The sequence below is a fragment of the Gymnoscopelus microlampas genome, assembly GCF_963454915.1.
Source record: "Gymnoscopelus microlampas genome assembly, chromosome: 18".
Lineage (NCBI taxonomy): Eukaryota > Metazoa > Chordata > Actinopteri > Myctophiformes > Myctophidae > Gymnoscopelus > Gymnoscopelus microlampas.
The window spans coordinates 34,905,392-35,022,506 of record NC_139955.1 but is presented as its reverse complement, the minus strand read 5'-3'; the positions used below and the strand labels follow the sequence as shown (position 1 = coordinate 35,022,506).

Genomic DNA, 117,115 nt, shown 5'->3' with positions numbered 1-117,115 from the left:
TGACGTCAGGCATGTCCATATTATATTATGGACATGCCTGATGTCAAAGTTGACTCATCTGACGTTGTTAGGCAACGATTTACATCAGCACAAATCGCCACTGGCAACGGTTTCTGTTGTGTGTGACGTCAGACCAAAGCTCTATCAGCGAGAGAGACAGAGAGCGGGAGAGGAGAGGGGGATAGGGAGAGTGAGGCAGGCAGGGACAGAGGGAGGGAGGGAGAGAGCCTATTTCACCCACGCTATAACCCGGCCAATGCTGGGTACTGAAACCTGAACACGCTGATCGACACGTCACAAAGCAATAACAACAATTTGCGACGCGTTGTCAGCGCAATAACCCCAGCAACGCCGGGCAAGCTGAGAATGCGGTGCTTTTGAGACGCATTTTCAGCTTGTATACAAAAAATAATAAATACGGATTTGGATCTGGGTAAACAGTAGAACAACCGTTGGAAGTGGTACAACCGTTGGTAGTGGAAACGTCGATGCAAATGGTGTGAACGTTCTGAGAATGCAATTGAGACACCGTAATGCATCTTATTACGAACAAGTGGTCCTCGTGTAACATTGACAATGGCGGTCGTGAGCAAAAAAAAAACAGTCAATGGAACGTGGTGTTCTTTCACGCCTCCTTTCATGCAGGTCAACGAAATGTGACTGACTGCATGTTAAAACACAGCAGTCTGTAGAGCTACTGACAAGGCAGCTGTATTATGCATTCTTAAGCTAGTATAATATACATATATCTATATATACAAATATAGATATACATATAAAAATAAAATAAAAACAGAAGTAAAAGAAAGGAAACTGCAGAGACTCATGCCCGTTGTCCAGAGTAGTTTTTGTTTTACAAAAAGTGTGGTACAAAGTGGGCCCATGCTGCCTGGGCCGGTGGTGCAGGACACTGCTCTGCAGGCATGCTACGCTCAGGAGGGAGGGGGGCTCACATCAGGACGGAGGAGCGGCACCAGCAGGGTCAGTTAAGACGGCAGGCAGCTCTGGCCCGACTGGTGTGTGTGTGTGTGTGTGTGTGTGTGTGTGTGTGTGTGTGTGTGTGTGTGGGTGCGTGCGTGTGCGTGTGTGTGCGTGTTGAGCGCTGGGGTGGGGAGGAGGGATCCTGAAAGAGGCAGACATTAGCGTAGCTGTCCAGATCCTCGCTGCCCGTCACTCGTTCTCCTTTAGGTGCTTGTAGGACAGCGGCGTGACAGGTGCCACCTGTAAGGACAGGGGGTGGGGGGAGAGGGACGAGAGCAAGTTTTACTTTCACACCTTTCACCGTGAGCCGGAAATAAATCTACCACAGAGGCGGCTATTGGAAGAGGAGCGGGCGGCATGAAGTCGAGACAAGACACCAACACTAAAACAAAATCATCAGTGACACCCTTAAGATGACAAACTTGACTGGACATTCAATTCAGCAACCCCCAGCACCACAGATAGAAGCTAAATCAGTCATAGGAGGGCTACTGATTCCTCCAATGTCTGTCTACTGATCCCTGGTAGGCTGGTAGCTTATATCTGGGGTATTGTCGCCCGTTTACCTGGATGTCAGTCCGCGGCAGTCCTCTGACAGCTATTGGGAGAATAGAGAACCACATTAAACAGTGAGTGAAAGCTGGAAGTACAAAGCCTGTTGTTGTTGTTAAAGGTATTAAGGTTAACCCATTCATTCGCCCGTCTTGCAGATCACAATGATGAGCCACAGCATGGCTTTCAGCTCTGTGTAACGCTTAATTATTCAACCTCTGGTTAAGACGAAGGACACACAATGCGGTGGGTGAGTGAGCCATGCCTCATAATCACAGACAAAAGATAAAAACAGGTTGCCGTGCAGCATGCACGCGTTGCAAAAACATAAAAACAAATAAAACAAAGCCACAACCACAACATGAAGGACAACTATGAACACCGGACAATTACAAAGCAGATTTAACGGAAACCCAAACAGATGGATAGATGCCCGAAACACACACACTCATACATTTACCCTGATGGCACAGATGGGTCCCTAGTTCAATGATAATAAAAAATAAAAAATAAAGATTGAATTTAATATTTAATACCAGTTAACGGGACACGTGGGGAGAAAAGGAAAAAAGAAAAAGCACATGCAAGATTTGCTGAGGTGGGCATCTAGAGGAAGGCTGAAAGAGAGAGAATTGTAAAAAAGTAAAGTAAATAATTTAGTTTATCATTAGACCTAAACACCGACCCGTCTTAAAAAAGTACTTTAGTGCACCATCTAGTGCAATAGAATAATCTATAAAATATCGATCCTTAATAAAACACAAACTCTAAAACATAAGAATAATCAAAGGAATTGCCAGCTTTTAGGTAAAGGGTCCTTCAAGTACTTTATTTAATCGGCACGGGCAGTTAACAAAATCATCTTGTTAGCTGCCCATCATGCCTATTAAATAAAAGTACCTGAAGGACCCTTTCCGTGAATGCTGGCAATTCCTTTGATTATATAATAATCTTTTTAGAATTACGATTAGTTGGAGTCGTGCTCATATTCTCTTGTAATACCATAAGAATAATGACTCTCTCTTCAGTCAGCCACTAGAAGGCACCACAACACGGTCTGTTTGCAAGAACACACAAGCCAAATTCCAATTCCCAAATCTCTGCTCACTCGCTCACTCCACACTCGGTCCTCCAACTTGACCCGGAAATCATTCGCGTCCCAAATGGTAATTTGCTTTTGGAGGAGCCGAGACCGGAGAGAGAAAGTGAGCTCCACAAGCCGCTTGGAGTGAGAAACAGCGAGTGTACACGAAGTGTTTACTTCAGCGAGTTTTGCAGAAGTGTTGACTGACTATCTGTTTTGTTCTCCTCGATCTATGGAATGGAAACTACGCTGTCTGGGAGATGGGGTCTGAAAGCTGTGCCGTATCGCAGACTTCAAGGAGATGATTTAGAGCGGAAAACGTTTGAGAGGGAGATGTATAGATGTAGAGATGTATAGATATATACGTATCTACATATATACATACACATACACGTATATATGAATAATAATATGAATAACAGTGATCAAAGCTACTGAAGCAACAAATTAATTAATGGTTTGATCTATCAGTCCAACCGGCTCAACTCCTCCGGACTTTCATCATATCCTCACCTCCTTAATTGCTCGGAGGCGGGATTAAGGCGCGAGTGATGGATGCGAGTGCAGTGCGCGACCATAGAAGTTAGAGTATTGGAATTTGGCTACAGGGTCTGTAGACCGGAGGGTTTGGCGTCTGTGATCTATTCTCTTATGAAACAGTAGGAGGTTGGAACCCTTTGACTTCAGGAGAGTTTGGCTGAGAGAAGGGGGGCTTTGATTGGCTTAAGTTGGCACTAGGGTTGGTGGAGGTGGGCTGGTAGTGGTACCTGTTCATACGACAGTATTGGACTCATCTGAAAAGGTTCTCATGAGCAGGGGTCTGGCTGAAGACTGGGCTGACTGGGGGACCCCCGCACTCGACTCAACTGGCTTCTTCTGGAAGTGTGAGGGAAGAGACACTAATGACACTGTGACTCTGACGAACACACTTCACAAACACGCACAATAGGCTCTGAGATTACACATAATATACACACGAGGTACACTTTTCAACACCAGGCGGACAGTGAAACTCACATACAATTGTGGTGGATAGCTTTTCCTCAACAGTAGCATCTTCCAGTGGCGTTAAGAAGGTCAAAGATAAATAGAACATAAAGCTTGGTTTGGACTTTCTGACAAAAACACATATACTATTCATAAGTACTAATATGGGCCAGCTTTCCACTACACCACATGTGCAATTTTTTTCAACATGTAGTTGAAAATCAGACACACGTACACACGTACACACACATAGCAGTGACCCGCTGAGGTTGTGGTGGGGGGGTCCTGGGATGCGGCAGTTGGCTGGGGCCTCATGCAGATCAAGACGTTGTGCTTTGCGTGCTACATTCATCTGTGTGGACATGCAGAGGCAGTGGGCATTGGAGCAGCACAGGCAGCGTAAGGGTGAAGGTGGGTGGGTGTGGAGGTCACAAACTGACCTGGTGGGGGCAGGGGGGGGCACACTGACTAACGAGGATGTAACACTGACTGTACATTTGCAGCAGAGAAACTCCATGCCGCTGACACAGTCAGGGTCAGTCACCTGCCACTGTCCAACAACCATTACCCATTTAGCTTTTAACCCATTAAGACCGGACCGGGAAAGCATCTGTGTGTCATTTTCGATTTCTTTGGCTATTCAAAAATAGTAGATCTACGAGCTCATAGCGCGGCACCGAGTGCCGCATTAGGAGCTTGTAGATCTGCTATTTTAGAAAAATCGTGAAAATGTGTGAAAATCTTTGAATATATATATATATTTTTAAGCAAACATTTGTAACTCAAATCTTTGCTTCTGGAGGAACAAAATATGTTACAAATGTTCGCTTTAAAAAATATATATTAAAAGATTTGCACAAATTTTCAAGATTATTCAAAAACAGCAGATCTACAAGCTCATAGCGTGGCACTCGGTGCCGTGCTATGAGCTTGTATATCTGCTACTTTTGAATAGCCAAAGTATAAAATAATGGTTATAGCTAAAATCTAAAATGACACAGGTGCGTTCCCGGATTGAATGCGTTAAACATCTGAATGTCTGTGATACATAAAAAAGAAAAAGCTGAATCATGGTTTGGAGTCTAGACCCCACCCCTGCCCCCACCCGAAAATAATATCCCAGCAAAAGGATTGTACCTCTCTAATCCAGAGTGACATTTTACAGTTAAACAGAGGCAGTTTGCAGTAGGACAGGAGGGAGACAGGGGGGAGAATGGCAAGGAAACAAAACAGACATGGCGACAAAAGGTTAAGGGGCAGGCAGAAAGAGAAGAGAGAGAGACCTCAGTCACTCCAGGAGAAGCTGTGAGTGCTGGCTGTCTGGGACAGCATGAAGATAGTGGACGGCCCCGAGGACGGAAGGCGATGCTTCATCTATGGCACAGCAGGAGGTCCGGAGAGGAAGAGGAGGGAAGAGAGGCAATAAGAGGGTGAGACAGAGGGGAGGAAGAGGGTCTTAGTGAGTAGGCAAAAGCAAGAATTGATAGCGTAGGTAGAGCAGAGTTTGGAAGCATAGAAGGAAAATAGGCAAAGGTAAGGTTGAAGAAGTCATTTTAGTTAAAATGGTGCATGAAAGGTTATACTCTCTGATCCAAAACTACAACAGCTATGTTTTATCCTCACACAGGAAAACCCTGCTGATGAAAATACCAAACCCACTCAGTGAGTAGAATGTGTAAATTTGGCCTATATGGGCCCGTTTCTTGCACAAAATGTAATTAATAGTTCCCCCCCTCAATCTAATGTCTAGCTACAAGGTCATGCTTCCATAATCGACATGACATGAGCCGTGGGATCCGTTCAAATGGAAAGCCGAGGCGGAACTCATTTGCCTCCTGCGGAGCTAAACGGAGTGACTGATATTCAGTCATAAGAACAGTTTGCGATAGGTCTTAAGGCCTGTTGATACGGATGAGTTGCATCTGACATGAGCGTGTTCTTCTGGCGACAAATGGCTGATGGCAATAATAATACATTAAACAAATATGACGTTGTGTCCATCCTCGGCATTACAATCAACAAACACATCATTTTTTTTTTAAATAGACAATATTTCAACCTGTAAAATAAAAGGCATCCGTCACAGCAAATTTAAAGCGATGAAATCATCACACTCATTTGGCCATGTGCATGTGTATTGATATGTGTGTGTGTGTGTGTGTGTGTGTGTGTGTGTGTGTGTGTGTGTGTGTGTGTGTGTGTGTGTGTGTGTGTGTGTGTGTGTGTGTGTGCGTGTGTGTGCGCATCAATATAAGGTGTGTGAGGCAGTGTGAATTTCGTCGACTAAAAGTACTGTATGACGAAAAATGTTCGTCGACTACCTTATTTCACTGACGAAAACTAAATAAAAAGTAAATAAAAACTAAGCTATGAAGACTAAAACTAAGACTAAATATATTGTCTACTGTCCAACTAAAAGACAAGTCATATTATGTTTGGTTGGGCTCTGGTGTTGCACTCTGAAAATAGCAGATCTACAAGCTCACAACGCCTCACAGCGCGACACGTTGTGAGCTTGTAGATCGTCTATTTTCAGCATGCAACCAAGTGTAAAATCAGTCATTACGATGCCATCAAGGCTTGCCAAAAGACATTTTTGTCAACAAAATCAACTATAGATTTAGGCGACTAAAATCTTATATTTAGTCGACTAAAACTACACTAAAACATTTCAGATGACTAAAACTGAATACTTTGAAATGAAAATTTGCTGTCAAAATGAACACTGGTGTCAGGCCTACCTGACGACGGGGCTTGCGGAGCACAGACAGCAGGATGTCTGGCAGCAGGCTGAGCATAATGAGGAGGATGATAACCAGCCACGCCGACACAGAGCTCAGCATGTTGGCAAATACAAAGTACAGACGCTGCTGCCTCAGGAAGGGCCTGGGGGGGGGGGTGGTGAGAGAGAGAGAGAGTGCACAAGTTAAACTTAATGTTGGTTGAAGGAACCCAGTGGAGAACAATCAATCAGACTTGAGAAGGAGGGAGAGTTGTTTTTATTTTTGGTCATTGAGGTGCCATCATCTCCTCACCATATGATTCCTCCCCAGAAGAAGCTAAAGAACACATAGAAGGCCAGGGAGCCCCAGATGACAAAGTGGTTGAGCCACGTCCAGTGCCTGGTGTCCAGGGCCAGCTGCAGTGTGACAGAAAACGTGTTCCATTAATCACACATTACATGTCAAACATCCCCACTGATCCAGTGATCCCTCACTCTCCAGTTAATGCGATTTTTTTTTTGGGCACGCTGAAGGAGGATGATGATGAGCCGGTGGCGCGATTACAGGCCCAAAAAGATTTACTGAACCACATTCCACTAATGACACAGGGCTTAGGACGAGAGGATCTAGATAAACAACAACAGCAGCACGCCAGTCAGATATTTTACCTTCAGCGTGACGGTGAACACAAGGATAGTGAAGACGATGGTTCCATACGACCAGTTTCCAAACACCTAGAAATTGAACAAGACAAAACAATTATTTAATAGGAGCTCAGTGTGCTTAAAGTCCCACTCTAACCTGGATCATATCATTCCACTGCGAGGAGGACATGAGAGAATTATATACATTATATACAGCATGCCTATGGATGGATTAAAGAAAAATAAAATATCACAACTGAAAAAAGTCCCAATCTGTGATTTGTGAAACCGTATGAGAAAATTGAACATTCTATTGCTAGTTTGACCATTTCAAATGTGCTTTAACCAACTAATATTGGAAAATATTCACAACGAGTAGATGGCCTGTTTTCGGTGTGTAACATGCCGCCATAGAAGACATGCTGGCTTCTATGAAATCCAAATGACTGAGATCAGTCGTGGCAACTGAGAACTTTAATCCATAAACTTTATGTCAGCCAGGGGTGGCGGTGGGCTTGACTAACCTGGCCATTATCCTGCAGGGCCGGGTTGCTGAACAGGTAGCGGACACCGAAGAAAAAGAGCAGCCCCTGGAAGACCCCCAGTAGAGTCCAGTAGAAGAATGGGCCCCAGCGCAACATGGCATTCTTGGCGATCTCCCTAAGCCACAACAGTAAAAGGTGGAATATGACCTTGCAAATCACCTGTGAGAATGGCTCAAATTATGTTGTTCATTTGTTTATTTGTTAGGATTCCCATTAGCTGTGCTTTAGGTCTTTGCAGGGTCCACATTTAAAAAACTATACATACATTTAAAAACATGCACTTAAAAACTTAAAAACGACATAAAACTTTGTACTGTAGTCCATATAAATCAAAGGACATACATTAAACAATCAAGTCCATTCAAGTCCACATAATGAGAACATAAATTAAACTTGACACAACAAATCGACACACGTTGAGTATTAATTTATTTTCTACCCAATTTAGTCATTGCCAATTCCCCCCACATGCGTAGTCCCTGTTCCTGCCAACCCCTACTGTTTTGTCATGGGGAGGCTGTTGACAACCACGTCTCCTCTAATACACATGGAGTCATCAGCCACTTATTTTCACCCGGCAGTGAGGAGCCTCACTTGGAGTGTGTAATGCATGCAGAGGAACACGTTATCCTTCCCAGTTCCACTCCCCGCTGAACAGGTACCCAGATCAACCTGTAGGGGTTGGCAGTGCTGTGACAGAACGCCCTCTCCTGCTGGCTTCCACCCTAATATATTTTAGAAGTTACATGTATTTGCCAATAACCACTCTTGTTACTTGTGCGGCAGTTGCTCAGGAGGTAGAGCGGCCACTTGAGAATCGCAATGTTCCCAGTTCGATCCCCGGCTCCCCCGGTGTGTCGAAGCCCGAACCCCTGAAATGTCTTTGAATAAGGGGCCATTTAAATGCACCATTCATAATTTTTGAAAACCTCAACTGTTTATTTCCTGTTCTCAATCTCTCAAAATATATTGCATTATTATAACGTATTGAGGGTCATTTCACTTATGCCAAGTTCTATAATGCCAGTAATGACTGTGGACTGTAATGTATTGAGATTGACTGGGTAAAAACAGTGGTTAACATGTGATGTGAAATACACGTTTGTTTAGAATACTTTTTACACGACAATCCGCAGTGAACATTATCAGCACTCCTGAAGCGATACTAATCCCCTTGGGCTTTTGTTTGAGCCGACTGGGAACAGCACAGGATGATGAACAAACAGTACTTCTGTACAATTAATTCCAATTTTAACACATCCCCCGCCAACGGCTAATCTCAGAACGTCCATCGTAGTGCCAAGCTTTTTCTTACCTTTTTAGTTTTTTTGATTCCGCCATAGGCCCCGCTAAATCCGTTTAAAATCCGCGTTCATTTGGTTCGACACAAACACGGGACCCGACGGAACAAAACGCTGAAAACCGTGCCGCGATCCGATCCTCCATTTTGAAGAACGAGGCGAAATTGTTAGAGTGGAGGATGCGGAGAGCAAAACAACAAGCCGAGATAATGGCTTCCAAAGTTGATCGCTAGACAGGAAACGGAGGCGGGACAAAAACCGGAAACAGTATTATTTCGTTTCCGGTCCGCCCCCTTCGAAACCGGAAGTGCAAAAAAAAATCCGGAATCTGCACCTGCACGATTTAACATGGGAAAACACCCGCCCCGTAGGACTACGGGATTGGCGGTTAACGGTTGGATTTAACGGCCCGTAGGACTACGGGCTTGGCGGTCAATGTGTTAATAGGTGGCAGGAACAAGGGAATATTTATTTGAGCCAGAAAAAAAGTGACTAGAATGAACCAGGACCAAGGGAAACGCTAACAGCCTCTCCTGTCCTTTTCTTGCACTTTAATATGCTTGAACTATTCCTAATCTACCTAATCTTCTGTATATAGAAGATACTGTGAAATTGTGACACGCAGCAAAGGTTGTCGGGCTCGGGAATCGAACCCCCGACTCACTGTCAGGCTGAATCAGAGCCTATATGTGATATGCGCTTTAACCGCGAGGCCAGCGGCGCCCCCGGCTTGAGTGTTTAATACTACTAGCGGGGAAACCGGACAGAAAAGAGGAAAAGGAGCTCAAGGGTGAGGGTTTACTAGCAGGATAAAAGTGGTAACAATAAGAGTGTAGTATAGTGGTTCTCAAACCACTATATTTGGCTGGGGGTTCCCAGCCAAATGGGGGTCCGCAGGCTAAATGTGTGTCAATTTCGGGGTCCTTGACATGAAAAGGTTTTGAGAACCACTGGTGCAGGAGACATGGCAAGGAAGGGAGATTGCATCCCCAAGTCTACCTGTAGAGGGTAGCGTTGCTCAGCAGAACCTCCATGCTGATGTGTTGCTCCAGCAGACTGTAGGCCAGGATGGGCATGGAGGTGAAGCAGATGTTGTACATCGTCAGATAGGCCGCATCATACAGGGGCTGGGGGGGGCGGGGGATGGAAGGAACACCGGAGGAGGGGGTAAGGAAGAAGGCAGGAGGGCTGGGGATTAATATATTGGAGAGGACAAGACTTGCGCAAACACACACTACTGGACCTACAGCTACAGTGCATGCACGATCACACAAACACTAATAATGCAAGAGGGAGCCGAGATGTACATATATATACAGTACATGTATATATATACATAGACATATATATGTATATATACTGCACACACACACACACACACACACACACACACACACACACACACACACACACACACACACACACACACACACACACACACACACACACACACACACACGACTGCAGCCATTCCAAGGGCAGAGAGAGGGAGGGTCAATCAGGGGGGATACATCTGCAGGAGGAACACACTCTTCTGTGGAGAGCACCTTTGAACATACTCACTTGCTGCGAATAGCCACAGAAGAACTGGTACAAGAACTGAGGTAAGATGAAGCAAAGGTTCTGCAAGGTAGAAATTCAAACAAAAAGACAAGAGGCTAGGATTTACAAACACATATGGACTCAGGAATATTTTGTGACCGTTTTTGTGAAGATAGAACACCAGGGTTGAATCAGTTCATGTACTGCATAGCAGCGGTTCCCACACTTTTAAGCTCACAAGACCTTAAAGAGAAATGAGACGTGGTGACGTGAGAACTGGTGAAAATAGCAGATCTACAAGCTCCCAACGCGTCGCTTCGCACAGCGCTGTGAGATTGTAAATCTGCTATTTTCACTACTTCTTAAACTTAAAAAAAGAAATTACTTTTATTATTAGTTTTCATTTTATTTATGAAATACTTTTGAAAAAAATGTAATTGTTTGAGCAAAAGTTTTTAGTATATATTTATATATACAGTACATACAGACTCATACAGTATCCACTAAAAAAAGAAAATATAAAACAAAACAAAAAAATGATTAAGATTTCCGATTTCCAAATTTATACTGGACCACTATTTAAAAAGATCTTGTGCCGTGAACCTCCATAAGAGAAGATTTTTGTTGTTGATTAGATTGAGTAGAGAACTCCCACCCACACACACACACACACACACACACACACACACAGAGAGAGAGAGGGGGTGGGGGGGGCGGGAGACAGAGCCTCCTACCTTGTAAAAGAAGTATTGCACAAGATGGGCGATGCGGACGTAGTACAGGTGCCCATGTGCCAGTAAGAGCTTCTTGAGGTGTTTCAATTTGGGGATAGCATAGTCGCTGTTCCTCACTGCCTGACGCCCCTCTTTGCCCTTTATACCTGGAATGACCATGAGGGAGAATTACACTTGCAGCATTAAAAAAAGAAAAGAAAATTCCTTCAATTAGGGACAGCACTTTTGGAAATCCTTTTAAGTGAGATCTGGCACCCAGAATTCTTACCGATGCCAACATGCGCCTCCAAGATCATGCTGACATCGTTTGCTCCGTCCCCCACGGAGAGCGTAATGGGTCCGCCTTTGGAGTTCTTTACCATCTTCACAATCTAAAGACGGAACCACATGAAGATTATACAACCACTAAATGTATACATTTTTTTTTACCACTTTAACCCATTGAGACCTGAAGCCGATTCTACATGTCTCCTGAATCCCAACAGTTTTCTGAAAAACGTATGTTTCTATATCAGTGGTGCTCAATCTTTTTCATGTCAAGGACCCCCAAAATGATATGTATTTGGCCGCGGACCCCCATCTCAAAATATGTTGTTCCAGGGACCCCCCAGAAGCAAAGATTTGAGTTAAAAATGTTCGCTTTAAAAATATATATATTCAAAGATTTGATCACATTTTCACGATTTTTCAAAAATAGCAGATCTACAAGCTCATAGCGCGGCACTTGGTGCCGCGCTATGAGCTTGTATATCTGCTATTTTTGAATAGCCAAAGTGTAAAATAATGCTTTTTAGCTTAAATCTAAAAATGACACAGTTCCAGGTCTTAATGGGTTAACCCTATATAATTTGTTGACCAGGGTTCCCCAATGGTTTGTTACTCCCCCCCCCCCCCTTTTCCCCTCTACACATAATCTCTTGTAGATCTGCTACTTCCACTGAACGTTGACCTATTTTCAATGCATATTTGACTATTATGACATGCCCAGAATAGGGCACACACAATATGGTTCGTGTGGTTAATGACGTGTGCAAGTAAACTGTCAGGTCGTCCGGTGCGGCGTGCCTAACCTGTGCCTTTTGGAGGGGCGCCATGCGACAGCAGAGCACGGCAGTGCAGTTCTGACAGATCTGCAGGAACAGGCTCTTGTAGCGGCTAGAGTTGGCGTCAGACGAGGAGTTCAGAACCATGGACAGAGTGGCTCCGTCTATGATGAAACCGTAGTCCTGGTTGTTGGCTTTACACCAGCTCCTGCGGGAAAAAAAATACCTCAATGAATGCCACTGCAAATACACGTCAGAACCACAGTGCTGCTGTGACATCTGAATTTCCTCACAATATTTATGATTAATTCAATACATAGGACTGCAATGGAAACAAGCAATTAAGGCTTTTTTTGCGTTAATAATAATAATAGATTTTGTTTATAATGCACTTTACATTTGTGAAAATCTCAAAGTGTTACGATAGGCAGTTGCATAAAAAAGAATCATCACATAAAAAAAACACATCTGAGAAACTGAAACAAAACATTTAAAACATGAGGGCATAAAGCCTAGAGGTAAAACCAGTGTAGCTAAAAAAAGAAAGAAAAATAGAAAGGTAGCCGTTATCAATTTAGCGATATCAATTTAGCGATATCAAGTTAGCGCAGGCGCGTATCGTCATTGGGGCCAACGAGGCCATGGCCCGGTCTGTAGACCCAGCTTGCCCCTGTGTAGGGGCAAGATCCGCCAGGGAAAAAAAAACAAAAAAATCAACATTAGCAGCCCCTCACCCTATTCTGTTGTAGCCGGCCACAGAAAGTCGCCTTTGTTTTCAAATGGGGCTCATTTGCATTCGGCCGAATTGTTAATGAGTGGCCATTAGGAAACCAGTTTAGCCGTCAAACCGGTTTCCCCCCCCCCTGGCCCGGTTCTGGCACGGTCAACGTTAGAATCCACCAAACGCCACTGCTTGACATTAAAAGGTTTGAGATCCACTGATATAAGGAATGATCACAGTAGACTTGAGCCCCTGACCTTGTGACCCCTCCTTTGACCGGAGGCGCGTCCTGCACAGCCTTCTTGTAGTATTCCAGCAGCAGCTCGTGCAGGCGCTCCTCTCGCTTCCTGCTGCCGTCCTCCAGGGTGCGCACCGTCAGCTCAAGCAGCTCCGTGCTCCTCTGGAACAGGCGGCAGGCGTAGCACGTGGACTTGGCCGTCTCCATCTTGTCGCCCGTCAGCACCCACACCTTCATGCCCGCACCCTGCAGCGCCTCCATGGTCTCCGCTGCCTCCTCCTGTAGCCTGACGGAGGGACGGAGAGAGAACCACATCCTAAATGCCATGTTCCCGGGGACTAGTGGTCGACAGATTAATCGATATTAGCTTTTTTTTAATTTTTTTAGTACCCAATCATTTTTACCCTTTACAGAAAATTTGAGAACAGGGAAGGTCGATCAAAAAACTATTTTTTTATTGGCCTAACTATGTCCACTGGCAAGACTATGGAGCACTTTCTTCTTGGCCGCCATCAGACTTATGGACACCCACTGAACATAACATTGCCCGGACTATATGGAAACATGTTTGTTGCTAATGTATTACCTATGACAATGTAGTCTACACTTGAGCTTTTTTGCACTTTTAGGTAGTTTAGATTTTTTTATATGATTGTTTATTTATTGAAGCAGCTTAGTTTTTAACACAGATCACATTTGACACAGAGTCTTTAACGTGGTACTCTTGAGACTGTAGCTGCTGTGTTGGTTTTTAGCGCACAATGAATTTCACGTTGACAATAAGGTTGAACATTGAACCCTTCTAAACACAGGTTCATAACTTGTAAATTTGTTAGTTTGTGGGAGAAAACTACCAGCCAGGGCAGTTCTGCTTGTTGTTACAGTTTCACATTATTACGGTTTTATTGTATTAGATGCCAAAAACAAACAAAAAGATCATCGTTTTTTGATCGGCCATCGGTCGATCACTACCTGCGACTGTTTAATTTCTGCGGCAGCGACATTTTTTAAGATCATTCTGAATACAGTCTAGATTGAAACTGAAGACGAGTGAAATGAAGTTAATGAAGTTAAGTTGGAAAAACAAGTGGAAAACAATACAAACAATATCAAACGTGTCTTCCTCTCCAGTGTTGCATCGTGTAGGCTCGAGAGTGATGAGCTGTGCTTCTCAGTACTGTGAGCCGTAAAAGAGACTTACTGTCTGCCGGTGAAGCGGTACAAAAACTATCTATTTGCTGCTTGAAATTCTACGTTACGACGGGACTTATGGGCTGGGCCTTTAAAGGGGAATACTATTCGTTTTCAACCTTCAACAATGTCATTACTATTACGTACAGTACCTTTGAGTTGTTGTGTGGAAATGAGAAAAATGTTACACTCTATTGCTCTAAATGGGAGAATCGATTTTTGGGATCACGTGATCAGTGACTTACGGCCGATGTACTCTCTGACCCGCCCTCCAGGCAGTCTCATAGACTTGAAGGGGGAATATAAAATGAAGACTTGTTTGATTATTTTCAGCCAATTCAGTTACTTTATGTATAAGTGCTATGTCTTGTGAAAGTCAATGGAAAGTCGCGACTTGGCGCGGCATTGCATCGAGGGGCGCGAACCAAGCATTTTGTCACTGATATCTTCGCTCCAGGTGGAAATTTTTCTAATTTCCACACAACTCCTCAAAAGGTAATGACATTGTTTAATATTGTCAACGAGTAGCATTAGTATACTAACATAGATTCAATGAAAGAGTGAGTTGGAGTTAGAATACGCGAAAGTGAACGAGTGAGCAAGAGAGTGACGGCCATTAGGCCTGTCACAATTGTTACATAGTCGCCTAATTATTTGAGATAATCATAATAATCATAATCATCATTATCGTTTCCATGTTGAAAAAACGTCATATCTGCCCTGTGCGAATTCAAAGCCCAAGTGCCAAACAGACATGTCATTTTTATTAACCCATTAAGACTGTGTCATTTTTGGATTCGAGCTAAAAAGCATTATTTTACACTTTGGGCTATTCAAAAATAGCAGATATAAAAGCTCATAGCACGGCACCGAGTGCCGCGCTACGAGCTTGTAGATCTGCTATTTTTTTTAAATCGTGAAAATGTGTGCAAATATTTGAATATATATATTTTTAAAGTGAACATTTTTAACTCAAATCGTTGCTTCTGGGGGGTCCCTGGAACAAAATATTTTGATGGGGGTCCGCGGCCAAATTCATATCATTTTGGGGGTCCTAGACATGAAAAAGATTGAGCACCACTGATATAGAAACATACGTTTTTTTCAGAATACTGTTGAGATTTAGGAGACATGTAGATTCGGCTTCAGGTCTCAATGGGTTAATATTATGTTCTAGTGTTCAACGGCAAAAAAAGAGAGATAGAGAGGCGCATGGACGTCGGGCACACCTGTCTTCCACGGCGGTGGCTCCTATGAGACTCATCCCCGTCTCCACCTGGTTGTAAACGGCCATGAGCATCGCCTCTCGGTCCTGCAGAGCCAGCCTGGCTTCCCTCAGTCCTGCATCTGCCTGGGAGTACTCCTCCGCACTGAGCTGCTTGTAGGCCACACACAGCGTCCGGTAGCCCTCCTGGAGCATGGGAGAAAACAAAAACAAAATAAAAGCCTTTTCAGAGTCACCATCTAAAACCAGGGGTCTTCATTCAACAGGGGTTCCGGGACCCCCAGTTGTTGTTTTTTTTACATTAACCACTTGAACCCTAGCCTCCCTTTTCTCAGGAGAACTTTAGCCAAAAATAGCAGATCTACAAGCTCGCAGCTGCCAGGCGTTGTGAGCTTGTAGATCGGCTATTTTTGGCAAAGAGATATAGGTGTAGAGGGGAAAAAGAGCAACAAAAAAAAGTTTAATCTGAAACACAATTTTATACAATATAGATAGGTCCCTGCTTCATCTCTCTCTCAGATAAGGGGTCCTGGGCCTGAAACACTTTGAATCTTTGAAACCTAACCCTAAACTTTGGCCGCAGACCCCCCATCTGAAAATATTTTGTGCTGCGGACCCCGAACAAGATTTGTGGTGTTAAAAATGTTTGATATATATATTAACACATTTTGCTGGGGACCCCCTGGAACCCACTCAACTACTTTGAGAACCCCTGCATTAGACCACGGACCACCAAAACTCTCAAAGTTACAGCCCCATAAGGGTCCATTTGGTTCCTATTTCCATTTATTTGTCATTTAGCTGGGGACCCTGTGGAACCTCCCTCAAGGATCCTAGCCCTGGACCCCACTTTAAGAACCACTGATCTAACTAACTAACTAACTAACTAAAAGTAACATTAAGGAGTAGTTCTATCAATTACACAACCCATAAAGCCTTGAATTCATGGATATTTTCTAGTTTTTGTTGTATTCCAATACTTTGATGACCGGCTAATGCCTCCGGTAGGAGACCTCGCTGGTCATCAAATTATTGGCTAAGGAATGCGACAAAAATATACAAATCTCCATGAATTCAAGGCTTCAAGGGGTGTGTACGGTAATTGATAGAATATAAGATTTTTTTTTGGGTGAACTACTCCTTTAACTAGCATGGTGTGGACGCTAGCCAACTGTGACCCACCGTAGCGTTGCGCTCCACGTGTGTACGTATCCTCTCCACCTCCTCCTGTCTGACACGGGGGAAAATGGACGAGTCCGCGCCCTTGCAGAAAAGCAACGTTTCACCTGCCACACACACACACACACACACACACAGATAGCTTAGTCAGGGCTGAGGGTCCCCAACAGGCAAAGTCAATGGCAATAAACTTGAAAGCATTAAAAAAAAAAGTTGCCCTCAGAAATAATCCATTCACTTGATTTAATTGTTAATTTGCCACAGAGCGTTTCAGGCCATCCGGCATTTATCAGTGTGTACAATGATGACACAGCTGAAACCGCATTCCCAATTACCAGGTATGAGCACATAGAATCACGTTATTTCATCGTGTTCATAGAAGTGGCGTGGCACGGGTGATTTCATTATGTTCACAGAAGTGGCGTGGCACGGGTGATTTCATCGTGTTCATAGAAGTGGTGTCATATCTGCCCGTCTAATTTTCGACTTTTGATATTTGACCTATATAGTATTTGTTACATTGAGAGAACTAGGGATTTGATTTAGTCATAATTTCCCGTGTGTGTGTGTTATTTTCACCATACTACCACATGATGTACATGGTCTACATGGGAAATGTCTCAAAAATAAATGTCTTAGGTCTACCTGCAAGCGAGTCCGTCTTCTCCAAGCCACCTGCAAGACTTGTTTACATCTCTTACTGTATACAGTATGTGAACAGAGGAGGATGTTCACATCGTTTATGCTGTAACGTGATTCTATTCATTGGTGACATCATAATGCTTGGTAATTGTGAATGAGGTTCAACTCAAAACCCACTCATCCTCTTAAGTAATGATTACATGTTATTACGAACATATCCATCAATTATGTACATTTGATCTCCAGCTCACCTGATTTACTTCTGACTATGACACTCATTCGCCGTCGCACAGGGTCAAAGTTCAACACGTGGAGCAGCTCGTACCTTTTAGAAGGGAATGCAAGAAGCCAATATCACATTATAAAACTTCATCGCAAGTACAGTACAGCATGCTTATAAAAATACATTTTTAAAAAAAAGATTGAGGGGTGGGGGTCGGGAGGAACACATCACACAAAACATCTTTGCCTGCTGACTTACATTTCAATATCATTATTCCTGTTGAGGATTTTCATGTTCTTGCTCTCCAGACCCAGGAACGTGAAACCATACCTGCAGATGGAGACAAAGTCTCAGGAATGAGCATTAATATTACCATTGGACACTTCCACATTTCAAGTACTCAAGTACTGTACTTAAGTACAATTTTGAGGTACCTTTACTTTACTGGAGTAGTTCCAATGTTCAACACTTTTACTTCTACTCCACTACATCTCAGAGGCAAATATCGTACTTTTACTCCACTACAATTATTTGAAAACTTTAATTACTAGTTACTTTGCAGATATAAATCATTATATTATAAAACATACTGTACATTTACCACTTCAGCCCTATTTTATACCTAGACTATTTGAAAATAGCCAATCTACAAGCTCACAACGCGCCGCGACGCGTCGTGAGCTTGTAGATCTGCTATTTTCAAACATTTTAGAACTTTTACTTTTGGTACTTCAAGTACATTTTGATACCAATACTTTTGTACTTTTACTGAAGTAAATTTTGAATTCCAGACTTTTACTTGTAACAGAGTACATCTACATTGCAGTACTGATACTTTTACTTAAGTAAAACAGTGGAGTACTTTTTCTACCACTGTTTATTGATCAGTAAATCTTTGGCTATCGATCTGAGTGAGTGTGTGAGTGTGAGTGTGAGTGTGAGTGTGTGTGTGTGTGAGTGAGTGAGTGAGTGCGTGAGTGAGTCATTTCCTTCCTGTTGGTAACCTTACCTCATGGCTCCCTTGACCAAGGCTACCTCGTCGGGCGAGGAGGCGATGAAGCCCCTCTGCTCCTCCAGGTGTGTCAGCTCTCCATCTTCACTCCCCAGGCCATCCATCTGGTCCAGCAGTGTGTCCCTCGGGGCCTGAACCTGATCCGTGGGCTCCTTCACCTGCACCGTGTGGCACAGGCACAGTGCCCGCAAAAACAGCTCTTCCTTCTCCTGCTCGGCAACAACGCCAACAGGAAGATGCATCTTATCAGCGCAACAACATCATTCAATAGAGGAGAAGCCTTTATGCAACGGAAATAAAACATTTTAATAATTGATGATGTTACTAAAATCAAACGTTCAATAATTCATTTCAATAATAGCTTGCTCTGGGGAAAACGGCAAACAAGATGGGCTCTTTGACTGACTTTAAGAAGTATTTTAAAATAGCACGGAAGGAGAAAAGTGGATAACTGGCTGCTTGTGCGTGCATGCCCCAAGTGCACACACACACACGCACGACACACAGTAGCTGGAGTGGAGTTAAAGATAAAGTCATGGATTTACAACCGTTTGTCTTATCATTAACTTCTTATCATTAACTTCTTATCAATGAAGCTGTTAAGTGCAATAGCTTGTAGAGTATTATCAGGTGGCCGAGTCAAGTAGCCCCCCTCCCAAGTTTATTTGTCACATGCATATGCTAACATGTCAAGGAAGAGTGGATGTCTGGAGGGTCTTTCTGAACAGTGGGCTCATATGCTGGTAGGGGAATGCACCAGTGTGTGTGTGTGTGTGTGTGTGTGTGTGTGTGTGTGTGTGTGTGTGTGTGTGTGTGTGTTTGTAACAGATGGAGGGACACCGCTTCTACCACCCACCCTGCCAGCTTTTTGCTGCAGCTTGTTCACAGGCCCATCTGTGACACAGAAGCCATCCAGCTCGGATCCCGCATCCCGGTACTTGTACTGGAAACCGTCTATGCAGCATTCGATGAACTCCATGTTGTTCTGGGTGAGCGTACCCGTCTTGTCCGTGAACACATACTCCACCTGCAGGTGTCGAGAAGGGACGTACAATACATCACGTGCCCCGGTCCAACATACACACACATACGTACTGTATGTGTATATACAAACACACATATATACACACACACACACATATATACATATATACAGTCATATATATGACCACGACAACATATTAGTGTTGATTTTGACAGCAAATTTTGATTCAGTTTATAGCCATAGTCTTTTGATTCAAATTCCATTTAGTTTTAGTCATATTTTAGTCATCTGAAATGTTTTTTAGTCTAATTTTAGTTGACAAAATATCATAAGATTATAGTCGACTAAATCTATTTGGCGGGCCTTGATGGTGTCGTAATGGCTGATTTTACACTTGGTTGCATGCTAAAATAGCCGATTTACAAGCTCACAACGCGTCACAGCATGACGCGTTGTGAGCTTGTAGATCTGCTATTTTCAGGAGTGCAACACCCGAGCGCAACCAAGCATAAAATGACTGGTCTTTTAGTTCTACTGGATCTCTTCTCCACTAGTCCCTCACTAACATTTTAGTCTAGTTTTTATTTGTTGACGAAATTGTCATTATATGTAGTCTTAGTTTTAGTCATTATAGCTTAGTTTTTATTTCTTTTTTTTCTTCAGTGAAAAAAGGTACTGGCAAACCAAACATTTTTCGTCATAGTTTTAGTCAACGAAATCAACACTGCCATATATAGGCATGTCACTATGACTCAGACATAACCATAAACAAACCCGATACGCCCATATATAGGCACGTCACTATGACTCCGGCATAACCATAAACAAACCCGATACGCATAGTGACATAGGAATGTCAAAATTATACTGAGATCTCCAAGAAGCTCAAGTGCAAGCCAGATGTGCGTTAGTGTCAGGGTACCCACCTGATGTGTGCTACGTAACCTTATGTACAGGTATATGTGTAGGGCATCTGAGTCAGTAAATTACATCACTGCCGTCACAACGGACCCTACACACAGTTCTGTCAGGTTCTCCTCTAGACTGTGGAACCATTGGCGTACATGTTTGTATGTCAGAAACTGAACAATGTGGTCTATTTGCATTATATTCTTTATTTTCCTTTGTTATTTTATTGTGTTTTTAGCGGCGCTTTTTATGTTTTTATTTATGTATTATTTATGTATTATAGGATGCAATATAGTGTTGTTTCGGAAAAGCGGAAGTGCTTAAGAGAATTTGTTATGAATGCAGAATGTTATTAAATTATTCTAAACAAGTGAATTACAACAGAGATGTTGGTGCTTCATAATAACGGTTCCAGACCAGTGAATGCCTGAGGTGACAGCGGCTGTGCTCAGCTGAAAAGTTAGATGGCATGTGTATCCATATTAGTGTATTACTATGACATGATATGATAATGCATGAAGAAAATGTTGAACCATGATGAAAATGTTGTTTGTGCATGTAGAATGCACCTAAAAGTGTTTTTGTAAGATTTGTCTTTCTCTGCAATGATTGAATAAGTGATCTATAAATACAGAGCATTAACGCACATTTGGCAGCTACACACATAGACAGACAGAGAGAGATTGAGGTATATGCCGCATATATACAGTACATGCACGGTATATATATATATAGACCACTTGCACCATTAATGGGCTCCAACAATAAGATTGGAGCAATTACTCCCCTGACAGAATTACAGCGCATAAATCAGTGTAACGAAGCGTCACCTTTAATTTAAGTAATCAACTGGCAAACCAAGCGTGGCTGATCTATACGACTGCACTGTTTCAGTTGGGAGTGCAGTAAAAACAGGAGGAGTGGGGACAGCGCAGCCATCGGGTTCAATTAAGAGTCTGTGACTTGGGTGTCACAGCCACTCTTGTAATTCACAGAGAGCTCAGGGCAGGCTAAAACATACAAGCATCCAACAAATCACGTCTCCAAGGATCCCTCTAACCTTGTATATCAAACTATAAGTCAACATGTAATAGCGAATACATATGACACACAATTTGATAATTTTACCTTTCACAGGAATTTGATCAGAGTAGTGATTAACTGACAATGGAGAAGGGAGGAAAATCGTACTAAAATTAAGCTTAACGATTGTCCAGTTTGGATTTGTAAATGCTATTGCTACACCATTTCTACATTCCGTACTATTCAAAACGGAGAAAGTTTTACGCCAGCCTTCTCTCTAACCTGCCCAAGCTCCTCGTTGAGGTCTGAGGTGTTGACTAGCGCCCCCTCCTGGATCTCGGGATCAAAGAAGTCTCTGTCCCAGGCGATGAAGAAGGAGCCCAGGAACTTCTGCATTTCCACCGTCACGTACATGGATACAGGGATGATGAAGTTGAACAGCACCATGAAGGACAGGAAGTCGGTGAACATCTTCAGATACTGTCAGGGAAAAGGGGATAAATGTAAGCGAACATATATTTTTTTTAAAGATTGAATACTTTTACTAGCACGTGGTACATTCAGACATTAAGGCTAAAAGGATAATACAAAAAAGTCCTGGGGACTTGTTTCCATTGTGGTCCTATATTATGTATTCAATTCATAACACAATTCAATTCATTGTACACAATAATACATGTCAACAACAAATACAAAACACTATATGTACAAAGGAGAAAAAGGAAAACCTGTGGCAGTGAATGACACCTCCTTTTGATGGGAATTTACCTCCCCTTGTGGTCTCCTGATAGATGTTTTTTCAGGCCAATTTAGAAAGAAACCAGAGATACACATCCTTTAATGGATGGTGTCAGGGCATTAAATTACAAGTACCTCTGTCAGGCAATGTGACATCAGCTACCAGGAATTTGTATGCCATAGGCTTTCAAAATAAGGACATTTTCATCATTTTTAGAATCTGGAGAAAGACAATCCTGCTTGTATCTAGTCACTTCATTTAGACAGATGCAACACTATATTCAAAATGAGATTTCACATTTATATTCTATATTCACATTTTCACACCCAATTCATTTGTGAACCTCGTACTGTACGTAGCCATGGGTGAGAACCTAATTTTGTCTGTTTTGGAAGATATTTTATTAACCACTTAAATACTAAAATAGCTTGCTTGTGGATCTGCTATTCTTGAAATTGTTGAACATTTATGAAAATATCTGACAATGTTCACCTACAGTATGTTAGCTAAATATGCCTTTGAACTTTGCACTAGTAAATATTAATAGAACTGTATTACATTAATAAGCCTGATTTATACTTCGTTGCATGCTGGTGTCTCGCACCAAAGATGGCCGTTCTACAAGCTCACAACACGTCACAGCACGCGATGTGCAACTGACCTCACAGCTCATCCATTTTGTATTGTACCAGTGTATTATAGAATTGGAATGTATGGTGTGTGTGGTGTGTTAAATGTCAAGGAAGGAAAATATATATTACCGTATTTTTCGCACTATAAGGCGCATCTGAGTATAAGGCGCACCTTCAATAAATGTATTATTTTCATATATAGGGCGCACCGCATTATAAGGCGCATCCGCACTATAAGGCGCACTGACGGCGCGCCTTATAGTGCGGAAACCAAGGGAACCAATATTGATACATATATAAGGCGCATCGGATTATAAGGCGCATCCGCACTATAAGGCGCACTGACGGTGCGCCTTATAGTGCGGAAAATACGGTATAATATATATCGAGTAGGTCAATTGGTAACAACCTAATTTGTAGCATGTGTTTAATTTTGTGTACCTTGTGTTCTCACGGAAAAAGACTGTCGCAAGAAATGAAGGGACCTGCGGGATCGATATGCAAGGGAGAGGAAGGAGGCAGGTGAAACTATGACCAGTGGCAGCGCTGCCAGCCACAGGAGACCTTGGTACTTTGCAGCTATTATTTTTGGACCCTTTTATTTCATCAAGGCCAACACACTCTAATATGCCACAGCAAAGGGAGGTTCAGCGGGGGAGAGAGAGAGAAGCTGGAGGTCAGAATGTTAAAGGAAAGAGGGATGGAGATGGATGCTGAGGATGTGCACACAATGGAGAGTGAGGGTGTGCAAGACAGTGAGAGAGAGAATGAGATTGAGAGGGCAGATGAAAGTGAGAGAGAGAGAGAGAGAGGCCGGGGAGTGTTGAGAGAAAGAGAGAGGGCAAATGAGAGTGTGCCTGAGGGGCTGGGTGTTGGTGGTGAGGTGGGCGGGAGGAGGAGGGAGGGAAGAGCAGAGGTCTTCAGCAACTTTGAAGCAAATCTGATGGTGGCCTTGGAAAACACTGCAACTCCTTATTCTACTCCTCCTCCTACTACTGCTGATAATGATAAGGACAAGCTTGTTTGTGCTCAGCCTTCTGCTAGTTCCTATGCGACTGCATGGACACATCAGACAAAAAGGCAACTGTTGTATTTCAGATCCACTGGCTCATAATAAGGCTGGGTTTCCATGCAAGTATGCAATGGTTACAATAGATCTGTTAATTCTTATCTCTGCCAAGCCGAAGGCCAGGGACGGACATTATGTTACGTGTACATGTACGTGTGTGTGTGTGTGTGTGTGTGTGTGTGTGTGTGTGTGTGTGTGTGTGTGTGTGTGTGTGTGTGTGTGTGTGTGTGTGTGTGTGTGTGTGTGTGTGTGTGTGTGTGTGTGTGTGTGTGTGTGTGTGTGTGTGTGTGTGTGTGGGTGGGTGGGTGGGTGGGGGTGGGTGGGTGGGTGGGTGGGTGTGTGTGTGTGTGCGTGCGTGTGTGTGTGTGTGTGTGAGAATCCAGGGGTAATCTCGCAAACAGCTGGCTCTATCGATGTCATACTTTTTTGCAAACGCTGCCAGTAGGTGCAACAAAGACATTGCATCCCAATGTTTTCAAATCGGCCTCATGGTAGCGCTATACTGCACTAGGCCAGCTTATGTTTTGGCCTATAACTCTTGAACCGCTCTCTATTTACAATAAAATAAAATAAAATAAACAAAAAAAAATGCTATCTCCACATTGAGGTTCAAAGAAAAACATAATGATCTAGGCCAGGTTATTAATACATTGCATCAGGTGTGTGCCCATCTTCTGAAATCATATCACAGTATTAATACTGCTAGCTGGACGCACATTTTCAGTTTTTCTCAGCAGAAAATCAGTCGGTCTCATATGCTCCAATTACACTGGCACTATCATCTTATATATAATGACTGTGAATACTAAATTCCTACACATTACATACATAATTGATATCTGCTGCAATGTGATGTCTATTTGCACAGGAAACTGAGGCACTCTGCTTTATCTTTCCGAGTACACACCTTATGTATATTTGATATCATTTTGTTTTGATATTATTTTTTTTCCTCCCTCTATTCTTATTATTATTTAATGTAACTGTGATTTGTGGATAGCTTGTACAAAAATAATTTCACCCACTCTTACATCTGTGATGTGACAAATAAAGTGAAGCCGAGTTGATTACAGATTACAAAATCTATTTCATATGCATCATGGCATTCTGACATTTACTTTTGAGTAGCTAATGTAATTATATTAATTAATACTACAGGGAAAGTATTTCACCCCATTTCCACGCCTATAGCAAGCATATGGTGCAATAATGAGGTTCTTACACCAGTACACCACTGTCAATGCACCAAGACAGACTCCAGCGAAGGTGTCACGTGACACGTGACAAAAAGAACAGATCTACAAGCTTAGGTCGCACTCATTCAGCACGTCTTTCAGCGCAGCACTGCATTTTACCATGTTATATATTTCACGCAATGCAATGATGATATATATACAGTATATATATATATATATATATATATATATATATATATATATATATATATATATATATATATATATAGAATAAACCCTCATATATACAAATACACACAAACATTTTCCAAAACATTTGATTTGATTCATTCCAAACTTTTTCCACGCCTGGAAAACAGTTTTTCTAATTTCAAAATATTTCCAGTAATTTCATTACCATGGGAACCCTTATAATAGTTTTATTAATGCATGCTCTGATATAATATTGTAATCAACATTTTGGTCCGTTCATACTGTTGTTTCCACAGGGCCAGACGGCCGAAGGAGACTGTGTTTTCACCCATGTCCATTTGTCTGTGAACAGCTAATCTCTGGTACTGCTGGACCGATCAGCGTGAAACTTTGAACGCACAATAATAATAACAACATTCTCAAGCAACTGAAATGAAGGAATTGCCGTTTCCTGGCACACAACAAAATGAAAATGTTCAAAAAACTATTTATAGCACTTGGGACAGTGACTATAGTGTCACCCTCATAAGAGGGATTGAGTGCACCTAGGCAGACCAAGACACGTGTATTCATGGTTTACCGTGCCAGCAACATTGTTCCACCACCCTCTTTCCCTTACACTTTAGTATTGCAAATACTTGCAGTTAAAATCATTTTAACTGTAAATATTGCAATTGCATTAACTGCAGAGTCCATATGGAAGATTATGTAGGTTCCTGAATGGACTTGACTTTGCATATGACTTGGTTGACTCGCATATGTTCACAGAGATACGTATGTGGAAACGAGGCAGAAAACCTAACCAAAACGTGTTAAAGCCAAACAAGTCACGGTCAATCGTGTCCTCACCAGGTAAGTGTCTTTTTCTCTTTGAGTCTTGTGGTTGTACCAGGGCTCGTCCTGTCCAAGCTTGATCTCCCATACATACTTGAGTGTGGTGCACACCAGGGCCTTGCTCACCAAGATACAAAGGTAAACCAGCAGGAATGCATTGATGGATCTGGGGAGAGAAATATCACACATTGCAATAGGTCAGTGCCATAGGAGACACGGTTTCTTTTCATTGTCTGGCTCTGCAGGAGGCTAAATCCCCTTACACACCGGGGGCGAATATTTCATTAATACGTTTTTTTTAAAAACCTTATAAAGTCAATGCAAGCTTACATGGAGCGAAAAAGCGTATTTTAATTATTCGGAACGAGTCCGAATTGTGCGTATATTCGCATATTCGCCGGTGTGTAATGACCTTTACGTGCATAAAACTGACACAGACAGACGGACAGATAGTTACAGAGAACTCCATATGGGCATAAAAGGGACACACAGAGTCAGGCAGAGTTCTATTGTGCACGCCCACCACGTATATCAAGGTCTGAGGTATGGGAGTCTGGGACGCACGCACACCGTTGGATGCAGAGATCAACATGATTAGATTTTTATCTCTAAAAAGGAGTAGTTCACCCAAAAAAAAAAAACTAAAACCTGATGAACGGCGGTCTCTCCGGTAGGAGACTCAAAGGAGACTCTTTGAGACTCCGCCGGTCAACAAATTATTGGCTTAGGAATGCGACAATAATAAAAAAAATCTCCATGAATTCTATGCTTCATGGGGTGTGTAATTGACAGAAAATAAGATTTTTTGGGGGTCAACTACTCCTTTAAACATACAGTATGGACCGGCTTTCCCTTTCCACTTACTTCTCCACAACGGAGCGTTTCTGAGACTTGCCCTGGTAGTTGAGAGCCATCTTGGTTTCCATGCCAGTGTAAACCGCCACCGCTTGAGGAAGGAGAGGCAGAGAATCAGCTGAGAAATGAACACTTTGCTCTTGTTGAGATATAATATGATGAACCAATCAGCAGCATCAAAGCATCCGTGGAGTTAACCCATTCAAATCGGGAACGTATCTGTGTAACCACTTAAACCATTATTTCATACTTTGGCTATTCAAAAATAGCAGATACACAAGCTCATAGCGTGGCACCGAGTGCCGTGGTATGAGCTTGTAGATCTGCTATTTTTGAAAAATCGTGAAAATTTGTGCAAATCCGTGAATATATATCATTTTAAAGCAAACATTTTTAACTCAAATCTTTGATTCTGGGGGTCCCTAGAACTAAATATCTTGAGATGGGGGGGCTTCCGCGGCCAAATACATATGATTTTGGGGGTCCTTCACATGAAACATTTTGAGAACCACTGATATATAGCAACATAATTCTTTTTCAGAAAATTGTTAGGATTTAGAAGACTTTTTGTAGAATCTGAACCTCAGGCCTTAATGGGTTAAGCTGCATCCTTTGACTCACCACAGATCCTCTGAGTGTTCTTCAAGGTCGCCCCTTTCAGGAGCAAGTTCTCTGGACCCAAAGACCTGAACAATCACATCGACAAACAAGTCAACTGTGCTGCTTTCTTGTCCACATGGGGTAGGGTCACCCCTACTTATTCAACTGGCATCATTTCAGGCCAGCTGGCATCGACTAAATAGCCATGTGGAAATAGATATACAGTACGTGGGTGTACATTTGGTATCAATGTTCTTAGAGAAGGACATGGCGACATCTTTTATATTACAGTCGTTAGAGAGCAGTCAATGACAAATGCCTTGGGGAACACTTTGGAAGCCGGGGCTGAAGTCATGCCAGGCTGGCATTACTTTAACCACTTAAATCATCAGCATCCTTATTGTGGGGAAGGCTTTCGCAGGAAAATAGCAGATTCGACAAGCTCACAGCACGTCTCAGAGCTTGTCCATCGGCTATTTTTAGCGAAGGCTTTCCCCACAATAACAGAAAACAGAAAAGACACTGGTATAGAGCCCTGAGGGACTCGGGTCAAGCATACAGGGTTTAAGTGGTTAATAATGCTTGTTTGGAGTTATGGGACAATCAAATGATTTGACGGTAATTCAAAGGTAAGGGAGGGCTTAAGCGACAACGCTTATATTCTTCTTTTTGAGTGGTGCCAACCACTCCTATACATGATTTTGTCCGTATGTATGTATGTATGTCTGTCCAATAGCAAACATTGATGACAACATCAATACGGGGATCAATACGGGGCTCATCAAAGGCACCACTCTCTTCACACAGGGTGTGATTTTTTTTTGTGGGGGGCGGTTGCTCATGGTGTGTGTATGTGGGTAAAAAAAATGCGCTCACCTCACTGCAGGCTCCCGGCCATCACTGTATGTGATGTGCATACGGCCCACAAATCTACAACACAGATGACATTCATATGGGCATGATGATTACCTCAGAACATAATTGTTACAAACACAATGCTGGCTGGAGTCTTTATAGATTATTATATTTCACTGAACCCGAGGTATTAAAAAGTCAAGCTATGAAAGATTTATTCGAGTGCATTAAGCCTATAAGCACCCATCAATGCACCTGCATTAACCCTTTAATACCGGGGGACGCATCTGTGTAACCACTTTATCCATATTTTATACTTTTGGCTATGCAAAAATAGCAGATATACAAGCTCATAGCGCGGCACCGAGTGCCGCGCTATGAGCTTGTAGATCTGCTTTTTTTTTTTCTATCGTGTGTTTTTTTTTGCAAATTTTTTAGTAAAAACAATTGCTTTATAGATATATATTCAAATCTTTGCTTCTGGGGGTCCCTGGAACATTTTTTTTTGAGATGGGGGTCCGCAGCCAAATACATATTGTTGTGGGGCTCCTTGACACTGACATTAATATTATAGCAACATAAGTGTTTCAGAAAACTGTTTTAAACTGATTTAGAAGACATTTGTAGAATCCCCAGAAGCAACAACATTTTAGCTAGAAATGCTCGCTTTAAATATATATATATTCAAAGATTTGCACAAAATTGTTCACGATTTTTCAAAAATAGCAGATCTACAAGCTCATAGCGCGGCACTCGGTGCCGCGCTATGAGCTTGTAGATCTGCTATTTTTGAATAGCCCAACGAAATCTAAAAATGACACACAGATGCGTTCTCAGGTCTTAAAGAGTTAAATGAGGTGGCTATCACAGCACCATCTGCCCATCACCAGGACCTTACAGGGGGGCGCATGGATTAGCAGGCAGCTGGTTAGGCCAGCAGAATGCTGCCAATAACCCGATCTGTGTTATTGGCTGAAAAGGCAGCATCTGGTGCAGTGACTATGTTTAGCACATCTCAAAAACGCCACACTGATGTGTGGTGAATGGTAATGCAGGGCTCCTTGCCTATAGGGGGAGCCAAAGACTTTTGTGTGCGCATCGAGCCCCAATAACATGAAGGAGTGAATAAACTCTTCTGAAGCGTCCCAGCTATGACTGTCCCAACTCCCAACTGAACTTTCCCTTCATTTCCTGGGAAGCGTCTCAGGCAACAGCGAGAGTGAGCTAAAATAAATATGATATGGCTTGCTGACAGCTCTACACTTAACAGTGAAGATGTTAACAGAGTCTGCAGGGAGATTCTTTTTTTTTTTTTCAAAATCGTCAGTTGATTTACTTCTACGTATAACAAACGAAGGCCACTAAAAGCATGCGCTGTGCTTTTAGTGTCAGGACCCAGAGGGCCAGCGGGACGAGTGCCTACTTGTAGAGGTCGGGCTGCGGCTGTTCACACTCGATGGTGGCGCTGAGAGACTCCAGATCCTTCTCTGCATCTGGCACCGTGTAGTGAGTCTGGAAAAGGCAGGAGACTTTCAGAGTGAGACAAGTGTGACTGCTGACAGGCTGGTCAGGTGCTGGTGCAATTTGGCAAATATGCAAGCAAAGGTAACAATTATTGAAAACTATGCTCACACATACACTGTAGTAATCGCACAAATAATAAACATTCCCACACAACAACACACTGTTCAGGGAGTAGGGACTACAGTCAGATGTAATTATTAGGGTACGTATTGGCTATGTCACAAGAAAAACAAGCATATTCATTCAGCACTAACTACAAAAATCACCACCACTGTTGGAGAAAACAAATCATATTGGAAATGAATGGATCATTGAATACTTTGAACTTTGTTTTTGATTTAAGGTGCATTTATGTCATTGTATACTTATGTCATGTGTATGTGTTTTTGTTGCTTTTTTTATGGTCTAGCTGCACAACAAATGTCACCTTGTGAGATAATAAAATGTACCTGTAAGCTCAAATCCATTAGAGTTCTCAGTTTCAGCCCGAGCCTGTCGGGGTCTCGTCAGGCGTGGCCTGAAACTGAGAACTCAAGTGGCTGCTAACTAAAAAATTGTCCTAATACTAAAACTAATACTGATACTAGAGCAAGCACTGAGTGAATGTTTCGAGTAGACAAACAAGGTCTAACACTGCGTTCAAATAGCGGCGACACAGCAACGTCATATTCGAAGGACAGCAGCAATGTGAAGCTACAAAGTAACTGACGTCAGTTTGTCGCTGCATGACAGGCATGACACTACAAAAAACACACTGTGCTCCAATGACGCAGTGAAGCGTCAATCATTCATATGTTTTTGCTTCACCGTTTGTACTCGCTTCTCTCCCCCCACAACTCCTGATCTGTCCGGTAAATGAATGAAAACTTTTTGCTTTTACAATGTAGCTGGTCACGCTTGGTTGTTTTGTCACCTTTCTGTGAACACAGCAAAACATAGCAAAAAACGTAATATGCCAATCAGCATGAGAAGCAGCTCATTCAGCAGAAGCAAGAATGGAACAGAGCTGGGAATGTTTTGTGTGTGCGTGGCTGTGAGCGTGGCTGTGTGCATGTGTGTGCGTGGCTGTGTGCGTGGCTGTGTGCGTGTGTAGCCCGCAGTCATCCAAGGAGTGAAGCTACAGTACCTTGTGGTTAGACTCTCCGTCCAGGCTGGCGGTGGTTACAAAGCAGGTGTCATCGTCCCTGCTGGACTGCAGCAGGATCAGATCACAGGGAAAGGTCTCATCCTCCTTCACCTCCAACACATCTCCAACCTGGCAGCAGGGACCACAGATCGGGGTCAAAATCACCCCTTCAATCCACATCGTTTTCAAGTGTAGTATCGGGACAACAACGCAGGTGGTGAGTTTTGGCCATACAGAGCCACGCAAAGAGTAAGAGAGAGATTGGTTTTGGAATATGTTTGGAATATGTTTCAGCAATTACCAGTACCCCCCCCCCCCCCCCCAACACACACACTCCAGAGAAGAGATCATAACCAGAATCAATAATTAAAATGCAAATACAATTTCAGTACAAGTGCAGGAGATTAAAGACCTTCCATCCATAAGAAATCATCCTCTCCAGACACACCACCAAACAGTTCAAACAAGCATCCACTCAAAAACACACACACACACACACACACACACACACACACGCCTCTACCCCCCACCCCTCCTTTCTGTTTCTGTACTGACATTTCATTCCAGGGGATTTGGCTGAGCAAGGCCATACCTTGATCTTCTCGCTCTCCTTTTTCGTTCTCCGGCCGTCCTCCAGCACCTCTGTCACCAGGTACTTATTCACCTCGTTGTCCGCCTTGTGCCGCAGCCAGTCCTCATACCCCTGGGAGACCGGATATGGAGAAGGGGGGAGGGAGAGAGAGCGAGAGAGAGGGATCGTAGCGTGTCAGAATCACAGTGCCTCCGTTGAGCCAAGTGTCATAAACGCTCGGTGACATTGGTGCACGGACATACCGATGTACCAACGTACAAACAAAGACACATGTTGGCCTTACAGGCCAACATAGTGCAGAGTGAGTTAATGAGATCCTGTGGTACGCACGCAACACAATGAAAGTGAGGTCGTCATTAAGACAACAGACAATGCTTCCGTGTATACATATATGACACCTTCAGAATTGTGCAGCTGTGTGCAACGTTCAGGCAGCATGGAATAAAGTGCATTTGCACCAGCAGTGGCACATACTGGAGTAGGGGGGACAGACCCTTCGATTCAGTGCAACACAAGCACACTGGACGTGGGGTCACACAATGGGGACCGTACACTTCAGAATTCTATTACCGTGTGCATTGAGGCAGCATGGCAGACACCACCAGCTGCAAGAAAGGGTATGATGGGTTCCCGTCAGTGTATTGGAACAGCACAACGCCAGACACTTATACTTAAGGTGGGGGGAGGGGGGGGGCTTGGACATAAATCCTAACGCTTCCTAAAGCGGTACGGAGAGCACAAGCAACTGTGTGTAGGGGTAGGGGGGCTTATGAGACATGAGGTGAAAGATGGAGAGAGCAGAGAGAGAGAGAGAGAGAGAGAGAGAGGGAGAGAGAGAAAGATGCCAAAGCAGAGTTGGAGCCAGGGAGAGAGGGGGGGGGTAGAGACGGGTGGAAGGAGAGAGAAAGTTGAGGGATGTGGAGTGACAATGCCAGGTGCATGGAGAGGAGAGGAGAGGAGAGGAGAGGAGAGGAGAGGAGAGGAGAGGAGAGGAGAGGAGAGGAGAGGAGAGGAGAGGAGAGGCATCATGGTGTAGTGCAGTGTTGCAACTTTTTCATGTGAAGGACCCCCAAAATGATACATATTTGGCTGCAGACCCCATATCATACTTTATGACAGTGACCACCAGAGTTAAACATGTTCACTTTAAATAAATATATATATACTGCTCAAAAAAATAAAAGGGAACACTTTTATCCCTTAATTCTTTTGAGCAGTTTTCGTTAGCATTATGTACACAGTTCATGAAAAACCTCAAAAGAATTAAGGGATCAAAGTTTATTTTATTTATTTTTTTGAGCAGTTTATAAATATTCTAAGATTTGCGCAAATTTTCACGATATTTCAAAAATAGCAGATCTGCAAGCTCGGTGCCACGCTATTGTATATCTGCTATTTTTGAATAGCCAAAGTATGACATATTGGTTAAAGTGGTTAAAATTATGTGACGCTATATTAACTCATTTAAGCTGCCACCAATGACCCCTGGGGGTCCCCGGACCCCACTTTGAGAACCAATGGTGTAGTGTAGCTCGGTGTTGACCTGACTGGAAGCAGAGGCAGGCATGCAGAGCGCCCTGGCCTGCGTTGTCCCACTTCAAAGCCAGGCTGAAGGCAGAACGCCGCTGCTAACAGCGTGTCCCATATACTTTTTTGGAAGGAAGTCCACCCGCTATTGTGCATTTCAAAGCCCCAGTATACTGGGCCAAAGCACAGAAAGACAAAAAAAAGCCAATTGTAAAACAATACATCTAAAGCCGGGATGCGGACTGGGAGGATAAGACCACCCCCCCCCCCCACACACACACACACACACACACACGCTTTCATCATTTGTCTCAATATAAAAAGACTCTCTCTCTCTCTCTCTCTGTGTCGTTGTTTGGTCACGTTCCCAGACAGTGTGTTCCCCTCTCTTCACTTAAGGGAAGTTTAGGAATAGAGACGATGATGATGAAACAGAAGGAGAGACAGAGATGCGAAAACGTAACACGAGTGTTTGCAATATAACTGGTTGGTTGCTCAACCTTAAGAGGACGTCGTCTTACCTGCTTGATGGCGGTTACTGTGATTACAAAAAACAATGGTAGGCCACTGGTGACTGGGCTGGTGGGGGTGTCCACTATCACCTGTGGGAAGCAAGAGGAAAGTTCAAAATTAGGCATGTCACCAACTCATGATACGATTCGAATCACGATACTAGGTTCACGATACGATTTTTCACGATTTTTTTAAACACTTTTTTTTTTTTTAGACAAAGGACCGAAAAATCTTTTTTTCTCTCTCTTACACAAATCTAGTATTTTCTTCTTTTTACTGAAAACTCTTACAAAAGATCCAGTATTTTCTTTTTTTTTACGTGCCCTCCATATTTTCCTTCCCGAAACCGATTCCCATACCTTGCGTATCGGTCAATAGAGTATACCGATCCGATAACAGTGGGTAATTTAAACAAATCTAGGACAGTGGTTAGGTCCAGGGACCATCTGGGTTCCTTGAGGGAGTTCCAAATGGACCCCTATAGGTCTGTAACTCTGAGAGTGTACACATGGAACCCACATTGGTCCATGAAATTAAAAGGTTTGAGAACTACTGATCTAGGAACAAATAAAAATGCCTTTAATAAGTGTTAAAGTGCAGCTACAGTACAAGTTAGTAATATTATAATGTAAATAGTACAGTTGGCAGTACTAATAGTACTGAATGGCATAGACTGTCATACTTGCAGATACCAATAATACCAGCGTTTTAGGCAGTATCGGAAGCTTTTCCGATACTGGTATCTGTACAACTCTAGTGAACAACATTGAATGATACGAGGCCTTTCCTCTAAAGCGGATTTCTGCGCACGTACAGTACAGCGTGTCCCCACCATACAGTATAAAATCTGGAGTGTTAATTTTAAATCTCTGGATTAATACTGTGTACAGTGTGGCACATGGCAGAGTGTGGTGGGTGTTCAGCAGGCGGGCCTCGACTTCTCCTTAACTACAGGGTGTAGCCTGTGGAAGTGTGTGTGTGTGTGTGTGTGTGTGTGTGTGTGTGTGTGTGTGTGTGTGTGTGTGTGTGTGTGTGTTTGCCACCACTCCCATTTTCACAAATCAGGGAGCATAACAGTCCATGTGTGTGTGTGTGTGTGTGTGTGTGTGTGTGTGTGTGTGTGTGTGTGTGTGTGTGTGTGTGTGGCAGGAAAGGAGGGAGGGGAGCTCACGATTTCTGGACCGAGGACCATCTAATCAAAGGGAGCCAGGGTGTGTTTTAATCTGCAGGCATGAGGGGGAGGGGCAATGCTGCGTTTTTCTGCCAAGGTACGAGCCAAGCAGGTCCTCGCCTCCCACTGAGAGGCCTCGGCACAACGCACGGCCAGGCCAGCAACGCATGCCGGAGCTGAGTGGAGGAATCTGGTGTTGTGTGTGTGTGTGTGTGTGTGTGTGTGTGTGTGTGTGTGTGTGTGTGTGTGTGTGTGTGTGTGTGTGTGTGTGTGTGTGTGTGTGTGTGTGTGTGTGTGTGTGTGTGTGTGTGTGTGTGTGTGTGTGTGTGTGTGTGTGTGTGTGTGTGTGTGTGTGTGTGTGTGTGTGTGTGTGTGTGTGTGTGTGTGTGTGTGTGTGTGTGTGTGTGTGTGTGTGCGCGTGTAATCGTAGTGTGGAGAGTCCTGCAGTCCTTCCCTCCCCCCGAATACGGGCATATTGTGTTCGTGCAGACGCTCGACAAAGCCGGATGCACCGCGGTGGGCAGGGACTTTACCACTGCGCCACCCGAGCGCCGATTACTGATGTTTTGACCGATATTTTGTGAAAAAAAGAAAATAAGTTCCTATATGAGAACATTTAACTTATAATAAAGAAAACAAAAGATAAAATAATAACTTTCAAAAGTGACACCGATGTCGCTATAAAGTCAAATAATGGCCAAACCCATTGGTCAGGCTCTAGTCTATTGTGTTATACATGTCTCTCTCTTTCTCTCTCTAATGGCTGAGAGAAAAACCATGCCGGGTGACCAGGTAATCTCAAAAATCCTGCTCAGGGGTACCACATGACCACCAAAGGCCCCAGGAAAATGTACAAACAGTCCTGTGTTTTATTGTGTGTACTTTAAAGCCATCAGATGATGGATTACCCAAGCAACAAGCATGACGACGTGTTACAGTGAATTTCCCGACGGCCTCAACAGCCACGGCCCTCGTTGCCCCTCTGTTTGGCCGTGTGGCCCTCGAAAAAAATAGATGCCCTGCGGCCACAGTGGCCTTGATGCCCTGCCTGCACTGCCCCACCTGATTTCACCGGTTTCTCATCAGCGCCATTTTCTGTCAATATGTTTTTCAGGCACCAGTTGTGTGGTTGAGATTCTAAATTCTGGACAACATCAAGTGAAATGTTGCTGCACATGACAGGGGGAGAGAGGGAGCTAGAGAGAGAGGGAGACGAGACAAAGACGAGAGATAGCTGCTGCTTGTTTGACGTTACTTAAGTGAAACCTTTTTAACAAGACAGACATTTTGACTGTACCTGCGTCACAAGTCCACAAGAGTGACACTATGTTCAAGCTGGAGCGAGCTGTCCAGTAGCTCCGCTTTGGCGAACTAAATTATTATGCGATTTGTATCCACCAAAAATGGCTGTCTAACATGCCAAAAGAAAGGGCAGCAAGGGTCCAACACGTCCAATTGACTTGCAACGTCTTTGCAGGAACAATCATGGAGCATTTCACAAGCGAAGGTAATCTACAACAAAACATCTCTGAACTAGAAAAGGTGCTCCTCGGAGTACAGGTCTCCGCCAGGTCAGGTAGGTTATTGTGGGCCAGCAATGTTCGGAATCCCTAATCAGGATGGAATATGAAAAATCGGACGGAACCTTCTTGATCACTTGACTATAGAGATAATATGTACCGATTTGCATAATGTTTGGACAACATTTCTAGGAGTAATATAAAAAGAAAAGTTCAGCAAAATCCGTCCCCCTGGTGGCGCTATAATAAGGCAATGTTAAAGGGTGGTATTTGTTCCTCTACATAGCGCGAATGTGCGTGCAAAGTTTCACCGCAATCGGATGCTGCGTTCATGATTTGTGGCATTTTGTTCAAAACGGATCAATCTTGATCACATGACTATAGAGTCATGTGATCGCATTCATGGGCCTATAATTTGATGACGGGCGAAGTCTCTGGTAGGAGACTCTTAGGAGACTCTTTGAGTCTCCTACCGGAGACCCTGCGTCATCAAATTATTGGCTTAGGAATGCGACAAAAACAAAAAAATCTCCATGAATTCAAGGCTTCATGGGGTGTGTAATTGATTGAAAATAAGTAATTTTTTTGTGAACTACTCCTTTAAGTTAAAATCATTGTTTTATTTGACGGCCTTCGTGCTCTGGTATTTGGCCTTCGTTTGTGCCCTCAAAGCATTTACAACACCAAGGGCCAATTCCAGGCCTGGTCTGCAGTGCACACGCAGTATCCCTTTCTCACATACCTACAGCTTGTTAGCAGTCTGACCGTGAGCGGCAGAACCTGTCAAGAGTACACATGTGTCTACACACGCTGCATCCCTTTCTCACATACCTACTATACGGCTTGTTGGCATTCTGACCGCGAGCGCTAGAACCTGTCAGGGAGACGACACCGGCCGAGAGCGGCTGATTCATTTGAGAAGAGAATGTTTTCCCTCACCTGTGCTCTGACTGAGAATGAGATAAACCCGCTGAGCGGCATCCTCTGTAGGAAATAGCGCAGTGGTTCCCAAACAGTGGGTCGGGGCCCATGTTTGGGTCGCGGACCCATTTTTATGGGTCGTGAGTAAATATTCCCTTTTTTTGTTTCCTATTTTTTTTTTTTTTTTATAATAAATCTATAATTTTTCCAAGAAATTTCATGAACAAAATATAAAAAGAAATCAAAGATTCCATCAATACATTTTTTTAATTAAAACGTTTGGGAACCACTGAAATAGCACATACCCTTTTAAATAAGTGAACATTTGGCAAAATAGGCAATCTACAACAAATCGCCTACAGGTAGATCTACAAGCTCAAAGTGCAACACATTATAGAGCAGCGATCGGCAAAGAGATTCGGTGTAAAGGGAAAAAAAGGAGCAGGCCAAGAACAGACCCCTGGTGAACCCCGGTCAACAAAGTTTATAGAGTTTCAGTGGTTAAAAAAAAAAAGAAAAACGTTATGTGCACAAGCACATGTAGACGCACACAGGGAATGTGCACAGTGCACACGTGCACTCTCTGGCACTCGTGTAGCGCGTGGGGCTGCTACTACTAGCCTGTGGGAGCTTTAGTGTGATTACAATTAACCGGGGGATAAATCAATTAGAAGGCAGAGATGGACTAGTGCACATCGAGCGGTCAGGAGGAATGCACGATCAGGAGGAAATAGGGAGCGAGTGTGTGGGAGCTGCATCTGAAGTTGTAGTAGTAGGCTACTCCCCATAGACAACAGAGTGGGGGGGGGGTTACTAACAGCCCTACAGATGCTAACCGACGTCTCAATAAAACACCAGGAATACAACTAAGAAGGTGTGCCCGTGTGTGTGGAGAAGGGGGGGTGGGTGATGCTGATGGTTTTTGCTGGAATTAGCTCCCAGGATAAGGCTGTGTAATCCTCAGGCTTCCCACTTTCACCTGCCCCCCCCCCCCCCCCCCCCCGGTCCGGCTAGAGTTGTTCCGATACCACCACGTAATTTACAGTAATATTTGGAATGCTTCCGTTTGATGTTGCACGACTGTTTTATACTCTGACTGTACTATTTACATTATTATTTTACTAACTTAACCCATTGAGACCTGAAGCCGATTCTACATGTCTCCTAAATCTCAACAGTATTCTGAAAAAAGTATGTTTCTATATCAGTGGTGCTCAATCTTTTTCATGTCAAGGACCCCCAAAATAATATGTATTTCGCCGCCGCCCCACATCTCAAAATAATTTGTTCCAGGGACCCCCCAGTAGCAAAGATTTGAGTTAAAAATGTTTGCTTTAAAAATATATATATTCAAAGATTTGCACACATTTTCACAAATTTTTAAAAATAGCAGATCTACAAGCTCGTAGCGCGGCCGCGCTATGAGCTTGCATATCTGCTATTTTTGAATAGCCCAAAGTGTAAAATAATGCTTTTTAGCTCAAATCTAAAAATGACACAGTTCCAGGTCTTAATGGGTTAAAGCTGCACTTTAATAATTATTGATGGATTCTTTTGTTTATTCCTAGATCATGGTTCTCAAACCTTTTAATTTCAAGGGCCACCATAACTCAGAGTGTACAAATGGAACCATTACGTTAAAGAGCTGTAATGGAGCGATGTGGAACCCCCTCAAAGAACCGCGAGGGTCCCTGGACACCACTTTGAGAACCACTGTCCTAGATTTGTTTAAATTACACACTGGTATCGACCGTTGCACAAGCTGTGGGTATCGGAATCGGTATCGGGAAGAAAAGAATGGTATCGGTACATCTCTGGCCTGGGCCACCGCAAGACAGAGCATCCTCTCTCTGAGCGCTCCGAGGTGGAGGAGGTTGAGGAATGATGGTGCAGCACTTTATTCTTTCCGATCTAATGAAATTGATAACATAGCCCAGCACCCACACCCCCACCAGCACACACACACACACACACACACACACACACACACACACAAATAGACACCTTTTTGCAGAGGTAGCTGGGTTGCAGGCCAGACAATTACAGAAATTAATAGAGTGACTGCGGGGGAAAGCGCCGAGGACGACGTGTCCCCCGTGACACGTAGCCAAATGGCCAAGGCCCCCGTCCTGGGCTGACCACACTGCTGCAGAGTGGCCACTCCTCCGTCCAGCGCTCGCTCGGTTGCGTGGGCCGACTCCATCCTCATCATCATCATCGTGCCCACTCGGGCTAATGGCCAGATGTACAATTAGAGGACTTTTCAAAGGCAACCAATCGCGTGCCATCTGAAATCCAAACAACTGTCTTTTTCTCTGTGTGTATCTAGCCCCGAATCCAAACCTCCAAGCCTCGTGGGCATTACTGCAGCACTGCACTGCACTTCAACTGAACTTCACGGGTCTGAGAGAATCTGAAATGTACGTCAAACCTTCAAGCGGCTGCGCAACCCGCCCTCAGCTCGAATGTTTCCCCAAACATTACTCAATTCCAGTGGGCTTCATTTCCTCACCCCCTCCCTGGATTACCCCATCATCACACCAGCCTTCTCCGCAACCATTAATCAGACCCCTGCTGCCTCCACACCCCAAAACTGCCAGGCTAGTTTGTAAGAGCGCGCCATTCTCTGCGTCAAATCCAGAACTTTTTTTCTTTTTTCTTTTTTTATCACAGCATGGTGTGTGTGTGTGTGTGTGTGTGTGGAGGGGGGGGGGGGGGTGGCTGCGCTATAGATATGCCGGTGTGAGATGGAAGTTCCGACGCGTGCAGAGCCGAGCAGAACACAACATTTGAGTGGAGAGAAGTATGTCAGCGTGAGCGACAGACTCAAGTCCCTGAGGTCTTAGGGCAGGACTGGCAGACCCCCCATGCTCGTCTTCAATCTCTCTCTCTCTCTCTCTCTCTCTCACTCTACCCTGATCTACATCTCTCTTACCTCCCTCGTGTCACAGCCTCAACCTGCTTCCCTCCCTCTCTCTCTCTCTCTCTCTCTCTCTCTCTCTCTCCATCGCCCCCGCTGCTCAGCAACCGTTCGATCAGAACCCAGGCACAAAGCGGTTCTATTTATAGCCAGTGTGGTAGCTTTTTTTCGCTCTCTCTCTCTCTTTTTTTATCAGCCCTGTGTCTATTTGTGGCGCTCAGAAGTACAGAGGGCTTCCTAGCTGCTGACGTCAGACGATGCAGCGCTGCAGATAGATGGAGGAAGGAAGGAAGGCAGGAAGGAATAGGAAGAGAGAGAGAGAAATGCAGAAAAGGGGGGGAGAGACAAAGGGATGGGGAGGGATATGCATGAGGTATTTTGGGGGGGGGATGGGGTTGGGAGGGGGAGGGGAGGGGGGACATGTGCAGGAAGGGGGAAGTGAAAGGGTGTATTTTTGTCTCGGTCTGTGTGACGTGAAGAGCAGCCCCTGTGATGAGTTTTCTGAGTACATCTGTGTGAATGTGTCTCTTTACCATGTGTGCCCCCCCCCCCTCTGCCTTCCCTCTGTGATATAATAGTGAACTGCATGGGAAAAAACTGTGCGGTTGGTTAGGATAAGGAGCATCTCCCCAGAGGGTCCCGGATTAGTGGCGAGGTGCCAACCACATGACATCCTGGGTAAACACTGTCAGCAAACAAACATAGGAACACCCATTCGCCCACCTCCCGTGACTCACAATGCTGAGCAGCACGCACGCACACAGCATGCGTACTGCGTAAACGCTGCATGTTTGCTCCATGTGATCGCGTGTGCATGATCATGGACACATTAACATCTGTGTTAAATAGCTCTATATTCACACAGTAATAATTGCTAGAGTGTCCCATAGTAATACATTGATCTCTCCAGCTCTTTAGTAAACTGAGAATACAGTTTCAGGTTGGGATACCAATTTCATCCAATCAGAAATTGACAACTCGTACAGGATAAACAAGTGAAATTGGAAAGTGATGAAACAAAACAATGAGCAGACAAAATTCGAATTGGAACACTATAAAATTGAAACTGATAAATGGGTTCTCTCTCTTGATTGGATTAAGAGTTCTCTCTCTTGATCGGGGCCCCACCTGAAAATGTATTTTCTGTTTACCAAAGAGCTGGAGGGATAGGGAGATCCCCGTTACCGAACACACACTCTATAGCAGCTATCAGAAAATAGAGCTTTAACTTACAGCACCTTTAACGCTGCATTGGCCCGCAATATCTTTATTCACACACACACACACACACACACACACACACACACACACACACACACTGAACACTACAGAGTAAAAACTGACAATGAAACTGCTAACAGTAAATACAGGTGGAAGCGAGGGACAGGGGAGAAATAGTCACTGCCATTGATCGGCTATCGATTGTGGGGCTAAAATAATTACTTTGTGACAGTCCCGTCAACCCGGCTCCAGCCCAGGTTCAGGTTCCAGCAGAGTGAAGTGCAGCGCAGTCAGCGCCGGGGTTTCCTGGGGGAGCAGTTAAGACTGGAGAGACAGTCACTCAGCGAGCTCATTGAGTCTGGATGCTATCGGGCATCCCTCGTGACTGAGGCCAGCGGGCACCTACTTACACTGTGGGCCTTAGCGGAGGTTACGGCTGCCGAGGGAGAGACTAGTTTCCATCACCGTGGGTTGAACAAGGCCAGGGCAGGGCAGACGGACAGATAAAGAAAATGACAGATGCAGGGCAACACTTTCTGTTCCCTGCTCTCCGTTCATGGCTGGAGAGGAGAGGAGAGGAGAGGGGAGGTAATCTGCTAATATTGAGCAGGGGAGATAGATAAGCATGCCACCCTGTGCCTTGTGTCAGACATAGCAGCGCACTCACAGTTTCCAGGAACACACACACACCAGTCACAACACCGTATAAGGCCTAGGAATGGTGTGGCTGGACGTCACTGCGGGAATCACCGTTTCAGCTTACCAGTTGATATAGCTATAGCTATAAATGACGCCTGATACTTGTCGCTGTGTGACAGGGGTGATGATGCGCTACAAGAAAAGTTAAAGTTGAGCTGTTTTTTCAGCGCTCCAATGATGCTGGTTGAAGTGTCAGTCAATTTTGTTTTCGTTTCAGAATTTTTGTTTAATCATTCAACACTTAACCCTACCCTTTCCGTTTACGCAGTGTGGCTTGAGCAACACTTCAACAGCGACTCAGCAGTAATGTAGCTAGCCAGTAACCACGCTTGGACGTTTCGGAACTTTTGACGGCGATAGTGTGAACGCAGTATGAGTTGTGTGCCAGTATTGAATGCCAAAATAGCCAATCTACAAGCACACACTGTAAATCTGCTATTTTCAGCACACAACACTTGTGTGCACCCAAGTATAAATCAGGCATTTACAATGGCCTCTCCACTTGTGTGCATTGCAGGCAGGGGTGTTTTAAGGTACAATGTTGGCTGTCCAAATGTGCCGTGCCTATGCGGTAAATAAATAATGTTTATGAAGCAAGCTGTGCTGTTGGCATGAGCTGAACTCAACGGCAGATGTTTGTGTACGTACGCGTTATGACCTTTTGATCTTCAGATCATTGATGACAATGGTGAACAGCATCTGTGCCAATATTATTCCATAAACACAGACAGGGATGTGTGCAACCCAACTATGAGCAGACTTACGACAACATCAACAGATCCCATAGCCCGTGACGGAAATGCTAATGAACCCCTTATATTTGGGAAAGGTCACACCCGTCAGTTCTTGCACATGCCAAGAGTCAATGGCCGTGTGCAATTTTGAAGTCGAATGACCAACCAAATAATTAGACCAATTCATGAGTGAGAACCGCCATGTAAATGTGTAAATGTCCCCGTCCGCCGACTGGTTGTGATGTCACCCTGACAACCAATCAACATCCAATAAAACCATAGCATGGCCGTCCGTCCGGGCTATGGTAACACATGGCCTGTGGCAAAAATGTTAACAGCTTCAATTTGTCAAAAGATCTGCTTAGTTAGGCTCAATGCCCATGTGCATTTTCAGATCAATTGGTCAACCCACTAAGGAGATAAATGCATTAGAATGGACTAGGATGGACAGAGTATTAATTGTGAGACCGATTTCACAATAATGTTAATAAACAGCTTTGGGAAAAGTGCAGAAAGCTGCGTCAGTCCCTGCATACCAATGATCAATGCCTATGTGTCATTTTAATGTCAGATCGATTGGTCAACCCACTGAGGAGAAACATTTATGAGGACATTCAGAAAGGACAGAATGACTGTTTTTATTTCCTTTTATAGCAGGATTACGTTATGAACAGAACATTATTAAGCCTTTGAGAAGACTTTATTTACTCTTTTCAAAACTGACTGACGGACAGTGTCAAACGATAACTGGAAACTGTGGCTTTAACACCTGCTAAAAGTGCATAATTTTGATAATTATGCACTGTGCACACAGTTTCACACTTGCCAAGGCCAGCGACATTATGCACCCACATGATGCGCCACCCCAACACTAAAGTCACACATACCCAAAGCCATGTTGTGCGGATGCACACAACATGCCAACCACTACTTAGTTCACAAAGTCTTCTCTCATTCTCTTAAGACTCATACAAATATAATCTTATCTGATTCCCCGGTGGGACGTGTCCTTACCTGTACCAGGAAGATGATAAGGAAGTAGAAATTGGCGATCCTCCTAAACTGTTCAAATAGGTTCTTTGGCAGAAAGTTCCACACGGTGTACTGGGGAGAGAGGGGGTGGAGGGAGACAGAGACAGGGGCATGAAAGATGGAATTAGCAAACACAAAAAATAAAAATAAAAGGACCACAGAAAATTTTGTAATTGAAAGGATCCAGTGTTCATTTTCCATTCTGAGGTCTTCTTCCAACCTGCAGTTCAAGGTAGGAGGAGGACAGTCCCCAACCCCTGCATGCATGTATTATTCTCCTTGATCTGAGGAGGGGTGGTGGTGAGAGTCAGTTGATGGGAGAGAGGGTGGGGGTCTGAGAGAGAGGGTGTTGGGTGCCCCTGGGAGCCCACAGGTATGCCACTGTTTGGAGACTCATCTTCAATGCCACCTGTCCTGAATAGCAAGCCGATTACCCATCAATTTGGTGGCAGATCTGTTTATATTTGATTTTTTTCCCCCATTCGTTTTCCTTAGCTTTTAAGTGGCCCATGACTGCTTGATACTCACAGGGGCCATAGTGACACGTTTATCTGCCAAAAGGCCCAGGAGGCAGCCGAACAATGGCCTTGAGTGGTAACTTACACCACCAAACAACAACAACGCACAGGGTGTTGTAAAACACACTCTCTCACACAAAATAAGGTGATAAGGAAGGTGGAAGATGGCTGCATGGGAGGAGAAGAGTGGAAATGCAGTGGCAGCAGAACACCACCACCACCCATCTCATCATTTTGCCGTTGAAGCTAAAAAAGACAGAGTAATGTGAAAAGATGAAGTGTGTGCGCGCGTGTCTGCGCGTGTGCGTGTGTGTGTGTGTGTGTGTGTGTGTGCGTGTGTGTGCGTGTGTGTGTGTGTGTGTGTGTGTGTGTGTGTGTGTGTGTGACGGTGCAGTGAAGACAGGAAGAGGGGAGGAAAGGAGAGGTTGGCGGAGAGCGGCAAGATGATGGAAAGCAGAGGCACAGAGCAGCGTAAACACTAGTGGCCGGGGTAATTAAAGACTGTTTACACTGACACGCCGAAGGGGTGGCTAATTGATTGGCCCCCCCTTTCCTTGCCCCGGACCCCCCTCTGCACCATCATAAATCCCATAAAACCCCACCAGTCCCCCCTTACCCCCACTAATGACCGCCGCCCATCAGATCCATAACCCAAGCCCGAAGCCCTTATTGCTGACAAGGGGGGGTGAGGGGCAGAGGAGGCCTTGATATACTTTGTTGCATGCAGTGTTGCGCACCGAAAATAGGTGTGCAACTGAGTGTAAATACAGCCTTAGGATGAAGGAAGGTGGGAGGAAGGTGGGAGGCATCATCAGAGCCAGGGAAGGGATGAAAGATTCTAAAATTGCCCCCCCCCCCCCCCCCCGATCATGATTTAGTAGCAGCTACGTATGTGTTTCTCCGCCACAGAACGATGCCCTTTCATGTGGACAGAGAGTGGGAGGAGAAATAAGGAGAGGAGAGGATGAGGAGAGTCAAAAACAATAGCATTCCATTTGAATTAACCCATTAAGAACTGGAACTGTGTCATTTTTAGATTTGAGCTAAAAAGCTAAAAAATCGTGAAAATGTGTGCAAATCTTTGAATATGAATACTTTTAAAGCGTAATTTTTAACTCAAATCTTTGCTTCTGGGGGTCCCTGGTACAAAATATTTTGATGGGGGTCGGCGGCCAAATACATATAATTTTGGGGGTCCTTGACATGAAAAAGATTGAGCACCACTGATATAGAAACATACGTTTTTAAGAATACTGAAATATAGGAGACGTGTAGAATCGGCTTCAGGTCTCAATGGGTTAACAAAACTACAGTAAGATGAGGTGGTGAGAACCCGAAACACGGATGGACTTGATCCATTAAGACCGAGAACGCATCTGTGTCATTTTAAGATTTCTTTGGTGATTCAAAAATAGCAGATATACAAAGCTCATAGTGCGGCACTCTCGGTGCCCTGCTATGGGTTGTTGATCTGCTATTTATTTACTTTTATCGTGGAGAATTTGTGCAAATCTTTGAATATATATATATACAGTATATGTTTTAAAGCGATCATTTTTAACTCCGATCTGTGCTCCTGGGGGTCACTGGAACAACTGAAAATAATTTAGATATGCATTTGGCCGCGGACCCCCATCTCAAAATGTTTTGTTCCAGGGACACCCCAGAAGCAAAGATTTGAGTTACAAATGTTCGCTTTAAACATATAAAGTTTTTTAAAAATGGCAAAAAAAAATGCCGCACTATGAGCTTGTAGATCTGCAATTTTTGAATAGCCAAAGAAATCTTAAAATGACACAGATGCGTTCCCGGATTAAATGGGTTAAAATTAAGCTTGGAGGCAAATTCATTGGTGTGCTTGTGAGCATCTTACCTTGGAGGACACTATCCTGTTATCACAGAACTTGGGTTGAATGATAGCTTCTGTGTTCCGGTGGCCAACGTAGATAGTTCTGCTGGTTACATCAGTAGGACCTCCACCACCAAGCTGGAGGAGGGACAGACGGGGAGACAGAGACGGGGAGTGGAGAGAGGAGAGAGAGAGGGAGAGCAATAAGAGGGGTAAATTAGATCTAGACACTTTTCAACATATGAGCAGAGGTTAAAAATGGGGGCCCATCTCAGCTGGGAAGAGAACCAATCTCATGAACCAGCAGAAAATAATGGAGCGCGGGCTATAAATGTGCATCATATGCAAAAACATAAAACCCAGGCATAACTTTAAGCTAAACGACCATTTGCCTGCGCCTCCCCATCTGTGGTGTTTGGGGGAATCAACGAAAACAATGAAGCTTCTTTGCATCGTTATTTCAGGTGCGGCAAAAATATTTTGTTTTATTATATATCATAAAAGATGTATAATATAAATGTATATTTTTGCATGTTATGCTTTATTTCAGATGGACTCAGTAAACAGCAACAACAAGCAGTAAAGCGCCTCAGGTCTGATCTGAACCGGGGTCAGCTGTGAATTTTTTATACAATATGAAACTCAATGAACCACCCAGGTGTAGCAAAGTCACTCTGATCACAACGGTTATTGTCCACCCAGGACAAGGTTTAATTGTCATTTTTAAAAGTTCTTGTTCTTGTGTTTTTTCCAGAGCTGTTCTAGAATGTGGCTGAATTGAGTCTCTTATTCTTTATTACATATCAAAGACCTTGAATACACATATTGAGCCAGATCCACTACTGGCTATGTCTGGATCAGTGGCATTTAATCCCGCTAGTAATTCATTTGAGGGTCAAGCCATCTCCTTGTGCACACTGCTGGCCTAACGTTTAATCTTACAACAATGGAAATCAGAATCTAGCCCTCTGCTCCAGCAGTGGCTTAGAGACTTGGGCAATGTGCTACACATGGAGAGAATTCCTTATGCAATCAACAAAAAAAGATCACGTCTTCCTGAAAATATGGCAGCCTCTGTTGGAGCCCGTGCTCCTGCTTATATATATATATGCATAATATATTGGACCAACAAGTGTATCACATATGCTGTCATCTCCTCTGATACTATTTTGTCTGGTGTTTTGTTTTGTTTTTGTTTTTAGTTTTCCCCCTTTTTGTTTTTGGTCTTTTCTTTTTCTCCTTTTTTCCCTCTTCATATTACCTTTTTATTTACTATCAAATGTACTTTTTGGGAGGGGGTTGGGTGGGGGGGTTTGTGCTTGTCTTGTGTGTTTGTTTTTTGCAGAAAACTAGAAGGGTTTCTTTTTGTATCACTGTCTATCTTATTCTGTAAACTGTGACAATTCTTCAATAATAAATATGTTAAAATAAAATAGAATGTGGTTGAATTGTGTTTCACATAAGAGACAAGCATGACATGGGTCAGTGGGCCAGTCACCAGTATGAAGTTGCCCACTGTATAACGAGTTCCATTTCTTGCCAAGGTGGACAATCAGTGAGGATTAGCTAGAGTAATAAAAAGGACACTGCCTGGGCAGATTACACCACGCTCAGATTTATGAGCCCAGTTATCACATCTTGACACAGGCGGCAGGATGGTAAGCCAGTCTAGCCACACACAGAGTTTGTCACACTGCTCTGTATCTGAAACAACCAGGACCTCTAATACAGGGATAGCAGCTGAGATACCGGGCCTTATCTTGCACGCTGCCTTACCCTAAGGCCAAACCGCACCAATGCAACTAGTCGCAACAAAACAGTTTTAAGGCCAGTTGGGGATAATGGTTGGTTGCAAGTAGTTGCATTGGTGTGTACTGGCCTTTAGGCATATTTGACTATTTTGAAAAACATTTTTATATAGTTCAAAATAGCCGATCTACATCGACATGTTGTAAATCGACCATTTTAAAATGTTTTTCAAAATAGTAAAAAATGCCAAAAAAGTTTAGGCCTAAGGGGTAAGGCAAGATAGGGCCCACCATCTCTTTCCGCCTCAGCAGTGGGTGGCCCGTGGGCCGTGAATTCCACCTGAATTCCACCAAAACCCTATATAGGCTGATGACTCAAAAAGCAACGAAGCCTGTAAGTGAAATGAAGGAACCCAGATATCGTCTCTTGTCGGGTGGACACCTCATATGTCCAAAACAAATTCGAAAACAGCAAAAGTAGCAGATCTACAAGCTCAAAACACATTGCTTGTGGATCTGCAACTTTTGATGCTTTTGTGTGATGCTGTCGTATGATCAAGTAGGGCGTTAATTTGCGGGGGGGGGGAAAAAAGTTAGAATATGGAGATAGGAGGTTTCTGCCCGACAGCAACGATATGCTGATGGGTTGAGTTTCAATCTACGACGCCCTTCCTGACTCCTCTTGCGCATTAACCCCAGAGCTGGATCTCGTACGCAGGGCCGGTTTCATGCAAGCAGCATAGGAGCCAAATTAAAAACCATCAGGCTCCATGGATGACTGGTCCTGGACCAGCGCCCGGTTGGAAGGGCGGGGGGGGGGGGGGGGGGTGAACAAAGGCCACCTGGACACTGAGACACGTCCGCCGTCTGTCTGTCTTCTGAAGACGGGTTAGATCAAAGGACAGCCTCAGACACTCGGGAGGCTAATTAACCCATGGGAGGAAAAACACAACCTACATAACTCAGATTTGCGCAATCATTTGATGTTCATTAATGGTTGAATAAAATGGAAGGCAAAAAAAATAAAATGAGTCTTCAGCAAAAATCCAGACCGTTTTCCGTCCCCCAGTCCAGAGTGAGGAAGCCAACAGAACACACAGCATGGGTGGCAGAATATTGTGTCATGTGTGAGCGGCCGTGTTCACACCTCAGTGTGGCTGTGAAATCCGCCATCCGCTGCCCACTCAACACATGCGTTCACTTCGCTAGGGCTGCAACTACTGATGATCTTCTTGGCAGTTATTCTATCGATCACTAGTTGTTTTTTTTGCACATTTATGTATATTTCAACGGGAACATTTCCTAATTTAGCTTTTTATAATTGACTAACTTGATGAGTCTGATTAACCTACAAAAGTTGCTCACAACACAGGAGCTTTTCGGTAGTTTAGAAAATCGATACTTTTATTGAAATCAGTAGTTATTTGTTTGTTTTTTTAATAATTGATTAAATTGATTAGTTTGAGTAACTGTTTGCACCCCTAATGCAGACAGTTGCCAGGAGATAAGTAGAAGGAGGAAGAAACAAGAAAGCGAGAGGACGAGAGAGCAAAGGGAAGAGAGAGAGCAAGATGAAGTGCGGAACGGAATCCAAGGACACCGGTCAAATAATCCTGGTTGTCTATGATTAAAACAATAGCCAGGCCCCAGCAGAGGCCATGGGCCAAGAACGCTCCCTGGGAACTAAACTCGCTCATCTGAAAAAAACTCGGATTCGCAATGAATCAGACGCAGCAGCACTTTGACAGCGTGTCAGATACTAATTTAATAGTGGGACGCACAATTTCTTTTAACAGTGCAGACAAGACACAACACATCCCTAATACCTGAAATAACATTAAGGTAGAAGTGCAGCGACAGGATAAAAAATAAGGCTCCCGTCTGGCAGAGGCATCGTGGTTAATGCAAATTTCACACTGCAAACGAGGACCAATTTACAAAACAAATTAGCCCGGGTGCAGGACACAAAAAGCTTTGGCATGGCCCTTTGAGTGAGAAGTCAGGGAGTCACAGATAGTAGTTGGAACACTTAGGACTTGTGCTGTGCCAATGTTTCATCTACAGCCTGTCTCTGGACTCATTAACCACAAGAAAAGCAGCCTCAAGGTTACAGCCGTGCTATAGGCAAACAAAAGTAGCTTTCATACTGTAGGCTTAAGTACCTGTTACTCAACTACGCTACCACAAACTGCCTGGCCCCTGCAGCCTTTTGTTTTATTTTTATAATCACTTTAGTGCAAGTAAATCACACATCGCATTGCGACGCATTGTGAGCCTGCAGCTAGGCTATAGACAGGCTATTTTTGTCAAAGAGGCTTTTGAGTGTACAGGGGGAAAAAGGAGGGGACCAAGAATAGACTCCTGGGGGACACTGGTCAACGAAGTATTGGGTTTAAGTGGTTAAAATAGTAAATGTTCCAGGGTGGTAAAAGATAAGAACAGAACTGCTGGAATGATTCAGACCACGGGGTCCCGATGATTTTTTTAACAGATACAATATGTGAGACCACAGTGATCAAAGGCCCAGCGATAAGAAATCATGCTAATAATGGCAGTAAAAAGCAAAGCTGATTGCATTATTTCTTCCTCGTTGAGGTCAAATGCTGCAGTTCAAAGCCAATGGTGATGGACGATGGAGGAAAAGTAGTTCACAATGAAATGGCAGCATGGCGATGCTAAACAGTACATTTGTGCAGGATTGACAACGTATTAGCTACAATGGAGGCGGTTAAGAGGGGCGGGGGGTGGTGGTGGTGGGGGGGGGGGGTCAATAAAACAAACATCCAATTTCTCTGTCAGAAATAAACAGTGCATTAGAGAATTGACTGAGTGAGCTGGAAACTTTACATTAGATTATGGTCTAAATGAAATTATGCACACATTGTGGAAATGAGCACAGCCCGCCCGGCAGGGGGTGGGGCTGCACTCCATTCAGAGAGACGAGGCAATCTGAGGCTGCATTCAGCCGCTGCCAAAACCTGGGATGGTGACCTCAGTCTGATGACACCGAGTCCCTGTCACACCATCTCACCATTCACTGTGACCCCATGTCCCTCTCGCCACCGTAACCCTGCCGAAATGGGGTCAGCTGAACTCGCTGATAAAATGAACCAAATAGTCAACAGGTCTCGACTCTCAAGCATAATGCCACCATCAGAAGCCTCAATCTAAAACGTTTAGTATAGCAGTTACAGGTACAGCATACACTAGCACCCTGAATGGAAGGGGGTGGGGAAAGACCTCCACATCACATTTCATTGACCCCTTGAACCCTAGTGTCTTATTCTGGGCATGTCAAGCGAACAATCTGTGGAAATATGCAAATAACAGGCAAACTGATTTTAAGTAGAGGGAAAAAAGGAGATGGGAATAAAGGAGAAGGCCGAAGGATAAACCCCTGCAGGACCCGGGTCAATGGTTAAATCAAAGTTGACATTTAAAACACAATACAGGGGTGAAAAATGCATCAAGTGAGATTAAACCGAGTATGAAAATGAGACTCAAACTAAAGAGAAATATCCGCATATCTGTCTTCTTGCTCCCAAAACATTATTGAAGACAAATACCACAACGTTTCCACCTGCTAGATAGGTCTTCGTCAGATTACACCTGGTTTGTGGCTTTTTTTTCCCCAGCACCCGTCGTCATGTTTTGGATGTGCGTGCACCACCTGTACTGCATAGGAAAATGAGGCTGCCACAGGTGGCTCCATCCTAATCCTGGTGGATGCGTCTTTTAAAGTGTTCTTGAAGTTCTTCCCCTATAGGGAGAATGACTAAACATAGCCAAGAGCAGTGTCTTTCAGAGACTAGATCAAGACCTATAGGCGTGTCGTGGGAAGATTTAAATGGGTCATTAAATTATTCAAGAGCAATAGTATCCAAAGCAGTATCCAAAGCAATGTTATTTTAAGAAGCTTTTCCCAGTAACTGCAACGTAAGCAGAGGTCAAGTAAAAATATTACAGCAAACTGGCATTGTCAAATGTGCTTGCTCAATATGCTATAATGCTGGCAATCAGTCTAGGAGGTCACTGAAGAAAAGTAAAGGATGTAGGTCTGCAGAAAACAAGTGAAAACTCATGGCCAAAAGCTAAAGAGCTCACTGATGGTAACATCAATCTAACAAAAGGAACTCCATCTTTGAGCTGCTAAGAGCAAACAGACACAATGTAGCCTACGTGGAACAAAGGGGAGTATGTGTGAAATATATAAGCTAACTTTAAAATGGGCATTGTGCCATCCTCCATCCATTTCTCTCTCCTTTTCTGTCCTCTCCATCAGATGTAGCACTGCTCTTCCTGGATATCCCGCCTCAGCCGGGCAACCTGCCGGTGCCAAGGTAAAAAACAAGGAGAGTGGGCTGAACGTACTCTAGGGCTGGGCAATATATCGATGTATCACAAGTTCAAGACACAATTTGAAAATGTCATATTATAGTCACAATATTGATCGACGCATTTGGTTTTGATAGTAATACCTACAGTTTAAGAGTTATAGACCAAAGCACTATAACACTTGACTAGGCTGTTATAGTTCCAACAGGAGGCCAATTTTTTTTAAATGGTGTGGTCCTATTTCTCTTCTGTTTGTGGTTATGGTGCTCTGCAATAACATTTGAGAAGTAGACTAAAATGAGTATTTGACTTTACTGACTGAACATTCCCAAGATTAAATAAATGAGAGCATCCACTGTCATTTGGAATTATTTTGGCCACAAAAACAAAACTGTACACGAAACAAAAGAATACTGTGAAAACTCATTTTCTTTATTTATTATTAATGATTAGAAAGCGGATTTTTTAAATGTGTGTGTGTGTGTGTGTGTGTGTGTGTTTATGTATGTATGTATGTATGTATGTATGTATGTATGTATGTATGTATGTATGTATGTATGTATGTATGTATGTATGTATGTGTATAGATATACACACTATAGCGCAACTACAGCTGGTGGCTGTGGCAGTTGCTAGGTTGCAGGGGCCTCATGTATAAAAGACTGTGTAGCTCTCATACTGAAAAATTAGAATAGTACATATATGCACAAAAACCTCTGCACGCAACACTACTTCTTCTCAGGATAAATTTATCATGGGTTGACCAGGCCACTGTGCCACGAGATTTGTCAGGCAATTTTGCGCAACACCGATCCCTTGCGTGTTGTGGAGTGAAAATACTTCCTGTTCACATAAGCAAATACATTTTCCAATGGTGCCCTTATAGCAATGTGACTGTGGTCGATTGCTCCAACTAATTTGGAAATTGGCTTGCCTCTGCAAATTGCACTTGCTTGCCTTGCTCACCCACAGTATGTAAATGTAATACGCACCTAGGCACATACAGATTATGCCAGCCGTATCCTAGGTGCGGCTCAAGGATGATCGGTAGATGCCTGACCGGTAGGCCGGCAGCGCTTTGGTAAGCTCCCATTCCAAGGAGTGCATCCTTGCGGTCGGAGGGGTCCCCCGGCCTTTGCCAAGCTGGGCCCAGTTCAACAAATTTCCAAGAGGATGGCTCTTGGCATTGGCAATCTGACCAATCTAATCTAAGTCATCATTTTGGGCCAATAAATCGGTGTGAACACATGCTCCCTCCGGACTCACTTGCGATGTCCTCCGGCAGCATCGAGCAGAAATTGCTTATCACGTAGGCACTGTCGTGTACTGTAATGTTTATGCATCCTTTTGTAGGCCACACCTAATTTCCTACACCTACAACAGATTATTTTAAAAGCTGGACATTTGCATAATGTGAAAATCAGTACTTATCTTAGATTTTGGCATTCTCATAAACAATAAATATGTTTTATAAATGTTGGAAATGCTGGTAAACTCACTTTAACTCCCTAAAACAAATCCAAGGATACTATCATATTATCATCAATTATCAATATACATGAAATTTAACCTTTTACAGTAGAGAGGCTTCCAGAGCATTGCAAATATATCTAGTTTTGAATGCAGACATTTAATACTTCTTCCAAAACCTTGATTTGATTACAATTTCTATTTGAGAACATATCACTTATAAGAAAACAAACTTTTTTTATACGCACAATCTCATGTCAAGTTCATTTTAATACATGTTTCCAGCATGAAAAAAAGCACCTGCTTTACGCAACCTTTTAGTACGTATGCATGGTTTATACGTTGCCTTTTATTGAGATATTGGAACATTAATACATGAGAGGGAGATCTATACCGGGATATATTGACAGTAGTGTGCTGCAGTCATATAGGCAAGAGGCCGAGTCCCATAGATCAGCTCACCAGTGCCAATATGACAGTACAACATGACCTTTGAGTATATTATTGCTATTATATTAGTTATCAATATTTATGATTAGAGTGTGGGAAAAAATATAATTAAAGGAACTACACCATGAATTTTAACTTTTTCTTCTTTTTTGTGTGTTTTTGGTCTCCCCTACCTCTCTTCTATCCCAAAAAAATACTCCAGTTTGAACACTCAGGCTTTCACAACAAATCTGGGGTTTTCTGTAAATTGGTCTCAAAACAGGCCAAACTGATTTGCACCCTGACGTGACGTCACGTCAAGGTACAATCCCTCCCGTTTTTCAGTTCCAACCAAAAAAAAAAAAAAAAATGTTTTCTTATTTTAATTTTTTACTTTTTCCACACAGAAACAGGAGATAACATGCATACAAACTGGCTCAACGTGCCAAACAGGACAATGTGGTATTGCAGGTGAAAGTGCTTTAGAAGCCAGAGAGAAGTTAGTTGGAATGAGTATATCTGAGGCTTGATTTAGGCTCAAACCTTTTGAAAAACTTTTGAGGGACATAAACAATATGATATTAAATACTATTATTATTTTTTTAATTCATGGTGTAGATCCTTTAAAGTTGCCGGCGAGCATTGCAAGGTTAACTTACAGGTAAGGTAAACAAGATGGAAGCATTTCAGAGCGCCGTTATCAAGAGACATCGACACTCACAATTCAGTGGTGTAAAAGTACAGTATGAATAATGGTAAATAAGTGACAAAAATGTAACGTATTTATCAATGTATTGTTTGTCAGAACGAAAGACCAGAAGACAGCACATCTATATTGTCGGTAGTATATTACTGCTTGCGGACACCGATATTCGGTTGGCTGCTGAACAAAATGGCCTTTTGATGCCTGCAACTGCAGATGATGAATGCGGTGTTGAGGTTTAAGTGAGCGTGGGGTGGGCAGCGTGCACATACATCTCGAAGCGGGTGTTCGCGGTTGTCCCTTTGGGTATCATTGACAAGTGACTGAATCTGACAAGTGTGTCCCTGAGTGAAAGGGCAAAGGAAAACACGATATTATGATGTACTGAAAACAAACAAGCTAGCAGCTGCAGATGCAACGGCGGCACTGTGAGTATTATTTACCTCGACACAAATGGATTTTGCGGTCGAACAAGCCGAGCGCACAAGTCAATGCTGTGACTTTTTTCTTGCAAGAGTGCTGAATTGAAAAGTAAGCCAAAAAGAAATGAATATATGGCAGGTTAGGCTATAAACTTAACAAGAACATGGTTCGGTTGTTTTGGGGGGGTTTATAACTCAAGAACAAGCGATAAATAACAACCGCAGAAAAACCCCAAACCCCAATCTCTCTTAGCATGGAATCTGGAATGCATGAGCTTTGTCATTAAGCCTCAGAAAATTCTAGTTAGAAAATCTGCTTAGACACATTTAATGAGGTGTGAGGAGTGGTGGTGTGGAGACAGAGTGAGAGCACCACTCTACACGTGCATAGCCAACAACACCTGCAGACAACTACTCGGCGCAAAGGGCACGTTGTGGTTTGACCGTACGGACAAGAAAAAGAAAACATCCTGTGGATAGTCAACTACCACACGGCTAATAGTGTACAAATAATGTCAAAATGCCAGCCTTGCATGTGTACTGTATTTTAAGAGCCATATCAATATTTAAGTACTTAAGTACTTGTAGTAGGCCTACATCCTGTTAAAACTGCATCTTATCTGCCTGGGCACTCTATTCGTGGAGTTCCACCTCATGTGAGATCATATGCAGGTCGACCTTACCTTACCTTCAGTCTCCTCTGTGGCTGGTAAACGTATCACCAAAAAGCAAGAGAGAGAGAGAGAGAGAGAGTGTGTCTGTGTGTTTGTCTGTCTTTAGCAACAGTATTCTGAGAGTAATAGAATGAATAAACAAGCGAACGTGAGTGTGAGTGTACTTATTTAGCCATACTATTCTGCGAGTAATCAGAGTAAATAAACAAGGGAATGTGTGTGTGTGTGTGTGTGTGTGTGTGTGTGTGTGTGTGTGTGTGTGTGTGTGTGTGTGTGTGTGTGTGTGTGTGTGTGTGTGTGTTAGTATTTAGCAATAGTATTCTGAGAGTAATAAAATGAATAAACAAGGGAACGTGAGCTACAGCCAAGGCCCCTAACTCTTGGAAGAGCCATAGAGAAATGTTGATGACAGCAGCAAAAACGGCCTAACTGTAACATAAAGTTGTTATGGGTCCGACAGAGGTCCGATAGAGCTGAGTGATGAATGTTTGAACAGAAGAGGCGAGGCACGCATTGAGTCAATGCAGCACTCGGCTTGGCATCTATCTCTCTCTCCCTCTCTCTCTCTCTCTCACTCCAGCGTGCTTGCTCTCGCTTTCTGATGCTAATTCTGTTGGTTTTGATTATAAATGCACCTGTTCATAGCACGAACCGGCACAGTATACTCGAGAGGCAGCCTTGTTTCAGGCCGTGCACATCGTGTGTAAAGAGAGTTAATCAACAGCTTCCTCAAATTTGAGCAGACGCGGATGTATCTGTTTACAAGAAGATAGTCTATTTGTTTAGGCCAAGTTGCACTCTACAAAGAGGCTGGCTCAGGTGACGTTGCCTTGGTACACCGTTGTTTGCAGGACACAGAGAGAAGTGCCTCGTCTTCTACTGCCATGTAAGGCAGGCCCACGTCAAACCAAGTTATTTTAAGATTGCTTTCTTGCATCTCCGTGTCTCTGGACAATCTACAGTAGAATGCGATAGGATTGATTTGGAGTGAAGTGACAGTTGTTTTCAGATATTCAAACACGATACACAAACAGCCAAAGCCATATATACAACATTATGAGCTACGAGTTCCTAGTCAGCAGACTAGGAACCCGTGTGGTAAATTATGGCTGGGCAAATGTTTCCCTCCATCCATATTTTATAAATCGTTTCAGTTCCTTAACAACATCGTAACCTCGAAGTAGTAAATTTAAATTTCCGTTCTAACGCTGCATCAGACCATGATGTTGACCAAAATGTGTCTCATATGCTTTTACAGCCTCATTTACCAAGGCTGTGCTCTGCTACCAACAACAATGGAAGTAAACAATTCCACTGACAATATTTTCTTATTCGCAACCGTGCTTCAGGGCAGGTAGACATACAGGCACAGGGAAATACATTGCAGCTATGCCTTACATTAGAAAAGAAAAGAAAAGGGGGGGAAAAGAAAACAGATTCTGATCATCTTTGATCATGTTATGCAGAGAAGATTACACAGATTGTAAATTATGCTCTGGGTCTGTGGCAGTTTCACTGATTGGACCAGAGAAATCTGAATGTCCCACCTGATAGGTTATACACATACAAATTAGGGATAAACGTTTCCCTTCTGTTACCATGAAGTGAAGTTTGCTTATAGGACAAGTCTGGCGACCTGATTTGATTTCAGCTTTGACTGTTGCTTGGTTTCATTCAAACAACGTCAGGACCTCACTAAGGATATCCCACCAATGATGAACGCTGAACTAACACGTCTCCATGGCCACAGCCAGTGAAAAATGTGCATGGTATAACCTAAATCATTTCTGTCCCCTACTCCCACTGGGCACCAAGGTTTTTCTTTTCTTTTCTTTTTTTTAAGACTGTCTTGAGCAGCCGCCAAGATATGTATGTTGGTGGTCTGCTTTGTTTGGGGTCTGACTGTATGCCGTTTGGATTCTGCCGCTAAGACTATTAGGGCTGGCTGCTTCAATAACTACTACAAACCATATATCTTTATGGCTTCACGTGATATTACATGGTCAACCTTCTGAGGCAATGGAAATAATGAATATTGCCTTCACAATGTGCATGGGAGCTAATTGGAGTATAATCAGTGGGAATGTCATTGTGGACTTCGCTGATCAGCAGTATGATGAAACGCAATCGGATATGTTAGTGGTTACAATTATATCGATACACTCAGTGGTGGAAAATGTACTCACATGTTTTACTTAAATAAATGTATCAATACTGCAATGTAGAAATACTCTGTTACAAGTAAAAGTTCCGGAATTAAAAATGTACTTGTAAAATTATAAAAGTATTGGTATTGGCAGATCTACAAGCTCACAATGCGTCGCGATTGGCTATTTACAAATGGCTGAAATGTATATAGGGCCTACTGTAAGTGGTTGGTTAATGTATGTAATAATGTTTTGTAATAATAATAATCTAAATCTACAAAGTAACTAGTAACTCAAGTTTTCAAATAATTACAGTGGAGTAGAAGTAAAACTATTGAAATTTGGAAATACTCCAGTAAAGTAAAAGTACCTCAAAATTGTACTTAAGCACAGTACTTGAGTAAATGTACTTAGTTACTTTAAACCACTGGATACACTTCACATGATACATCACGAAACGTATTGCGGTTTACCGCTAAGGTGTTAAGAAGACAGTCGCATGGCTGGTATCACACAGTAATAGTAATGTTACTGGTGCCATCTTCATTAGGACTCCGTCAACAATGGAACTGTGCATAGCAACCCTACGCCCAGACAGAGCACAGGTTACCTTTCTCATTTGATCGCTGCCTGCTTGTAGAATTGTGAATGAGGCATAACATGATGAAGGGAAAAAAAGCTGTTGAAGTTGAACGGAGGACTTAGTCTAAAGAGCTGTTGTTGAAAGGCAAAGGCTCATTGTTCTAGTAGCATCCCTACAGCTGCACAAGACACAGAATGTACTGTACTGTACCATAGCCTGGCACTGGCCTACATAGCACCATGTCCCTTGACACTGGAGAGGAGAAACTCATCTAGACCTTGCTCTCGGAACTATCTGCTGCTTCAATCATCTTCCTTACTCAAATTATGCCACTGACAGATGTGCTGACAAACACTAAACCTGCCGCTCTCCAAACCAAAGATTTGATTCTTCTCACCAAGGAGAACAGGTAGCCATAAAATACGTTGATGCCTCTTTTAAAACAAAGATTGATTTGCTCATAATTCCACGTCTGTATAGGATGTGGATAGAAATGAGAAGATCTGCAGAATTCTGATGGTGCCATAAGTTTCTAAATAAAACTTAAAGTGGACACAGCCTGCCCAAGGCACTGCCTCAGGAGGAGAGCACATGACGAAAATGAATAATGAGGGTTGTGAGAAATGTTTACCGTTTGCGGGGGGGCAAAAACAAAAAAAATACTGCTTAGACAGACTTGAATACAGGAAACGTACAAGCATTTTACACAATGCTGACCAAGGTCTGTGGTGTAGCTGACATTTGGCATACTGTTCCTCAAAAAAAGACTAAACACATAAACCTGTAGGCAGACCAAGAACATAGTAGGCTAAACATTTACAAAAGGTTGTAACTAGATTGCAGCTTTTAAGCTATTTATTGACTATAGGAGGTTTTAGTTTTAATGAACCTCCCCTAGCTTCAACTCAAGTCCCCAGACCTCTGGTCCCTAGAGGCCCGGGCGCGCTTACCAAGCACTGGAGGGGATGACATCAATGAATTATTTTCAAGGGGTCTTAAGAGAAAATCTCGTCACTTCGTACTTTAAAAGGCTGGGGAAAAAAAGTGAGCATACTTCTTTCAGCACCAGACTCACACTGACTTTAATCTATAATTAAAGAGAATTTAAAGAAGTGCAGCCATTACTGGAGTATGATTTCTCCCAACCGAGTTGACATACTCCAGAGTATATGAAGCAGAGTGTGGTTGGTGGATGGGGGTGCTCGAATTGGGTTCAAGACAGCACAGCAGATTGAAGTCTGGTATGAAAACAACTCCTTTGCATATAGGGCTTTGGCTGAGACTAAACTGATTGGCTTGATGTGCGCGGTGGCTCTCATCCTGCTACCGTGTCTGGTGGCACAGAGAGAGAGAGAGAGCGGGAGAGAGATAGAGACAGAGAGAGACATTTGCTTTTTTAATGCTGACAAGCTTCAAAATCTGCATCTCAGCTGCAGTGATTCTGATGACATTATCTTCTATAATGCACCAAGCTACATTGACTGTAACTGCTATTCAATTAATTACCTTCAGACATTGCATGGGGGGGATGCTAATGACTAAAATCAATGTGGCTCCTTCCTTCCTCTGCACTGAGGCCCATGGTTGGATTGGACAGCTCTTCAGCATGCCTTTCCTCAGATTTCAATCGTGACCACAGTTAAGAGACTCATTTTTCTCCTCCCGGCTGAGTGATGCCACCTTGCCTAGGGGAGGGAGTTTGCTGTGGAGTTAATCATCGTAAGCTGTTGTTTAACTGGGGGGAGCTGATCCTGTACGTGTGCGCAGACCGTGCATTCCATACAGACAGCACTTGTTAATTCACCTATGGACGTCACGTTTGTCCTCGTCTGTGACAGCGGGTATCATTTCAGGTGGCAAGAACAGGTGACAATGGAAACCCCTGCAATGACAAAACATTGGAGCTGCTGCCTTCCTGAACCCTAGTTCAGTCCCCCCTCCATCCCGACACAGACAGACACGCATAGAAACCCTCCCCGAAAAAAATAATAATACAAATACTGCACACAGCTCAGCATTCTCTTCACATCTCACTGCGAGTGAACACTCTCTTGGTAATGCCAGCGCTGGAGAGCGCACGTGGAGAATCTCGGGATGAGCCTTTATAAATATATGGATGACAAGAATACATTCTAAGTGCCGCTACCCTGGCGAAGATACGTGGCTGAGGAGAGGGGGAGTGATGTGAGGAGAATTCAAAATAAATGAAGCCGTCTGAATTATTTAGAGGTACAAACTGAGAATTCAACATGGCTTTTAGATGGAAATTGAAAATGGCCACACGCAAAAAAACTATTTTCCCGGTGTTTCACCCAGGTGGGCATGATTTTGGGGTTAGGTTTAGGGCATAGTTTCTGTGAGGTTAGGGTTAGGCATAGTGTTTGTGAGGTTAGGGTTAGGGTTAAGGTTAGGTTTAGGCATAGTTTTTGTGAGATTAATAAGGTTAGGGTTTAGGCATACAACCACACCCACCTCACGCTGGGCAAGACCTAGCCGGTTGAGTGTCAAAACGGAAGTAAAGAAATTTTGCGCAAGTACCGCCCAATGACAATGATGCTTTACAAATCTGATTACATTCTCCGTGAATGATTCGTCGAAAAGGATAGTTTCCGGGGGAAATACGTACGACCTATAGACACTTTAGGTCGTGACCAGGCTTTTCTCTTCGCAGATGAGTAAAGGCTGGGAACGAGGCTACGCCCACCTGGGCGAGACACCAAAGAACAGGGAGTCCCCAAGTGGCACACCTATGGATCCCCTAGAACCACCTCAATGTTATCACTGCCCATGCCACTCTCAGCTCCTACAACCACAGACATTAGCCCATTGATAGATAGGTTAGACGCAAGGTAAGTCATGCAGAGCTTTCTGGGCTCCACCTTATCCACATCAGCTAGTCTAGAGTCAGCCATTTACCCCTTTGGACCCCCACTCCATTACTACATTGTATTTATTATCCTGCTGTGCAGTGCAGATGAGCTCAACTGGCTAGGTTTCCATTACTGGACACAGAGCCGCCAGACACCAAAGGGGGGGGGGGGGGGGGGGGGGGGGGAGAGAGACAGAACATGGGAAAGAGAGACAAGCGCAAAGGGAAGTAAGAAGTCAAGAGTAAGCACTTCTGTCCAGCGGCCGGTTTCACGGCAGAAGACTAATGGCGGCAAAACGGAGCGTGCTTCTAATCAATACACAGCTCCCCTGATGAAACAGGTGGGATAAATCACATGTCAAAGTGTCCTGAGAAAGACACTTAACCCTAAACCTCCCCCATAGGCTCATCTGAGCAGCCATCTGCTGGGTGAATGCATAAGTCTCCCCCCCCCCTCCCCCCTCCCCAGGGACCAGTAAATATTCCTTTCCCTAAAATGGCCTCATCAAGGAACAGGCGGGCGCGGGGCATTGCTCTGTCTAAAACTGTCATCACCTGATAAGAAGCTCCTCGTCTCTTTCCAACAGGTGTCATGGACCACAGGCCAGTGGCAGCGATGCTAGCTCCCTGCGGCTCTTAGGCGCGAGGGCACTGAAATGCCAAGCAGGGGATGTGTGTGTGGGGAGCAGGGGGTGGTGTGATGGCAGTGATGTGGTGAATGTGCAATCGAGGGAACACTGAGAATTCCAAAGCAGATCATCTCAGCAAGGCTACAACTACAACAGCAGCAGCAGCAGCAGTGAAAGACGACATGAGCTGAGCTTCATAAATGGCTGAATAAATGTGCACTAAATAAGATTCAGCAGCATCTGTGTTGGACGCTCGCAGGACACAGATGACCCTTTATCCCTGCTTATCAGTGCATCGGTTGTTTTAACCCATTAAGACCCGAGATCGATTCTTAAAATGTCTTCTAAATTCTAGATCAGTGGTACTCAAACATTTTCATGTGAAGGACCCCAAAACTTGTATGTATTGCTGTTAACCAGTTCCCTGTGCTATTTAACACTACCCTTTTCATTTACGCAGTGTGTCTGTCTAGAGCAACACAAAATATATTTAAAATATATATTTTTAGCGGCGCTAGCCGCTCTATACCTTTAGGTATAGAGCGGCTAGCGCCGCTAAAAATATATATTCAAAGATTTGCACAAATGTTTATGATTTAAAAAAAATAGCAGATCCACAACCTCATAGCGCTATGAGCTTGCATATCTGCCATTTTTGAATAGCCAAAGTATAAAATATGGTTAAAGTGGTTAAAAGTTTAATGATTGTGACACTATATTAACTACTAAAATGACACGGATGCTTTCCTGGTTTTAATGGGTTAAGTCACTGGCAATCCAAATAACTAATAATAAAGAAAAACTATTGCCAAAAACAATATACGGGGCTGAGGAGGTAGTGTGGTCATCTTGGAAGTCAAAAGGTTCCCCATTTGACCGCAGACTCCTCCTGGCTTGGTAATTGCACCCGATGAGCAGGTTGGTTGGTGGTGCCTTGCATGGTTTCCTCTGCCACTGGTGTGTGGATGCGTGTGATTGGATGAATGTAAATGCACATTGTAAAGCGCTTTGGATAAAGGTGCTACATAAATGCACCATTTAACATTTATTTAATGAGTGGTGTTCACCTCCCTGCAAGGTGTGTAAACAAAAGACAAGAAATGGGAAAAAGTCAAATGCTCACAAGTAGGGGGTGGGGCCTACTGCTGCAGTCTCACTAGCAGGGACATAGCAACAGGCCTACAAGCAATTTTCAGTGGAAGCCAGCAACATTGCAACCTGATGCCGGCCGACACTTGTCGCTGCATGACAGGCACTAGAAAAAAAAAGGTTTGAGCTGGTTTCAACTTAATTCCAGCATTCCAATGACACAGTGAAGCATCAATGATATGTTTATGTTTCCACTCCCCTTCTCTCTCTCATCACAATTCCTGCTGCTTTACGTAAATGGAAGAAAAACAAATTATTGCTGTTAACCAGTTCCCTGTGCTATTTAACACTACCCTTTTCATTTACGCAGTGTGTCTGTCTAGAGCAACACGACTCAGCAGCAATGTAGCTGGCCACGCTTGGTCTTTTTGTAGCTTTTGTAGCCGCTAGTGTGAACACAGCATGTGTGCGTCTACTGTGTCCGCAGCTGTGTGTGTGTGTGTGTGTGTGTGTGTGTGTGTGTGTGTGTGTGTGTGTGTGTGTGTGTGTGTGTGTGTGTGTGTGTGTGTGTGTGTGTGTGTGTGTGTGTGTGTGCGTGTGCGTGTGCGTGTGCGTGTGCGTGTTTATTTTCCATGCACAGCACCCGGCCTGCAGACGACCTGTCAGCCGACCTGAGAAGCAGGTTCATCGTGTCCCCGAGGGCCCTCACACTCAATGTTTGACATGCATGCCGGTGAAAGCGTGATACTAAATGCACCCCCCCCGCTCTAGTGTTAACCGCTTATGCCCTATATACTTCATATGAACAGCAAAATAGAAATAGTGAATAGCGTAAATAGCCGATAGGCAGCACAAGATCTGCCATTTCCCCTTTTTTGTGTTTTGTGTACAAAAATGTACATTCTACGGCCAAAATAGGGATGCTAGGGTTAATGATGTTGTTAAGGGAGAGACAGTGCATGCACATCCCCCTTCAGTGTCCAGGTGCAGGACAAACGGAAGATCAAGATAAAAGCTTATAAATTCTTCACACTGGCTCCACTCGTTTATTGCCGTTCAGCGTACACATTGATCCGTTTCTGAAGATCAAAGTGATCAAAACATTGAATGGCAATAAAGAAGGGCAATGCATAACCAGTGTGCAGACCTTTTTTTTTCTCTATGTGGTAACTGGTTAAGTGCCTGCTTCTTAAGCCAGCAACGCAGAGGTGCAGTCAGTGAGTGAACCTGCGGCTGAGGGACAGAGGGGACCAAAGACAGAGGGGGTAGGGGGGGTAGGGGGACATGAGTGTGGTAAATGAGCAGGGAGGTGGTGAGCTGAGCTGTGCTGCACTCTGAGCGGGCTGGGGAGCACTGAAATGGAGTAGGGGCCACAGCTGAAAATGCCAGAGAATCTCGCTCATCGCATGAGAGCCTTTCCATCTGACAGACCGCAAACTTCAAAACAGAATTTGAGCATTTGTGTGTGTGTGTGTGTGTGTGGGTGTGTGGGTGTGCGTGTGTGTGTGTGTGTGGGGGGGGGGGGGGGGGGCAAAAGTGCTGAAATGTTCTCGACCTCAAATGAAATGCTGAAGCACTGGTCAACACAGTCCTGTGTTGAGCCCCTCTGCTCACTATTAGATATTAGATCTGCCTTGGGGTGGAGGTATAAGTCTTCTAAAAGCTGCATCACTGTCATGATTCACAAAGGAACGTCAGACGCTGCAGCTAGGGTTGTAGCTGTTCGGTTTAAATAAATGTGTCTTAAATGGTTTGGAGATAGGCGTCTGGTGTGTGAGGGGGGGGGGGGGGGGGGGGGGGGGGTTCGCATGGAGCTTGCACTGTTGTTGCCAAGTGTTTATGAATCACAATCTAAACCACAGGACATTAATAGCCTATACGCTACACACTCACAAAAGCAATTCTATCGTAACCGCTTACAGTGCACATTAGGCCGTTTTGTTTTTCGATAAATCTTCCACTGTGACAAAAAACGCACATTAGTATTGTTGATTGCACTTCAGCATAGGCCTAGATATAGCATAAAGAAGGCGTAAATAAAGTCTCCACCCATTGGCTTGGCCTGTGCATGTTGTATACAGAATGAGATCCAAAAAAAAGTTCAATAGGAAGACTAAAGCTCCTTTCTCACAGGACAAAAAAAGCCACTAACAACCACTAATATCTGGCTTATGTCATTGGGAAAGGTTACAATCGGCATTCATTCCTGGGACAAATGACTCTGCAGCAGTCTCAGGTATGTCGGCAATGATGGAAACATGACAGCTGGGTAGACACGCTATGACGTGATGCTATGACGCACATTCAAGTTCCAGACCTGACATTGTGACATTGAACATGACACACCTGGGAAAAAAGGGGGAAAAAAGAACAGAAAGGGATACTCTCCCTCTGGCAATGGGAAAGGAGTCAAACGCCTATTCTTAGTGGGGTTTCCCGTGTTTAACCTGCTAACTGTGGTTGATAAACGGTTTAAAACAACTCGCAGTCACAGTCACACCACAATGTCACAGATGAAACCGTTACCAGGTCCTTTCTTCCCCTTTTAAAACTTCTTCAAAATACTAACACTTACAGACAAATTACTTAAGGCCTACATAGCATTACTAAACAAATTAAGGACAACCTGTAGAGCTTTAACCATTAAAGCTCTACATAGGTATTTATTTGTACAATAAATAGCTAAAATAGCCGATCTACAAGCTCATGTGTCGCAATTTGACACGTTGACAGTGAGCTTCTAGATCGGCTTTTTTTGTGTGTCTTACGTTTGCCCAAAATAGGGATGCCACGGTTGAAGTTGTTACCTTTAAACTGTAAGACAGATAATTAGACCAGCTGCGCCATTCTGTAGGTTTCAAGGTGTAGCTAAGAAAACATAACATTCTGCTGGTGTAACAAAGGCAAAATATAAAGCAGAAACTTTGCATTGTTAAAGTCCAGCCAGGTCCCATGTGAGTAGGAGTAGACCTATAACAGGAAAGGTATACTACTGAGGTACTACTGAGAAGTGCATGGCCAACATGGTGCTTTTCATGTGTCTATGCGGTTTCCCCCCGCAGTCAAGGCAGGGGGGCTCCCACAATGAATACTATCACATTTCCGCCAGGCTCCACCTCTCGCTGATCACACTGCTGCCTTCAGGGGCTTGAGAGAAACATCAAAGGCAGCTGTGTGATTGTGCATTCCTGTCAGAGCATTACAACCTCTGGAGCTCTGACGAAAAAAGCCCAGCCTTTACCCATTCCCACTGCCATCTTTAATGACTTTCCAAAGACACTCGGGCATGGTGGCAGCACAGTGCATTGTAGTGGGAGAATCAAGTGGGGCACATGCAGCCTCTTCTGTGCCTTTGGTATGAGCAGCCAGTCTCTCTCTCTCTCGCTTTCACTGCATGATGCATATACCTCCCCTGGGCTAAAGGGAGGGTGGCGTGAATTGTGAGGCAAAGAGGCCCGAGATAACGGCACAATGTGCATCAATGACAGTGTGGCTGGCTGCTCCACACAAAATATTATTTACTGCTCACACCAAAGAGAAATTACAGGAGCAAACCACTCCTGAGGCAGGAAAATACGCTGACCCGGCAACACTTGGAGAGAGGCCGGGAAGAGGGTCAGGCGGTATAATTATTATATTGCTTCCCCCTCATTCACTGTTGGTATCTATACTGCTCACGTCGGCTGTGTGGGATATTCAGCCTGCTAGTGACAACAGGTTATTGGAGCATACAACTATAAAAAGGCAGTAAAGGTGGTTCAACATTCATAAACATGGGATTGTGACTGTCCATATGGAAAGTGACCCCAGATTCAAGCACCCATGATTTAATGTCTATATAAAAAAAGATAATAAATGATGGAGGAGAATAAAATCAACAGAGTGAATTGATGAGTCAAGGAAACGTGAATTTCTGATTAAAATTGCATATTTTACGCTCAACAAAACCCACGATTGGACTTATTGCAATTGGGAATATTGCAATGCAGGTACTAGGAATAAGTAGTCTGTATCCATTTTGTGCTGTAAAAAAAAGGTGCCAAGTGCCATTTAGTGGCTGCTTACAAGTGTGTTAAAACACCATTACACCAGGGAGAATCACCAGCAATGCTCCACCTAGGGCTACTGAGCTACACTACCCCTATACAGGTGGGCGGTCATATTATCATGTCTGTGATCAAACAGATCTCTCGATCATTGTGGGGAAATAAAAGTTATTCCACTGGAATGTGAATTGCAGCTACAAGTAATTATCTCTCTGCGGTGATGCCGTGCTGGTATGACTGGCATGAACTTTGATTATTAGTTAGTTACCCCACCGGTTCAAGGTAACGTTGGATGGTTGACAAGGACTATGAAGGCAACCAGCACATTTCCTGTTTGTCCTGTAGAGATTCTAAAGGAAAAACCCACAGTATTTGTCCTGTAGAGTGGAGATTCTAAATGGAAACCCCCACAGTATTTGTCCTGTAATAGAGATTCTTAAAAAGGAAAAACCCACAGTATTTTCCAGGGCACAGGATTTGGGAGCTAGCAGAGCTGCCCAGTGCCCACCACCACCAGCTAGCCATGTGTGTGTGAGTGTGTGTGTATGTGTGTGTCTGTGTAACGTCAGTGTTCATACCAAGCGGGTCAGTCTTCTCCGGAGCATCTTCTCTCTTATCTTCTTTGATTTAGATGAACGCTGATGGAACTCTATCCCTTTCCAACCCCCTAACCCGCAACTTCAACACGTATGTCTAGTGGAACTCGCTAGCGTCCTTGGCTATCTATTATTTCCTACTCTACCGTTAGTTCTAGCTATGTGGAATAATGCCGCAGCGACGCTACATTTTGTTTCACTTCGTTCTCTTCCAACCGTTGTTCGCATTCTCTCTCCCCGCTAGCCTTGAGAGTCTTCAGTCTTCAGTCTCCCCGCTGAGAGGCTTTTCCGCGTTGCGGTTTCTTTACGAGTCGCGCTTCCCACAGGCGGAGATAGTCCGTGGTGACATTCTGAACGATGCCCTGTTGCTGTGACTCGTCAAAATCATGTGTCGCATGCCAGCCAGGCGAGTAGTATGTGTATGTGGCCCCCACGTCCGCGGTCACTCGAAATAAAATGCGACGGCAAGGCAGCGGGGGAGGAAAAAAAAGTAAGTTGAGTTTTTGCTCTACTGTACGCAGCACACAGGTCGCTTTGCCTCCTCCCTGTAAAACAATGTTCACTCCTCCAGCAGCAGCAGCCCCACTCCGGAGCCACTCACAGCGAGTGTTGCCAGATTGTGCGAGGGAAATAAGCAACCAGGTCTATGAAAAGAAAACAAGCCAAAAATATTAAAGCCACATGAGTGATTGATTGATTGATGTAGGCCTACTTTATTTAGTAAGACATGAGAACAACAGTACGTGGAAGTACAAATTCACAATACGAGGTCTACTAAACTGGAAGACTCATAAAAGCACTGAGCTTGTTTCAAATGAGTTTCAAATGAGCAGATTGAGCACTGTCTCTAACCCTTAATACAGACTATTTGCCGATCTACAAGCTCACAAGGCGTCGTGAGCTTGTAGCTCTGCTATTTTCAAAGAGAAATCTTGGGGGGAAAGTGAAAATTTAGGAATATTTTCAAATCCACAAAATCTTGTGTAGGGGTCTCTGGCACAAAATTAGCCCTAGAATGTCTGTGATATTACATACATTTCATGTATTCCAAATACACAGCCATAGATCGGTCCTGACCTATCCCCGCCCGGGTCAGCAGACTGATTTGGTCGGCCTTTATTTGTGTCACGCGTGCCAGCGTGCGTGTGTAGCATACTGCCCTACGTCACCCCCAATAATGAATTCCTAAGACTTGGAGTCAGATATTGTCCTTTAGTTTCATATCCATTTGAAAGTTATGGCAGAAAGCATGTGTTCAGTAAAATATCTCCACTTTTCCATGAGCTGCAGTGCAGCTGCTGCACATGGACAACAATATTCTCTCCGGGCGAGGGGCCAGAAATAAAGTGCAGGACTGAACATATGAAAACTTCCTTTGGGAACAGTCTATGTTTGGGGAAGCACAAACGTATGAGGCACACACTTAAAAAGGTTTGGTGCGGGTCATACCACCTGCCAATTGTGTGCAGGCCCCATACATTTGTGCTCCCCAAAGGAAGTTTTGGTATGTCCAGTCCTGCATTCATTTCTGGCCCCTCGCCCGGAGAGAATGTCGTCTGTGTGCAGCTCGTGGAAAAGTGGAGATATTTTCAGAAGGTTGGGTCTACTACAAATAGGCTATATATTAATTTGGGGGTCCTTGACATGAAAATGTTTGAGAACCACTGGTTTTAAACAACATTAGGAGACAAGCCCAAATAAGCAAGTGCACTACTGCACTTTAGAACCAAGCCCCAAAAAGCACTTTAGAAACCAACCCCAAAAACAGCAACCACCAATATTTACAAGCAACTTTACAGAAAAACAAGTCGAAAGTCTCTTATAATAAGCCGACATGGCAACACTGCTCACATCGTTCCCACGTTAGCATTAAGCTCCGCCCTAAATGAAGGTGCGGCGAGTTGAGTTTAACCGCGCGTTATTGTGGGTAATGTAGTCTTCATCTGGAACCTATGAACTACAACTTCCCCAATTCTCGAGTGGGAAGAGTAGACCATGGAGAAGACGAGCACGAGAACACACGCCAGCCTAGTTATAAACTAGCTCTGGCCTCTGGCACGCTACAATCTCGGAAATTCCAGAATAAATGGCCGGAATTCGTGTCAAGAATTTCCTCAAAACCAGTGATGAATGATGGCTATTGAATAAAGCACAGAAGCCGAAGGATAATAATGAATCATGTCTGAACTGAAGGCGATAGTTTATTCCCTTTTACATTTTAAAACCCATTTCTAATTACTCTTGAACAATGAGATGATTGTTAGCATCCAGAGTGTATAACATTTACTGCAGTGAATGCTGTGTCCTGGAGAATAGGCTACAGACAGAGACAGACTTTCTCACTGATATTTGCACATATTTGTTGGAAAAATTATGTATGCTTTATGTGACATATTTAGTTTGAAATTAATAATTGTGAATGTGGTACCAAAATGTAATTTGAATCATACGATACAATTATCAAAATATATTTACTTAATTCACTAGCTCTCCTTTTAGGGGAGCCTGAGCACCCCTGGTTACTTTCATTTTCATTCTGTCCACTGTTTTTAATAGTTTGGTATGTCCAGAGATATGGTTCTCTTTCTGGGATGTAACTTAATAACCTCTGTGTTTCAGGCGTGGTCGGCTGTCCTTAATAAATATATTTCCCAGTTTTGTTTTGATAGTGATACTCAATAAAAAGCCCCTTTCGTTTTATCTCTGCCAGCTCAGTGGCCTTGTGGTTAGAGTGTCAGGGTTCAATCCCCGGCAGAGTCATACCAAAGACTATAAAGAAAGTACCCAATACCTCCCTGCTTGGCACTCTGCATCAAGGGTCACTAGCATCATGTCCAGGGGGTGCACTGTACATCAAGCACATACAATCCCACGCTATGGGCCACAAGGCTCAGGAATCGTTGTTTCCCAAGGCTACTTACTGCTTTATTTTCTCTCCTTGTAAATGGAATGGACCAGTTCATATACATACATGTTTCCCATCAGTACAGTTTTGTTTTTAGACACTTTCATTTTCTTATAGTAATGTGCCATCATCCAGTGGCTTAGGGGTTTGAGTCCCCTAAAGGTCTGATACTAGAATCGTCTCTGGCTCTGATAGACTTGTTAAAAGGCCCAGTCTCCCAATGGCCCACTTCACAAAAGTGCCAAAAGTTCTCTTGCATTCTTGCTCACTTCAGACATTGAGGGTAGGCTACAATCAGAATAAAAGTGTATGGTAGCCTTGGTAGGCCTATTTTGACTTTCACTTTGAAAGTAGAAAGTGCTAACATATTGCCGGCATTTTACTTTTGCAATTTATAAGTGCTCAGTTTGTGTTTAGGAAAATCAAGAAAATCTGTAATTTCTTACCATGATCTAATGATTACAGATTTCTTTAATGAAACAAATTATGTTAAAAGGTTGATTTTAAATGTTAAAGTGAGTAATCTCACTTTAAGGAAAAGAAGAAGGAAGTCCGCACACTGTTCTCAAGCTCCAAGAAACTCACTTTTTACTTTTCCAACGTTTTGACCTTCTAGGTCTTCATCAGACAAATATTATAATGACAGACAAAAGCATCATATATATACAGGGTTGGGAAGTAACGGATTACATGTAACGCCGTTACGTAACGGAGTACAAAAAAAACGTAACGGTAACGTCCTAGAGTACATTTTAAAATGTGTAATCTGGATTACAGTAACGGGGGTGTTGTAACGGGCGTTACAGGAGGGTTACGTTCTCCCCTTCCCCTCATTAATTTTACAAACAAGTTATAAATTATTATAACACCAAACAGCCACCTGCAAGAGCGCACACTAGTTCGCACACAGACCGCAATGGATTGGAGTTGAGCGCAGCGCGTCTCTGTGTCAAAAATCCTCACAGACTGGAGGCTGCTAATGTTGCATCAACAGCGGTGTTGCCAGACTTTGCGAGAGAAATAAGCAAATAGGTCTATGAAAACAAGCACAAAAGAAGCGACTATAAAAGGCCACATAAGCACTTCATAGCTATATATGTCGTCCATTAAACAATGTGCATATTTATATATGTTGGCTATTTGAAAATAGACGATCTACAAGCTCACAACCGTTCTACCATTATTTACAAGCAACTTCAGAAAAATGAGCCCAAAGTGGCTTATAATAATCAGACTAGGCAACACTACAGACTCTTTTTCGTCCTCTTTGCAGCGCTGTTCCTGCATAAAAGCCTTTACTCTTAACCTTAAACTGATCAGATGGTTTGGTTAAAGGGACTATAATCTATTAAAGTGTCTTTCTTTGGTTCTGATTGTTACTAGGTTCTGATAGTAACTTGGTATATTCTATTTATTTTATCTAGTCTATGTATAGCCTTCATCAGCCTGTCAGTGATGCGTTTTCAACAGAAATGCGCATATTGGCAGTCAGCTGTGTAACACTAACTGATTAACGATGGCTCGTTGAGCCTGTATGCGCATTTGACCACATAGCAATCAACAGCACTAATTAATGTCAGCTCTGTGTGTGTGTGTGTGTGTGTGTGTGTGTGTGTGTGTGTGTGTGTGTGTGTGTGTGTGTGTGTGTGTGTGTGTGTTTAATGTCCAACTGAATGTTTTCTGTAGTGTAGATATCAAGTCTGGGGGGTCTCCAAATATTTGCGTGATAGGACCTTTTTCTTGTATTTACATTAACCACATGAACCCTAATACCCCTATATTCTGAGGGGAACAAGAAGAGGTAGAGGGGAAAAGAGCAGACCAAGTACAGAGCCTAGGCTCAACTTTACTAAGTACTGAGAGTTTGACATGTCTGATAAATACACTGATGACAGTGCTGTTGAACAAGTCTATGAAGCTATCTATGAAATGGTTTAATCTGCAACACAAATTTTATACAATATGTAGTGGGGGTCCCTGCTTCATCTCTCCCTTAGCTAAAAAAAACCTTGGGGACCCCTGCTGTAGTAATCAGAGTAGACCCTCTCCCTCACGCTAAACTTAAATGACTTCTACGTTCCACTTCTCCCCAAAAAAATGACAACTTTATTTTCCATCCTGAATGACAAGCCTAATATTATTATTGTATTTTGGCTATGTGCGATAACTGCAAGCCAATGTTCAGAGATTCAGTATTTGTCTTAATTTCTTTAATTAACATTTATTTTGTTGGCAATAATTCAACTGTCAGCCAGTGTTTTGAGACATATTGTCTTTTATTGCTACAAAATAAATGATAAAAATAAATTCTACATGCATAAATTATAATTTAAAAATATTTTTAAAAATGAAAAGATCGGATCGGGAAAGATCAGGATCGGCAAATACTCAAAATCAAAAGATCGGGATCGGATCGGGAGCAAAAAAACGTGATCGGGACATCCCTACTTAAAAGTAATCCAAAAGTAACTGAAAGTAACTATAGTTACTTTTTAAATGGAGTAATCGGGATTACGTTACTAACTACATTTTTTAGCAAGTAACTTGTAACTGTAGGGGATTCCTTTTTAAAAGTAACCCTCCCAACCCTGTATATATACACAAACATTGGCTAATGATGATACACAACACCTGGGAGTCAGGAGGAGCAAAAAACACCCTACTCCAATCCCAGGGACAAAAAACCTGTCTACACCCCTCTGGGGAGTGTTCAATGCATGCGCAGAAAATAGACTTTTCACATTTCATTTGATTTAACATATTAGACACTAATAGCCAATAAATACATTTCTGAAAAAACAACAATAAGAACAGTTAAAAGTCATAAATGATGATATATTGTATATAGGCCTACCCAAGATAGTTTTTTTTTGTTGGTGTCCCTGGTGAGATTTGAACCAGGGATCTTCTGCACAAGGCACCAGGTAGACTACCCCTAGACCACTGATTGGGTATAGAGAGAGGGCTAGCATAGAATTAATCTATGTCCCTATGAGGGAACAAAAAATAAGCTAAAAAACATAAACTAGAGGAAAGGCTTAATATCAAATTCCTCATTTAGACCATCAGGAGACATGGTATTGAGGAGATGAATCCAATAGGTCTCACGTTGGAGAAGTAACCTTTCGAGATCTCCAACTCTGGGTGGCTTTTCAACCTTCTCAACACCAACATATCGCAAATTATTGATATTATGACCGGCCTTTTTAAAATGAGCAGCAACAGGATTACATTCATCACCCGTTCTTATACTACTCCTTTGTTCAGTAATCTTGGTGCGCAGAGCCCGGGATGTCTTGCCTACATATGCCAACCCACAGGAGCACCGGATAAGATATACCACATGCGTTGTGCTACATGTAATCTCACTTTAACATCTCACAATCTGAGTAAAATTACCTTTTCTACTAATCTAGATACAATTGAATTATTACATTTAAAGTTACTACATACAGATACATTTGCATACGGCCCAGTAGAGGCCCATTTGACACTTACCATGGTAAGTGCCTTTCTTCTTCTGCGTTGGAATATATTGGTAAATATTTGCTATGACACATTACATGCTTGGTGCATTTATTCAAACATGCATTTCAGCTGACTGTAGACTCGTAGTAGCAGTAGTAGTAGTAGCAGCAGCAGCAGCAGCAACTAGCAAGTGCTATTTCTTGCTCATCCTTCATTTCACTGCTAATAACCTACCCATGAGCCTACCCCAGAAATCTGGGCTCCTGTTCAGCTTATACAGAATGTCAGATGATATATGTCTGCTTGCCATCGACTACAGCCGGTGTTGTTGGACACCATTTGAGATTAACTGGCATTGTTAGGTGACATTAAGTGAAATGTTCCATTTTTCATTTGAATGCACTCTCTCACGCACGCACGTAAGGCCACGCATGCACGCATGCACACATGCACGTACGCACACACACATTCTATTGGCAATACTCCCCCACCCCCACATATCCTTGCATGGATATGTCTGGATAGTATATGTCGGGCTTAGTGGAAACTATGGTACATAATGTAAACTAATATTATATAGCTATACACTCTTAACAGTAAAACTCTATGAGTGCAGATCAAAACTTTAAAAACTTTGTCTACCGGTGTTCATAAGGAATGTTACCCTACTGGAAAGTGAGTCACTCATTCCTTTTATAGGGGTTTTGCTTTTGATTCAACTGAATAGGTTTTGATTGAATTGAAAAAACAAGAAAAATGAAAGTGCATCTCCCCCTTGCCCCCCCCCCTTCTTTTCTTTCTCTATCTGAAAACAACAAAAACAATTGGACTTGTACAAAGACGAATTTCACCCACTTCTTTACATCTGTAAACCTGTGATGTGACAATAAAGTTGAGTCTAATTCTGATCCATAGCCTATTGTGTTTAAAGTTTAGTTTTATGTCATCTTGACTATTGCTCTACGATGTGGTCATCTGCTGCCAGAGGTGACCTCAGGAAGCTCCAGGATGTCCAGAACATGCAGCACGGTTGGTGCTGCTCACTAAGGTCTAATGTGAGCCGTACGCATGCCTGCCTCTCTTGGCTTAAAGTTGATAATAGGTTGTCTTTTAATACACTTGTGCTGTTCAAGTCAGTCATAAGCAGTAAAACTCCTGTTTTTATACATAAACAGATTGTTTATAGTAATACTGTGCATGATCATTATATTAGAGGTTCCAATAATGGGCAGCTTGAATTACCTGGTCCAAAAACTAACGCTTTAAGGAGATCTTTTATTTATTGATCATTGACTCTTTGGAATAACCTGCCTCAAAACCTCTGCTGCATTTACAGTACATTTACAGATAAATATCTTAAATTGTATTTAACACTGTAAAGTATTTTTGTTTCGTTTTTTGTTTTCTGTTTCTTTGCTCACATGTCATTTTAGCTATCATGTTTGTTAGCTTCATTATGTATTGTGTGTTGAGTACTGACATTTAATACTTTTGTATTTGCAACTGTAATTGTTTTTGTATGTTTTTTGTGTGGACCCCAGGAAGACTAACTGGTTGCTATGGCACCAGCTAATGGGGATCCTTAAAAAACAAATAAAAATCAAATCAAATCAGATTAGAACTAAATAATCATCTCACATAGATGTTCACAATTGCTTGGGAAGGCTCTACTTATCTATAATAAGCAAATCATATTATTATTGATAATAATAATAACACTTTATTTATACAGCACCTTTCAAAATTGTGTTACGAAGTGCTTTAGACATGAGGCAGGGTACACACAGGAGCAATAATCAACATGATGAAATTAGAGTTCTAATCAACATGGAGAAATTAGAGTTCTGATAGCTAATCTATAAAAGTGGGCTTTAAGCAGGGATTTAAAGCAAGAGACCGATTCAGCAAGCCTGATCTCCAAGGGCAGTGCATTCCAAAATGTTGGAGCTCTGGTACTAAAAGCCAGATCTCCTTTGGTCTTTAACCTACACTCTCGGCTCTCTAGAAGGGCTTTCTCAGACAGCGTGTTTGCACATAGGGGGAGAGCAGATCAGAGATGTAAGGTGGAGCAAGACCCCACCTGGCTGAAAGGGATTGGGAGCCAGTGTAGAGAAGCTAAAGTGGGTGTGACGTGGTTGAATGTTTTTGATCTGCACTAATTGAAGACGATTAATATATTTTTTTGTAAGGTAGGTATAAAGTGAGTTACAGTAATACATCTGCTCCACACTACCTGTCTCGCTGGACCCATAGCAGTTCGCATACCGTCAAAACAGATCCACGATGACGCTATTGCTATTGTTCTCCACACCGTCCTCTCCCGCATCGATGACAAGCAGCTGAAGGAGTAGGACAAATACTGTATGTACAGTATGTATGCTGTTCATGGACTACAGCTCAGTATTCAACACCATTGTCCCAGCAAAGCTTGACACAAAGCTCCGAGACCTAGAGCTACACCCAAGCATGTGTGACTGACTGGACACTAGACTTCCTGTCAAACCGACATCAGGTGGTGAGAATGGGCCGCATCACATCTGACCCCCTGATCCTCAACACTGGGAGCACCCGGGAATGTGTGCTGGGCCCTCTCCTCTACTCCCTCCCTGTACATGCATGACTGCACAGCCACACATGACTCCAACACCATCATCAGGTACTCTCATGGAGATCAAAGATCTCCATGAGATCTTTGAGACTTTCATGGAAGACCTGCACTTCAATATTGTCAGTGGTAGCCTGATATCGTCGATCAGTGATATCTATCTATCTATAAGCACTTCAACAATAAAGCCTGTGGCTCAACAGTAACAACACCCATGTTCATTAAAGGATGACTTCACCCATTTTCAAAATATCTTTGTAGAATTGGTCGTCACTAATGCTCATGATAAAATGGTAAAAGAAATCTAGGGCTGCGGACACTTCAGAAACCTGTCTACCAGTGACATCATCGTTAGGCAGGTTTTCACATTTTTACGTGAGAACAATGGCTTCCATTGTAGCATATTAACTTTCCAGGAATAGAAAGCCTTTAGTTTCGATTAGCTTGGATTCCCCAGCGATGACCCTAGCCAATCACAGATCGGAGCTCGATGGAGCTCAACTTTTTAGAACAACGCAGAAGAAATTTAGCGTAACTTATCCCCTATGTCAGGGGTTTTCAACTGGTGATCATGTATTCAGTATTGTAGGAAAGTGGAAGATCTTTTAATTTTACTATTATTTTGGTGAAACTTAGTAACTTGGTATTTGAGGACAGAGGAATTAAAGACATGATAATCATTATCAGTGGTCCTTTGAGGAGGCCATATTCTTCAATTCCAAAAGTACTTCAATGCTTAACAACTACAAAAGAGGTTCAGCTCATTGCATGTCCACAGACTCTGTCAAGAGGCACATGAAACACAGTCCCTTGAGAAGTTCTGGATGAGTTGCCAGGCAGAATTCCCAGAGCTTACAGTACAAGCAAAATGTATTTGATCTTTTGTAACTACATATCTCTGTGACAGTATAGTATTTTCCTGCTGTCATAGGCTACCTGAAGAATATGTACAGGGCAATGTTCGAGCCAGAAAATGTCATGAGACATGAGACTCTAATATCATGTCATGGACCAGTTGAGAAACAGTTCACTCAATGACCTGGTGACTTAAGATGACCCAACAGTTACTGGGAAGTAGGAGGTCAAGAACCTCCACAGAAAGGGAGTTAGAATCTCAAGAAGGGGAAGTGTACCATCATTATTAGGGCTGTTTTCCATTCCTGGGCGACAATATGCGTGACGTCAGAGTGGTTCGCTTCTGAGACGAAATATGGCCCAAAGAGCGAATTCAAACTATTAAAATTACACTATCCAAAGGCTACAGACATGATCAAATTTTAGGCTAAATTGTGTATGAAATTGGACACGTGGTCTGCCATTAAAACATAGCTACTATCCAGATCCAGATGAGGGTCCTACCCAGATGACCCGGCAGTCCAACCACCTTGCGCTTATATTAGTTAGGATAATATGAGATTATAATCATGTTACTGTAGCCTACTTACATGAAGCATTCCATTAGGCCAGAGAAAAAGTACAGCCACAGTTTTTACAATTATTTTGATTATTTAGCATGAAAGCTTTGTAACTTTCCTGTTTTACGTCAGATTTGATTTGAACCAGAGTATTCTGTGCAAAAAAAAATGAGAGTGGGCACCTCGGTGTTAAATTTGCAATTTCTTCCCAAATATAAAAAAAAAAAAAAATTGGAAAATGTTTTTAAGTAAAGTAAAGTATACATGATTAGAACATGCTTAAACATTCGACAATTAAGGTCTAATATTGCTACAATTTGCTACAAAATCTGTATATCCACTTACCATTTCTTGTCATTTTGGAGCATATACAGTAAACAAGAAGTTGAAGGATAAAATTATGTCTGATGATGATGTTGTAGGCTACCGTGCATGCATGTTCACATCATGTATACTTTCTAATTTTACATCGAGGTGCCCAGATGTCCCTCCCTAGTGCCCACCTATCCTGAATCCATGTCCACCCATACAGGTCCAACCTAGACACTGTAGCCTATAGATGTTTCAATAGAAGAGCAGGGAGACCAAATACAGCCAGCCGGGCCCAATTGTATAAGTATATTGTATTACTGTACCATACAGGTTGGACAAAATAACATTTTATTCACACAAACAATTACATGATAGAGTTTTAAGTTATATAGGCTATAAATACGTAGACCTACTACATTTACACATGTGTGGGTTTAGATACAGATCTGTCTAAGGTATGGTTTGGCTTTATGTATTATTTATGTTTGTACAATATGAAGGTCTATTAAGTATACTTATACAGTAGTATTATATAAAAGATACAATAATCACATTTTAGTCAACTAAATTAGTTATCTGAGTCATATCATCACGTGACCATGCCTAGAAAGGCAATATTACTGTGTATTGAGCTTTATCGCCATCGTGTGGCAAAGTTATGACATCGCATAGAAAAGGGTCGAAAATGGTTAGACTTGATTGATTGATTGATTGATTGATTGATTGATTGATTGATTAATTGATTGACTGACTGATTGATTGAATACCTTTTTAGCAGTTTGCAAAAAAAAGCACAGGAAAGTACAGTTCAATACATGATCTGCAGGCTTTGACCATTTTTAGGCGTTTAAGTAGAGCTCTGACCTCCAGTCAATGGCTCTGGGTAAGAATCACAAAACACTTCACATAAAACAATAGCATTAACCATTTGTAGGTAGTCCAATCAACCTTGCACTATTGACAAAATACATGGACAAACAATATAAACTATACTCAGTATAGTTTACATTGTCAGTATAGTATACTCTGAGTGTATACTGTATATTAGATTCACATTATCTGTGTCTGTGAAATATTATGTTATACATGCTTTATGCCATCACAGAATATTCACTTACAGCAAAGATTGATTGATTGATTGATTGATTGAATACTTTGTTAACAGTTTACAAAGACAAGCACAGGGAAGTACAGTTCAATACAAGGTCTGTACTCAATTCATCGAAAGATGAAAGTCACATTTGTCATTAGTCTATGCTCAAATAAGAGTCACAAGAACAATTTCACACTAAATAAAGCTCCAGTGTTTACAGGGAGGGAAAAATCTTGGTACATTTCTGATGACTTTCAGCATGAATGTTTGACAGCAATTTGAATTCTATCCTCATGTAACCAATTGCAGTCAATGTGCATAGAACATATTTAAACATCAGTTTTCTCACTTATTGAGCAAACAATATTAGCAAAAAAAATAGTTACATATTGACTAGAAGTCAATGGAACATTTTTTTAAATTCTGTCTTGATAATCACATTTTTGATCCTAGTTTGAAAAAAAAAATGACATGCTAAAACTTCTCTCACATCACATTAGGGTGACACAGGGGTCTCTCTCTCTCTCTCTCTGATGATGATCACAAAGATAAGCACGGCAATTGATCACAAGGTTCTGCATGGGATTGATACCAGGCACTGCCAACTCAGCTGGCATGAGTGGCATCAACAAAAATCTACACCTGGGTAAAGTCCCATGCCAGGCTTTGTCTGTGTAATTAACTAAGACAGGGGTCTTCAATGTTTTTTCAGACCCCTTAGCTGAGAGAGAGATGAAGCAGGGGCCCCCCGCTACATATTGGATTCATGTTAAATGTGTATCTTCAGACATTTAACGACTTGAATACTTACGAATACTGTAAACTTGACCGTTGGCTCTGTACTTGGTCTGCTCTTTTTTCCCCTGTATGACAAACCTCTTTGCCGAAAATAGCCAATCTACAAGCTCACAGCGCGTTGCATGGCGCGTTGTAGCTCTGCTATTTTCGCCTAAGGTTCCCCCCAGAATAGGGATGCGAGGGTTCAAGTGGTTAATGTAAACATAAAAAAGTCCCTATCACACAAAGATTTGGTTCCCCCCTGCAGTATCTCTGAGGGTCCCGGACACCCTGTTGAAGCCAGACCAAAAGACTTCAAGGTTTAATGGACATTTTGATCCAGATAATTCTGCTGTTTGACCCATGTAGTTCTCATTCATTTTCTTCCTCTTGCTAATTTCCATCTTTCTTCACATCTTCTTTTTTCCACTTCTATTTCTAATTCCCCAGCCCAGACCAATAATGTGCATCAGCTATAATTTGACTTTTATATATTTTTTATATTTTAAGTAAGATATCATTTCGTTTTTTTGCTTATCTCAAAGTACGTATATGTATTCTATATGTCTGAGAGCAATGCACTTATGTGTGAACAGACTTGGCCGATATATATGAATTGTGATTCTGATATTGACTAAAAGTGCATATCACATGAACAGAATGTATGATATTCACAATGTATAGTGTGTCATGTCACTCAAGGCCCAGGTTGTTGTAAATGTTATTTAATATAACACTTATCATAACAAATGTGTGTAACAGTAAATGTAAATGTTATTTTGCATCCTTAGACCAATAATTATTCATGAATCATGTTAGCACATTAGGAGGCCTATGTGGGGTTCTCTATATCAATAGAAAGGGTTCTTCATAAAAAGTGCTTGTAAAAACTACACAGACAGGCCTATTAAAACGTTCAAAATCTAGCCTAAACTTATGTACATGCAAAATTGAGCTGTCCCCTTCAAAGATGTCTCCCCCTAGAGGAATATGTTAAAATAGTATTCTTCTGTTTTTCCACTACTTGATCTGTTTTCAGTCAAGCCTTAAATATTATGTGGTGAAATTCAGGCCATTGCAATTCCGTGTATGGCCACATGATGGCAGCGTAATTACACCAAAACGTGTAGAAGACTTGTTGCACAAGAGGAAAATAATTGGAGGAAGACTTGTTGTTGTTGTTTTTTTTTAAATCTTCTATGATTCCATGGTCTTAAGTTTTATCTGACATGTTACATTTTATATTTGATTAAAAAATATTATTTATGTTTGAAAATAATGAAGGAAACACTGCCAATGCAGTGTAGCCTTTTCTTCATGATTCAGACATAGCCTATTTAATGGCATTCTTTTGATTGGTTGATTGATTGATTGATTGATTGATTAAGCACTTTATTGAATTTGAATTCAAAAGGATAATTACTCAAGAAAGCCCGAAGGCTTGTTTCCATTGTGGTCCTCCTATTTACAGAACCGATAGCCTATACCTATAGGGACATAAATCAAATATTTACCACATATTGTTCCAAACAAGTGGAACACAATACAATAAAGAATAAAACGCATGCTGGCTGTAGACTCATCATGTCATGTAGACAGCAGTGGGCAGCTTTATTATAGTGTCAAGATGTCAGCTACTTCCTTACATCTGTTGTATTAGCACCGGTGACAGTAAGACAATCCTCAGTCTAAATTTATAATTTACTGTAAATTGGAATGGAAACGATACATTGATACTTATCTATATAGGCCTATTATGAATGAATGAACTATTTATGTTACTATTTATGATTTATCTCATTTAACTTTTGTAGTGATACAAAAGTGCAGCTATATGAATCAAATCAAATATTTTTTTCACTTGCACACACACACACACACACACACACACACACACACACACACACACACACACACACACACACACACACACACACACACACACACACACACACACACACACACACACACACACACACACACACACACACACACACACACACACACACACACAGGTATTTATATTTTTACATTTATATAGCACCTTTATCCAAAGCACTTTATAATGTGCAATACCCATTCACACATCATGGTGGAGGAAACCAAGGGATCAACCTGCTCAGTCAGTGGGAGTAACACACACACACACACACACACACACACACACACACACACACACACACACACACACACACACACACACACACACACACACACACACACACACACACACACACACACACACACCAGTTACTCAAGTCTACTCAGGCACCAGGATACTGTTTAGAGCATTGTTTCCCAAACACTAGGTCGGGACCCATTTGTGGGTCGTGGACCAATCTTTATGGGTCGCGAGTAAATACCCATTTATGTTTTTTGTTTCCTACATTTATTTATTTTTATTTCAAAAGATTTTCTAAAATTTTCATCAACATGGAAACTATACTTCAATTCGGGGGGGGGGGGGGGATCTTGCAGATCTACGAGCATGTAGATCTGCTATTCTCCCGGGGAGACAAAGTTTGGGAACCACTGGTTTAGAGTATTCAGATCAATCCAGTGACATTTATTATGATGCCAATATTATAGGCTACATGGTTTATACAGGAGAAATGGTCAAATGGCATCCGATGATGATGATGATGTGAAACACATTATTTTAAGCTAAGTAAAAAGGAAATTAACAATCAATAACCAAATATATGCTCTTAATCAAACAAGGACATAGGTATAGAACTACTCAATGCTTACCCAAATAATGCATCAAAAATAGGGACACAGGAAACTAAACTCTTAACGTTAGGAAACCAAACTGACAAACTCTTCACTTGGCTCCAGCATGCCTCTCAACAAACACATGAAGTGGCTTCCCTTCGACCCATTCAAACCGGGAACACATCGGTGTAACCACTTTATCCATATGTTATACTTTGGCTATACAAAAATAGCGGATATACAAGCTCATAGCGCTTTGAGCTTGTAGATCTGCTATTTTTTGAAAAATCGTGAAAAATGTAGCACATCTTTGAATATATATATATTTTCAAGCGAACATCTTTAACTCAAATCTTTGCTTCTGGGGCGGTCCCTGGAACAAAAATGTTTTCAGATGGGGGTCCGCGGCCAAATACATATCATTTTGGGGGTTCCTTGACATGACAAAGTTTGAGCACCACTGATATATAGCAAAATATGTTTTTCAAAAGACTGTTATAGGATTTTAGAAGACATTTGTAGAATCCCCCAGAAGCAAAGATTTGAGTTGCAAATATTCGCTTTAAAAATTATATCTTAATTAATACTAATCTTCAAAAAAAAAAAACAAGCTCATAGGGCTCGTGCCGCGCTTTGAGCGCTGTCTGCTATTTTTGAATAGCCAAAGAAATCTTAAAATGACACAGATGCTTTCCCGGTCTTAATGGGTTAAAAAGGTGAAGGTGGTGCTAATTGATACTCATTTCAGGTGTGCCCAGCCTCAGGCTCCACCCACCCGGGACCCATAAGGTGATTGCCAAATATGTCTAAGCAATAATATCAATTATAATTCAAAGGATTTAGCCGGATTAATTGGAACTCACTTGTCAAAATATTCTACAATAAACACACTTTTAAGCTGTAACAGTAACAGAATGTTGGGTCTGCTATGCATAAACGGTGGTCCATTGCTGCATTAGTGGTCCTGAGTTCAGAGTACAGTATAGTGGCTGAGGCCCCCTTTCCATAGAGGGCATTCCTTCACTGGTTGTGTGTGTGTGTGTGTGTGTGTGTGTGTGTGTGTGTGTGTGTGTGTGTGTGTGTGTGTGTGTGTGTGTGTGTGTGTGTGTGTGTGTGTGTGTGTGTGTGTGTGTGAGAGAGAGAGAGAGAGAGAGAGAGAGAGAGAGAGAGAGAGAGAGAGAGAGAGAGAGAGAGAGAGAGAGAGAGAGAGAGAGACTCTCATTCGTACTTGTGAATTTAAACTGACAGTCCCCGTGGAGGAGCCATGGAGGAGTTGGGAGTCTTCCCCAGCCATCTGTCCTAGAGCTAGAGTCCCCCCCTCCCTCCGTGCATCGCTCATTCCCACACTGGGCCTTTGTCAGCAGTTCCTGTCCCTGGACTAGGCGTGGCGTGTGCAGAGGCTGGGGCGACCGTGGGTGCTTTCACAGGCACCTGCAGATGGGACAAAGGGCCAAGGGTGCTGGGCCTGAAGACAGATTGATGCTTTGTGCGTTGAGGCAAGAGAGAGAGAGAGAGAGAGAGAGAGAGAGAGAGAGAGAGAGAGAGAGAGAGAGAGAGAGAGAGAGAGAGAGAGAGAGAGAGAGAGAGAAGGAGGGAGAGGGAGAGGGAGAGGGAGAGGGAGAGGGAGAGGGTGGTGGGGGTAGTTAGCTGAGAAGTTTCGGGGAGAGGATTTTCGGGGGGACCGGGGGTGGGTGGCTGGGTAGTAGGGCCAGGGGTAGGAGTTGGGGAGGGGGCGGTCTGTCACTCCAGTCTGTGTGAGTCCAAAGCTTTGGAGGGCCGTGGAGAGATTGACAGCTTTTGTGGCCCGCATCTCTGCACAATGGTGGCGCTTTAATGGGCAGTAAAGCTAGAGTAGAGCTTTGGGGAAGGTTTTTCTGGGGAGGTGGTGGTTGGTAGTGGTTGTGATGGTGGGGGTACGGGTGGGGTGGGGGGAGTTGAGGGATAGGGGGCCAGGGGCTTTACTGCTTTGCTTGGTGGGGACCAATTCATGGGCATTCAGTCCAAGGCTCGTTATTCACTGAATGCATCCAGTGGAGGAATGCAGCGGCATCAATTAGAATGTGTTAGCAGATAGCAAGGCAGAGAAGAAAAACCTTTCTCTTCCTTTTGCTGGAAGGACAACACAGTCCCACTATAGGAGGTGTCAGAGCCACAAAGCCTTTTTTGTGGGTCTCTCTCCATTACATTACCAGCGCAATATGTAAGGTGGGGACTCTTTTGATTTAAATTAAGTGGAAAAAACACTAAATCCTATTTTTATTCAGCAGGGATAATGGTGTTATACTCTATAAAGGTCTTTAACTACTTATCTGTGGCTTAAAATCTTCCCCGGCTCCCCTTTTCACTCCACCTCAGTGTCTTACTCTCATTGGGGGCATTATATTTATTCAGTGGTGGAGGGTCAAAGACAGAGTGTTAAACAGAGTTGCTTGTAGCCTTAACTGCCGCATCACTTCTAATTGTGTATCGGTGGGTCAGTGGTTTGTTGTGTTGTCCCCCAGTAAGAAAGGACGAGCGGATATGAATTAAAACAGTGTCTTGTAAGTCATTGTTTGAGGGGGTCTCAGGTCAGCACTTCACACTCTGAGAGGGTCTGTCGGATGAAGAGTTTTTCTTTTTTATTTTCTCAATAACGTCCAGGACAGTGAGTGACATAAAGGAAACGGAAGGAAGGAATGGAACGCACTTTGATGTTGATCACACGTCAGGGTCGACAAACCACTCTGTCTTGTTTTGCGTGTATAGGGGCCTTACGTTTGAATTAATTATACTTAATTGAACAATTTTCTCTATTTTTTTCTTATCTTCACACACGCACGCACGCACGCGCACGCGCGTGCACGCACACACGGACGCACACACGCGCACACACACACACACACACACACACACACACACACACACACACACACACAGGCGCACGCGCACACGCACACGCACACGCACAAGCACACACACACACACACACACACACGCGCGCACACACACACACACACACACACACGCACGCACACACACACACACACACACACACACACACACACACACACACACACACACACACACACACACACACACACACACATTCTATTATGAAAACAATCAGGGAGATTTCATTGCAATTCTTAATATTGGTTTGGGAAAACTCATTTCAATACATATCATATTTAAGAAATTGAATCACACTGGATTTTAAATTAAAGTCAGTGGTGAAAACACAAGTTTAGGAACTGGCCAGTGGAGTCTCCAAGAAATCGACATCGACCAACCTGGGCATATCATGTCTTAAGTTTTATACCATGTGCTCAGCATCAATTTCATCACCAATTTCCTTGCTTTTAACCCAAGATGATGCAGATGGCATGTGTGCTCAAGTGGAATTGGAAATGTTTTGTTCTCCTTAGGTTTAATGCGAACTAACTGGCAGGAACCTCTTGTGGAAAGGTGTACATTTCAATATGGGCAATTATCCTTCATTTGAAGCCAAATGAGGCAAATTTGCATCCCCTGAAAAGGGAACCAGAGTTAAACTGTGTGAAAAGTGCAGTAAATTGGGCCAAGCGTCATAACATGCAGAAATGCATCTCCGCTGTAATTGTGTAATTGTAGAAGGGCCCTAAATGCACCACCCAATTAAACTTGCTTCTTCTGCAAGGCAAAGAATTGGTGGGGAATTATGCAGGAAAGTATCGGCACATAGAAATGGCTGCCTTCGTCCTGGGTGGCAACGGGGGCTGGGATCATTTGCGGCAAAATGGAATTTCTGATCAAATATGGACAGATGTCTTCATAGATGTGGAGCGGGAGTGAATTGGACTTGGAGGGGGCGAAGGTGGATGGATGGCCTCCTCCAAGAGATAGCGGCTTCCTGCCCCTGAGTGGCAAAGAGGGCACGAGAGGAAGAGGGTGAGAGAGAAGCGGGAAGGTTAGACTCTCAGCGGGGGGAGGCATTTCCCTGTAACACCAGTTGATGGGTTTCTCCCACAAAGGGTGGAGTGGCGCAGTCTGCAGTGCTGCAGAACAGCCTGGTCTCTGTCTGGATTAGGCCCTGCAGCACACAAAGGGGAGCTCAAGTAAACGGTTCATGAATGCTGATTAATTGATGCCATTTTTCTGCAGTGTGCCATGGAGATTTAGAGGGATGGGGTATGTGTGTGTGTGTGTGTGTGTGTGTGTGTGTGTGTGTGTGTGTGTGTGTGTGTGTGTGTGTGTGTGTGTGTGTGTGTGTGTGTGTGTGTGTGTGTGTGTGTGTGTGTGTGTGTGTGTGTGTGTGTGTGTGTGTGTGTGTGTGTGTGTGTGTGTGTGCGGGGTGCGGGGGCTGTTGCAGGAGGGGCGAACTCTAGCCTGGACTCAGAATGTGTAATTGTTTATGAGTGCATGTTTGTGGTGACTTCATAAAAGTAAATAGATGCCTGCTATTTGCCAAACTTTTGATTTGTTTTGTTTTGGGGGGATTCCTTGAGCTGACCAGGTTCTAAAAATAAGATGTGATTGCACCAAAAAAGCTCAAAGAGCTCCAGAGATCAAACTGGCACTCTACCTCCGTTCTGTCTGTGCTTTGACTCAAGATCCATGTAGTCAGATAATGTCCGGCTGGCACAGGGACCAGCTCAGGTGGCAAGAGACTGAGAGTAGGTTCCCACGATGGGGCTTATAGGGGTACAGGTGTCCTGGGAGAATGAGGGTGGCCTGGGGCTCGGAGGGGCGAAGCACTGGCCCATAGCCCGCCTCAATGGAGGGATCCCAGGGGCCAACTCAATAGCCTGGGTTCCACTTGATGGAGAGAGAAAGGACCGTTTCAGCCGCTGCCCAGCAGGAAAGATCTGGTTGTGAGAAGACCTCTTTCAGGACTCAATGTTTGTCTGAAGGCTGTCACAGCAGATGAGTACTCAGCAAACAGCGTGAACAAGGATTTGAACCAGAAAACCAACAGAGCCTTGACAATATTGTGATTGGGCCTTGTCTCTTTAGTGGAGGCTGAAAGGAGAATTGAGAGCAGGAACAAGTGCACATTCAGAGCAGGACGTGGATGCCTTTGGGTTGTGTTTTATGGTTTTGAGGCCCGTATGTGTTGGATAAAGTGAAATAATGTTAATCTCCCCTTTCTCTCATCTAAGAGCAGAATGGGTGTGGACCTGTGGTACTTCAATAGCTGGAACCAAAGTCTCACAAAGTCATTGTTTAATCTTGTAATGTCAAAGTTGAATGAGACCTCGGCAGCCTCTTGTCCAGAGACATATGGCAAGTTCAACCACACCTTTGAAATGTAAATGGTTGACATTGCAGCAATTAAATCGCTTGTCTTGATGTTATTTTCACCTCTTCTACATATCCCCTTCACAAGTTAATCCGCCTTTGATCAGCAGGTTCCCCTTAATGTCATGCCATAATGGGCGAACATTCGTCGAAAGTAGGCAAATATTTGACAAAAAACACATGCCAAATTCGCTCACAACACGTTACGCTGCGACGTGTTGTGAGCTTGTAGAACTGCGATTTCCGCTATTGACATACAATGTATAGTAAAGTATATAGGGTTTAAGAGGTTAATGAATCTGCCCGTGCCACCGCATAGCGCTTCATTCAGGTATGAATTGAGCAATCCCACGCCACTGCTTTCCTCTCCACTGAGCTCCTCCTGGCCACACACCTGATGCTGGAGGGCAACATTCAGAGCTGCTGCAAACCTATGACCTTTGAACATGGTTTAAGTCTCACTGATACCTTAACGCAAAGCTATCTGCCTTGGGGGATGTCATCCACCTGCAACCTCCCTCCACACGCACGCAAGCACGCACACGCGCACGCACGCATGCACGCACAGATATACACCTAGACATGCATGATCAAGCTAACTTGCTTGTGCACACCTTGGGGCTCACGTGCCCACGCACACACACAGATGCTCGCACTCACACACACACCGTTGCTCTATCTATCACCTGGGTTGTGCTCAGTAAAGGGATTACATGTAAAGCCTCAGCTCATTACAGTGAAGAGCAGGAGAGGATAGCAGAGGAATGGGGCTTGATTTCAGGATGCCACACAAGGAGCAATAACTCACTGCACGTGTCGTATTTTGGAATGAATATGAATGTACTTTTCTCATTTCTTGTGCGGTGAATGACCTTTGCAGCCAAAATAACAGAATCAGAACTTTCATTGTCACCTTACAGGTTTATAGGTGTAAAGAAGTGGGTGAAATCCTTTTTTTTGTGGAAGCTCCATCATCCGAAAAGGGATAGAGATGGCGGAAAGAGCAAGGAAAAAAAGCACAGGATAGAAACCGGTCAAAAAGAAAAATCTAAGATAGGCCTATATACATAACACCAGTGTAGATTCACACTAACAGGTTTTTACAATTTCTATCCATCACCATCAGACATTGACAAGGAGGGGGAATTGCTGAAAGCATATTACACCTAAAACAAACCAATTTTCTGCTTCCTTTTTGTTGGTCCACTGACTTTGTATACATTTATCGACCTATTTATCCATTTGATCGTGGGCTAGAAACGCTAACAAAGACCAATGTTGTCTGTTGGAAGAATTGGGGTAACTTTGAAGGTCTATGAAGAGGAGAGGTTTGTGATGGAATGGGCTGGGAAGGACTGTGACTTCTCCATTGAGAGCAGAGGGGCACGCTGGATTAGCTTGATTTGCCTGTGAATGGGCTCTTTCCATTATTCTTGTTAGGGAGCTGTCACATCGAATTGAGAAAGTGAAAACCTCCTTTTATCAACCTTTTCCAAGTGAAACTGAACAGGCAATCAATAACTGAATTCAGGCCCTGGGGAAAGTCAAGCAGAATGATATGGGGCTGTTATAAAGGGGTATTTGTCAAATTGCTAATGGGAAAAAGCGGATAACTGATGTAATTTTGGCTCCAGTTTGCTGCTGATTGTAACAGCGAATTGAAAATAAAGCAATGAAGTCATCCCAGAAAGAAATGCGTTCCCTTAAGGATTGCTAAAAAACAACAACTAAAACAACATAAATAATAATAATAATAAAATAATGACAATAATAATTATAATAATACAATACTTTGAAGAATTAAATATTTTGTATAATTTGTCCCTCAACACAGAGTGATGTTCAACACTGTGCCTTATTTAAGTCAATCAGATAGTGGTAACATTCTAAATGCAGATTATTTTTTTTGTTTTACTTATTTTCTTCCCCGCAGAGTGAAAGTTTATATACCAGACTATTATAAACCGTTTGCCAAAAGGCTCAATCTAACCTAACCACTATTATGAGACCAAACAATTGGGAGCGCCTCACTTTTTTTATTATACGAATGACACCATATTGTTTTGAAGTTTCATTATATTGACCTTATTGTGGCATTGTGCATGTTCTGACACCATGATAATGGCTGAATACAGAGGGAATTATGCTCTGTATAAATAGATCCCATAGTGGAGGATCACTTCAATTACCCCTCTACACATTGACAACATGGAGAGAATAAAAACTAAAGCCGTACTCCAAGCTGGTCTCAAGACATTCCGTAAACATTGTTTTGACCATTGTTATAGGGGGTTGAGGAACATTATTAACATCAATGGCAATCAGTTAATAGAATAAGATTCATCTGATGCAATGCTATTTGTATATAAACAATCTATTGATAGAGTAAATAATCTAGTGGCTTATTAAAATATATTTAATTTGCTTGATTTATTTTTACGTGTTGAAACAGAATTAAACTGAAAACAACATAGAAATGAAAGATTCCTCTTTAATAAAAATAAAAATAAATAGAAATAAAAAACATCACCAATCAAATGACTAGTTTGATTAATTATCCAATATTGCTGCAACCAAGTTTTACGCTGGATGGAGAAAATGAATCGGATCATTTGGTCTCATCAATCAATTTAGTAATTGATGTCTTAATTGATGACAGTGTTATACAGTTAATTGAGCACCTCCATTGTTGCCTGTCATTGTTCTGTGTGCTCATATACATTGCCCAGCAACCAGCCTTGTGCTTTTAAGGGAATTGGGACAAAAGATGTGGATTTTATTGTCTATTGCTATCCTGTTAAGTATACAACCTGAACACTTTACAGAGCCAGATATGGATGAACAAAACAAATCTTCTAAGGTTTTATTAATGTTGTTGTTTAGATGCTTTAGAGGTCGTACAATTGCAAATCTATTTTAGAGCTAAAAGAACATTCATATCGTGATTTTACTGAGATGGCCTGCCCCTGCCAATGAGGGCATATGAGGTTTTCAACAATGTAATTGTCAGCCATCCATCATCTGTGCACAGCTAGTTGATAACAGCCTATGAAAAATGACTAAGGGCTGTAATGAGTCTCACCTCAGAGCCGTGGTCAGGTTCACACTCCGCCACAGAACAGCAATTCCCCATTTATTCCACTCCACTGTCTTTTCTTCATTTTGTATACCCTCTTACCTCCAGTTATTCTCCAGATCAGACCTCTCCTTACTGTGCAACCAGTCCAGACATAAGTCAGTTAACCATTTATGCCCTATATTTTTCATCGTACCAAGAATAGACCATCTACAAGCTTGTGCTTGTACATCAGGTATTTTCACTTTTATTAAGAACTGAAATTCTGAAAATATTAAAACATTTTAGAAATTGTTAGAAAAATGTGGTTGCTCCCTGCATGCCCGGAATAGAGAAGCCAAGGAGAAAATGCTTAAAACACTTGTTGTGACCCTGGATTAGACGACTAGTGTGGCTGCTCTTAAAGGCTCAGGTCTTCTCTGCTGGAGCTATGTGTAAAGTACCAACTATCGGCTGTGTGGGGGTGCTGGAGGGTTAGCATCATTAATTGGGTTACAGAATACTTTAATTACGGCTGTTTCCCACATTCCTCCTCCGAGCTGAGGGCGCCTTGCACACAATGTGAGCCGGCATAAAAAAAAAAAAAAGAAAACATCCCGCTCCAGCATTGGAGCACAGCTGTGGGGCAATTATCATCAAGCACCCGCGCATCTGTGTACAAACAATCCCGCAGCTGCTGGCATTGATACTGTATATGCAGAGCAGAGCACAGAAAGGCCAGGTTGACCCCAGGGCCCCGGTATCGCCTCCATGAGGCCTGTCATGCACTATTCATCTGGGGCATATCTGTGACACCTATGAACACTAAACCTGTTTACAATTTCAAATGAACTGTCACATGCTGGTTGCCACAGAGTGTGCTCTTTGTTGATATAGAGTGTTGGATAAATGTTTGTATCATTATGCAAAGGCCCGGAGACACTCTGAGACTGCTAGGTGCCGAGTGTAGCACCCTTCACAGGCGACCAGAGAGTAACGCGCCTGCACCAAATTATACTATTCACATGAGTGTAATTTGACACCTCCAAAAGCATTTAGTTACAGGAGAAGGACGCATCCCCATAACAACAAAAGCATGAAAATAAGTCTTCTTGGAGTCCCCTATAGCGGCAACATCATTAACTATATACAGTAGACAATAGACTACAAGAAGACTTGCTTCAAGATTTTTTTGACTTTCCCACTGTACTTTTGTAAATGCACCAAAATTCAATCAAGCAGTGTTGAAGTTGAAATAGGATAATGGCAGAAAAAGAGTGTGAATATTTTTTCTGTACTTTCTCTTTATAAAGTGTATACCTTTGTGTTTGTGTGTGCGGGCGTTAGTGTGTGCGTGCATGCGTGCGTGTGTGTGTGTGGTAGTGTGAGTGAGAGCGAGTGGGCCCATTTGTGAAAGTGGAGTGACAGAGTGGTTTGATGACCGACTGAGGCTTTATGACAGAGAGAGGACATAGGATCAGAGGCAGCAGAGAGGGCCTCGGCCTGAGGTGGAGGCGGTGTGGGAGAGGGGCTGTCAGCTCTGAGGTCTGCTGGAAGACCCAGCGGGAGCCCAGCTTGGCCCCCAGGATGCCTCGTCGCCACGGCGAGGACCCCGGAATGCAACGGCACACAATGGGCTTCCCAGGGCTCAGAGGGCACTCTGATTTGATAACCACATTAAAGTCCCAGCAACATCTGTTGGGGTGCGGGAGAAAGGCCCTACTGGCAGGCTTTAACCCCCCCATCCAACCCGAGAAACTGGAATCATTAACCCCCAGCCCTGTGAGAGAAGGGGGACAACAGCCCTCTATTTGTCAGCCGTCCTGCAGTGGGACCGTGGGGGCTAATATTTTACCGCAAACAGCGTGAGAAGACTCACGGCCCTGAGCACCATGGAGAGCGGCTCTCCCCAATTTACACACAACCTTCATTAGTAGAGAGGAAAATGTGTGCTGTCGATTTTAGGATTCACGATGTAACGTGTCCGCTGTGCAGCCTTATACACACTGGGGGCTTCAACGCATCTCAGAATACAGAACCTCATAATGTCCGAATCGTTGATTCAAAGCAGTTGCTTTCACGAGGCCTATGGTTTAATAGTATACGTGTACTTAGATATGGTGCCAGGCAAGGACCAATTAAAATTCATGTTGCTGGTTCTTCAGAGCGGCCACAAGTGTCCAAAGCCCAAGCTGATTGTCAAAGATGTTTCTGGAGTCCACCAACTTGCGTCATACGCAAAACATTAATGAGCACAAAACGGAACAAGCAGATAACGTTCCCCACTGATTTGTTAATTTATGGCCAGAGACACGTGTGTGTGTGTGCCTGTTTGTGTGTGTCTGTGTGTGTGTGTGTGTGTGTGTGTGTGTGTGTGTGTGGGGGGGGGGGGGGGGGGGGATAACAGGTGTCCCATCACAAAGACAACTCTCAGGCTCGCGGATGCTCCGGTGTTTCGTGGGTCAGTGCCAAAGCCTCGTCCTCCTCCACAGGTTTCAAAGCGAAGGCCACCTCACTCTGATGAATAATTAAGGAAACAAAAGCCTGAAGGGGGGTAGTGGTGGCGGGGGGCTAATGCAAACCACGGCCAGATACATGAGAGGAGAGCGGAGGTTTTTTCCTTTGGCCCTACCGCGCTTTATAGAAAACATCATCCCAAATGTATTCCCTGGAGATGAAGGGCTGCAGGACGTGCCCCCCTCCTCCAATGCATAGGGTCCTCAAGTGCCTCCACACAAGTAATCCCATTCACTGCAGCTCATTACATGGGCAATTAAGTGCCAGGTTCGGGGTTGGAGCCTGGGTGTTGGGCAGAGTACGTAAGGTGAGGATGTGTGTGTGTGTGTGTGTGTGTGTGTGTGTGTGTGTGTGTGTGTGTGTGATTCTTTTTTCATAACAGAGTCTGCTTCTAAGGACCCCTGCGACCGCTGATCCAATCCTCCTCAGACCCCCCCCGTGGCTCTCGCTCGGCCGGCGAGCCCCTCCCCCCTGCACCCTTCACCTGGGCTGGGTCTCTGCGGACACCTGCCTCTCCTAATGAAGATCCATGGCTTCATTTCCATTTCTGGAGTCATATCAGAGACAACCGAGCACAAAACGGGCCTGTTTCCTACCGGGGTGGGGTAGGGAGGGGGCTGGAGAGCCGGATAGAATGACGCGGCTAAGTGCTCCGGCAGAGCGGGGGCAGCTGCAGAGCCTGAAAATGGGATTTGGTCTTGGGGGCTCTGAAGTGGGGGGCCTTGGATGGAGAGGACCTGATGTTTGGATTGGCCACAATGGCAGCCGTGTGCAACCGCGGAGGCTCCTCTGTCCTAATGAGGCTTTCTGCAGAGCAGGAGAGGAGAGGAGAGGAGAGGCCATGAGGAGGAGGAGGAGAAGGAGGAGAGGAAGAAAGAGAGGAGAGGATGGAGGGGGAGGCACTACACACCTACCTCTCACCTCCTCAGCTAATAACAGCCATGCTAGCTCTTGTAAATGCACAACAGGCCTTACAATACACAGTATACACACGCGCACTCACACACAAACACACGCACACACACACACACACACACACACAAATGTGCACACACGCACACGCAGGCACGTACGCGCGCACGCACACACACACCTATACCACAACACCACAGATGTTAAGACTCCCATCAGTATAATACATGTCACTGAATTTCCCTATTACTTGTTCAAGATGTCCTATAGTGCTGTCTGACTGACAGTTACAGACTAAACAGTGACAGATTTTTTTCCCGTCTATAGCTTTTAGTGTAAAACATGTGTGAATGGTAAAAACAAAATCTCAACATTAACTCTGTGACTCTGTCATTAACACTCTCTTTGTTAATACTGTATTTAAAAAAAGGAAATAAATACTTTTGCTTTAGGGAGGTTTTTGCTTTATTGACAAAATGCATACGCATAAACATTTTATTTTATTTGCACATAAGGATTTCAAAAGGTCAAGAACGTATTTACATTGTGTGTGTGTATAAACTGAGTGTTGTGTATGATGTATGGTTATGGCTCCAAACACTACACTGTGCTCTGCTTTTCAACAGAATGTTGATTAAGACATTTAGTCCAACCCTTTAAAAAAATACAGAACTCAAAACAATTCAATAAGAATCAAATCATTACTCTTAAAATGTATGGATTAATGTCCACAGCATGCAGCATTATGCCAGAAGACTCCACTTCATCCCTCCCTCAATATGAGAACCCATGCGGTAAAACAAATAATACAAATTTAAAAAAAATGTCGAGACTATGTTTTGCACCCTGTCCGTTCGTCCGCCCGTGTGTCCGTCCGTGTGTGTGTCTGTCTGTCTGTGAGCACCTAATCTTCAGCACTGTTGGCCCGATCGCAGCAAAACTGTGCACACACTCTCCCTGGATGTCAGAGCAGAACCTCTGCCTCAAATCTTTCAGATCGGTCTGTTATAGCGCCACCAGGAGGCCGATTTTTGAAAAACACATTTTTTGACAGTACTCCTACAGATTTTGTGCAAACATCACACAAATCGGTACACAGTATCTCCATAGTCATGTGATCAAGACGGATCTGTTAGATTTTTCATATTTCATCCTAATTGGCACATTTCGAACATTGCTTGCCCCTTTCTTAGTCCACTTCCTCCCGGGTATTTCTGTGTTTATTCCTAACAACAACACTATTTTGGGGGGTCCCCAGATGACAGTAAAGTGACAATTTAAGGACTGTTAATACCTTTTTAATACTTCAAAAATAAAGAAAGAAAAAAGACCATTACTGCATCAAAAGTAATCAACACACTATACTATAGAAACTGATCAAACATTGGCCAAATTGTCAAATGATATAAGAGGCAAATACTGTGAAAATAGCTGATCTACAAGCTCACAACGGCTCGCAACGCAAGTCAAACAAAATGTAATGCCTCAACTCCATCATTCCAAGTGCTTGTCAGGGTGGGGGGTCCTCAGTTCAAATATGATTATTTTGGGGGGGCGTCGCGGCCTGAAAAGGTTGAGAACCACTGGTTTAAGGCACTGGTGCTGACAGATTCAGCTGTTTAGCAGAATCTGTCTTGAGAGATTACCCCTCCCTGTACTGTGAGCGAGCGTGTGTGTGTGTGTGTGTGTGTGTGTGTGTGTGTGTGTGTGTGTGTGTGTGTGTGTGTGTGTGTGTGTGTGTGTGTGTGTGTGTCTTTCAGTACAGTGGTATAGAGGCTGTGCTTGTTAACATGTTCTACCTCATTGACTCCTCTCAGCACCCGGGGAGGGGGTCCTCGGAGCCAGGTGAGGAAGAGGAAGGGAAAAAGAAAACAAACGGGGTGACACCTCAGCCAGCCATATGACAGCTCTCGGGTCTCATAACAAAATACACAGAGAGAGGCTTGAATTCATAACACTCAACAGTCAGCAGAAGCTTGAAAATGAATTAGTGACATTGCGATATCAAGGTTGGGAGTAACAAGTTGCATTACTGACCACGTCACGTCAACATAAGGCTTATAGAAAAGAAAAAAAACACAAATAAAAAAAAAATCCTATGACTTCAGTTACGTTACACTGAGATCATACACAATAAATTGGGAAAATACCATTTGAATCCACAAAAGAGCGGTTAATATGTTGTACTTTGAAGGTATTGAATGCTGTAAGGTCATTCAACCGTAAGGGCATAGTTTATTACAATAGATGGGGGTAGAATTGACAGAAGCAGATGTAGTCATTACATTGTCTCCAGCGTGGCGATAAGGGCCAAAACTAGAAAACTCCGCTATAATCCTTTCAGTGACAAGACACAGACAGAATAACATTTGTGGTACGATAGTAGTCATGCACAAAAAAAGCAGGTCAGTGCATGAGTCACTTGTTGATGTATGTGTGTGTTTGTATGTGTAGGGGTGGAGCCTGAGGGGGTGGGGGTAGGGCATTGGTTGTGTGTGTGGTGTCATTTTGCAAGCCCCGCTGCACTCACCTGGAACAGAGCACTTCCCCTCCCTGGGTCTTATCAGCTCCCAGAGGAAATACCTGCCGCAGGTAAACATGACCCCACGACCCCATGGCCATCCGCTCTACCCCATCCCCACCAGGCCCCTGTCTTAGGCTTGGCGCTCTGTCTAAAGCACAAGGATTAGCCCGGGTCCTTATGGTAGCCCCAGTGCAACTTCTTTCGCACAGGCCTGGCGCCATGGCTCAAGCCTTTCCTCTGCCCTCTTTCTTGTGTCTCAAACCCAGAACTTGCCATGGCCCCCTGGGCAACTGCCACAGTGAGAACCCCCCCAAGGTCCCATCACTCCTCCTTCACCCCTCTGTCTCAAATGTAATCTTATCTGCATATCAGCAGGTGTAACCGTATATCCTGCTTATCAACCAAGGTGTCTTGAGCTCTGTTTTGCATTGTCACTGGAGTGATTTATGCAGTGGATACCGATGACGGATTTGAAAGCGATCACGTTCAAGAGCGATTATAATAAAAAATGCGGACGCAGTCTACTTTTAATGGCTTCGGAGTGTAATTAATTCCTCTACAGTATCATTTACAAAGTTCCTAATAAATGTGGTGGGTGGTGATTTGCGTTTAATGGCCTATTCCTTAAAGATTTCTTTTGACATAAGAGGTTCTCTCTGAAATATGACATAGTCGGCCATCACAGCACAACAACTAACACGCCCTTCTCATTTTACACATGACACACATACAGTTCAAGTATACTCGCATATACAGGGACATGTGCACGAATGCACAACGCTTCACACAGGGTTATGATTCACATGCACTTGCACACACTTTGACTTTAAATATACGGTCAAGACTGACGCGATATGCTGGCTGGACCCTATAGTTAGAGTTACAATGCAAAATCCATGTCGATTTGACTCCAAAGATGCAGGTTAAGTTTTACATACAGACATACACAAACACACACTAATAACATGCCTTTAAAGGGGTATGAAGTTGACATGTCGCTGGTGTGCTTAACCAAATGAACCCTATACCATACTGATTCTGGGCATGTTATATTAGGCAAAATGGGTAAAAGGGGGAAAAAAGGAGGCTGGCCAACTACAGACTCATAGGGTACATTGGTTATAGCATATTGTTGCTGTCGGGCTTATCTCCATATTCAAATTCGTAAATGAACGGCCTACTTGATCATACTACAGCCTCACACAAAATCATCAAAAGTAGCAGATCTACAAGCTCAAAACGCCTCGCTTGTAGATCTGCCACTTTTGCTAGTTTTGAATTTGAATCCTGCAAAGTAACAGTTCTGGACATACGGTTTAAATCATTATCTGCTCTGTATAACTGAAATAAATATCATCTACACACACATCAACGCACTGAAAATACAATCATATTTCCCAAACGGAATGCTGTGTGCGTGGAGCCACTGGTGTGGTTTTGAACTGGTTCTTCCAGCCCGGGTGGAGGTGGCGGTGCTACAGAGAGGAGCAGGGCAGGGGAGGGCTACTGCCGAAACTCCCGGAAGGGGGACTGCTCCCAGGGGATAGCTGGCCCTGTTAGGGAGGTAACATTCCCACAGTCCCCTGTCTGCCTCCAGGACAGAGGGCCAGGCCAACGGGGGCCCCGCCTGGCCCCAGCCCATGCTAACTTTATACCTCTCTGTCCCTCTCCCCCCCCACACCCCCACCTCCCTCTGCCTACCACGGTCAGGGCTACGAGCCACCTCCCCCCTCCTGACCCCCCCCACCCCTTCCTCTGCGCTGTCACCTGAGACACACAGGTAAATGCCTGACTTTATTTGATGGATGCGGTTTCCCACGGCGACAGTGATGTACGCCAGGCCAGGGCCCCACCTCCTTACCTCCTACCTCCACCCCCCCCCCCATTCCCTCGCTCATGGTGGAGTCTGGAGCTGTGATTCCGTGCCGATAACCTCCCCCCCCCCCCCCCACCCCCCGGTGCAAACATCCCTCCCCTCCGCCTCCTCCTCCTCGTCCCAGTCGAAGATGGGAAACCAGAGAGGACAAGACATCCTGTGTGACGCACCTGAGAGCATGCCTCATCAGCTTGAAACAAAGAGGGGCTCCGTCTTACAGCGCCCCAATTAGGACATCTGCACACATCATAATGGCACACTTGGGCGCCGGGGCGAACGTGATATTCTACCTGACAGTGTAATGTATAGGCACTATAATGCATGTAATGTATAGTAATGTGTATGTTGGGGCGTATGTGTGTGCGCGCGTGCGTGCGTGTGTGCGTGTGTGTGTGTGTGTGTGTGTTGCTGTGACCCTTTTTTTTTTGCCATGACTGGGATATTTGCCAACTCATGTTTTCAGCGTGTGAGGTAGTAGAATATTCACCGGCTGACTGATTCAGCACAATCCCAGCAGAGTTGACCACTGACCCATACCATCGGGTTGGTTCCCGAGCATTGTACGTTTGTGTGTTTGTGTGTGTGTGTGCGTGTGTGTGTGTGTGTGTGTGTGTGTGTGTGTGTGTGTGTGTGTGTGTGTGCGTGTGTGCACACGCGTTTGCATGTGGTGGATTGTGGTGCAGGTGTTTGTGCATGGTGGCGGGAGGGCAGAGGGGGGGATGGTCGGCAGCATTAATCAATCAAAGTACCCCAAACTTGCTCTTAAATTAGTTAAAAGCGTGCTATTTTTTTTTTCTCTTCACCATCAACACTTCTAAAGCCTCTGTCCTCCCCTCCTCCTCCGCCTCCTGCACTCACCTACTCCCTGCAACAAGCCGATGGGCCGACAGATCGAGCTGGACTGGAGATAAGGAGGACAATGACCCGGGGTGAAGGCCTGGATCACTGCAGTTCCTCTCCTATCTCTGGCCTCATCTGCGGCCCGTGGTGTCTCTGTCAGAGGATGTTGTTAAACCAAGTCAAACATTCAAACATCCTGCGGCATCACCCTGCCTGTTAGCCACACAATCCATCCACCCGAACCTCCCCTCCCCCCTCCTACACACAACTCTACTTTGCGGCTGTTCTTTACGGCAGTGGTTCTCAAACCTTTTCATGTCAAGGACCCCCAAAATGACATGTATTTCGCCATGGACGCCCCCCCCCCCAAAGTTTGTTCCAGGGACCCCCCCAGAAGCAAAGATTTGAGTTACAAATGTTCGCTTTAAAAAATATATGACATGTGTGAGGCTATAGTATAATATGCAGCATGTATATCTTTGCTCCATATTTTTTGTAAATTAAAGCCCTACTTGATGCATCCTACAGTGACAGACAAAAGCATAAAAACGTTTGATACTTTTGAATTTGAATCCTTTTTACACATTACAGAGGTTTCCACCCAACAGAGACGATATATGTATCAGGGCTGTCAAAGTTCTCATTTAATAACGATTAACTCACCGTTATGTTAATCATGATTAATTACTTTAATCCTGATTAATCACATATTTTTTTTATTTTGCCATTTGCCATTTTACCTATAACCGTAGTTCACAACACAGCTCTCTACGTCCATGAAGGATGCTCTTGTGTTGCTGGCATGTGTTGTGGATTTCCATGGTCATTGGTCGATGTTACAGTACCATTACAACTCATTAGGAGCTGCATTTACCACATCACTTCTTCAGCTACTTTCAAAAAGGAGCTAAATGCCAATAGCATATAGGAAGGGTCCAATATCCTCTGTTCACTTTAGTTTAGTTTTATTTTGTATAATCCTGTATGAGGTCCTTCATTTAGTGTTAATGTTTTCAAAATAAATTATGGATTGGATTGGAGAATTTCCAATAATCAATTAACAACCCAAAACATATATATGGTATATGTATGTGCAATGAGGCCAACTATGGAAGATACCTTATAGGTCAATACAATAGTAATAAGAGCTCCATCAATCTTTGGAAAAATAAAAATAAAGAAAAATGCTATACGGGCACGGCATAACCAAGTCTACAGATATCTTGTAGAATTGTGCAATATCGGTTTGAGCAATCTATAAAGGAGCAATTACATTTCCAAGTGCTAGCACACTTATTCATTTGTTTGTTTGCTTGTTTGTTTATTGTTTTTTCCTATTGTCCATGACCTTGTTTATGGCTCTAACACCCACCACCAGGTAGAAGCTTCCTGAGCCCCCAGGCTATGAGACACCTCAAACGCATGCAGTCCACATCGTCACAAACAGTGCCTGGAAAAAAAGTAAGCATGGCAAAGTTTTAATGACAAACGAGAATTCTGAAAACAACCATAATAATACATTATACCCACTCTCTGTTTGCACTTGAAAATGATGGCTCAACCGGGCAACTAACAAAGTGGATTATACTCTGCTTATAGCCTATTCTTATAATGGGAAAATGTTTGCATACAATATAGGCTGAAGCTGAGAATAGACAATGACATGTATTGACACCAGTATGGTGTCAATAAAGGTGATGTAAGTAATAATCTTTGCTCAGAACAAAAAGTGCATTAAGTAAAACATTAAAGCTCTAATATTCTGATAATTGTCACTATAGAGTGTTTGTTCAGTAACAGGGGCCTCTCTGTCTCTTTAATAAACCAAAAATAAACTTTCAGGTGGGGTACATATTTCATCCAATCAGGAGAGAGAACACCACAAAGATCATTTATCAGCTTGTGTTCCAGTTCCATTTGTGCTCATTTATTTGTTTCATCACTTCTAATTTCACTTGTTTGCCCTGCATCCTGTACAGCTGGAGAGATGCACAGACTGCTGAACAAACATTACACTGCAAATATTACTATGGGAATATAGAGCTATTTAACACAGAATAAATCACTTACAGCGAAGTTAAGCCCAATATAATTTGTTGTACGACAAATAGCAAAAGTCTACACGATTTGTTATTGTAGATCTGTTATTTTCGCTATTTTTTATGTTGATGTAGTTAGCTAATTCAGACTGAACACAGAGTAACCAAAGTTAAATAGAACATATCCTGCAAGGCTAATGCTTGTGTGATGACGATTTCCAAACGTCTAAAACCATTGGAATAGGCAGGAAAATGTTGATCAAGGATCTAAATTAATTAACAAAATTAATTAACTGGATTAATTAAAAATGATGACTCCCATTACACTGTGAAATCTTTAGACTTCTTTCAAACCATCTTTGTGGGTGAAATTGCCTGGGGAATTAAATGTGACTTCTTCTGGGTTTTTCTTTACCAACCCCCACTAGCATTCAAAATGTGTACATATACACACCATGCACACCCAAACATATACGCACGCACACATGCACGTACACACACAAGCAAATAAAATGCACACATGCATTTTGACACAGAGACACGCGCAATCACATATATAAAAACACACACACGCACGCACGCACCAAACACACACATACACACAAACACACGTGCACACACACACACACACACACACGTGCACACACACACGCACGCATACACACAGAGATCTCCGTAGAAGAGAGGAAGACCCGGTGCAGGCAGGTTAATATCAGGAGCACTTGACGACAATGGTGTGTTATGAGGCGCTGCGGCAGTAATAAGGTCTTTGTTGGGACTTTAGAGCACAGAACCGTCACATCATTACTCATCCTGGGAGACCAGTTGCCAGTCGGCATGGCAACCGGGACCCGGTTTGAAGCCAGGAGCAAGACCGGAATCTCAATGCCCGGAGAAGAGAACACACACAAAGAATGTTCTGCTAGAGAGGGGGAAAAGTTTACAAGTGAGCCACAGTGACCAGTCTCGGAGAGGAGAGTTCTGAGTTTCCTGAAGTTAATCTAAAAACCTAATCATGAATTAAATGAAGGTAATGTCATTACGGCAGCGACCTGGGCTTGTCTGAAGTCTCCAGATATCTGAGGTGACAGTGAACTGTCTAACCGAACTTGCAAATTACATTTCACCAGGCAGGGGCATTTAGGAATGTGAGTGAATGCACGATTCATCGTATGAATAAGTGCTCGCTGAGGCCTAACCTTCAGATTCATTTCAGTCCAAAACATTTTAGTCTTGGGCTTGAAACGAAAAAGCGTATGCTAAGAAGCCAGTCTTCAACACACATTAATAACCACTTAAGCCCTATATTTTATACCTCGCCTATTTGAGAATAGCAGACTCACAAGCTCATGAGGCACTGTGAGCTTGTAGATCAGCTATTTTTAGATAAAATGTTTGTAACCGTTTGCCATTTTTAAACGTTTTGGGACTCCAGGGTGAAAGTGTTTGTAAATGCAGCTCCCACATGGTAAAATCCTGAGAGTTAAAGGAACACTCATTTATCTCTAGGAGTGTGTTTGCTATAGCGTCCCGTGGACGGTCAGTGGAGGTATGCAGCGGTGTGTGTGTGTGATGTGTGGAGTTATCCTTACAGGTTGTTGGGGTGTGTTGGGTCAGCGTGAAGCGGTCAGCAGCTGCTGCCTGGCCAAGGTCCCACAGTTCCCAGGCTAGGGGGATTGACAGGCCAGTAATAAAATCAGGCGCCCTGGTTGGGCTGTGTGCGGACCATTGTTCCCCCTGGCCAGGCCCGCGGCTGCTGTTTACTTTCTCCCATATGCATTATTCAACGGCACAGGGGCTCCCGGAGAAAGGGGCCCCATTCAGGGATCCTCTTGCCCTTGTTTTGTTTTGCTAATTTTCAATTAAAATAAACCATCTCTCGCCCAGTGCCACGGCTGAGTGGGGAAAGAGAGAACGAGAGAGAGAGAGAGTGAGAGAGAGAGAGACACACACACACACACACACACACACACACACACACACACACACACACACACACACACACACACACACACACACACACACACACACACACACACACACACACACACACACACACACACACACACACACACACACACACAGAAGAGAGAGATAGTTCCTCTGCCATTAGGGACTGTCTGAGGAGATTAGAGCAGTCGTCTAATGCAACGTATCATTTATTATGTCGGTGATATGTTATTCTATAGTAGGATTTAAATGGAGACAATGCCAGGGAGGGCATACGTTGGCCTCTTGTACATCTGGTTGTTATGGGACATGTTTCCCCAGCATGACCTCATTCCCTCTAAGTCGGCTTAAATATGTAAAAGAAATAAACAAATACAAAAAAACAAATGAGTCAAGTACCTTCATTTTTCCCCCCATCAGGCAACAAGTGCACTTTTGCTTCAATGAACCACCATTGCCAACGCTTTCATTCATAAAATGTTCACACTTGAGCGCGCGCCAGGAGGATTCCCATATGGTGGGAGAAAGTGGGAACTAATCAGAAAAACAATGACTTTTCAATAATGACTCCCAGAGGTCATTAAATGAAGCTACTCCGGGGCCAGGCTGGAGTAATCAATAAGTCCACTGATAGCTCTCTTTTTTTGTTGCCTCTGTCACACAGGAGGGGGTCTAAAGCAACCTTGCGGGGGCCCGGGGACAGATGCAGCGAGTGGAGTTGAGGATTCACCACACATCTGTCGCTTGTACAGGGGCAGAAAACTCAGGGGCTGCCCCTGCCGACAGTCTGCCGGCCAGGCCTGCCCACTGAGCCGCCCGCCTGCCTGCCTCCGTCCCTACCTGTGGCTGGGTCCTGGTCTGTCACTAAGCCTCCCCATCTGCCTCTCCTCCCCGCCCTTCTGTCTGTCTGTCTCCTCACTTCATGGCCACCGGTTTCTTTCTGCCTGGCCAGCCCATCTGCCTTTGTCTGTCTGTCTGCCTCTTTGCCAGTATCTGTTTGTCTGTCAGTCTGTCTGTCTGTCTGTCTGTCTTTCTTTTGGTCTGCTCATGATTTGTTGCCATCCTATTTCCACATGGGCATTCTTTATGTAACTCCCACCTGTAACGCCTCCCATCAAAATGACCTCCCAAAGTAAAAATTCTGGAAATATATCTTAATTAGCTTTGCACCCAATGTACTCTCTCCCTGCACTTGTAACCGCAGCGCCTAATACGGATAATTACGGAATTAGGCAGTGGCCTGTTGCAACCTGTTGCTGCAAATGTGAGCGTTCACTTGACAAAAAAACATTTCCTACGATCTGAGTTTTAGCAGCTACTCTCCAGACTGAACCCCCAACCCACACGCGCCACCCCCCCCCCCCCCCCACCCCTACACACGTGCATATCGCGTGTACAACAGAAAGGGGCCATCTTTGGCCATGGACCCCGCGCTAACGGGTTAGCAGGACATGAATGTGGAGGGCCCTCTTGGCGCTCGGCTCACTCGGGTCCTCAGATCCCCCGCTGTGCGCAGGTGAGCTCTCAATGCGGCCCCTCAGCACCTGCCCTCTTTGTTCCCTTGTTGATGGCTTTATGGCGCAAAGGGGGATCCGTCTGTCTGACTCTCGTAAAGCCAGCGGCGCGAGGCCCAGTAAAAAGCCACACTGCTGCCAGGGCATTGTGTGCCCCCGAAGCCCCCCGCCCCGCCCCCGCCAAGAGAAAGCCCCTCGTAGCACAACTCAAACACACACATGCACCGCGGGGTAGGCGACATACAAGCGCTGGTGGTGTTAACACAAACAAACACATGGAAACACACTGAGCTCCCTGGAGCCGTTGCAGTGGTCACTGCTACTCCCAGTGTCCCGTTTCAAAACACTGACAACTGACTGTTTACAGCTTTCTCTCCAACTCATCCACCATTCTTCTCCTTTCAGTCTCGCGTTACGCCAGCGTCCCTACACACTTTGAGAAAGCATTCGAGAACTGACACTCGACCTCATTCCCTGCGGTTCACTTACAGCTCTTCAAATGTACAAAATCAACCGTACCTTTGCGAGAATATCTGCATATATACAGGATGCGTGTGTGTGTGCAGTGTGTGTGTGTGTGTGTGTGTGTGTGTGTGTGTGCGCACGTGTGTGTGTGAGAGAGAGAGAGAGAGAGAGTGTGAGTGTGAGTGTGAGTGTGAGTGTGAGTGTGAGTGTGTGTGTGTGTGTGTGTGTGTGTGCTCTGCGCGCGCGTATATAAGAGTATATGGCAGCGTATATACTGTGTGTACATATATATATATATATATATACACACACACACACACACACACACACACACACACACACACACACACACACACACACACACACACACACACACACACACACACACACACACACACACACACACACACACACTGTATATAATAGTAGAAGACAATACCAGAAGACAATACTAGCCAACTGCAACTGTCTGAGAGGGCCCACGGAAATCAGTTTTGAGTGACAAACACTCACTTTCATCCCGAGAGCCTGATAAGGTGGCTCATCAATGGCCAAGGAGGTCAATGATTGCACAGAAATAAGCCCACTATTAATGTTCAATTTATATGATTTTCCTGGATATGAAATCTTTACTGATAAGCTCAAGCAAATTAAGTGACTGAATAGAGGGCCACAAGCAGCTTGCTATTTCAGATCTCCACTTTGAGTGAGGGCATCTTCGAAACCAATTACCAGACAAGAAATAGATCATTATTTTTTCCTTAGAAGATCGAGTTGTGGGGGGGGGGGCAAAGGTAGCTGCTAAAAAGGAAGGGAGGGCTTTCTCGATTGAGGAGGTGGGTTGGGTGGGGGGTTTGTGGGGGTGGGGTGCACAATAAAGACATAATCATCTCCCCTCAACTTTTTCCCCATCCAACTTTCAGATTTTAATTTGCCGTCTGTGAAGTGGTACCTAATTTACTTTCGCCTCATCCCCTCAATGCACCATTGTTGCTGCCGCCGAGTCTCGGAGCTTCCTCTCTTAGCTCACCTCGGCGTGAAATTGGTTTAATGAAGCTGAAAGGTATGGGGCTCTCACAACACGGTGGATTCCAGTGACACTGCCTCATCCACCCACACCCACACCCACCCCCTCCACCACCATAGCACCCCCCCCCCCCCCCCCCCACACACACACACACACACACACACACACACACACACACCCACCCACCCTTCCACCACCAATGCCAACCCCATCTCTCCCTCACATTGCAATGACAATTTATAACGCGCCACCATGAAAGATCCTATCTCACACATTACATCAGTGGATATTACTGTCCCCTTTGAGAGAGCCAACTCTAAGGCAAATGGCAGCGGCAGAGAGAGAGAGAGAGAGAGAAAGATAAAAAATAAATGATAATAATAATAATAAAGTGACTGGCCGATGGCCCTGCAGGGTGTACGAGTTTTGAATTAGCCACTTCAAATTAGCCTGATATTCAAATGAGCTGGACATGTACAAAACATGAGAGATTGTCTATAAGCCAAAGAGAGTGAGAAAACAACTTGGGCAGAAGTAAACATGGAGAGATGAGAGTGGAGAGCGCTAAGGCAGGTGAAACTAATCGTTCAGCAGCCTTGCCTGTTTCTCCCACCTCTTACCAATCTGACCCTGTGAAAGGTGTTCTCCTATTACTGCTCCTCCTGGGTGTGGCTTCTAATGGGAATGGGAAGGAAGTCCTGTGGGATTATTGTGTGTGTGTGCATTACATTAATATGATCCCCTTAAGTCATATCGCTTACTTCTTCTCGTCCCCTTTTTGGACAATCGAATGGAAATGCATCCGTAACCGAATATTCCAGCCCGCACCGCTCGTTTCTGGTTGGAGGCCCAGTTAGAACCCGGTATTTGGTGGAGGAAAAAAATAACAGTGAGAAAGTAGGCTACTGGAGTGTATGGAAACGACAGGATACGTTGAGTTGCCCATTGTGTGGCCTTCCCATGCCAGAGGTGAGAGAGCCTGATCAGCAGCTGTTTAGTTAATGGGGGGGCGAGCCGCAAGAGAGAGTACAAAGAGAGAGAGACATGAGAGAGAGATAGAGAGAGAGAGAGAGAGAGAGAGAGAGAGAGAGAGAGTCCCTGGACAGAGAATAGGCTAATGTCTACTTTATACTCCATCGATTCGTAAGACAGTATCACGTGCTGAAAATAGCCGATATACAAGCTCACGACGACTATAAGTATAAATCGAGCTCAAGGAAACCAGGCATGGGGAAGAGGGGGCAGACTTACAAAAGCTCCTTTACACTATAGCTACACGGACATTATTGTCCAGCTACTTTTCTAAAACCTCAATGGTTGCTGCTGAAAAACTCAAAAAAGAGAACGACCACTTTCACTCTCCACGGAACTCAGTGCCAAGAGCATGCACCGGTGTTTGTCTTTTCAAATACCACAGTGGGTGAGGCCACCGTGTCTCTGTACAAAGAGAAGCGCTACAACTTTCCTTTCCATTTGAGATTGTGAGGCTCACAAAAGGGTTGTCAAATTAACCGTCCTCCTCTGACCCATTCTGTGCATTAGTTTGATTGCCAGCCATCATCTCTTCATCCTGAGTGAACACTTCCTTGTGGCCTGTGATTCACTTGTCTCGAAGACCAGTTTTTAGTGGTAGCATATGGGGGTTTATACATATTTAAACATGCAAACACACACAAATATCACACACTCCAGCGTTACTAACTTTACATATTCACATACTTTACTATTTCACACATCCTGTAAGCCTTGAGTTTACAATACACTATACATAAGACACGCACGCACGCACGCACGCACACACACAGCTGTTTACAGAGGCAGTGGTGCTACAACTGCCGTGTATAGACTCTCGCTGGGCTAAAAGCTGATTTAGCGGCGGAAGCGAAAAGGGAAGATTACAGCTGAACAGAACTATGGGAGCGCTGTATTTTACAGGTAATTACTCCATTATCAGTAAACACTGTCACAATGCCGGAGGAGAAATCACATAAACCGCTGAAGCATTCAATTCAACACCACATCCAGCCATCCAGAAAGAGAATGGGCTTGTGAAGGCAGGAAGAAAAAAGAAATCATTAGACCTTGTAGGGTGTACTTGTTTTATGTTAGAAGAATGGCAGTGATATATTCATATACTGTACCTAATGCCAGCTGACAAACATCACATGAACAGATATTAATTGTATACAAAATCACAGCAGACAAGTGTAAGTATTGCAATAAATGATTAAATCTATTTGTGACGCGAGTGTTCCTGACTGAAACTAATGTAAAGAAAAAAGTTTGTACTTATATATCCATAAACAACTATTTTAACCACATAACTAAACTTTAAAGAAAAGAAAACAATCAGGTGCAACAGATGGGTCTCCTCACACACAGTACCACTTTTCTTCCACTAGTGGGAGCTGGTGAACAAATGAGATGAAGCTGCAAGTTTCTCCAGCTCTGAGAGCCCTTGTTTGAACAGTGTTGTTGGGAACCAACGTTGATTTTATAGGTTTGTTTAAAGACAAAGGTTAAGACACAGGCAGCCAGGTAGATAAACAGACAGACTAGATTGAAGAGGCTGGGTGTTGAGTTACAATGATAAAGATTGAAAGGGCGAGCAAACCCCGAGTCCCCCAAGACAAATGAGCTAATATCGAACAAACACTCCACAAAGCACACAAGTGTGTCTTCGCCGACAGCCCTTTTGTCCCTCTTCAAACATTTAGGTAGAATCACTGCAGCCGATAAGATCTCTTTCCCATCAATACCGATCTCTGACAGAATGCAGTGGGAAATGTTGTCAAACGCATGCAGTTGCAGTTTTTTTTTTTTTTCCCTCTCAATTCTTGGATTATTTTATTTTTTTACATTGTGGTTTCTGAGAAGTTTAGTCAGGAGAACTGCATCTCCTCAGTCATAAGCCAGGAGTGGGACCTGAAACCGCACACGCTTACACACACAGCCAGGAATGGAAGTCCACGCTGCACTGCTGTGGTCAGTGGTCACACACCTGGCCCGTGGCCACGTCCCACAGCCAGCCCCATCTGTGGTCCCACACACACACACACACACACACACACACACACACACACACACACACACACACACACACACACACACACACACACACACACACACACACACACACACACACACACACACACACACACACACACACACACACACACACACTTGGTAAAATATACTCTGCTCTGCCCAGAGCAAGCCCTGCAGGCCTCCTAAATCTCTCCCCCCTCCCCGAGACAGCCTACCGTGAGCTAATGAGGAATTAGAGGGGAGGAAGGAGGACTAGCAAAGATTTACAGGGTTTAACTCGTGCTACTGTCACCCAGGAAGAGCCACAGGCCATAAGAAGAACAACAAACCACGTACCTCCAAAGCCACACCATGTCATCAATGTGTGTGTGTGTGTGTGTGTGTGTGTGTGTGTGTGTGTGTGTGTGTGTGTGTGTGTGTGTGTGTGTGTGTGTGTGTGTGTGTGTGTGTGTGTGTGTGGGATTATTAAATTCATCCCACTTAATTTGGAAGGAGGTGTGACACACACAAAACTTTTTCAAACCTCTCTTTATGGCTCACATGTTATTTTTGACTAATTTCCAATAGTCTGGGTTCCCTTAGCGTCTAGCTATAGCCCCCCCAAGCAACTGAGTTTCTACAATTTTCACCTACTATCTGAGTGATGTGAGTGACAATGACGTTGTTGCCTATGTGTCACGTTTTTTTTGGAAAATGCTTGAAAAAATTTCCCTAAATTAATAAGATCTAGCATGCTGTATTATTTTAGAAGATGAACTACTCTCTTAAAGGAGACATCCGGTCATTTTAAGTGTTATGTTTGATGTGTGTCAAATCACTTACCAACGTATAAATGAAAATCGCGTGACTCCACAGATCCCCCTATCGACCCCCACCGTTGGCATTATAGGAGTATATAGGATAGTTGCTGGTTTCTCTCCCGACCTGGCAACCTGGGGCTGCCATGCAGAGAGATAAGCAGCCCCAGCATTAGCTCGTTCTGTTATTAGCCGTTAGCTTCTCGGAGTTTTAGCGCCTGTTACGTTATCATGGGACTCCACAATGAGTACTAGGAGAAAAAAACAGACTTTACATTTGTTAAAATAGGCGAATTGCTGCTATCCTATATACTCCTATAATGCCAACGGTGGGGGTCGATAGGGGGATCTGTGGAGTCACGCGATTTTCATTTCTACGTTGGTAAGTGATTTGACACACATCAAACATAACACTTAAAATGACCGGATGTCTCCTTTAACCCTTAACTGCTGTCAACTTAGTTAATTATCTTAATTCAATAGGCTTTTCACACTATTTTTACAGATAAAGATCTCATCCTAAAATGACAGAGTTTTGTCGTTATTTTCACTGTTGACTGAGAAGTGATCTGGAAATGTACTGCTGAGTTGCTGATCAAGTGCTGATCAGTGCCTGTCACCAGGCTGTCAGTACTGACCGATTTCACGAGAGAAATAACTAAGCAACCAGGTCTACGAAAACAAACCCAAAAGAATCGATTATATCAGTTCTTTAAACCGCATCGCATCGCGATGCGTTGTGAGCTTGTAGATCTGCTATTTACAAAGAATCTTGAAAATGATATTTTTGGAGATATTTGGAATATTTTTAAAACATTGTATGGGGATGGGGGGTATTTTTAGATGGGGGTCCATGGTCAAATAAATACATATTCATTTGGGGACATGAAAATGTTTGAGAACCACTGGTTTAAACAACATTAGAAAGAAAGCCCAAATAAGCAACTACATTTTACAAACCAGCCCAAAGTCGCTTAATAAGCGGACATGGCAACACAGGCTGCCACACATAACATATAACTGTTTTAGCAGGACTGCAGGGGCGCTCCACTGCAGCTGCACTGGAAGTGCCACTTATGTTTATACACATATCGTATCTGCTGCGTGTGGTGGAAAAAAGTACTCACATTTCTTACTTAAGTACAAGTATCAATGTAGAAACACTCTGTTACAAGTAAAAGTTCGGTAATCAAAATTTACTTGAGTAAAGCGCTGTGAGCTTGTATCGGATATTTTCAAATAGCCAGAGTTTAAATAGGTCTGAATTGGTTAATGTATGTTTTGTAATAATAATCACAATCTACAAAGTAACTAAAGTTTTCAAATAACTGTGAAGTAAAAGTACAATATTTTGTAAATATATAAGTAAAAGTGCCTCAAAATTGTAAGTACAGTACTTGAGCACATGTACTTAGTTACTTTCCACCACTGCTGCTGCTAAACGATGTCTCATCTGCTTGTGAGACGGTTTCTATATCTGTTGCTATTTACTACGATTGTTCTTTGCACCTAATTGCAAGTGCGTTAATTTCACCCAATTTTTTGCACCTGTGATGTGACAATAAAGTTGAAGTTGAAGCTGAAGTCATATTGGCCTACTGTATATGCTATCCATCACACACAGCGATATGAGAGGTGGTAAAAGCATTAGTCAGTACAATAAGTCACAATTTGGTATCAGGTCCAAATTCAGTTTGTTGGAATATCATGTTGTAAATAAATATGAGGAGCACAAATATTTGATGAGCACTCAATGGATGTGGATGAATTCACCACGCTACTTCTGTCAGTGCCGTTTTTTGTGGACACAAGTGACGTGTGTGATTCTTAATAATATTACTACCAAGCTTCACTGTGCACACATGACACACAAACAATCTATGCATGTTTAACCACTTAAACCCTATAGGCCTGTACTTAGTTGACAGCAGTACCCCAGGGCTCTATACGTGTGTCTGCTCCTTTTTCCCTCTACACACCAAATCTCTCCGCTAAAAATAGCTGATCTACAAACGCGTCACATACTGTACAGCCGAATGTTTGCTCCAGAATAGGGACGCAACAGTTTGTTTCAAAAGTTTGTTTTGAAACTGTGCTAAGAGCAATTAGCAGCTAGCTTGTGTTGTTTACTTGTTTTATAGTAACGCTTAAGGTTATGTGCAGTAAAACGTGTTTATAGTATTTTTCAGCAAATGTCCGACAACATCTGATAGGTTTCTCTAACTGCTAACAAACCACACACAACCACGACGGTAAGCAAATACATGCATACCCATAGAGCCCTGACTCATGCAAAAGTCATGAACATAACCACAGGTTTAAGAAGTGTCAAATAGGCGTTGACATTAGGCTAACAGGAGAATACTCACGCGGCCAGTATACTGACTCACTCACCAAGGTGTATAATGACTAACAAAACTGTCATGAAACTTTTAAAGAGGTGATTCTCCTCCACTAACTTATATTTAGCCCTGGAGATCATGGCTGGTTGCTATTTTAGATTCAACGGGGATGGTGACTACAAGTGAACACACAATATGCCACTGCTAATTTAAACTTGGAGTGAAATGCTAAACAGAACTCACACGCCCGTTTGTAGAAGGAAGGCCGAAATCAAACTCTCTTGAGTCTTGGTCAAGGTCAGGCTGTAAAGGCCAAGACCTTTATAGTACATGCATTCATATGTTATGATCCCCTTCACCTGAACATGCAAGCACGCACGGACGCACGCACACACACACACACACACACACAAAAGTACACACACACACAAAGATGCACAAAACACACGCAGAACAGAGATGCACGTTGATCATGACAGACAGATTAGGGGCTCCCTCTCTCCTCCAGTTACGACAATACTCTGAGCCGTGCAGCACTGGGGCCTCATGTTCAACGGATGGACTTACACCCAGGACAGGTATGTACTGTGCAATTACCTGGCCAGCTCAGAGCATGGAGTAATCAGTAGGTGCTGTACCATTAAGTACAGGGGCGTTGGTGCAAACTTCTTTAAAGAGAGACCACTGGTGTCAGGTGTCAAGAGAAAAAAGATTTACTGCACCTGACTAATTTCTAATGTTTCCGTCCGTCTTAAACGGCGCTGGGTGTTCACCGACGTGCAGGAGACTGAGCAGTGAGCACAGTCGCGTAGTAAAGCAGGGGCCACGGTGGGTGTGCCTGAGCATGGGAGAATGTGTGTGGGTGTGTGTTTGTCATTTTAAAAATAGGGCAGACGTAAGAGTGAGAGAGCTGAGTGACTGAACGGATCCCTATGTGTGTGTGTGTGTGTGTGTGTGTGTGTGTGTGTGTGTGTGTGTGTGTGTGCGTGTGTGTGTGTGTGTGTGTGTGTGTGTGTGTGTGCGCGCGCGCATGCATTCATTCATGTGTATAGATGGATGTTTGGTATTGTACGGTACATGTAAACATGTAAATATGAGGAAGTAATTTTGTTTTTATGTATCAGTGCATGATTGCTGTGTGTGTGTGTGCACATGCATGTATTCACGCATGCATGTGTTGAGCCATGTCTGCAGGGTGAGGCGGAGGCTGATGTTTGGCAGCAGGTCTGGCACGTATTTCAGGCCCCGACCTGCAGAGGGGGGAGAGAGAGAGAGAGAGAGAGAGAGAGAGAGAGAGAGAGAGAGAGAGAGAGAGAGAGAGAGAGAGAGAGAGAGAGAGAGAGAGAGAGAGAGAGAGAGAGAGAGAGAGAGAACATAGGTGTGAGAGTCTTCCTGCCTTCCTAGATGTGCTTCACCTGTGCTTAACTATATCACCACTGAACTGTAAGAGCAGCTGGCACAGGTGCTCTTACTGATAATGACTCCTATTTCCCAACTGGGATGCATTTAGTTCAAACTGATACAGGAAATTGAACTGTTACGGGAAACACTTCCAGGGGAAAGAAACATGATTGTTTATTCAGAATCAGAACTTTATTGACTTTCTTGTCCCAGGTTTACAGGCGTTTTTGTGCAAGCTCCATCGTTTTTGTTATTTCCATAAAAGGGAAAAGGAAGAAGAAGAAGGGGGGCAAGGGGAAGAGGGATGAAATCAATAATAAATATAAAAAAGATTATCCAAATAGTACGGTATATCTATCTGGTGCGGTAAGTACCTGAGGTAACACATAAGACGTGTGAGCATAGAATATATATATGTACATAATATGTTTTCTGATACTTGAAGACAGATAGGGTGCAAATCAAGTCTGGTCCTAAGTAGGATTGCTGTCAATTATTAGCATGGTGAGGAGGGGAAGGTGGGGGGGTTATAAGAAAGACACATTGACTGACCAATAGCACAGAGGCAAAAAAAAACAACAGCAACAATCATAATAATGAATCTGTTCCGCAGAAGGAAGTAACACAAAGTTCCTATTTCCACTGAAGGCACAAGTAACAGCTAAGCGTGCACATACCGGTATCTCTGACTGGGCTGTTGTAGTTCCAGCTAGGTGTGCACGTATATCTGACTGGACTGTTATAGTTTTATGGTTTCAGATTCAAATGTTATCTTGAACTGTTAATTTCAATGGAGGTGATTGATTAGCTTGACATCTTATGCAGAGCAAGTGGCTGTGAGTGAGCAGGTAGGGGGTGCAGTGTCTTCATCAGGGGACAGGGCCAATAAAAGGTATGACAGCTAAGTTATCGGTCATGAGAGGCATTTGTTCTAGTTTAAGAAGAGTTCTGACTTTTCATTAATAACTGAATTTAAGATTGTGATTGATTCACTTCTCTTATTCACTTCCAGAACTATCCTATATCAACATGTACAGTACATTTGTTTATTATGAATTTCAAGCAGTTTCCAGTTTGACAAAATACAAAGCTTCTGTTATTGTTTGTGTAAACTAAAGCGTTTGAAAGAGTTTGTGTTCCAGTTTTCCGAAGAAACTTCACTCAGCTACAGTTCATCGGCCACAACTGCAAAGGAGCCTTCACTGTGTCCAAAAGTCGACTAGTTGACTATTCCGTTTCCAGTGGGTTATGTTCCTAAATTAAGTGAAAACTCCTCTGCAGGTATTGTTAGATAAAAGGATCCGCTAAATAATATCCAGATAATACCGGCACCTACACAGGAACACTTCTAAAGAGAATCTCTGCCCCCTAAGGCAGTAAATCACTCCGCATTGTGTCCGGGGCACAAAAGTGACGTTGGAGAGTGTATCAACTCCATAACCTCAAAGGAAATCTCTATTCAATGGCCATAAAGGAACGCCTTACCCCGCTATCGCTGTGGGGCCGGTTACAGAAAGGGAGAATGGATTAAGAGGGAAAACAGAGGAGAGAAAAGTAGAGAGTGCACAGGTGAAGTCCTATGGCGATGGAGGTTTGCTCAGCTGTGAGGTATTCTGTTCGGTGCCCCACCCAATAACCAAAGGCTGGGATATCTTTCCATGTCGCTCCTTCTCTCTCTCTCTCTCTCTCACTCTCTCTCTCTCTCTCTCACCCACTCTCCCTCTCATATTTGCACAGGTGAGAGGACAGCGGTCCAAATAGGTGTGGGTGGGAGACTTGAAAGTCAGGTTTGCCAGGTGGAAGGAGCTCACCTATGTGAACTGTAGATGGATAGGGTTCTGGTCGGGGGGGCGGTGGGGTGTGTGTGTGGGGAGGGGGGTGGCATATCCCACCTTTTGTCTGGGGAGACAGACGGCCGACATACACACGCACATAATATACACACGGCGGAGTACGACTGCAATGTGTTCTGTGTAGACACTCATTGGTCAGTAAATCATTACGACCTCGTCGAAAATGACGTTTCGAATGCCACTAATGTCGTACTCCATCAACTCCATGCACACGTACACGCATGCAGATGCACACACCTAACTACAAGCACTAATTACTGAGATTTTTTTTGTTGTTATCCTTAGCTACTCTTAAGTAGGGGGCAGCATCCTTACTTTCGCAGAAAATAGCAGATCGACAAGCTCA

General features: G+C 43.4%; 1 protein-coding gene across 4 annotated transcripts; it reads right to left on the bottom strand.

The window, feature by feature from the left end:
- Positions 1 to 1,064: 1,064 nt before the first annotated feature.
- atp11c (ATPase phospholipid transporting 11C (ATP11C blood group)) lies at positions 1,065 to 68,596 on the bottom strand. Of its 4 annotated transcripts, XM_084041506.1 has the most exons (31): positions 68,046 to 68,596; positions 46,348 to 46,461; positions 43,939 to 44,028; positions 33,747 to 33,827; positions 31,699 to 31,809; positions 31,107 to 31,235; positions 29,880 to 29,968; positions 28,478 to 28,531; positions 27,623 to 27,687; positions 27,011 to 27,092; positions 26,162 to 26,312; positions 21,767 to 21,964; positions 19,424 to 19,594; positions 18,565 to 18,776; positions 17,814 to 17,885; positions 17,584 to 17,657; positions 16,694 to 16,797; positions 15,516 to 15,697; positions 13,115 to 13,381; positions 12,164 to 12,344; positions 11,362 to 11,464; positions 11,094 to 11,239; positions 10,381 to 10,440; positions 9,817 to 9,944; positions 7,496 to 7,631; positions 6,996 to 7,061; positions 6,640 to 6,743; positions 6,346 to 6,490; positions 3,385 to 3,493; positions 1,548 to 1,579; positions 1,065 to 1,221 (listed from the first exon to the last, which is right to left on the bottom strand). In XM_084041506.1, the coding sequence occupies exons 1-29, from the start codon at positions 68,070 to 68,072 to the stop codon at positions 3,389 to 3,391; spliced, it is 3,447 nt and encodes a 1,148-aa protein (XP_083897632.1). In that variant the 5' UTR covers positions 68,073 to 68,596; the 3' UTR covers positions 1,065 to 1,221; positions 1,548 to 1,579; positions 3,385 to 3,388. The 4 variants fall into 4 exon arrangements, with proteins under 4 accessions (XP_083897632.1, XP_083897633.1, XP_083897634.1 ...); XM_084041507.1 differs by lacking the exon at positions 1,548 to 1,579; XM_084041508.1 differs by lacking the exon at positions 3,385 to 3,493.
- Between the last annotated feature and the right edge of the window lie 48,519 nt (positions 68,597 to 117,115).

Coding starts and splice junctions, on each gene's coding strand:
- atp11c (XM_084041506.1), bottom strand. CDS start 68,072: ATGCTCCGGAGAAGACTGACCCGCTTG. Junction 29,969..31,106: donor ACGGAGAGTCTAACCACAAG/GTACTGTAGCTT, acceptor TGCCTTTTCCAG/ACTCACTACACGGTGCCAGA. Junction 19,595..21,766: donor TCAACGAGGAGCTTGGGCAG/GTTAGAGAGAAG, acceptor CGACACCTGCAG/GTGGAGTATGTGTTCACGGA.